Below are 144,179 nucleotides of genomic sequence, written 5' to 3'. Positions count from 1 at the left end.
CTTAGCCATGACTGTACCAAACACTTTTCTATTAAACAACTACCTTGACTATTGTCTGTCCTGCATCTGTACTGCTGCCTGTTCACATCATCCTCCTCTGCACTTACTCCTACTGAAATACATTCCCATTTCTTCAGAATGCTTCTTCAATTTCTCTTCAAATTTTATACATTCCTCAGTTTGGGTGTTATCTAGAAACTTAAAATGTGTCGTCATCCAGATGGTATAAATTTTCAACAAAACCAAGGTCCAGAGATACCTCCTCAGAGCCCTGCTCAGGGGCACACTATTATAACAAAGGATCATTGATAACATCCTCCTTCCAATTAGTTTGTCACTGTCTACAAGAATCTCATCTTCTGTTTCCCACACTTTGTTATGAGGGTGTCATATAAACCAGAGTCATAACTCCAGCAAACTCAAGACATAAAGCATTTTAAGTTATGTAATGCCTTTTATCTGTTTTTAGGCTTCCCTCCCACAGTCACTACCCAAGGAGAAACCAGAGACTCTGCAACTGGACTTGTTACCAGAAGCAGCATGAACTTGAGCTTGTGGTTACACTTTCAGCAACAATACTCCACAAGTAAGCTTAAGCCGTCTCTGCTCTTGGCTGCTCATTCACACCTTCGTGCTGCTTAGAACCGTGTGCATCACACTTGTGTGTGGCAAACAGAATCTGAAAACCAAACAACCCAAATGCCTGTGCCAGCACAGGAAAGAGGCAACATTATGGTTAGTTCTGAAAAAGAAAAGTTTCCTAACCTACACCGGTATTTTAATAAGAACATGAAAGTCAAGCCTAAACTTCTGAGACTGAATTTCTTATTAACTAGCTAGTTACAGATTTCAAAGAGAAATACAGAGCTGCTTAAGCTGTATAAAGGTATTAATTTTGTCAAGAACCAGGCAAGATTAAAGTGGAAGCATCTTGTGGTGCTCATATCATCTGCATGCTGGCAGTCACTGACCCTTAGGTCAGTGACTCACCAGAGCAGGCGTGCACGCAAATTCAGACAGTTTCTTTCCATGTGCCAGTGAAGAGCTATGCACGCTGCAAGTTGCAATCAGTGGGCCATGCTGAAGCATTAGAGACCTGTCTTCAGTCAATATAGTTAGATCCTAGACTGAAAAAAGTCAACCTTTTTATAGTCTTTGTGATTCTCATGAATCTGACCTCATAACAAGATAGCAATTTCATAAATTACTTGAACTTTAAAGAAAGCTGGAATCCAAACTGTGTCATGCATAAACAATGTCTCCCTACATTAATGTGTGTTGGATTTCTGCAAAGTGAGATAAGTTTGCATATATGCTTCAGAACATAATGCATCCTTCCACATATCTATTACTCATGTACATAGGACCCAATCCAGAACACCATCTTCACAGACAGTCAATGCAAGCACAATCTCTTTCAAGCCATGGGACAAAGCCACAACTGAATTTAAAGTCAATGCCAGAAGGAGGATGACAGTACTTGTTTCTTGTTAATGTGGCTGTCCTCCCCGTCACTGCATTAAATGATAGGCCTTTAAACATGCTGTCACATCAAACAGCAGAGACAGAAACATTAATTTGCCTTCTGCTATTTTGGACATGACAGCAACTATTTTTTAATTAAGTTTCCATTCATAATCAGACTTCCAACATGTGAGTTCAATGTTCTCTATTTGATTATTTTAAGGGTCCCTTATACAAGACAGCCAAAGCTATTATTACTTTTATTTCTGTGTGTGAAAAGGCAAAGAGTCATGAAATAACTTACATTCCTAAAGCCTGTTGCCACTGGGCAGGAGTGCTCTGGATCACCACCACTGGCAACAATAGACAGTGCTGTAAAAATAGCATGTACAGATGCAGCACAACAGACCAGCTGGCCATCTTAGGACAAGGGAAATGCAGCTCTTATGACCTCGGCAGCAGTTGCCTGTGCCAGTTTAAATCTCCAGCAGAGGAATTTAAATGGATGTTGGTAACAGCCCAAATAGACTCTACCTTCAGTAATGAGATGAATTCTCATTATTATTGCTAGTTCTGTCTATAATAAAGATGCAAGATCTTTTCAGTAACATATGGAAAATCATTACAGCCACAGTCCAAAAGTAATTGCTCGTGGGCAGTGTGCTGTTGACTCCCTTCAATTTGTTGCTTCATCACTTCACCCATGACCTGGAGGAATAATTTCTCCTTCACCAACACAGCAGCAGTTTAGTTTCCATACTCATTAATGTCTGGTGCCTCTTAAAATTATAGTTCTCAGCAAATCCAAAAGTCATAGAACATCTTAATGTCTATGAAATTCTGCGTCCACCATGACCATGTGGTACTGAATTCTTGATTTATGTTAGATTTACTAAATTAAATGACATAACAGATTTGGCTTTTGAAAACAAATTTGGAAGATGGAATATTCCAGTTGCTATGAAAAAGCCCAGAGAGAAAAATCATGCTGTATTGGCAGAGAAAGATATGGACAGCATGATAAGAGAGAGCACAGTGTGCATAATCCAACTTCAAACTTCCCAAAGACAATCCTGATTACACCCTCCATGAATGGGAGCCAGCTGCAAAGTTTACAGCCCTCATGAAGTAGAAATAGAGAAGATCTGAATCTGTGGGGCCAATTCAAAGCCATAATTAGAACTATTACGTCTTTCACCCTTCCAGCTCCCAAGATTTTACCAGGTGTCAGTTAGACACAGAAGAGAATGGGGCTTAGCCATGACCATCGCCAACCTGGTTGTTCCCCTACTGCCTGCACCCCTCCCCAGTCAGCTTGGCACTGGCTGGGCATTTTCAAGTTTAGACACTGGATAGAAATCTCAAAGTTTTGTAAAAAAACTGTGGCCAAGAGATTTCATTTAGTGCTCTCTACTTATGGAAAAACAGGCAGAAAGCAGCAGCAGCAAGTCCACTTGACATGTGGACAGTCAACACATGCATGGCATGTAGTGCCTTGCTCAGTTGGGCTAACTAGGAGTACCTAGGGAGGAGAGAAGAACAAAAGGCAGTGAAAGGTTACACAGCCATAGCAAATACTGGCTCTCCTGACCCTATTTCTCATTAATCAAATTTGTTTGCAAGTTTATAATTTAAAAATATGAAAATAAGAACGATTCAAACTGCCTTAAAATACTATGGATTGAATGACTCTCTGAAACACAACAAGTCAAAGTAACTTATTTTTATTTTTAATAAAGGAAATCTCTACTTAAAATCAAGACTGGAAGATTTTTGCCTTTATTGTTTTTGAAAGACTTCCTCTAGTTCCAGACAGAAATAATTCAAGGAAGTCTTACATAAGAGATCTGATTAGGTGATCCCCAACAGTCCTCTTTGTCTTCAAAACCTATGAATCTGTTTTCAGACACTGCATAAAAATCAAGAAACTGAGTCTCATAAAAATTATCTTGAGGGTTCTTATCAAAGGAAAATTGGTTTGCATATTTCTAAGTCAAAGTACCTGCATAAAAAGAAAGTGCAAATATGAAACAACTGAGAGATTTCAATTTGAAAAATCAAAATTGAAAAGAGTGGAGATACGTTCACATTCTGAGAGGATAGATGTATAGGCCTCCAAATTTTTCCAATAATCCTCTTAGTTATCCTTACTTCAAACCAGGCTACCACTCCCTTATGCCAACATACCCCCACACTTGTACCTGTCACTTGCAGTGAACTTTCTGACAATGCTCACTTGCAGTCTGACCTCTTGTGCAGGGCCTAAGAGGGTCCACTGTGATCTGTATGTCAGTACTCACACACCATCTGTTCTTTCAAAGGAGGAATAAATTCTTTCTTTCCATATGAACTCTGAAACCTGACCAGAACACGTAGTTACAGCAGCCACTTGCATTGAGAGGTGTGAGGTCAGAGAGAGCATGACCCCCACCCTTTTCCTGATACTGATGCAACAGTTCCGTGTATCCACACACTGCTGCTCTATATGGAAGGAAAATACATTGCAAATGAGTATGAATGTTAGTTAGCCTGGAAAAATATGAGACAGAGAAACCTTGTCCTTAATAAGCCCACTTGAGGAAAGGACAAAGGCTACTGTAAATAAAATCCCAAAGATACCATTACAGTAAAAAGTCTAAGAATTGTTTTTGACAGTAATTTCCTATACCCCTAATTTAGACGCAAGGATACACACCCCCACTTTTTTTTTCTTATTCTTTCAAAAAATTCTTCCTGTCAAGCCATATGACCTGCTTAGAACAGGAAAAAATGGCTAAATAGAGCAAGATATTTTTAGCATTCCTGAAGGAGCTTCTTCCAAATGTCATTCATTATAGAGCTACGTGAAATCATCTCTCTGGACACTCACTCCAGAATCTAGGACAAAGTGAACAACTTCAGCCACAGCCCACCCCAGAGAAATACTGGATTCCCCGTTCCAGCATTATGCATTCAATTCAAATTGGTTTGTTCCTTAGCCAAGGGACACAGCAACATAATTTACTATTTCCCTTTTGAATATCCAATACAGAATAAATCTGATCTTCTGGGGAAGTGTTTTGACAGTCTAGCCTGAAAGCACATCATCTGTTTCCTGGAGCTTCCTTCCAAAGCTTCAGCTAATTTTACACCATTGCATCATGAGGTCTTAGGAAAAGACAGGTGGAAGGGAATTAAATGGTCTACAAAGAATGAACAACAACAACAAAAGGTTCTAAAAACTGAGTCAACATTTTATATCTATCGCCCTTTTGTTGCAAAGCACCTGCAATGTTGTACCTCAAAAGTAAGATTGCTAGCTTTCAAATATCATGCTAATAATTATTTTCTTACGTAACATCTCACCCTAATCTCTCACAGCATCTTTTGTGTTTTGAACCAAATCTCCACTTGTTAGTGCAAGGAAATACAAACCAAATAATATTTCCTGGCAATACCATGACTCATCTTTCTCTACAATCCTCTGTTTCTTTCAGGGTGGCAGTTTTTCTGCCTCCCCAGTTTTTTACAGACATTTTACCTGATGAACCACACACAAGAAAAAGCAAGATTTGGGTTTGTATTGCCTACCTGTGGTCTTCCTCAACTCCTCCCAGCCAGCTGCACATAAATTACACATATTGGCATCACAGCACAGCCTCTCATGATTATTCCGGTGTAGAATGATGCCCATTCAACATTCACTGATGATGTTTCTCCAGCCTCATGGAAATTTACGTAGTAGAAGTTGAATGTGTGGTACCTTTTAGGATCTGCAAGTAAGCTTTTAGTCTACATGCAGTTTTCTCTACTGCGAATGCTTAAGTGGTTTACAGAAAGGGACCAACTTTCAACACAATTAAGTGGGCAGACTTAGAGAGGAATAGTTGTGCAAAGAAGAAAAACTCTTGTATGGGCAACACAAACAGCTGTGATAGGACACGTTAACAATGGCAGGCCAACTGTACTTCTGTTTTATTCCCTGTGACTCAGCTGCCCATGTCTGACATTCACAGCACAGAGGTCTCACATCGCTAAAATTTGGACAGGAATAAAAGAACAAAAGCAGATATTTTATTCACGGTCACATTAAAACTGTATTTCACTGCTTTTTTCTTGTGAGGTGAAGGAGGAGAAAGCCAAGAGAAATTATAATACTTAACTAGCATGTAACCCTGGAGGAGAATGCAATACTCAATGAATCCCTTCATTGATTGCAAAGGATGTATAAAATACTGATATGGACCTTTCCTAGCCATCAATTTTTCCAATCTTTAACATTATTTCACTTCCATTGTAATTTATCCTTCATTCTTTCTGCCATTTTTTATTTTTTCCTCATTTTCTTTCTTTAATTCTCTAATCCTCCTTTATTTATTTCTCATCTTTCAAAAGGGTTGAGAAACTGACCCATTTGAACACACTTTTAAAAGTCTGTCCGTTCTTATGTTTTCAGTACCTACCAATGTATTTGATGATAAGTAGAAGAACAAGGAAGCCTGATGGCAGCATTAATCCTCCTCCAAAATCACCTGAAGGTGAAATAAAAGTCAAGGAGATGACTTTTGCCCCTTTTCTCTTTTAAAATGCTCCTGCTTTCAGTTGCTCTTGCTTGTGGAATGTACAAGCTTGTCCTGCAGGACATTGGATCCCACGCAGCTCTGTCATTTCATAATCAAACCCAGAATGTGCACCCATAGATGGAAGGAGGAGGCTGTTTTCAACCAAGTTAGTGGACCCATTTTGAAGCCCTGCATAATCCATAATTCACATGCAGAATGGCTTAAGCAGATCTCCTATATGTCTGCTACCAGATACCTTAAGTGGAGAGAAATCTGTTAAATTGGCACTTTCTGTACATATATCACTGCTTGAACAAGGCAAAGAGTAATGGCAAAAGGACTTTTTAGCCACCATCTCTTAATCTAAATTTACCTAGAACACTTCCTGGATAATTTTTTCTCTTTTTTTATTGTTTTTGTTATTTTTTTTAAAGCTCTCAGCCAGTGTTGGCAAAGTTTGTAAACACGGACAAGGCCTCAGTAAAATTTTGGGAGAAGATATTTTTAGGAAAAGTAAACCCAGTCTAGCCCAAAGTGATTACTTGTTAAATAAATAGAGTGCTTTATCATCCTGCAGTTGGGTAAGATTAATTTTTTTTTTTTTTTTTGAGTAGTCATGAGGTTTTGCCAGTTTAAGCACAAACATAGTGGGAAGAATTTTAGTCCAATGGTTGTATAGTTTTCAAGGCTGCCTGACTCAAAAGTAAGTGAGCTCATCCTCGGCCCTGTGCTTAAAAATTGATTGGTGTCTAGTGAAATCCAAAATCCTCAATTAGGTCCCAATACCCACTGTAGAGCACATCAGAATAAATTAGTGTCAAAGATGGCAATTTAGACAAAAAGTGGGGCAAGAAACCATCCAAGTTAGTCAAGAGGAACTGCTTAAAAAGATGATCACCTGTAAAGAGGATTCAGTCCTGAAACACCTCCAGCCAACAGGAAACTACACCTGCTTTCTATCACAATTACAGCTGATCCCACTATTACTACAGCCCAAAAAAGATGAAGCTTTCCTCATCCTACCAGAAATGGTTAACAGTGAAAATATGCTTAAAACTTTTATAGTACTTAAGGGGAGAAGAAATAAACAAAACACCTTAAAACTATTTAGACAAGATTCAATTATAGTCAGCAAGGACTGACTATTATTGAGAAAGCTTCAGCAATTCCAAATGTCTTCAAAAGAGAACAAAGAATACAAAGCCTCCAGGTGAGAAAAGGGATCCAGGAAGTAGAAATGTAACAGCATTGAAGGACATGGGGTACTATGGCCTGTTAGGATCTGCGTATCATTTAGGTCATGAAACAATTTATAAGCAGATATACAACAGTCATGTCTCAAGTCTTGAAGTAAAAAGGCCAACAGGAACCCCCAAAGTAATATAACCATATATATCAGACCATTTCCAAATGTTATGTTTTCACTTGCTCAGGTAGGAGTCCAGCTGTGGACCACTTGGAAACTGTTCCTCAAAACATCAGGAGGTACCACAACACAAAAGTACATGATGAAGAAGAAAGAAATATTGACAGACTTGCCAAGAAGAAATGAAGAAATGTTAATCTAAATTCTTCTGCTGACAAGAAGGATATATCCCTAAGAAAATTATAACATATTCACCTTATGTACGCACACGCAAACACTGGGTTTTGTGAGATCTTATTTGAGCTCACTAATATTCTCCTAAAGAGATTAGGGAAATAACTATGACACACACAAAAAACTTGTTGGGAATAAAAAAAGGTCACTACTACTAGAAATGTGAACCAGGCCAAGAGAGAGGCTGCTCAGCTGAAGCTCTAAAACCCCGCTACCAATGAACCTGGACTAATTCAACAGAAGAAGCTGTCCTGTCCTAGACTGTACTGTGCTGGTGCAAAACAGCATCTGCCATGTATTTGTACAGAACTTTATCTATGTGATATCTCCAAGCTGAACAGAAAGGTTGTGACGTTCTACATTTGGGCATTTGCAAGGAGCTCAGAAGAGAAGCATTCCAAATCCTGCCCAAATTCTCTATGCTGACTCTTTGGTCATTAGCTCCTCCTGTCTCAGGGGCTGAATCATCCAGCTCTGTTACAGCTCCTAGATGGTTTTGTTGATTTTGGGGTTTTGTGGAGTTTTTTAAGTCTCCTTAAATATTTATTGGATTCAGGACTATACCAGATGTGCTTTTAAATGTCTGAGGCATTGTTTGTAATCAAATCAAAGCTTTGTTTTAAGAACAGATACTCAGGTGATGATCCTGAAACAGCTTCTGCAACAACTTAGGGTGAACCAGTTTCAGGGAGGCAAAAATTATCCTGCAATCAGGTACTCCTTTTTACTTTATTTCAAAGAACTACAGAAACCTTACATACTTATATCCAAATTAGTATTTTAAACCATGCTTGGCTGTTCCATATCCTCAAAATTATGTAGGTGTGAAATAAAGCAAAAAAGGAAAAGTTTTGTACACTGTTATATTTAAACTCTAGATATCCTAAGTAAAGCTACAGATATTGCTTGATTGCTATGCAGTACAATATATGTTATTATGGCAACTCATGAGTTACGGATACAACGTTGGTATCTATCAGCTCTCAGAGCTTCTGCAGACCCTGCTAAAATCCAGGAGTGCCTTCAGTTCCCCCAGCTTTGCAAAAGAGAGAACATGCATCTGGCGTGGTGTGTGCTGCATATACGAAGTTCATGGCCAAGCCCAGCATTTTTTAAACAGGAAATTCCTAGGGGCCAAATCTCAAAGCTGTTATTTAGCTCTATGTTGTGCCAAGAGTCTTTTCAATTCCAGCACAGTCCTACAAACCAAAACAAGAGTCGTCTCTCACGAAATTCAGGGTTCAGATCAATGACTTAAAATTACTTATTTTCCTTAAGTGAGGGCCACTCCTGGATTTGATCTCTATTGCAAAGACAAAGAGGTTTAGCCATTTGGGACTAACGTAGTCAACAAAAATGAAAGTTACACACAATCTTTGTCTTCCCCTATCTCACCATAAGGTCCCAAGGAATCTGGTATGGTACAGCTTTGAGCACAAAGCAAAGCAGAGCAATGCACCAGGTGTACACACATCAAGGACTATATCTTGGGGCAAAATCTTTTAACCCTACTACACCACATAGCTGACAATCAACTTGAACAACTCAAACATACATTGCAAGTAACTCTAGTGCTGACTGTAGTCCAGTGTGCTATGTCTTACACCTCCTCTATCAGTTACCCTTTTTCTATAACAATTGTACAGATTACTCACCAGTCTGGAGGAGTCAGAGTAGTGGGTCTCAAAATAGACTTTGATCTCCTACCTGACAGACTCTTGAAGCACTGATAGTACTCCATGAGATAGTACTACAGCAACGACATGCTGATAGCAGAAAAAAATTTGTACTGAAGAGGCACAAAACATGAATGGTGGTTGTTTGAAAACTAATGTTTTCACAGCTAATGTTTCACAAACTTCTAAACATAAGGGAGCCAATGCTACAACTACATTAAAATCTAACCTCTTAAGTAAATTTTGAATAAATCTTGCAGATTCTTCCTGTCTCCAGAAAAAAAAAGATATATAAAATGAGAAATATTCATTATTTTATTATGCTTAGAAAATAAGAGATAGCACTGTTTCTTATGTACATCTTTCTTATCCTAGACAATAAAACCACAGTGCCAATCTCTCTCCCAATATACACTTCGTACAATCCCCTGCACATACACCTGCGTGGGGTATAGTATAGCAAAGATGTGAGCAGCAACCTTAAATCCAGAATGAGCTGTAAACAAAGTAATATTCAAAGACTGTTCATAGAGCTTATTATTAAAAAGTACTCTTACTGACTGGAGAATTAGCAATTTTCACTCCTTCTGCCTTCCAAGGGTGATGTCATGTACAATTTAGAGAGCATTTGTTGTTGTATGAGCATGAGTAGGTTGGTGACTAGCCATTAATCTCTGAAGGCCTCCAGCAAAGGAGTAGGAAACGGAATACCAATTGCATTCAATGCAGAAAACCTCATCACTACTCAATTCACACACCTGGAGTGATCCTCAGGCTAAACATGCTCAGAGAACAGGGTGGCAGTAGGAGTAATGTAACTTTCTCTATACTCCATGTCACCAGCAGAAAAAAATTGGGAATTTCAGTAACAATTACACACAGAGGGAAATTTTGACACTCTGAGCTTGGAAATAATGCAGTGGAGCACTGGGGTCTGTCACAGCTGCATGTTCTCATACAGCTCTTATCAGGTACTTCCATTTGCAGGTAGCAGGAGGCCAAATACCCTCAGGTGTGAAGACAGCACAGAAACTGGGCTGGCAGAAAAAAGGCCCTGACATCCATCACTCAGGAAAGAGATAAAAGCAAGACTACCTCTGCAGCTTTTTTTTTTTTTCTACAGTCCATGTACACTGAATATTGTAAAGGCTTTGTACTCCAGTTTAAGGGTCTTTCTTCTCTGGGTCTCTTCTGCTCCACCCCTCCTTTATTTTACTCCATTCCCACCACCACTGTCGTTCTGAGTAAAGGGCAAACAATTCTTATTCTTCTTGTTTTCTTGTCCTGCATGCCCCTAGTACAGTATATTCACCTTCTCAATTCTTGATGGAGCTCTGATTTATTGGAGCAGCAGCTGTTCTTTACTGCTTGTATTAAACAGAAAACAATAAGAACTCCACTTCTAAGCACAAGGTTCAAAGAATCCATTTTTGCCTCTAATCTTCAAATTTTATGCATCAGGGTCCATGATACAGATTTAATTGTACTTCAATTCAGTTATTTCCCTTACATCTTTCAAAATCCGTTTCAAATACCCCCATACAAAAAAAACACTACTAAAATCAGTTCCCTTTAAAGGTTGCATTTCCTCTAAAGTCACTGTGATTAGACTTTAGGCATCAAAATCATTTTAGAGGCCATTTAAGCAAGGCTTAACAAAATTAGACCACTTTTAAACTTTATACTGAAGATACCTTCTGACTCAGAGGAGTTCAAATAGATGTTGTTGACCTGTCTGACACATAGCTATAGCCCAAGAGAGTGTAGCAAGTTCATTGTATTTCCAACAGAAAGGCTTCTTGTAGAGGAACAGAAGTATACAAAGATTCACAGAAGCATCAAGTCTAGTTTTTTTCTTTCTATCAGGTCCTCTAAACTGTGCTACATATCACCTTTGCAGGAGAATTGTATGTTTTTCCTTTTCTATTATGTTGTAGCTGATGGGTCCATAAAATCATAATGCAATTTCTTTGGGGAAAAGTTTTTCTTCAAATGTAATGAAAGCTTGTAATCACAGCTTTACATGCAGATTTTGGACTTTTTGGCACATGTTAAGGGAGATGCTTGGAAGCTTGAAGCAAGATTGCATATTGCTGCCAATGAGATTAGAGGAGGCAGGGAGGTTTTCATAACATTTTTGCAGAAAGAATAAGAGCACATCAGACTTAGGAGCTTCCAATATACACATATTGTAGCAAAGTATTTTATTAGTTTGCAACATCAGATTAGATTAGTAGTTTAATTGCAGAGACACCTAACTCATCTCAGTCTGAACTGAAGCAGCCTTCTGCCTATTCAAGAAACTAATAGTCCAGTGAATCCGCATAGAAGAAAAAAAAAAATCCAATAGACCCTGACAATCAAAAGAGATTTGACCTAAAAGCTGGCAGTCTTAGGCCCAAACAAGTCTGCAAGAAAACATGAACCAGATCCCTGAAAATGTAATGCTGCTCAAAGAATGTACCCTGCCTAAATCCCTTCTTTTACTGTGGTTAGTGTCCTGTGCTCCGGAGAAAGACCAGAGAACCCAAAACACACACATCAAATTATGACTTACTGTGAGGAATTTTTTCTTTCATGACCCTGTAGATGACAAGAGAAATCCCCAAAGCATGGCATTATTAACCAAGCATACTTTTCTCTTTTTTTCTTCTTTAATAAGAACCAGCAGGAGACATCTTTGCATTGAATGTGATAGGAAGTTGAGGTTCAAAGTCAGACCACTCAGGAACAGATGTTTCCTAGTGGAAAGCTATGCATGAGGATTGAGATTCTCAAAAGGAGCCAAAATAATCATTGGGTGCCCTTCCATGGTAAACTGTAACACTGTAATCATCATTAGTAAGGCTACGAACCCCAAGTCCTAATTGTACAAACTTGAGTTAAAGCTGTCATTGTTCCAGGATCCCTAAGTCTGGACTCCATCACTACAAAAGGCCTCATGAAACTCTGAAGAGGGTAATTTCTCAGGTGGAAAGCACCCCGCCAACACGTTCCAGTCTGATAAATAATGGTAACAAGTCATCCTTTCTTCTAAAAATGTTTCTTCAAACACAGCGTGCCCCTGAGTTTTCAAATTAATTTTAACCATGGTAAAATACGATTTTAACTGCTACTCTGTTTTGGAGTTCCTGTGCTCTACAAAAAGTAGTGCACAGTGATGAAATTTCCAATTAAGAATTGTTGAGTAAATGACCTAATTTATAACAAGGTTATTTCTAGACTGTCAAATCCATCCCCTATTCAAAGAGAGGATACAACATTTTGGAGTAAGACTTTATAAATAAAAAGTTGAATCCCTACATGAAGCACAAAATTGAAATCAACATTGACCACAGATCTGAGATCAGCTCTCAACAACACAACAGCTGAAGACTGTGGTTATCATCATGTCCTCTAGAGTATTTTTGCAGATGCTTCTTTGCAACAAACTGGAAAATTTGATTTTTTGTTAATTGTACTTTCAATTTTAGAGAATGTTATGGAGACAAAGTAATTTCTTACCATAATTTAACAATAACAAAATAGCAATTCAAAAACTGGCAGTTCCTGCCTGTCAAACATTAGTAATTACTTGGAAAAGTCATAGTAGCCAGACATGCAGATCTTCAGCGTTTTTCGTTCGCACAACTTAATTAGCGCAACAGACATTTAAATCTGTCCTAAAGCTGACAATGCCTCAAGCATTTCCTTAAGAGAGGGCAGTGCGAGTTCAGCTGTGTCAGGCCACACCAGCTGCCTGGCACGCCAGTCTGGGCACGGAGCAAAATAAAGGAAAAATACAGTGACCCCCAGCCTTCACCAACAGGGAGTCTAAGCTGCACTTGGGTCAGGATAACCTGGCAGCTCCTGCGACTGAGTGGGGTGGGAAGCAGACAGAAAGACAGAAAGCAAGTGATCCCACTGAACAGCACTGCACAACACAGGCCAAATGTCTTTTCTCTGGGCAGGTTGATATTGTGACTGTGCACTCTGCATTAGTGCCAACAGGCTTTAAACTTGCTACCAAAAACACCGTATGACTTTAATGAGAAAAGCAACTCTTCTTTTGTTCCCCCATGTAGACACACACCCCTCCCAGAGCAAAGAAACATCAAAAGCAGCACGCTAGATGCTCTACAGTCCTTTCTTATGTGGAAGGCTGGTCAGAAATCAGTTTGTTTCATCAGCAGAGAAACAACAGACATCCCAAGTGATAGATTAGAGTTTGAAACTTTCTAGAAAGACCTGAATAAAGTTAACTTATATCCATAACAATAGATTACACTTCTAAATGCATGTATTGTACACTAAAACAGGAAATCATTTAAAATATTCTCTAGCATTTTAAAGTCTAAATTAAGACATCTCAAAAGATGGAAAGGAATACATTTTCCCCTGTGAAAAAAAACCCCATGCTTATGATCTTTATGTTCCTATGAAATACAGGAAATTCAACAAAACTGCATTTCAGGAAAAAAAAGGAATACTTGAAATGAAAAATTTTATATAACTAGCTCCAATAATCCATTACAATTATAGATGATTATGGAACTCCAGATGAGGGCCCTCTGCACAGATCACTGTACAGCAAAAAAGGTGCTGGTCCTGAAAATAAACTCACAAGTTTCCATGAGTTTTGTCAAAGTCCTCTGATAATCTCACATCTTGCACACACAACAATTTGACTGCTTCCATCACAATCACTTCTGAGGTCAGAGTTCTCTCCATTACCTTAGACCAATCTTGGCCAAACAAGACGAGCCTGTGGCACTAAAGTGGGTGTTTCCATCACCCCTTCCACCTAGGCTTTTCTGAAACAAGAAGCATGAACCTGCCAAACATTCTGCTGTTTGCAGCACTAAAACTGTTCTGTCCTTCTGCTGTACTTTGGCACAAGTTACTCTTCAGCTCCTGCAGCTGTAACAGGAATTAATTATCTGCAGTTCTGTGTTCATTTGATCAGAGGCTTTAGTGCACCCATTCACGGTACTTAAAACACAGAGAGTCTCAGCTAACAGCTACGGGCTCCAAAGGACAAGGCAAGAACCAAGCATTACATACAGAAAGCCTTGTTTGTCTTTAGTGTCTGAACTAATCTGTTACTGGATTTGTTTCACTTTTTTGTTTTCATTTGCTATATGCCTTTGGAAAACCAAGGCTCTCCAAGTCATTCAGCAGTGTCACATCAACCAACACATCAGTGCAGTGGATGTCAACATCAGCACACTCCTGGAGCACAGCCAGCACTGGACAAAGAATCCAAAAAGTAATGGGGACCACTTTCTTCCTTGGAAGGTTTCATTTTAATATCCTTTAAGGATGCTGATAGCTAAGAGATCACTGCAGGAAAAAAAGAAGTTCATCATCAAATTCAAGCTTGTAAAACAGATGGAACCAAGTCCTATAGCTTAGGACTATAAATAGTGACTCAAACTTGTAGAAAATTAAAGAGACAGATTCTATTATGTATTTTAATTGTCTCGTTATTAAAGCAAGGAGGCTAGCCAAGTTTTCAGCAGGCAGAGAGGAAATAATTCCAATGTCATCTATTACTTCCCATCTCAGTTTGAAACCATCTTACTGATTTCACTGAAATCATACCTGTGCAAGATCTGGACTGGCAGAGAATCAGGCTCTGACATTTTGCTTTGGGACATTTTGGATCTAAGAGTGAACTGTAGACATCAAATCCAAGAGTTCTGTTGGGTATCTGCACTGGTTTCATGTCTCTTTGGTTACATTTTAAAGCTATAAGAAATGACTCTAATAAGTACCATAAGCAAACAAATCTCAAGACAGACTAATGATAACACTCTTGCCCTTTTCCTTATAGCAGTTTTAACTCATCTCTAAATTCCAGTCATCTGTTTCTTATTCGAGTACATTTCAATTTCCTCACTCAATATGAGGAGCAGCAGCACTAGTGCTCACCAGAGGCTCTCACCAAGGGCAAATAAGATCCAGGGAAAATGCTGGTGGTGCTCTGCAAAGCAAGTTGGCCTGGCAGTCCTCAGCCTGGGCTTTCAGTAACACCACTCGGATCCAGCAGCTTACTAAGTACAGAACAAGTAGCCCATATAGGTGCTGTTGCTAGTGAATACAATTTTAGTATTTCAAGTGAGTGTTCAGCATTTCAGAAGAAAGAAATACCAGATTTCTCCTCTTTTTTTCTGTTAGCACTTGCTAGAGAAATAATGCCAATTGATAGACAGATGCCTTCTCCATCAGCTGTTGTCCTGCTCTGATGAATCTTTACTAGTAGAATATTACATTGAATCCTGTAAGATGTTATGCCTAAATGTCTATGCATGAAATCCATCCAGGGGGATGAGCACCAGCGAAGGAGGTTAAGGGACTGATGGGGGGAGGAGCACAGCTGTGTGGCTATCAATCTATATTATTGCTCAATAGCTCATATTGCACAAGTCTCTTTTTTTTCAGGATGATAAGAGAAAATGCAATGACCTCCAAAGGGGTTGTGTGAGTTATTTTCTCTTAAGTGGGGGGAAAAAAAAAAAAGTCTGTATTTCTATTGTTTATTTGCAAGATGAACCTGTTTCTTACAGTATTTCCCATTTCAGGGGTGTGTTACTTACAACAGGGTTTTGACTTTTCTTCAAGAAGAATTAGTTCACAAATAGAAAATATGATGCAGGTAAGGGAAAACTAAAGTTTCTCAGACTTACTCTACTGGCTATAGAGTTGAGAAAAGGCAGTCCCTCCTGTGAGCGTGGGATGGGCTTTCCTGGGAGGATATGTGGCTGAAAGAACAAAAAACACAATGTCCTCATCACAGTGAGAAACTTTGAACAATATGGAGAAAAGACTACTAATCTGTTCCAAATAATATTCTTTATAGTTGCTAGAAAGTTCACCATTTAAAATAAATATCCCCAAATTAAAATATTTTAATAAAAGTTAATTAGCAGAAGTTTTTATTGGTTTTACATTTAGTCTCAGAACTCAATTATTTATTATTTTGTGTTCAATTGTAAATTAAGAAGAAATAATTTACTGTACGGGACTTTTTTGAGTTGGGGTCCCCCTAAGATTTTTTCAATGAAATGTTTTAGTCAAAACAGTTAATAATAGAAACAACATCTGCAGCAAAAAGGGCAGAAAGGCAGGCTTTTTGCATACTTCAAAAGTTCTGTGATTTCCAGATAACCTGTGTGAACCAGGCAAAAATTTGAATTTAGTGAAAATTTGAATTTAGAAAATAAGCCAAATTTTACTAAAACATTGCTGCAGAGTTCCAGCAAGGGAGCTTTCAGTGAAATGAGCCAAGTCCAGCACCCATAGTTTTTAATATGACATACCTTATCTAGCCAGTTTCTCAATCAACTGTAAACAGCTAAATCTAGAGCATTACTCTTAATCATACTTCTCACGGAGGCATTAAAACCCTAAATTGAAATACTATTAATTTTTTTTGGTAGATTAGCACATCCTCTATGGCACATACCTAAGATCAACTTCACACAAAATCAGAACCATGTGCAAAACCTGCCAAGGCCAGAATGAAGAGGGATACTCTCAGCTTCTCTGAGTAGTAGCAGATGTGAAGCCCTGGCAGTATAGCCTCCAGTCAAAAGATTAAAAGGGGTCTTAACTCACATTTTCTGGCAGATTTAGGTGAGTGGGGCTACAGAAACACTTCCAGTTGGCTGCTACCTCCCATCCACCCCCCGCTACGACTTCCCCATTGATGGCAGGCACGGCTGAGTAGGATACATACACACTAAATCACTCTGTGCTTCTGGCACAGTTATGTGAAAAGAAATTGGTGGGTACACCATTAGAGTGGCTTGTTGGACACTCTGTATGCACTTACCAGCATTCAAGTAATCCCCCCATTCAGAAAGGGGTTGGAAAGCCCCTATGGCTGGCCTGAGCTCCCACTGAAGAAGAAAGACCTCCACAGAACAAGGAGCACCTCTTCCAAAGGCTGGACAATGCCCATACACATGGATTTGTAAGAGTACAGGTAATGTTGCCATCTAGTGACTCCTGTCATAGCAGTATTGGCAAGATTTTTATTGGGCTATACAAGTATCCTCAGCAACTATATGGCTTTCACAAATCTGAAGGTCCACAGCATGTAAGTCTGCAACTTTTTCCATATCATAGCCTGTTATAATAATCTAATCATTTTGGGTCTGTCTTTGACTCTAGCTTCTAGAAAAGCAGTTACAGCCCTTCTTCAGCCTGCTCATGATCAAGCTGATGACCCTCAGAAGCCTACAGCTCAACAGATTTATTCCATAAGTTCAGTGATTTTCCTGGCACTAGGCTATTGTCTTGCATCACCTACTTGGACTTCAAAAAAAAACTTAATGATGGAATTTTTGTTAAATTCTCCTTGCAGGGTGAAAATAAATTGAAAGAACATTCTCGTAGCATGCAAGCAAAAATATTCTGCAGCTGTGCTACATCTTCAGCTAATTAACCAAACTTTTCTAGAGACACACCAAAACCATTCTTCTCAGAATGACACAAAAAGTTCAGTCTGACATCTAACTTGCTGCAGATACAGCAAGGCAGGACTGTGACTATCCTAATGCAATTGTGGTGGAGCTGTGATCCAGTCTGAAGCATTTAGCAATCAGCAACTTTTTCTCTACACTATAAAAAACACTTTCTGCTTCCAGGGAGTTTGGTGCAGATCAGAGGGAGATGCCATCTCAAGACATTTGGGTTGTTTAGTGTGATTTTTCTCCATTCAGTCTTTTCAAACTGGAAGAATGGTAGCAGTTTCCCTTCAACAGGCCCATACTGGAGGCTTCAGGATGGGGGGGAGAAGGGGTGGCGGAGGGGAGAGGACAGTATCAGGAAATAATTTAGTAGGCAATCATGACCACCAGATACAGGAACAGGTAAAGCACTACAAAAAGATGCACAAAGGCTGGCTGTAAAAAAGGTGATTGAGCTGGGTTACAGAGAAGTGAGGGGAGAGAAGAAACAGAAGTGAACAAAGTTTGAGCACACTTTAACAAAGAAAAGCCAGTAATATGGGGAAGGCATTAAAGAGCAAGAATGTGCACTCTTGGACAACAAGAGGAAAAGTGCAGCCCTGAGTAGCCAGGAGACAAGCAAGGCAACAGTCCAAGTCAAAATGGGGTCAGACCAGATAAATGCCTTTGACACTTATGGAATTTGTTAATGTCCCACTATTTGAAGTAAAACTGAAGGATCTGAATGATGTTGCTTCATTCTGTGTCCCTCACACTGTCAGCCAGCATTCACAGGTCTGTTTCATGGATTAGACAACAGTGCATGCTAGGTATGCAAACACAGCTTGTGCTAGGTATGACTCTAACATAAAATAGTTTGGAGCAGTCCCAGTGCTTTGCTTTCATATCATTCTTGCACTTGAATAACTTTAGAAACAGCAGCTGCATAACTCAGAAAATTGAGAAACCCTGACAACGCCTCCATTGCAGCTGGACTGGCTAAAACAACTCAATGCCTTGGGAAATTGGTCTGGCCTTTTGTGATACCCCGTGTTGCCACTGGCCTCCCGATCCATTAGCTTTTCTCATGCATTCCAAGATTTACTCTGTTATTCTCTGTGAGGTTTGTTCTACAGTTTGTCAGCACACCAGTGCTCTTGCTCATATGCACACAAGCCTGGAAAGGTCAGAACTCACAGATGTTTTGCAAAAAACATAGAACCCATGACTTGCATGAGATCTGTGTCTTGCTCAGAGAGAAGGATATATATCCTGCATATGGAAAGCATCACATTTAAATCATTTACAACATGAATCACATTTCTCATTCTTGCACAGTTCATCCCAGCTATATAATGGCTGCTATCACACTGTTAACATCCAGTTTTAAAAAATAAAAAATAAAAAATCTTGTCACTACGAAGTACAATTCCCCACAGATGAAACATTGAAGGCATGACCAATGAAGAATATACCATTTCAGAACAGAAAAAGACTGAACAATGTAGAACACTCATCTAACACTTCTATCATACACATATAGCAGCATGCCTAGATTTCATTTATGGGCTGCCACCCATATTGATGTTTATATAGTGCAGAGTCAAACAAAGAACTGCTGCCTCAGAAGACTTCCAGCTTAATTCTCCTACCAATCCTTAGGTCAACTCAGCCATAGCAAGTAACAAAGACACATTCTGAAAGCAGAAATGGACTTCTTTAAAGATATGAGAATATTTTAAAATGCACTGAACCCAACCTCAGGGAGAGTTAAGAGTTCCTTATAAATGCTCTAACTTAGCTTGAAGTTTTGCAGTAGCTTTTCATTCCCTACCCTTTCCAGTTACAGCTTAGAAGCACAGAGTCATCACATCCCATTTCATCTTAAGTATACTGTCAGTGCAAAGGGAATCCCTGCATATCTGATTATGCCATCTTTTGCAGTGTTGGCTTTGGTTTTTTTAATAAAGGGCTAGTAGCACAAAAGGTCTGCACACAAGCAAAGCTTTAGGCTTACTTGTAAGCCAAATTTTTCTTAGTTGGAATTCGAACTTTAGCGCTTGTTTCAACAATGAAGCCTGAAGCTCTACAAGAAGTAGTATGTTTTTAGCTCCTTTTTTTTGTTGAACATACAGAGCATAGTCTGTACTAAGAAATATACCAGTTCCTTACATGGAATTGATAATCGCATTTGTTGCCCAAAAAATGCATCTATTCTGAGGAAGTCTGACAAACTCAGCTTTTGCAAAACTGGTTTCCTACCCATGGATTGCCTACACTGACATCTAAATAGGCAAGACAGAAAGGCAGTCTAGGACAACAACAGTTTGCAGAAACAATACACACCACAACAGCTCTTAGTAATGTTTTGGTTTGGGGTTTTTTTTCCCTCCTTGGTGAGGATTTAGATGGAATAGCACAAGCTATATGGAGACATGTGGAAACAGACACAAAAGAGAAAAGCAAACTGGGCAAAGATGAAGATAAAATCTTGGGGACAAACCACAGCTGACAGAAAAGTAAAGGAAGGAGAAGATGATATAAAGCAGTTCAAACCGATTAGATAAGATTCAGTCAGATCCACACAAAATCCTGCAGCAGTTTACTTGGTCCAGGACACTCTTTAAAACAACAAAGAATTCATTTGGCCTTGCCCCACAGGGCCTGGCAAGGTGTCTTTAGAGGCACACAGTGTCACTTACTGAGCCACTGAGGATGTGACCCAGACCAGCTTTCCTGCTTCCCCAGCTATGTGCTATGGCCTCACTGGGCAGATCATACTTAAGTTGCAGCTGCAGTTTCTTCCTTCTACTACAACACAGCATACACAGAGGGTCCAGGAACCCACAGGCACAGCAAAAGTCTATGAACCTGAGCTATAGGAAATATTGCAGCACAAAAGCAGAGGAAAAGTGTGGTTTGAAGCTGACTTTGTCCATCCAATACCAGCAAAAAGTGCACAAGGTGACACACAGCATCTTCAGCATGGGTAAGATTTACCACTCCAGGTGCTCTCTCCATGCAACAGGCCTGAAGTTATCCTTACAGCCACACTGAGACTTGATTTTGTGGGGAAAAAGAAGTTGGGTGTGAGCACAGGACACCACAGAAGTAGAGTACATACGAGAGGTGAAGTCATTCAGGTACGCTCAAATATAGGACAGTAGAGGACAAGGAGGAAAGAAGACATAGCAGTCTTAAAGATAACCACTGAGGGATGGTCAGAGGCAGCTACTACAAGACTTTAAATGCCATTTCTGTCTGAAGGCTATGAAGAGCTGGTATTTCCTTTGATACGAGGGAGAGGGGCACAGCCATATCTGCAAGAAATCAGGCTACAAAATTTGTTCTCCAGATATAATTAGCCTAAATTTAGCTAAACTTCACATATATTAAAAGAGAGATCTCTATGACTGCTAGAGAAACTCTAGATTTTCCCTCTTGATTATGAGGGAACTTTAATGAGGTATTTGGCTTTTTGAGTAGCTGTAGCAGACATGCAAACTAGCAGTCATACATCAGAATGACTAGGTAAGAAACTTCAGCTTCCAAATATACTTGTAAAAGTTAAAATTAATTAGGATACAGAAGTAATATTTCACTGGAAACAGAAAAAGAAATGGTCCCAACACTGTAGGAAAATAGCAAGGCCTCCATTAGAACAAATCCACGTTTAAAATGCAGTCTTGCAAATATGTGTGCAGAATTTATGTAGGGGGGAAGGGCTTTCACAGTGGTGCTGGAACAACACATCACACTAAAGAGCAGGGAAAAAAGCATCTACTGGGTAATAGGAAAAATTATTTTCTGGTTAGATCCATGACTCTAGAGGATAGTTTAAAATAAGTGTGCTGAAACACTGCTAAACAAGTGAGGGAAAACCCTGTAGAAATTCATGCCTAAGTGATGATATTTGTAAGTATTCCACTGCTGAATGTGAGTGCAAAAGGAAGGATTTTCACCAAAGCAAGAAAAAGCTGGCTTTTTTTCCCCCACCCCTTCTGCTCAGTGAGCAAGATAAGAGGTCAGGCAACACAGATGCCCATGCATGTGTCTTACAGGGACCTACATACCAGACCCATCACCCTAATCAACAGGCTTTCTGTTTAAGCCTTTTTTTTTTCCCCTCTCTTTGCAGTTCCTGTAAGTTTCATAAGTCTTGTTTGGGGGTTGTTGAGGTTCAGGGTTTTTTTTAAAGGAAAGCTCAAGTAAGCGGTGCATGTTTTATAGTTGATACATCCATAAACCAAACACACCAAATGCTAGAGCAGTTTGCTAAGAGTCATTCAGGCGAGCCCTAATTAAAAAGAAAAGAAACCCTTGCAAACAGCATGTCTCCAAGAGGTGAAAGGTCCCCATGCTGCTCGGTGAGGAAACACCAGGGCCACCTTTAAACTTTAGAGTTTTATTAGTGCCTTTGTCAGCAGCATGTATCTGTGTGTTGTGTTTTAATCAAGGCTCTGAATTTGTCTGTGACAGACTCAAAACAGGAAATTAACACCCTGCGGTGTGGCGGCAAAGCCTCAGAGGAAGCAGCAGTGGGGTACATGAGGCCGAGGATGAACAAAGACCCATAAACATAACGTCACCCATAAAAGTCACACTTTAAGGCACAGGAAGGATACTAAACAACACTTGGCTGCATTACACGCTTGCAGTGAAAAGAAAGCCTCAGGTTGAGAGGCAGAACATTTACAAGGCGCTTATTTTTCAAAATATTTGCTATGGTTTTTATTTTGAGTAAAGCAGTTCAAAGTTAGGCATAGGAAATACCCAACGAGCTCACAAATGTTACGTTTCCACTCGACGCGTGGCTCAGGGCTAAGATATTGCTTTTTATCTATCTCCCTGTTTATTTGGGTTGTTTCCTCTTCGTAAGGGGTTCAACTTTTCTGCAGGCAGCTGGATGGATTTCCACTGTTACCATGGTATTGCTGACCTTTAACATGGGGCTGTTAACATGACCTTTGCTTCTTTCCATTCCTACAAGGATGTTTCTGTGTAAATAATGTGGAAGCCAAACAGCACTGGGAGATTCCTCCTCTGGGAGATGGGAATGCAGCTAGCTCAGCTAGGAGAGGAGCAGGGCAAGAGCCTCAAGCTGATAGCTGACAGCTAACAGCAATATAAAACTGAAGTACTGTCTCAAACAGAACTCCTCTGCTCCTGAGAGATGCCTGGCAACTACTTTTATAATACTTAACACTACCTGTGAACTGCCCTATCTTGAAAGCAAAAGATAGGGCAGAGCCTGCAATTGCAGGGGCTCAAAGGCAGGCTCTGTAGGGCAGAACAGTCGTGTTAAGTGGGGTAACAGAGTCTTAGGATGAAGAAATATTGGAAAATTGCTTAAGATGGGTATTGTAACTCCTAGGATTTTTAAAGCATTAAAGGCTCTCACAAACAGGGGGGATGTTCACTTTTCAAGAAAAACATACATTTTACAGAATGTCAATTAAAACACCAGAAACCACATAATTCACTTAAAAAAAAAAAAAAAAAAGGAAAACCCACTCTTGTAGCCTTTATCTAATATATTCTTTGCCTCAAGCAACTCTTAATATAGTTATATAAATTCTATTAACTTAAATGAAAGGAAAATCCAAAGTTTCATGGGGCAGTAGAAATTGCTGCTGTAAATTAGACCAGTCTGCAGCCTACTGTACTGAGGGGAACTTTAAAAGATTTCTGCCAGACTCCTCAGGCATTAAGTGATATTTTGAACAGTGTAACAGTGGCTAGAAGCTTCAGGAAAAGGTGTGCATTATTGGGGAAAAGTTTTGTTCACAGTGGGAGTTTCCTCTAATCCTGCACAGATTTAGAATTAATTTTTCAAGAGAGACCAAATAATACCCTAAATTCCACTAAAATTCGATAGGATTTATATGCCTAACATCCTAAGTCCTAAGCTTTTATGTTGGGCTTATGCAGTAGAGCATGAGAGGGAGATATTTCTTATATAACTCAAAGAGTTCAGATTATACTCAAGTAATCCAAACCACCTGTGAATCACTGCAGTCAAAAATGCGTGGAGGGAGAGTTTTTCCCCCTTTTCCGATTTCCAAAGCAGGATTTCCAGTACCTTTAGGATTCGAGCAGACTCCGCAGAGCACAACTCCTGAGTGAGCGCCAGAGCAGCCACAGAGCTCTCCTGGTGCTCACGCTGGGCGCTGGTCCCGACGGGCGCCCTGTGAGCAGCTGCAGCACTGTGCTCATGCAGAAAGCCAGCTATGCAGAGAGAGCACCAGCTGCAGATTTCCCTGTGCCTGGGGAATCCCCAGCCAGGAAAATCAGTCCACTTTGAGTTCTCTGAGCTGTTAGAACAACACATGAGTGCTAGATCAGCTTTGGGTATGGTGTCCCAGAGTTTCAACCCATTACTAACACAAAATATGCTACAGAGTTAGAATAACTTTACTGATTGTGTATGGATTGTCTAGAAGTGGCTTAAGATGATGAAGGATAAAATAAAATTACTAATATAAATCAATAACATTTTAAGAGGATACTTCGTGTGCATTCCTACTGACTTTTTTTTTTAAACACATAGGATTAAAACACTAAGGATAAGTTCAGTTTGAATGTCATCTCAACTCTGGCAGCTTGAACATGTGGCTTCTCACATACAGGTTTCAGATGAAACTCTGCTCTGTCAGATACTGATGCAAAAATCTGCAAGAGGAAAGTACCAAAATAAATGTAAAAGCCTTCCACTAGCAAACAGGAAGCTAAGCAGCACCAAGAAGTTATGCTGTTAACTGGGGATCCATTCAAATCAGATGTTGTTGAAGAGATTCAACCCAAATGAGGACGCTGTGAAGACAAGTTTAAATACATGTCACAGATTCAAGTGGAACCTAAAATTAGTACAGAGTGTTTTGTCTCTTCACTCTATTTTCCTGTCCTATGTAATGAGATCATATTGTTGTTAGAGCCAAATGCTCTCTCTCACTGCTGTTGCTACGAGAGACTGACAAAACCTGCCAAAACCTCTCGTGAGGCATTTTGAATTAAAATCTATATAAATTTTTAAACTGTCTTTTTTATCACCATACAATGTCTTACAGAGTTAAGAGTCTGATAGGGTAATTGTTTACCTAGCAAAACCAGTTAAGCCATGCCTGATCATAGCTCAACATATAGCTGATAAGTGGGTAAATATAATAAGGTTAGAAAGATTTTGTTGAGTGGAAAACCTGAGATGGCTGTTGGCTGCTATGGGCTTTTGAGGCACTTATGTAAAAATTAAGATTGGACTAGACTCAAAGGCCTCATTTGTCTCTCATTTTTACAAGTGACAATCCAAATGAACCCCCAAATGTCAAATTAGCAGTCCTAGAGTAAAATCTAGTGTGACAGAAGGCTAATAAGGCCACCTTAAAAAGTTAATTTTTCACGGGAGTAGGAACTTCAGAGAAAGCCTTTTTCAGCAAAATAAGTTGGTTGTAATAATCTTTTGTTTCAAAACTGAGTAACATTCATCCTAGGAGAAATATACTGCAAATATATTCACAGAACTTAAAAAAAAAAAAAAAATTGTTGAGAATATATTGAGAAAATGGCATTTTTAACCAGCTGGCACTTCTCAATAGGCAGCTCTACAGTCAAATCTCAGGCAGTCCTATTTCTTAGGTATGCACAGAGATCAGAGTACAGCTACATCCCCTCCAAACTGTGATGCAATTCCCACTGGCACATAGAACTCTACTGTTCCTTTAGTTCCCCAGGCTGATGTTTCCACAACCAAGTTGCTCAGACAAACCAGAGTTCCAGGAGGATCTGGTGGTGCTAGTCAAGCTGCATCTGCCATGCATCTCCAGTAAGGAGGTAGGATTCAAGGTAACTAGGTAGAGACCACAGAAGGAAACCTAGGTGAGATCGAGATCGAGGGTGTAATGCAAAAGAACTGGATGCTTTTTGGTTCAGATTATTGTTGCTGGTCATAACAGAGCAAGTGATCCTGCTCCTGATTTTTGGAGCTCTTTCTCTGTTGGCTCAATATTAAATTCAGAGGGCAGAGAGATATATACCCAGAAGATTAACTGTAGAAATCTCAAGACAACTCTTCTTCAGAGAAAAGTTGTAGCAATGCAAGGGGCAATCTCCAGGCTTCATCTCAGCTTTACACTTCTTTTGCTGATATGTTTAGCGAAAAAAGTGAGAGGAGATAGGAGAAGACAGAAGGAAAACATTAAGCAAAGGAAGGCCAGATAGATTAAAAGAGATTTAGTGCATTTTCACACAGTTGGCAAATTTGGCTTAAATTTTCTTCATTCCTTAGCTACATTTAGGTTAATCTTAGGAACAAGGCTGATGTACACAAGTCAGTTAGAAGACAGGAAAAGGGTAAGAGTCGAAATTTGTCACCCAAGATCAGAGATGATCACTATCACTATCACCTGCAACTAGAACGCAGGTTTGCACTATCTTGGTTTTGCAGTTGTATTTCTGGGGCACAATGTGCCCAAATGAGACTTCTTGACTTTGTATTTATTATCAGGATAGACGTTTTCCATCTACAAGTGGTTTTTATAGTGTAGAGAATCTGATTATCCTATGTCATAAAGAAAAATAAGGATCACCTTTGCTGAAATTAGAGGGACATCCATTGGTAGCAAGCATCAGGAGAAGCAGGTTTAGTATTGTGTTTTTTCTCTTGAGGAGTCATTCCACAAAGTAACAGACAATCTTCTAAAGTTTACTCCTGAGCATTATTTTTGATCTGTTAGAGATAAAACTTAGACTAATTTAGAAGAGAAGGGGATGGGGGAATGTGTTCTAGACTGCCTACTGAAATAGAGTAGTACCTGAGTTCCACAGCTCATGAATCACTTCAGGAGTCATACTTGTGTAGCATGAAGCTTCATAAGTTTTTAAACAAAGTTCCTCCAAGATCCAAAGAAGACAGCTAAGGAAACACTGCTTCTGAATGGATTACATAACACTTTATAAACCTTTTTCTTAACTAGCATCTTTGCCAAATAGCACCTCATTGTACTTCTTCAACCTTGCAATAAAAACACAAAACCTCTCTGGCTGCTAACAGCATTCACATGAGGGGAACTTCAGTCTTGTTATACATGAGCATCCTCTAAGAGGTTTAAACCACAAGCTTTTACTGCAATATAAAAAAGGGACTGCGAAGGACTTTGCAAAAACTTTTCTGTAAAGTATGAATAGCTGCCTTGGGGAAACTCCCCCATATTAATAGAAATAGCTGTTACCGCCCACACTGAGCGATGGCTCAGAGGGAATCTTTACAAATATTCTCGTAACTTATTCCATTTGAATGCAGTAATTTTCAGGAAGACATCTCAATAAGCAGGGAAGTCAGAAAACAAGCTGATAAAACAAAAAGCAGCAGTGTTTACCAGTACAAACGTTGGCAGCAAGGACTGCCTTCCACCAACACATGAGTTTCTGCCCAAGGGGTTAGAGCATTCTACCCTCTGCTCCATGAGATCAAGTTGCCCTTTTCCCTAGGATTTGTAATTGAAGCAAGACCATTTCTCAGTTTCATGGACTGCACTATAATTAGCAAAATATAAGCCCAGACCTTAAGGATGTCTAAAAAATTGAGATCTAGGATAAAGAGGGGGAAAAAAATGTAGACACCAACATAAACATGGATTCTGACATTAACACATGGCATTTCTTAACTGTCATCAATTGCAGCAGAGACTACAACAGAAACCTTGTACTCCCTGAAGGCATCAGCTGTAGTATCGTCTCTTGTACTCTTGTCCCCAGGGTCTTTTCTTGTCCTATTAGTTGCTCCAAAATAAGGGGAAGGGGTCCCAAATGACTAACAGCCAACCCATCTTTATAATACGCCTCCAAAGAACCCCGTGTAAGAATGACCACTTAACAGTGAGGAATATTTAAACTTGCTGCTATTAATGCTTATAGAAAGTTACAGTTGTTACCAAATTTTCTTCAGTATTTCCTGGACATACTTTTTCAACTTTCTAGAAATTTGACAAAGCTTATCAACACCAACAAAGGAAGCAGCATGAGAAAACCTGAAACAGCAGAGACTATGAAATACAAATTTTTTTAATTTCTGAGAGAGCCATTTACAATAAAACTTGATGCTGAACTAGAACTGTGTGTAATTAAATCTCTTAACAGTAGAACCTTTACACTTTTCAGGACTTCTTACAGGCAATATGGGCTGCTTGGAGAAGAGAAATCCATCCAATTCATTTTGACATTTCAGTTGCTGTTTACTGATGTATCTGGTTATATTTTTCACAACAGCAAAAAACACTAATAAACAAATAACATTCTATTGCATAGATATCACAAAAAAATTCAGGGACTTATCACAAAGTCTCCACTTTTTTTCTAATCTAGAAGTTGTCCAAAGAAACAGCCTTTAAAGTCTGTTAAAGAAACAGCCATTAGTAGTGTGCTGGGTGCCCAACCTGCGGTTAGGGACTCATGGAGTTCAGCATTTAATGATTTAAAAAAAAATAAATCAAGGAACTTGAATGTGACTCTCAGAATACATGGTGTGATCGTAAAGTATAAATCTAGAATTTTCAGATTGATTTGGGGGGAAGAAAAGCTGGACTTAAAAGATGATTACTTTTAAGAGCTCATGGTCCCAAATTGTTAATCTTAAGTATCAATATATTTATGTACATAAACATACTTAAATGTACCTCTATCCATTCAATCAGTAACTAAAAGCAGGAAATTGGGATGGCAGACAACAAAGTTTTTTTCTTTGATTTCCTTCCTCTTTCTTGTTTAAATTAGATTGGAAGATCAGAAAATATATTTACAGCAGTGGAAAACATAGTCCTACCTTTAATTATATCCAGAGCCTTCTCTTTATAATGAATTGAAAACCAATTGAAAATCTAATTTTGCAAAACTAACAAGGTTGAAGTTTTTCTATGCCATGTGTTTGACTAAACCAAATTTGGAGAGGGAAGAAAGGGAAGAAGTTGTTCAGTTAACAGCTTAGCTGTTCCTTAAGAGTGAGGGGTGTCAAAAATAAATCAGTTTTCCAAAGCTCAAATTCTTTTCTTTGTGCATCCCTAACACTTTCAGACTTTGGAGTAGGAGCATTACATTTTACAAGAAAACCCTTTGCATCAAGGATGGGCCTTTGTTGTTCCCAAGTACCCAGATTACCTCCAGTCTGCCACACTAATTTTTTTGCAAATGAAAAATAAAATAGTCTCCACTTGTACCTGGAGACATTTTAGCAGCTAACATTTCCTAGTCCGTCTTCATTCAGCAAGCTATTATCTCTTGTCAGTTCAAGCCATGTATACTATTCAAACAAGAAAATTTTAACATGCTCCACACATTCACAACTGCTGCCTGCAACAGCCACAGGATATCCGAATTCATTCCACCTTGAGAAGAAGCAGATTAATCTGGATTTACTTTTTAATTTCTTAATGTAATACCTCTTTCTATTTTCTTTGCTTGGAAAGCTGATGGCAGGGACATGGTGTCTGTTCTTAGTAACCCAATTCCTGAAGGGCTTCAATATATCTAAAAAACATTCCTTTACACTAAAAACAAGGGATTGCTTGAGCGAAGAGAGGGGAACATAACAAAGTATGAGGTTTTGGTCTGGAGAAATGAGATCCTGTGCATCCACTTTTTCCCTTGCTTCCATCTCCATCAATACTGGTGGATCTCACTTGCAAGGTTCGGATTTCATTCCACACTTGTACTTGTCTACATAGAACAACCACCTGCCATGACTACTGGTTGGCCTAAGATGGCTCCAAAGTCCTGCTGGTGAGTCATTCAAACTGTCTGCAGTAAAAGGATGCGAACATTACACGAATCACAGCTAAGAAACGCAGGGGAGTCCCTGTCCACGACAGATCTGGTGTGTGGAACACAGATGCCCTCCCCTGCTTTCAGTTCATGTTGATAGCAGAGACTGGTGGCTGCACAGCAACAGCAAACAAAACAGAAGAGTCCTGCAGGGAAACCCTCCACCAACCTGCCTCTAGAACAGGGACTGAATATTGTATGTAAAATAATGATCATTTTAGTTTTAAGGACTAGCTCATAATGGCTTTGAATGGATATAATTCATCCTTTGTGGATTCTCTCGTTTACCAGGCACTGAATGCTTCCCTTAGCAAACTTCATTGCCCCTAATTTTACTCAATTATTTGGCAGCAAGTTTATACATATGACTTCTGAATACATAAAATCTTCTATTTTCCATGCCTGAAAGTCAATGGCAGTTACACAAGAAGCAGAAACAAAGAAACCTATGACCACTTGGGCTGATGTCCGGCATAAACTAAGAAATTTGCCCAGTGAGTCCAAAACATCTGACAAAGCCAAGCTTATTTTTCAGTAAGCTATACAGTGAGGAGGTCAGTATTTCAACTGACAGCAAAGCCCCTACATTGTTGTATAAGTTGCTTTTAAACTGAATTTTTTTAATTACAATTTTGCACTCAGTATTTTAGTACAAATTCATCCAACTCATTTTTCATACTGAAGTTCACCAAAACCAATGAATACAAAGCCAGAGATGGTAAAAACCAGTGTAGGTGAACATACCATGCATTATTTTAAATACTTTATATTCTGTTAACAAATAGTTCCAACGGGGCAGTTTATATATGACCCAACAGATCTTTGATGAGCCCACTGACCTGGCCTGATTCTACTAGTAACTACTTGAAAAATGTAAATTACACAGTAAGTTTTTGGGGTTTGTTTTTGTTTGGTTAAATTTTTTTAGATACTTTCTAGTTTGTTGCATTATTTCCTGGATATTACAATTAAGAGTTTATTAAAACTAAAATTCATTTTACAGCATCATAGCAGGACAATAAATTATATGCCTTAAATATTCATTAGAAATAAAAAAAAAAAAACAAATCTACGTTCTTTTATTCAAGCCAAACTACTGCTTGAGGCCAGTCAATTTTGCTCAGCTAAGAGATTGAGGCTGGCCTACAGGTTTTAAGGGCGGAAGACTGCCATATTTACAGTGGTGCTCAAAAGTCTCACTTCTGTGCTGCTGGTTGAATGGAGAAAGCTGCCACAGAGACGTGCTATGCAAAAGGAACAAAAACAAAGGTCTGTTTACACTCTAAGCTCAAGTCAGAAGACAGCAGAAAAACAGGAAGGCACATTCTGAAGCTGGTACCCATTTGGTGGTTTCCGTGTGCGGTTTCACACTTGTGAGGTCATGGGCCAATGTGGAAACGCCGCGTGCTCACACCGTGCTGCTCACGGCACAGCCACCCCTCAGGACCTGTGCTCACACTGGCCAGGACACAGTTTCTGAATGGCCCCCACCACAACAGCAATGAAAATCAGACCTCGGCCAGTTGGTGGCAACCCTGTGATACGGATGATAGGATATAAGAAAGATAAACGTTCCATATAAATGTTCACACACAGACAAAAATGGAAAGTGATGGAAATTAAAATAAATGTATAAACTCACTGACTCAATGAGAAGCTAGAAGCATGTTTTATGCTCTACCTTAGCTGTAGTACATCCAATGCTACTGCAAAAGATTTCTTTTTTAAATAAATAATCACCAATCACGATCCAAAATTAGCAGATGATCCAGGCTTTTAAGTCTTTAAATCTTAAAAAGAAAAAAAGAAAATTGGACAGGGAGAGGAGAGCCTGGGGGTGCCTGCTCCCTTCAACACTTATCCACTTGTCAAATGACAGGGCTGAAATTCTGAGCTGCCTGGGGTGCAACCTTGTTTTCATGTATTTGCTTTTACACTGAACAGCACAACAAAATCTCACCCATTTGGGGATTTCTAGAAGTCGGTGATAATAGATTCAGGACGTATAATTAAACCAAGTATATAATTAAGAGAAATACATTCCATTAGGCGAATCAATTTTTCCATCAGCTTCAGTAGAAACTGGTCTATTAGATGTAAACAGATTAAAGATGACACCAGGGTACATGGGCTCAGTTTTGACTTCCTGTTCCCATTTCACTTCAGCTGAGCTTTTGAGACATCCTCATTTTGTCTAAGAGATCATGCATTTGCAGCCGAGTGCTTACAGATTGCAAAGCATTTATCAAAAAGCTTAGCTGTTGTCCATGTAAAGATGGATGACAACAGCAGGGGGCCATACCCAAAGATCTGCTTGGACAGGGACTCCAAAACCATCAAGATAACAATTCTTTTGGTTATCATTCTGCAGTGTCCCAGTTTAGAAGGGGACAAAACACTTGACATTTTTATATAAATAGTCAGCACAGTATGTAACCACATGCTGAAGAAGCAGAACTCTTACTCCAAAGAAAAAAATTTAACCAGTCACATTCACACATCTTCCTTTTTCATGGTGGAGTGGGGTAAATCCACTGAATTCAAAGACATTATCCATAAAACTAAGGATTCAAAAGCCTTTTTCAAAGCCCAATATGTTTCTTCATATCCTTCCATATCCAGTTAATGCTTCAGATGAGCAGTTTGGATAGAATTAGGCCTCCAGCATGTCATGAAGTTTTCTGTCAAATCTTGAGAACTATTATCCTCAGATTAATCCTTGGGCAACTTTCTCTACTCCCTCCATAAGCAGAGAAAATGCAAGACCGTTTTGATACACCAATAATCATGATGCAAGGACACACACAGTAAAAGTGTACAGTCAAGGGAGTGGGTAAATTTGCAGAGCCAACATGCTTTTTCAGAGAGAAACAATAGCCAAGTGGGAGACTAAGTAGCAGGGGGAAGAACAGATTACACGGTTTGAAGAAAACCAGGTACCTTTACTATTTCCTTCTTGAAGAATGTCCAGCCTTCCTGGACTCCTTTGCCCTTCAGGACTGCCTCCCAAGGGGCTCTGTCAACCAGTCTCCCAAACAGGCCAAATTCTGTCCTCCAGAAGTCCAAGGTGACAGTTCTGTCTATCCCTCTGTTTACTTCTCCAAGAATTGTCATTGCTATGACCAAGTCAGCTTCCAGCCATCACAAGTCCTCCTCTGTTCACAAACAGGTCCAGCAGAGCACCTTCCCCGGTGCACTCAGTCCCTTCACCTGGCTCACTCACCAGATGTGTCAGTTTTCTTCCACATACTCCAGGAACCTCCTACACTGCTTCCTCTCTGCCGTATTGTATTTCTAGCAGACATTTAGTTAAGTTGAAGTGCTCCATGAGAACATGGGCTAGTGATATAGATGATATAGATGAAAACTAGAAACAGGAGTACATTTTTTACTCACATTTAGGCATGCCTAAAGGAGATCCATTTATCCACACATGAAGCCAGTCATTATAAGAAATTATTGAAGGTCTTCACCTTCATCTACTAAATAGTTGTTGAAGCCTAGACCTTTCTTCTGCTGCTTAGAACATCTATAGAAGTTTTTTACACATTTCCCCTTCAAATACACTATATATAAATTTATACAGTAGAAGTATCTCAGCACCATTTTCCTACCCAAATCCATACATGGAGACCAAACTATCTCTCTGATCCAGCCAAAGCAACTGTTTGAAACAGTGTGGGTTAAAACCCACACACATATTTATCCTGTGACGCAGACTTCTATAGAAAAGCTTGAGCATCCTCGCCTAAGCCTGATTGACATTTTTATTACCCAAATAACTAGGAAGAATTATACTTTCCAGTGTACTGCTTCTGCTGGATATGGAGTTTTAGGCAATACACCAATTACCCATCAGGAAGTGAAAAAGAAGGAGCACAGGTTATTTATGTATGTTAGGAATCCTGTCACGAGTACAAGCAGTGATTTTATGGATATCAAGGGACCACAAACCACCGCAAAATATTCAAACATACCACATAACACAACATATGTAACCCCTACATTAGTCAGACCCTGCAGTAAAGTGTTCTGTTTCAAAATGGTTCTCTTAGCGTAAGTACAAATCAAAATAGTGTTAGACAGATTAAAGTAACATAGCATTTAATATCCTCTTGACTAATTTTACTTCTAATTATTCCAGAGCATAGAACTCTAACCAAAATATTACCTTAGTAGGATAAGAAAAAGCAAACTGTATTCAACATAACACTGTCATTACAGAGATGTGTCAAGGCCCTGGAAGAGTTAAGAAGCAACCTCTGGAATTACTTCTAAGTCTCTTATTTTAGATTTAGGGCAGTGATATGAAGTGCCAACTTGCAAGATTTGGAGAAAGGGTAGCATATATTCAGGCATTCAGTTCTTTGCAACACAAGAGAAAGTATGTGGATTTCTGCATCTTTAGTCTCAATAAGTGACAGCTAAGGATAGGAAACTCAGCTCAAAGAACTATAGCATACTTAAACACCCTGATTAAATTTATACCAATTCTTAAAGTTATCACTATGACCAAATCATTGCATCATCTCAGTCTCAGCTCAAAGTCCTGAAGCAGGACAACCATGCCCAGCCCAGCTTTCCCCACCTTTCCTTTCCAGCCTGCCAATAAGTGCCATAGGTATTTTCCCAGATGCATCATCTCCTACAGCTCCTCGCTGTGCCGCCTGCAATCAGAATGCTATGCTTCTATCACTGGCTGTCCCAGTACCTCTTTACAAATAATCCCTCCACATCTTTCAAGGGTAGGAGGCAATACTAGAAGAATGACTTTTTACTCTCAAAGACTTTTTTCCTTCCATCTACCCTAGTCTTTCTTGCAAAGTCCCTCTACCTTTTACCCATCAAGATCTCTGTTCTTCAGCTCTCCTCTGCTAATAAAAGTGTGAGGGACAACATGGCTAGGGCACTTGCTCAGCAAGGAGAGGCTGAGAAACCCAGACTTGCCCAGTATGGAGAAGAGTTGGTTTTGAGGAGCTCCTCAATGCCTGTGTTGAGGTTGCTGAGGGTCTGGAACATGATCGTGTACAGTGATTGTGTTGGAATGATGAGACAATGGGCATAAGATGAAACAAGACAAGTTCACACCAGGTGTTAGGAGAAACTCTCCTCCACATGAGGAGAGTGAAGTGGGTTGGCCAAAGTGTCTGTACAGTCTCTATCCATAGATATTTTGATTATTTGTCTGGATAAAGCCCTGAGCAATCTGATCTGATTTCCCAGCCATCCCTCCTCACCCAAGTCAAAATGTACTGATCTGTGAAAACTGTACCTGTACTTGCTTTACAAAACACAAATAGTGCAGGGAATTTGTAAAAAAAAATGGGCTTTTTCTTTAACCCTGGGCCCTCAGAAGCAGCATATTCATCATTGGGAAAAATTAATTATATTTTATTAGGTATTAACATCAGTCACTGATGCAGTAGATGGAATTTAAACTTTCTCCTTCATTCCAAGTTTCCGATAGCTATCAAAAAGCAAAGGTGCCACCTGGTTACACTCTGCAGGCCAATGTCTTGCAACAAAGTCTTCAGACTGCCAGAACCATGTCATCAAAGACAGGCCATGTCCCTAAATCTTATGCCAAGCCAGGTGCCCGTGGTGATAAAACATCCTCCCAAAGGCAGCCTGACCTTGGCAGCCGCACAGGTGTGGTTATCAATCAAAGTTTATAAACACAAAGCCAGCCCAGCGCCTTCCACCCAGACAGACAGACAGGACACCCTGCTGGTTGGACAGGCAGGTGCTGGTCACTTAGCCTCCTAGAACCCACTGCTGGGAAGCTCAGAGCTGGAACTTTGGGTTGACAGAGGAACAGACGCACAAAAATAGGTGCCTGAAGCACTAGCTGCTAAAGGACTGGCAAGGTGACAGATTGTTCAGCTGGAGGAAGATCTAGAGAAGAGAAGCAGATCAGGTTGCAATTAGAACTTAAATGCTGTAGCTAGTAAGCGATGTCATCCATCAGGCATCTGTCATCCATTAAGCATCTGAATTTCTCCTTTAGAAGAAGAAATTGGATTCCTGAATATTACTCAAAAAATTATACACAAACTTCAACATGTGTTGTCTCTGTGGCCCAGGAAGAGGAAAAAAGTTCAAAGACCTAGCAGTTCTGTACTGACCTCATCTGTTTTACGGCACATTTCCCATGGCCTAAAGTGGCCTAGGGGATTCCAAAGTTTATATTTAAGGTGGGCAGTTAAGTAGAGGAAAGACACAAAGAATAAACTATCCCATCTACTTTTTTGAGGCAGTTAACGAGGAGTAGCGACTTAGCAGTAGTTTTTTCTTGCATACATAGAACTTTCCCTGAAGGAAACAGGGACGCTTCCTGGTAGACATTTAAATGAAAAAGCAACAATGAGCTCACACATTGTAAGACACCTGGGAATCTGCACAAAAAGGAAACAGAAAGTTTATGAACACACAGTGTACAAAAACTTTCCAAGCCCTGTTAACAAGACAAAACCATAGGCCATCAGGCTTCACTAGTCCTAGCACTCCTAGGATTTCATGATTAATATAATCCCCCTCCATGAAACTATGGCAGAACCATGGTAGAGCACTGACACTAAAACCAAAACAGAGCATCCAAAGCATTTAGAGGTGGTAAAAACATATCCCTATAACTAATTGGAATAAAGAATAAGAGGAGTTTCAGTCCTCTGGTGGTTTTGGAAAGGAAGACTTATTTTGTTTTGGTGGAATGCTAAGACTACACGAATTGAGACATCATTAAGAAAGCCAGAGAACAAGCAACATTTTCTTTTGCCTCATATTCAAAAAGGAGACGTTTCAAGTAAAATTTTTAAAGTTTTGATAACAATTTCTACAAATATTTCAAGACTAATTAAAGGAAACAATACAAATCTGCATTTCGATACTGCCAAATTTGCTTTTGTTATTGAAAAACAGTCAAAACAACATTTTTTTAATAATCTTGAAGCATAACTTTAAAGTGTTTTCTGTCTTGGACACGTGTTTCAAGGCTTCAAAGACAGTTTTAACAGTATTTTTAAGACACGTTCACATTTTCCCATGCCAGTTTAGATTATTCAAATACAACCACAAAGTTACCCCAGTCTCCTGTTTTACCAATAGATTTCAAGTGCCTCAGTTTTCCTAAGTGGATTTCCCAGATTTGCAGGCAGAAAGTTTGAAAGGGTCAGGAACAGGAGTTAACTCTCCTGGTTTCCTGTTCAGTCACTTAATGAAGGGGCCATCCTGTTGATTTTGCATGTGTACATTGTGTAACTCCTTTGGGGACCCAGGGAAGAGGACATGTGCGTGTAGACACACATACATCCAAACGAACCACTCTGTGATAATGCCAACCATTTTTCTACAGGACTCCTGCCAGAAATGAACAACTAGCAGAAATTGTACATTAAAATGTGTTCACACAAACATTCACACCTAAACACTACACATTTTACCTGCATTGGATCCAGGGACAGTGAGAACACCAGGATTCAAACAATAGAATTTACAGAGCAAATCTTCAATCATATGCAAATGCTTCATTTAATAGTTCACCTAACTGTATGTATAATGATCAAGTAGACTAAAACAAAAAAAAATTTAAAACCAAAATCAGGACCTATATTGTTGTCACAAAGCTTTCATTGCAGATAGCTCATCTCACTCTCACCATAACCAGATTTTGCCAAGATAACCTGTTCAGTACACTACTCGTAAAAGTTTGTGCATGCTTAAAAGCCAGACAGGAACCTAGAGGGTCTACCTATAAAGATTAGCCACCCAATGAAATGTTTAAGTGCATCACTCCATACTAAAATCCTTAACAAATCCACTTTTTTGTTTGCCTGTGGACTGAATTTTAAGAGGTTAATCACAGTTCTCTAAATCACATGGGTGCTGTGGAAAGTTATTAATTTATAGCAAGTGCTTGGAGCATGTACTGTAAAGCTGCTCTTCAAGTTCTATGCATTCAGCAGGTCTAGTTTTGCTTAGAAATTCTTGAACTCTCACAAAACCTGATCGGAGTTTCGACTGTAAGAAAACTTGAAACCAGTTGAGATTTGTGTGGCCTCAGGCTACACTGAGTATTTAGCATAACTGATAATGAGCCCCTTTCATACACCTTCCATCTCTTACAGTCTTTTGGTTTACTTTCCAAACTAAGCAATATAAACACATGGCAGTGCTTTTGCAAGAAAAGTGTGGCCCTACCAAGTTACTCTAGATTTCCTAGAGATTCGTGTATTTCTTGCATTGTAGGCTCAGCTAGTACAGACATTTTTAATACTAAAACTGTAGCTTCATTAGGAGCACCTTGTTGTAGGGCCACTCTGTTGAGCAAAAAGCCCTGTATATATAAATATATACCTTGTTGTCTGAAAGAGTGATAAAAGTGAATTGAGTTCAGTTGTGCTATGAGTACAGGGCTTTTCATATCCTCATTTCATCTGTCTTCCATATAGATCCCTTAAGAGCCTTATGGATTGTGGGGAAGCTTTGCAGAGATCACAGAACTGAACCTAGTACCTGACACCTAAAGCCAGCAACAGATTCCCACTGAGTCACTGCTTTAGACTTTGTCCCTCAGCTGACTCCAAACTACATATCCACAGCATTACAGATGCATTTCTGACTACCCTGTTACAGCCAGGATGCACATTATGTAGCCTGTCTGCCCCCATCTAAATCTAGCTCTGTTTAGAGGAAACATTCAGTTTAGTGCTCAGAGTACCTCAGTAAACTCAAAAGCACAGAATGATACCTTGTACCTTAACCACATCCATCTAAAACTCTCACAGAGAATAAGTTAACACCATGTGCAACAATGCTCATAAGTTAGTTACTGAAAAGTTCAATCAGTTACATGTGTCTCTTTAAATCATCCTTGTGCACCTCAGCCTGAGAAAAAAAAAGTCAGAGGCAAAAACATGCCTTTTTCTTTAGCAGTAATAACATCCAGCCCAATGCTAGAAATCTTGGCATATCAAATATGCCAGTGAAGTCCAGAAAAAACAGCTAAGATCCCTTTTGCCATATCCATTTAAGTAATTTTGCATCTCTGCTTCTCAGGTTTGTTGCAGCAGGTCACAGCTAGCATCTTATAAAACCTGTGTATGAGCAGCTTAACATCCAAATAAAATCTTAATATTAGAGTAAATCATTTTGAAGAAATGTCAAGTACAAATATGCGACAAGCTCTTCCTTCTGTAAACCAAATAACTTTGCTAGCATTTTCCTACCAGTTATAAATATCCAAGCTATGAGGCAAAAAAAGATCGAATATTCTGCACCATAATTAAGAATGAGCAAACCTCCACCAAAAAAAATTAATGAATCACACAGGTATCTTTGGCAGCTCTGTTTCACTATAGGGTGCCCTTCCTCAAGCCATACTTCCTTGACCAAGCCTTCTTCTGCTAGGAAAAGGCCATCTTCCAGAGAGCTATAAGACCTCAATCTCACAGCACACTCTAAGTCAAACACTCCTCTCTTCCTACAAAGCCTAATTCCTAGCATCATTCTTGTGCCAAGTAGTCCTTTATTTCTTCCTTTTTAAGGTCAGTTCCCCTCACAAGTCTGCATAAAATAGCACCTTCCTGAAAACTTCACCACGTGATGATGATTCCTACTCCTCCTAATATGACCTTCCCCTGAGGGTTTTTATTCCCCACAGCTGCTCTCCTTCCTGCACCCTCTTGTCTGCCTTCTACCCTTGCTCTGCTTTGTGTGGGTTTTTTTGAATGCCATCCAATCAGAACAATTTTCTGTACAGAGATTTTATGTTTTTCCCTTATTCCATATTACTCTTCTCACCTCCTCACCTCCGACATCACCAAACTTCCCTAAAGACATTAAAAAGTTCAGTTGAAAAAGTTAATAGGAGCAACCTGATTTGTACTTTTCCAAAATGAAGCTGATGTAAAATGGTTGTTTGCCATCTGCCATCGAATAGAGGGAAAACTCATCTGATCTGAAGCAGCTGAATATAATGAGGAAATATTAAAAATTATTAATTAAAAAAAGCTGTGAACTGCTGTAGTTTAGCTATGGCTTTGCAGTGCATTAGCCTTTCCCATAACACAGGCAGACACTTCAGAAGTTCCAAAGGAGTGATAAACATAAAGAAAAATAGTGCATTTGAATTAGGGCCTTTTGCTTCTAGTCCTCTACTAAAAGTAGGGGCCTAACTTGAGACATCTGAAAGTTGCTCAATTCTCCACTAAGTTCAATCATTTACTTCTAACAAAATCACTACCCTTTTTAGTATGTCAGTTTGGGGTACCCGAAACAGAGACAAATAAAAAGTACTGGTCACTTTAAAATCTTTTTACTATAATGATCTGAGATGAGAAATAACTAGCTCAGGTCCCTAATCACACAGCCTCTGAAAAACTGAGCTCCTTAATCACCACACCAGTTGTAGCTGAGATGATTCATAGATTTTCCAACCATTAAGATAATTCAATCTATTTGAGTAACACAACACTTAAAGTCTTACATGTAGTTTATGCAGCACAATGGATCACAAACCACATGGTAATTTTACTATTTCTAGAACAAAAACTAATTAAGTGACTAAAACTGAAGGAAATAAATTGAATTTGTAAGGCACACGCACATAGAATTGTCTTTAAACAGAATGTCCCTTGACAATGACTGAATCCCATCACAGGAGTTCCTGAAAGAGTACTTTTTAAAGTCATCTGACTCCAAATTATCATCTTTTCCTAATCTCAGATTTTAGTCTGCAAACAGTGGCACTGGGGAAGGACAAATAGTTTAAGTTTATGCACTCCCCAGAGGCTATAATCTCGGTGGGGCAGCTGTGTTGCAGCAAGCAGGCTGCTCTATTATGTATCACAGATTCCTTCTGGTCTACGCAAGTCCTGCCACAGCAGAATGTAGTCAAGAGGAAGAATGTAGAGCTTTCAGCAGAGGGAGGTATTGACACAGCGTTTAACTCTAGGGGAGGGGATCTGAGACTGACTGTTACAGCACTTGGCCACAGTCAGAGGCAATAAATCCCTCCTCCAGCAGTTTGTTAGGGTTTTTTGTCTGCTTTTTGTTGTTGTTGTTAAGGGGGGGTATTATTTTTCAAACAGCTTTGCTGAGGTTGTTTTTCTGTTTGCAGAAGCTGAGCGGCATTTTGTTGTCAATTGGAAAAAAAAAAAAAAGCATAAATGCGAGGGTGGGGGCAAAGGAAATACAGACATAAATTTAAAGAGAGAAGCCTTTGGTCACCAAAAATAGCCACGGCAGATAGTGTAACTAAAACCTGACTAGTGCCTACACTGTCCGCGCAGCGCACAGGGCAAAGTTACATAATATTTTCCACATTTATTTCAAGCAGGGCAGCCTGCCAGCTTGATAGATTTCTAGAAAGGGTGGGAGAGGGAGAGTGGTTTGATTCACAGACTGCTGTATTTACAGCTCACCCCACAGCCACTGCCTTCCCCTCTTTGGGCGTTTACCTTTACAGTTTGCCAGAGTACAGTGTGAGCATACCCTGATATAGAAAGCAAGTCACCCTTCAGACTGTCTAAAGCACTACAGCTGCACAAGTTAGCTTTAGTTTTAGTGTTTCAAGGGTGCTAACATGCAGTGGTTTGCTGAAAGTTCAGCCGTTGTCAAAGTCCAGAAATTAGCAGTAGGAAAATCACCTTGATAGAAAAAAAGGAGGGAGAGAAGTTTCAGCTTCTGATCCTTCACTACTCAAACTCCAACAGACTTCAAAAGTAGAGTCTTCAGAAAGAAAAAGTTTCCAAAAAACTGTAGAAACAGAAATTAATCCATTATCAATTAAGTTTAGAACTGGGCATGAATCTCTAAAATGAACATGAGTTTTCTCAGAAGACAGGGCTGTTTTCAAATGCCTGGATGAAACCAACTACTTAGTTTCCTATGAGAAATTCACTGTTGAAAGATATTCATCAAGAGCAGTCATACAAATGACTAAATGAACAGTTCTGTGTTATATGTGACAGGACAATCCATAAAACAAAGCATTGGCCTGCGTATTTCCTGCGTTTATTCTATATTTTCTCTACATGTGGCAGGTTCTCCATTGGGACTTCTCAAATACCTCATTAAGATTTGACCATTGCTGGCAAGCAATAACACTGCAGCTTCCCATCAAAGATAGACAGGAAAAAATTACAAGAAAAATGACAAACAAAAAAGTCTGTTTCTTACATCCAACTTGCATGAAACGAAAAAGGAGGTGAAAGACAAGGGAAAAATACATCACTGTTATCACTGTAATAAAACAAGTATGTTGTCCATAAAACAGACTACAGAAAACAGAGGTTAGGACTATCCTTCTCTCTCCCATCTATATTGTTTATACAGAATGATATAGATGCCTCTGTAGTTTTATTTGGATGGGATTAAATGGGAAAATGAACTGCCCCAATTCTCACCAAACTGAAAGGTACTTACACACCACAAAAGTTGCTAATACATTTATGAAGAATATTAGTGCTGGTATTATTGAATCAAATTGTTATTCCAGAGCAAATTGCTCCGACCATGGTTTTAAACTAAGAAAACAAGAAGATACCAGCTAAATGCCAACATGTTATAATTTTAACCTGCAAAGAAGAGATATTCCCAGACTAGCATGGAGATAAAACAAAGGAACAGTTCATGAAACAATGCAATGATGTCAATTGAGGTGTTATATTTCCTCTTACTAGAAACATTGTGTGCTTTTGAGAGCAATGCCTTTGAGCATGAAATCATCCTCCAAAACAAACTCTCTTTTAAATGTTGCTCTCATCAATAGTTTACAACTGGAGTTTGCTGGTTTTGGTTATAATGACCTCCCCAAAACTTGTAGGGGATAGTACATCTTTAAAGATCAATTTTGTTTCTTATAACTTTGCTTAAAAGTAATCCCTCCATTTCTTTTCTGTCTTGGATGACATTTTAACATTTCCACATTTTTTCCAGTCCAAACTTGGAGAGGCTGCACACCGGTAAATTCTATAAATTTACCCAGAGAGAACTCAGTATCCTCTTTTTCCCCCTGAAAAGGAGCCTAATTTGGAGAAATGAAAATAAATAGTATTGAACTTACAGGATCAATTGTGAGCTAAAGAAAAAAAGACATCCTAGTATTTGGAAAAGGGTAACCTATTCACAAATTGATAAAACAGAATTAATCATCTCTAACACAATAAGCAATGAGATTATGTCACACCATCCAACTGTAACAGCTTTTTCCACAATGCTATATTGCCATTCATTGAGTTTTCTGAATATTTAAAGTTTAAATAATGAAGAGTGGCAAGAAGGAAAAATAGAAGTGGAGTCAGAAGTTTGCTTGGGGGAAAAACACAAAATCAGAAAAAAATGGAGAAATGGAAATTGAGAGGTTTGAGAGCTGAGTCAGACTCTGAAGAACTGAGAGTGACTAGGACAATAGTCTGGGACACAAAGATGCTGGTTCAGTTCCAGACTCAGCCACAAACTCTAAGCTGTACGATTTACTTGGAGCCCCAACAAACTAGTGGTAAAGGGGACAAAAGGGGACAAAATCTTTCATCTCAGGGAAGGCCTAGTTGTGACTATGAAGCATGAAGTCACTTGGATGTATGACCATCATGTGATGAGGTATGCCAGGAACATCCATATTTGGCCACAGACTGTAGCTGAGGGACAAGCTGCAGTGTCTGACAGTTCTGCACCAAAATCAGTCAGCTCTCCTGAGCTACCACCCAGCATGAAATTATTGTCAGACAGGAACATGCACTGCCATTTCAATGCAAAGTTTGGGGTCACCATGTTATAGCTTCCTAAACACTCACAGTAAGGTTTGCCAAAACTCAGGTTTTGTACTTCTGCTGCAGAACCACACTAAATCATGGTTCTCTTTCTGGAACTTTCTGGACCTAATATATCTGCTCTGTGATGTACTCTGCTATGTAAAAGTAAAGCTACACACTCAAATGATTGGCTCAATCAGTCACTCAAACGAGTTTAAAAGTAGAGTATACACTGTATTTTTTCTCCATGGGAGAAGAACTATCAGCCCGTTTCCTAAGGCACTAGTAAATATGTTGCACACTGTAAATGCACAGTTTCTTTTGCTTTTGGCTGTAAGAAAAATTATATAATATTTATATAATTATATGATTTTTATATAGATAATTTATATAATATTTATATATAATATAATGTTTAATTTACCTTCTGCTATTTCAGTCTTTTAGAGTTCATACTCCGTACTATTTGGAAAAGGAAATTCGAAATCTGTGTGTAGACCGGAGGACACAGGAGGGCACCGCAGTTCCCAGGGGAGGGCACGGCCTTTCACCGCATTCTGACTGCATCCTCGGGCAGGACCAGCCTGAGCACAGCTTTCCTCGCCCGTCACATGCTCCTACCTGGCCCTCCTGAGGAGGGAGGTGTACGGAGAGCCATGCTGATGTCACTAAACACGGGCAACCAGGACCAGCTGAGATGTAGCCACTGGGCTTCACTAAGGCCCCTTTCCCTGACACAGTCATAATGCTGGGACATGGGGCACAGCACTGGGTTTTGATAGGGCTGGATAATGCAATCTTCATTTACTACAGTTATTAATCTAGGGCTTTCAACTATTGAAATATTCTGTTAGCCCAAAAAGCAATTACAAGCTTTAATTACATTCTAAACATGAGGAAACTACTTAAAAGTTCACAGGCAGCCTCTTTCTTTTAACTGAAAATGAACATGGGTTTTTCTGGTGGTGTAGAAAGCCTCTTTTAAAGGTAATCCTCTCTATTGAGGCTGTGTTTCAATTATATATTTATTTTAATTACAAGATAATATTATTGGACTAAGGATTACTTTTTACATGGTGCTATAAATGTGTAGAGCACTTCAAAAACTATAATCCAGAGTAGCCTCAAAAGCACTTTTTTGACACAGTGTAGCAAAGTGGCAAGGGCTCTCAGTTTCCACTGAAACTCCTGTGTAATGGGAGTTCTCATCACCTTGTAGAAAAGGAAGGATAGTCACTTAAATACGTTGCCAAGGGATTAAATATTGCTATAGGAGATAACGTCATCTTGATCTGCCAATAGCAAGTCTACAAAGCAATATGGTAAGTTGTGACTCAGGAGGAAAGAGGGAGTTTTTTTGATAGTTGGGGTAGTTTTGCCTTAGACATGACCAAGATGTCAGTGGCTTTGTCATTCCATGTTTAGCTGATGGCTGGTAGCATGACTCCACCGCTACCTAGAAGGATGAGGAGAAGATACAGTCAATCAGAGTATAAAACTCCTCAAAACTAGAATGCTTAATATCATTAGCGCACAACCACAGTGAACTCACAAAATAGTATCTGACTAAGATCATTTTAAAGTGGTGTTGTCCAGGAAGTCAAGTGCTATTTATCAACACTGACACCATACAACTGTAATTTCCACCTGAATTCCACCACAAGAAGAAAGAAGAAAAAAAATCTTTTTCTGAAACCCGTGATGTTGTGTGAAGACACATAACTCATAAACAAGTTACTCCTGCAGCATTGTCATAAACACAAACTATGTACTGTAAAACTGCAGAAAACTGCCTTTGTCAAGGGGCGCCTCTGGTCTAAGCAAATGTGCTTTCACACCTATATCTGTGCTAAGGGCTGAGGGGTAGGGTGAGAATGTTGGCTCCTAGAGAAATGTGACATTTGTATGCAGTAGCAGGAATTACAGAGCTTTTCACTGCCCAGTGAAAAAAAAAGCTCTTATGTACAGGCACTGGGCCTTTTTTTTCCTGGGCCTAAAGGAACAGATCTTCTCCCAAAGGGTGTGCAGGCCCTGGCATGATTTCACAGAGGAGTCTGGACACCCTATGGAAAAGGTCTCACATTATATGTAGCTATTCAACACACACAGAACATTTCAGAAAAAGGATATAGCAACCACAAAATACAAGTCCACTCTGTCCTTAATCAGGCACAGTCTAGTCTCAGTCTGACTTAAAATGTTGCATGTTTTCTTTAATTAGGGTTCTCTGTAGGGAATGGACTAATACGCCAAAAGAAAACCAAAAGAGAAAAATGCAGTATAGAAAACAACTGAAAACGACATAGATATATGAGTAAGGAAAGACATAAATCCCACTTCAGCTTTGTACCCACCAAGTATAACCCTGTTACACTCACTTCTCCTGGCACAAGCTGAAGGTTTTCATGCATTAGAAGTATATCATAATATTTTTTTACCTATCATCAATTTTCATTTTCTCTTTGGCGGTTGCAATATTTCACCTGGGAAAAACATTTTAAAATCTAATTGTATATACACCTTATATACTTATGTATACCTTCTATCTCTATATTAATCTTAAAAGATTGTCTTTATTTCTTTATTTTTTGGTTGCATTCTGCAAACAATGTGTAGATCTAAATTCTTCTGGTACATAAAGAAATGGAAAAGAAAACAAAGAACTTTTACTGAAAAGAAAAATTCTCAACTGATATCTTATTTATAGTGATACCTACATCTGGGTATTTGGGGTATAAATCAGATCTAATTCAGAGTCCAAAACAGATTCTGCAGAAATGTGGCTAGATGCCTTTCGTGTCAGACAAAACCAAACCTTTTTACTCCAATGTGTCAGAAGACCAGAAAATTGCAGGGTTTTTTTCACTCAGTTTTTCATTTATACAGGTGAAAATTAAAAGGTACATACAACAACACAGATCTAGGAAGTACAAATTAAAAACAGATATTAGAGTCTCCTGTCACATACAGCTTGCAAATTCACTCAGCCTAACTAGGAAAAGAGCTTCGTAACAAACCAATGTAACCACTAAAACTGAAAGCAGATTGAAACCCACAACATCCAGAGGAGGTTACAGCCAGCCTTAGAAGACATCAGAAGAAAACAGTGAAGAAACAGGTCCCCTTCTCTGCAACTACAGTCTAGACTAATACAACCTCCTGCAGCTGGGGGCTTCTGACTGTGCAGTTCACCAGCAGGTTCAGTGGGCAGCAATAACCATATGGCAGCAACCAGTCCTGGGTACCATCCTGAAATAAGTGAAAGTACAGATCCCAGCCAGATCCTTATTCCTTTTCTTGTTCTGAAAAACTGAAATACAACCCTGTAGGCCACTTTTGTGGTTGTCCCATTTAGAGATTCTCATATTCCTTGGGGACATAAAGGCAAGGTTGCATTTGTTGTGAAGAAGAGGAAAAAAAAAATGAAACCAGCCAGGAAAAACAAGAAAAAAACCTACCCACATACTTATATTGAAAAAAAAAGTTCAAAACCCAAGTGCAGGAGTAGGTAAGTAGGACAGCTCTGGACAAAACTCTTATCTAAAATGCAGTTTTCACTACCTAAACACCCTAAACAATCTCTGCTAGGTTTCAGTGGCACATGACCCTTTTCCAGACTGCTTCATCTATGAAAAGCTGTCACAAAAGGCTCCCACTGGATTTACAGCTACATGTGCAAAATGAGCTCTGTGATCTTCTGCCTTGGGGACACTGTGAAGAGAGCACTACACCAGAGCCCCACATACCCTGAGGCTAAACTATAACATCACCTGTGTTAAAACTGTTCATTCCAGTTTGTCAAACAGATGAAAAACCCAAAGCAAAACTGGACCTTTAGGTACCCTCCTTTCATTTGTGAAAGCTGAGTCCCATTCCTCAACCTAAACACATTCTCAGGGTAATGCATTCACTCCAGAGAACATCTTGTTATAAGCAGTAAAATAGCACCAATAGGCACATCCATACTCCCTGAGATAACACTGCTCACACCTTCTCTTTTTCCACAACGAATTGTAGAAACATCCATCTGTCTTCTAGTCTCATGTAGTACAAAACAGGTTACCTATTTTCTCCTCATGGAGGTGGTGATTTTCTAAATTCTGCAGAGAAGCACCACAGCTCAGCAAAGTATTTAAACCCCCATCATTTGTAATTATTGCAGGTGGTAGGGAGTGAGGTCCTGCAGAAGGCACAACTGCTGAATGCAAGCAGAAAGAAAAGGATTAAATACATATCTGCTAGAGAATCCTCAGTGCCTGCACCAGAATGTCTGAGGACTATCTCTTGGTTCAGTGACATACACCTCTAAGGAAATGCTCACTCATTATGGAAGATCTGAACTAAATAAAGGTACTTTGGGTTTGTATTCACTGAGTTCAAAGACAAGGAAGCCCTGACAGAGGCTCGCTGTGCAGTGTGCAGCAAGTGTGCCACAGAGATCAAGCCTCAGGTGCTACTGGAACATGTTGTGCTCCTCAGCCTCTCACCACCTGCTGCTATTGGCTGACTCTAGGTATCAGATGGAAATATCACACCGCAGCTCACCCAAAACTGCACCCAATCTTTCACAGCAACACACATTTATGACTTGCAGTCTGCGTCAATCTATGCCCCTAATAAATCTGCCTGCATTTGCAAAGGAACCAAACCACCTTATCTAGAAGGGCATCCTTTCTTGTGGCTCTTTAAGAAAATTTTTGTTTTTGTATTGTTTTGGGCTTTTTTAAAGTGTTTGATTTCACAGTTATCCTAATGGTCTTTTGAGAGACATCTTGTTTATAAAATTCTGCTTTGTTTTGGCAATATTTGCTAGAATACTTGAAAAACAAAAACAAAAATCTGTAATTTCATTCCAAGTCTAAACAACCTGAGGCCTTACATTACACAGGGTTTTCCGTACATTTACTTCATAAAACTTTCCCTTTTTGCTCTCATTTACTTTCCCAAGAGACATCACTTCAAAACTTTCTTCCAGCTGAGAGAAGCAGGAGTCCTTTTCTGGGACAAATTGCACTTTACAACTGTAATTTACAATTTAGAAATTACAAGTGTAATTTGTAAAGCCTGCCTTTATAGAAAAATCTGAAATAACTTGATGCCTGCTACACTCGCCTGCTAGAGAGGAAACCTGTGCTCTAATTTCAACATTGATAGGATTTCTGTTCACTGTGACAGGGACTGGGACCTGGATCATGTTTATCTCTACTGGTATGCAATACTAATTAAGAGAAAGTTGCTAGATTAATAAAGTGGCAGAGGAAGCATACAGAAATCACCTCCAAAATAGTTTCAGGGCCATTTTCACATGGCATTTCATAGGGAGGATGCTTCTGAGAAGTACAGTTATATGCTGATACTGTGTCTACACACCAGATTTTCACAGTTACATGGGAAGCTACTACTGAAAATTTTACATTTGCTATCAGAACTACTGAGATCCAGATTCTTTTAAAATCTGCCTATGAAAACAGGAACTGATTACATAAAATGCACCCCTAAATTCTTTTGAGTGCCCACACTTTCAGAGGAGAAAAAGACATATCTCCAGTGAAATGCTTGGTATTGCAGTAGGCATGACTTGAAGTGGTAACTACCATGACCCAATTTCTCCACCTCTCTAACATGCAGATCCATATTTAGGATAATGGTCACTAACTACAGGGATTTGTTTCTGGCATATACCACTTCTTTCATCTTTTTTAACACAGGTATTTACAGTATTTGTCTTCTATCATGCAATCTGAATGCCTGCCAGTAATTCACCAGGAAATCTCAGTAAGTACGACTTTTGTTCTCCCCCCTGAACTAAAACGGTCCTGCCCTGTCTGGAGGTCTGGGAGGACATCTCCCATCTTCTCTGTGCTGATTGAAAACCCAACAATGGGCTTTAAAGTGGAAGCAGCCTGTCTGCAGTGAGATTGGAAGTTAACTGTCACAGCAAGCTGTCTCTCTGTGCATGTCTTGTCAGGAGTTTTGGAGTGACCTTCAGGAAAGGTCTGGCTCTCCCTCCACAAAGTGAAATTCACGGTATGAGGGGTCGAACTGCACTGTTGTCACCCTAGAACTGCAGACAACTTCAGATGCTAGTCTCTGGCCATTGTAGAGTATCTGCAGACAGGCACAGAGGCACCCCACTGCCTTGCTGGGATCTCTTGCCAAGCAGTGGATAAAGTAAATCTTCTGCAGTGTGGCTGAAACACTAACTTATGGGGAATTTGCCTTTCTTTCCCCTTCCCTCATGCTGCAGCAAAAGTTGCCAAATGCCCGGGATTTATATGCAAATAGTCCTGGTTGTTCTCTGGTTGCAGAGGAAAACCAGCGGGAGTAAGGGCTGCATAACTGGAGCTCATTGCCCCTTTTATCAAACACAGTTCAGGCATGCTGATGGTTAGATACACATCAGAATTTCAAACTGTGGTTTATATAGCTGCTAAAACTCACTAAAACAGCACACACAAATTTCCTTCTCTTCTCTCAAATCAAGAGCCCCTGACAAGAATCGGTGCTAATCCTAGTTTGCGAGATGGTTTTTATCCATCCCGGAGACAGTTTACACTGCAGTCCGGCTCTGTGTAAGCCTTAGAGGCCTCTTATGTAATGGATCTCTTTCACAGCACGGTGTGCATTTCGCTTAGGCTTGCAGTGTGCATTGAAAACCCTGTCAGACTGCGACCCAGAGCAGGTACTGAATCCAAAAAATATGGAAAATAGCTTTTCTTTAGGAAAACTGCATGCTAGGCAGGAAGACTTCTGGCATTAGGAGACAAAAGATGATGCATTCCATATTTTCATACACACCTCTGTGACAACACCACAGTATCTACTTAGAAGAGAAAATAGTTCATTCATGTATTTCCCATGGACCCAGTAACTGCTGAGGACCCTCCAATACAGCTATTCTGCCTTTCATCACAATGCAAAATGTATAGGATCAGAGTGCAGATACGAAATCTGCTAGCATTTAGAAAGATTCATTTCTGTAGGTTTGCCCAGAGCTATCACCACAGTGAATTATCCTGTGGACCAAGTATAAATAAGGCTAACTGTATATGAAAATCCATTTGGTTTTTTGCTATGTTCCACCAGCATCACTTTCTAGTTCCAGCAGTCCAGAGACAGAACACACTCATCTCTCAAAGATGAATTCTGCATTTTATTTTCTTTGTATGTTTGCACAGAGGTTACAGACTTGGAGAAGAAATTCTTACAGCAGCAGATCTCTCAGGATGGTTGTTACAGCCCATGCAAAGGCAGCAACTTCATGTTGCTAAATTAGGAGTAGCTATATTCACTTGTACCAACAGCATAGGTGGGGGCAGGGAAAGAGGAGACTCTCCAGAGCAGCTGAGTTTGGACTTAGCAGTGAATACAGAGCCCTCAGTGCTGACTTGCTTTTTCCATTTTTAAAATAAAAACATTAGCAAAGATATTTTTAAGTAGTTACAGTGCTTTTCTGCTGCAAGCAAAGCCTTTTCGTAAGTTCTAACTATCCTCACCCCCCTAAACAGTAACATATTTTAGTAATCACTCCTATTTAATAAAATCCTTTTAGCCATAAAGTCCAAGATAGTTTTAAATGGAGCAGTCCTTAGTCCATAACTTATTGGTTTCTAAGGGAAAACTATTGTCCAGAGAAATAGTAGGGGCCTGGGAGCCAGGATCCCGTAGCTCTAGCCTTCATGTTTCTGCTGACATGTTGTATTATGGAAAAATGAAACAGTCCTGGTTGCGAAATTGCAGCCTGAGCTGCACAAGCAGATTTCTGTGCTCGCTGAAGTTGACAAAAGCTCAGAATTCAGCCACAGAGATCAAGACTCTTCAAAGACAGCAGGTTTACTTATGCTATGTACCTCACTACCTAGCATCAGAAGAGCAGCAGCTGCATAAATCTTGAGTCAAGTCACATTTTAAATTCACTCCAGGAGAAAGAAAAAATACTGTGGCACTTCCAGAAGAAGGACAAGCATATGACAGGATAAGACCACCAGACCTGGGCTGTTGAGTTGTGGAGTGCTCTCCAGGTATCTAAAAGAATTTCAGTAGCAGTTCTCAGAAGCTCACAGGGCTCAGGATCACAGCAAACCTGGAGATTAAGCAGCGATGAACCACATCTGTGAGGTATAGTCTCGGACAAAGTGGAACCTAGAGAGCCCAAGAGAAGCTGAGCATCTTTTTTGACCTTTGAGGCAAAGAGCAATTTTTCATATGCTCCACCACTCACAGGTGGTGTCCAATTAGACAGCTAAAGAAGGCTCAGATTTTTGAAAGTGTTCAGTACCCAAAATCTTACAGCCAGACAGTCAGGGCTCTGTCTTTTGTAAAAGGTACACTAAAAGATTTTGAAAGCTTGTCACATATCCTAGGATAAAAGCGGGCATAAAAGTCTTTTGAAACTCACCTTTTAGTGATGTGGCTATAGGTTCAGAATTAGCATTTTCCCTTTAATTAACTGCAAGTACAAAGCAACTGACTTAGAAAGAGAATTTTTTTTTTTTTAAGTCCTATTTAAGGTTAATTTAGGAAGTCCCCACTTGGAAATCCCTGTGGGTTTATGTTTTATCAAAAAAAAATTTGGTAAAATTTTCTTCTGTGTACTTTTTAAATCAATATCAAGAAGGCTCATATATTAGAACAAGTATTCCTCCTGTAGTCTTGAAATTACCAGCACTACCCAGCTAATTTTGAGATTTCTCTTGCTCTCTCTTTCCCCCTCTTCAGTTGTGTATTTGTCTCTGTATTCGTCAGTATGATTTTTTGGTAATTTGAGAAACTCTCAGCTATTGTTTTAAATAACATCCATTTCACAGAGGGGAAGTCTATTTTTCCTATTCCTATTCCCCTCCAATTGTGCATTCCTCTGCGCAAACAGATCCTGGAATTTGTTGCATGGCAGTCTGTCTCTCTATATTTCCCCCAAAGTTCCCACAAGAATCTTGCATTCCTGTCTCCCATCGTGCCCTCTGTGGTTGCCATGTACTGTTTAACAGTTGCCACATTCCACCAAAAAGTGAAAGAATTTCTCAAAACACTTGGCAAGTGATTTTAGTTTGCTCAATACCACCAGACTTTCCTTCCTATGTGGCTGGTTTACAAATGCATTAGATGTAGTTTTGTGGTCCTTAGAATGATTAAGGTGCAGAAAACATATACTTTCTTAAGCCCTCTCACCCATTATATGGCTAACAGCTCAAGTCTCCCCAGCTGTAATCTGGAAGAAATTCAGGAACAAAATATAAAAATTAAAACAAACAAAATAAAAACAGATTTGGGATTATCTTCTGTCAGGAGAGGAAAAAAAAATTGCTGAAACAAAATCGGAGTGCATAAATTCAGACCATCAGACTTATGACAACTGAATTTTCCCAAAGGATTTGGCTCTGACCCAGCAACCTATATTTCCACCTCTGAAGTAAACACAAAACAGCTAGGACTTGTTTCCAGAAAACACTGCATCCCCTCTCCAAAACTCCTTTCTAGTCAGCTTCAGAGCTGTAAGACCATCTCAGCCAGTCCAAGGGTACATAGACCAGCACAACGCTCCTCTCTGCATTCAGCATGGCAGAGAGCCTAAGAATAACATTGATGGCTGCATCCACAGCTGCCAGCCTCTGAGCAGGGCAGCTCCAGTGGCTTGGGAGGAGCTGTGCCAAACTAACTGAGGATTTGGGCTCAAGCATGCAAAGGAAAAGAGGGTGTATAGGCAGAGCTGACAGAAAACCACATTTCTGGCACAGCAGTAGATGGGTGCCCTGTACATGGGAGGGAGGAAGGGAGAGGTTTCTCTCCATCTCTCTGCTTTTATAAAGTTTCCCTAGACACTCTGAGAGATGCTGTCTTCACAGGGTTTGAAGAAAGCTCAGACCTTTGTTTGTCAGCTGCAGAAGTGAGGGTTCAAATGATTTTTTTTTCCTCTATCAGTACTGATCCAGCAACAGTAATGGCGTGGCAGACACAGGTGTCTTACTTGGGTTGAAAGCCAGTATCTTTTCCTTTTTTTCCCCAAAAACACACACACACACACACACACATACTCACTCACTGTATCTTCTGATAACAGAGATGCTGACATCATCTCCTACAAAGTTATATTGCCCCCAGTCTTTCAAGACACCACAGAGGTACAAAACAAACGCACCATGTGAACCACTGCTAAGGATGGGCAAGTGAGGGTGCAGATATACCCCAAGCTTCTAAACACCTTTTAGATCTTAAACTTTTTAATTCACAATAGTCACTCTTTGGAGAATTTGCTTAGAGCACAGATTTTCATTTTATATTCATTTTAGAACCCACATTTTCATTTTACACACTGAAAATTACAATTAATGCTACTCCTGTGGAGCTCTGATGAGTCCTTGCAGAATAAAAAGCATTTGTGAGACAAATTACTGAGCCTCTGTTTTATGATTAATTGCACAAAAGCCACTTTAACTGCACAGTGCTCCACCTCTATAAGTGAAGAAACAGCAAGAGTAATATATGTATTTAATGAAGATGGATATATTTTAAGAAATGAATCCCTATTGTGTGACTGTATTTCTTTGAACTGCATTTAATAAAAATTTTCCTTGTATATCTGTTTTCTACCAAAAATCATACCTTCTTCCTTCTCATAAAAGTGCCTCCTCAAAAGAAATGTGGGTAATTTCCTGTGCTGAGATCCATGCAGCAGCAAAGACACAAGGGTTATTGATATGTTAGAAACCACAAAGGCACCTGAGAATGGTCACATAGGAATTAGGGCTTCTCCCTCCCAAAAAAATGGCAAGATCAATAGCTCAGCTGAAGTGCATTTTCACCAGTGCAGAAGGAGCTGGAAGCACTTGTGCAGCAGGAAAACATAACATAGTTTCTATCAAGAAAACATGGTGGGAAGACCCACACAACTGGAAAGCTGTGATAGATGGCTATAAACTCTTCAGATGGGATAGGCAAGGAAAAATTGGTTGTGTGGTAGCCCTGTGTGTTAGGGACTGTTTTGGTTATCTAGAGCTTAATGATGGTGGCAAAAGGGTTAAGTGTTTATGGGTAAGAACCAGGGTGAAGGCCAAAAATGTAGATGTCGTGGTGGGAGTCTGCTACAGACCACCCAAGCAGGATGGAGATGCAGGCAGAATGTTCTATAAGCAGCTAAGACAGGTGTCACTATCACAACCCTTTTTTCTTGGGGAGGACATCAGCTGACTAGACATCTGCTGGAAACGCACTACAGCAGAGAGGAAGCAGTCTAGGAGGTTCCTAGAGTGGAAGATACGGATGCTATGAGGTTATGCAGGGCGAAAATTAGAATGGCCGAAACCCAACAAGAATTTAACCTGGCTACTGCCATAAGACAGTAAAAAAGGTTTCTATGAACATGTTAGCAACAAAAGGGGAGATAAGGAGAATCTCCATCTTTTATTGGATGTAGGGGGAAACACAGTGACAAAGGATGAGGAAAAGGCTGAGGTACTTCATGCCTTCTTTGCCTCAGTCTTTAATACAAAGTTTTGTTATCTGGGTACCCAGCTTGAGCTCAGTTCCACTTTAAACCCTTTTTTGTTTGCTTGTGGATGCTCTTTTTTTTTTTCCTGTTTGGTTTTGAAATGTCATTCCAGTTCTTTGAGTATGCTCCTCTCAATGGTAGTGGTTTACCAAATGAATGCTCCTGGTCAGGTCCAACTCAAGAATGTCATTATGGACCAGGCAAGGTAAAAGGGATAAAACAGATGTTAATGCACATGAGGTCCCTATTGCTTTGTACAGCAAAGCAGGAGTTTCCTATACGTGAAGGCAGATGTCAGCTGCTCAAAGGGCACTGCCAGGTTAGGACATGGCAATAGATTGCACTTTCCACTAGAAGCCTTTCTTTTTTAAACCTGAAAAATGTGTTGTGTGCATGTGAATATATTAAATATAGAGATGCAGATATCAGGACAGTCACATCAATTTCTATCACAGACTACTGAGGCATGGATAAACAGTCATATTATTTCCTAAAAGCGTATCACGCAGTTGCTAAAGTCTCAATAACTGCACTTTTCATCATCAAAAATAGATTTAGACATTTTTAAGATCTGTATTGACTTGGATGACAGTAACTGAGTCTGAATTACTACATCTATATTTAGAAATCTCTGTACACACAATTTGCTGCACCACAATCACACTTAGCTATTCAAATATTGCTTCCAGAAGTGATGGCTTGCACCAACTGCTGGGATTCATCATATGAAGTCACCAATGAAAATTTTCATTGTGCTTCTCATTGCTCTTAATCAGCAAGCCTTGAAACCCATGATACTTCTGATATTTTGGAAAGAAGAAATTAATGCCTGTGCAGACTAGATAGATCCATATTCATACATAGATGATGTACTTTCTACATTTCTAAACATGAGAACTTTCAGCTTTTTTTATTTATAATGATACTGAAGAGTAACTGTTTGCAAATAAAATCTTTACATGCAACATATAACTCAAGAGATCTGCAAGCAGCTTCCACCCTTGAGACCTGTCTGTGGAGTCTGGTTATATGTAAATCTAAGAATTACAGAAAATTCTCATTTTTGCTTGGAAAGAGGACAATCATAGACTGAAGATCAGGGCACAAGAAACAGAATTACAGTAGGCAAATAAATTCAGCCGAGTTTTCAAAAGTCACACAGTTCTTAAAACCAGAAAGAATTAATCTCTACCCCTTATTTTAAGAACAATCGCTTGTTATATTAACTTCTTGTCTGCCTTTAAAGATAAAAACAAAATATAAACATTAGTCAATCTTATTTTCAGTGTAGAATTTCACTTCAGGATCTTATTAATAAACACTAAAAGAGAAAAATAAAGTATATTTTAAATAAATTGTCATTAATTGAGTAGCTTGTGCAACTGAAATAAAGCCAGATTGTCTATTCTCATCATTCAGAATTTACTCCTTATATCTTGATGTTGCCCCAGACTTCAGTTCTTGTACATATAGGTACAGAAATAGCAAAAAGAGAGAAAACTTCTGGAAAAGTTTTGTTTCCACTCCTTCCAAAGAACTGTTGTCTGAAATCCATTCAAATATACTTGTTCCCACTAGTTAACACTTCTAAAGTAACTTAAATCCAAATATTCTAAATTATTTTATGAACTAATTTTAGAAATGCCACTGACAAGCAGAGGAAGTGTGAAATAAATTTCTAGAATAGAATTTTTAGTCCACCTTAAAATTAGTTTAGACAGGATTTTCCTCTGTGCTTAATCATTTATTTGAAGATTTAGCCTTCATACTTTCTGCATTCTTTTCTGGGAAAATTTTGGATAGTGTCTAGAGTCTACTGGTAAGTGGAAAGTAACAAAACTACAGAGCAAATTGATCAGGCCCAAAGGTTGGTTTTAATTAGGAATTTTTATCTTATTGCATTCCTTTCACAGGTCATAGACATGCTAGTGACTCTAATGATTACATCCCACTAACATCCAATCTCCAAAAAGACAGCTCCTTTTCCAGAGTGAGTTAGAAGATCATCTCACACAGCTCAATAAAGATACATACTTGCCACAGCACTGCAGTTTATGCAGAAGTTCCTCAGTTGTTCGCAGCAGCAAACTCTCAGGTACAAGCATCAGAACAAAGGAGAAAAGACAGAACAAAATTTCTCCTTCTTTCAAAAATGTTAAATACAAAAACTAAGTGCTACAAAAGCAAGGTACCACAGTTCAATCCTACATAATTCACACAAACTGCTTGATTGCAATAGTAAATTAAGTAATATAATTCTCCAAGTTTCACCAGATTTTAAATTATATATCCTATTGGAAGAAAATTTACCATTCTGAGCATTGCATTAGCTCTTCCTTTAGCAGTGTATAGGTAAAAACTTAGTGCCTCAGAACTTTCTGTTGTGACTGAGGTGTCCAGTCATGACAATCTTGTAGCTTTGAAAGCTGTTTATTGAGATGCATGTGAATAATTTTCAGTTTGAGCTTTTCCAGTCAACTGTGAAAATACCTAAAAATATTTGGAAATATGGCATAAACGAAAATTCCACTTACTTCAACTTTGACAATGTAGCACCATTAATGGGTAGTGGTTTTACCATTAGCAACTCCACTCTGCATGCAAATTAACCAAAAATGAGGATAAATATTTGCTTTGAGTTAGACAGCCACCAAGGTGAATTATCACTATTCCAATCATGGCTGATCTTCATGTTTTCCCCCATAACACAGTCCCTGCACTTCCACCTGTGATTATGCTTTCCACAGATTTTTTGAATTCCTGGATAACTTTGCAAGATCAGGCATTACTTTAGTAACTGTTTGTGCCACTTACTGCCAACTGAGTCTCAACAATTTACAGAAATTACTTGATTGAAAAAAGGTCTGCTATTATTCAAATACCTATCAAAAAAAAAAAAATCAGAAAACTTAAAACTCGGGTTTGGAATTTAGCAAATGACACTTCCACAGTATGACTCAAAATTGGCTCTTCATGGAGTCATAAAACTACACATGGAGTTTTGAAAGTGAATACACACAAATCACTCCTGTCACGAGTCATTCACTAAGCAATTATGTAGCGTTCACCTTTAAATCTTTGTTCACTCAGTTTCGTACCACTTGTGAAATGATTGATGTCTTTTCCTATCCAAATAGGACAGTGGAAAGAATATTTTCTTAATTTAAATAGATTTAAGCAGACCATAGAAATTCCCTGAATATTGATTAGGAGTTAGCTTGAAATTAAAATGAAATTCAGCTGTAACTGCACAGTTCCACAGCACAACTTAAAAGAGTAAAGATGAACTGAAATGTATTAAGATTGACTAATACATTTTTTAAAAGAAACTGGAACTAATAATAGCTGAATTGTGTATTTGTCACAAATATCCATAGGCAAAATAACATTGTGTTTGCACAATGCATTACTGAGACAACATCACATAAAGGCCAGTATACTCTTCATTACATCTTATGTCCTTCATAGGAAACTCCGAGCTAGTATGGAATATGTAGTACCTCAGTGTTCATCACATCAGACCAGAGGAATGATGCCATGAAGCTCTCCAACAAATCACAACTAACCATCACTGTTTAAAATTAGATTTTCCATGAGTAATCCACATAGCAATTTTTTTCACGTTATGATTCCATTGAAGAGATTTTGATCTCCATGCAGATACTTCACAATTCACAGTCACAAACTAGGTCCTTAGTGTTACCAACTAAAGACACAAAGAAGGGTGACAGTAAGACCTTTTCTCAGCATGGGTCTATCAGAATTGTGCAGTTTCTTGCTGCCCTCCTCCTCTTAAAAAGTCCCTTTATACATCTGTTTAACTGAGTGCAAAAATTATCAAAGCACGAGTAACTCAAACCCTTCATTTTCAGGTTCAGCCATCAGCTGAAACAGAGAGAGCACCAGTTTTGAGTCTTAGTTTCCCATATCACAGACAGGTAAGATGTTAGAAAGCCACGATGGCACAGCACTTAATTTGAGGTCCTTTCAAAAGCTACAGAATTTACCTTGCCATGTCAGGACTGTCGGAGCTGAAGAGCTTCAAAAATCATCTCCCAAGAAAACCCCTGCTCTTGTCACTGGCTGTCACTGGAGGGCCAGGTCCCATGAACAACATCTGCCCACCCAGAGTGGGCAGTCCCAGCCCTGGGCACAGGGCACCACCCTGGGGATGGGGAGATGCCAAGGCCCGGTCAGAATCACAGAATCAATTCGGTTGGAAAAGACCTCTGAGATCATCGAATCCAACCCAGGACCAACCACATTGTTAACCAGACCATAGCACTAATTGCCATGTCCAGACCTTCCTTAAACACCTCCAAGGACAGTGACTCCACCACCTCTCTGGGCAGCCTATTCCAATGTCTAATCTCCCTTTCTGTGAAGAAATTCTTCCTAATGTCCAACCTAAACCTCCCCTGGCCCAGCTGAAGGATGTAGGCCCATGGGTTGGAATGGCACAGGGGCACCCATTGCCAGCAGGACCACAGAGATCAGCCCTGCTGCAGCACCCATGTCTGGGCAGGAACACAGGGACTTCTGGCTGCCCCCAGGGTCCTGGGATAGGAGTCCTGAGAAAAATGTCATTATTTGAGTGGTAGAATCACCTAGCCAGGCCTTTAGAAACAAGCAGACAGTGGTTTTATTTCTGATTCCAGGTCTTTTAGCAACTTAACCTTTTTTTCTGACTCAGCTGACCAGTTTATGAAGTGAGCAAAACAATATCTACTTTTGAAGAAATTTGACACCCCTGATCCTCATGTTCTCGAAGCAGTAAATATTACTACATTGCAGAGCTATGAATAAGAAGCCAAAAAAGATTGCTTTATTTTACTCTGGCTAGTTGTGCCTTTCATCAGAAATGCATTTAATATGGAGAAAGAGGAAAAACATGCTGTTGTGCTTCCCTTCTTCCTCTCCCAAAGTTAATACATTTACAGGTGCTGTTGAAATATAATTTACACCTTTTAACCTCCATCTGTGTCATTTGCAGGAGTTATGACAACACTTCAGCAATCCTCTACTCCCATCCCCATGGAAACTGCCATCAAACTGCCAAAAATGGGACAGAATGCTTTAAACTAATCACTTTTCAATGGAGGAAAGCCTTTTTTTTTCTACAGCCGTTTCCATGGGATCAGAAGCCATTGCTGGTTGCCTAATTGTTTAAAATCTTGTCAAGTGCACAGGCAAGTGCTCAGCCTTTTTAAATGTGACTTTTTGTTTTGAATCAGGCTTCTAAAGCAGAATCTGTGAGCCTGATTCTTCTCTTATCCCACCAGTTTTCAGCCACTAAAAAACTGAACTCAGTGGAGTTTTACCAGTTGGAAACATGGAAGAAGTTCCATCATTTAATTTTGGAAGAAAGTTTTCATTGGAATAAATGAAAGAGAGGACTTGTATTAGTTTTATTCCACCAAGTAGCTCAGCACCACTGCAAAAGAAAGAATCCCTGGGTTGTTTCTGTCAGCCAGCACAGAAAAAGGCTCTGTATCAGGAGGTGGAGACTGCAGTCAAAAAGATCCAATAGACTTCCTTTGAGAACTTCCATTCTTACCTATGACACCCTTATATTAATTTTCTAATATCAAAAAAAAAAAATTTGGAATATCAGGTTTCCTTGAGAAGAAGTGAGAAATAATACCAACAGGCAACCCTCCTGGCTGCTCTGAATTCAGAAGGCATATTTTGCTACACAGTTCCTTGAATAAGTAGTGCAAGGCAAATCAATTATTTCTAGGTTTACAGTTTAGCCCTGTGCTAGGAAATCTTCTTTAGTGTAAACATGAATTTTCATATGAATATGAACCTTCTGAGTCCAGTGTTTGTGTTAATGGCTATGATACTAGCCCTGCAAGGGGAAAGCAAAAAAACTTTCTCTCTGGATCTCCTGAACCCTTTGCATTGACCATTAGGTTAGCAATTAGCTCTGGCACAGGACAGGTGCTAACCACAACCGAGAGCCAAAGTCATTTGAAACAGCTGAGTTTGAAAACAGTTTCTTCAGAACAGTTGAGCACATTCTTATTTATCCTGGTGCATTTAATTGTCAGAGCTGTAATTCAGTTTAAAAAAAACCTCTAATGATTGTTTGGCAACAAAAATCAAATCAACTTCTCTATTGACTCTTTTATAACAAGTTTTCTAAAGATTTTGATCTTCAGCAAGGCCCAAATGGCTGTTGTAGAAAACCTCTGTTGAAAGGTTTTCAGATAAAAGCAAAAGAAAGCAAAGAAAGCCAGCCATGCTTTCTTCAAATTGATGTTAAATGATCAATTCCATTTTTCTGGAGCTAGATGACCACTGGCTTTATCAGGCTCTTTACTCTCTTGTCTCAGGCTTTTTCTGACCTTTTTTCCAAAAACTTCACATCTTTATTCAGCCTCCTCTCAAATTCAAAATACAATATCTCACTCTTTAAAAACCACTCCTTTTTGTTCTGAAAAGTGTACAGGAGCTGAAATAATCTTACACTCCTGACTTATACTTTAGCTTTTCTCTGGATATTGTTTGGCAAGCTTGCAAAGTTCCACACATGCCAGTTCTGATGTAGAAACTGCACAACAAAAAGCAATGCAATCATTTTGCCTGACAACTTACCTGGAAAGGAAAAGCAGCATAGTATTAAAATCCACTGGTCAGTATTAAAGTGGGGTAAATACTACAATATCTCCTTTTCAGTTATTCTACACTATATATATTTCTGTGATTCTAGAGAAGCTGATATAGAAGTAAACTAAAATTTTGGTCCAGGACTTAGTGTCAGAGGTTTTGGTTTTTATATTTCTTGTTATTCATCTGTATTTTCCTAGCAAGAACACTGGTATTGTTTGCAGAAGTCATTTTTCTGAGTCTCATCACTATGGGTCTTGGTAGTGTTTTAATTAATGAATAATCCCTATGTATCAGAATCTTGCTCATTTCTTCCGTCTAGGAGATAATTCCAGTCCTCAGATGCCATTCTCTTGACTAGGAGACTCCAGCATACATCCAATTCTTTGCTCTTCCAGCTTGTGGGGTTTTGTTTTGTTTTAGTACTTAAAAAAAAAAAATTAAAAAACACTCTGGAAAAATAAATCACATGTACGTAATGATAGGCCATGTCCCACCCCCACCCCCCCCGCCATGGGTTATATTGGGTCACATTTCATTTTCACATCAAGAAAAAACTGGATGAATAGTGAATGGGAAAGTATCATTATAATTGGAATCCTGCTGGTTTATGCAGGCCTGCACATCTGGAATAGGGTGGGAAAAGAGAAACAGAAGAGTGGGATTCTTCTCACTAGACAAAACCAGGGAGTCCGGAAAGCACATGTCGTCTGGTTTCTTAAGTTACAGCGAAAGTCAGCATTCAGAAAAGAAAATGTTCAGCAACAAGCCCTTCTTCCCCACAGATCTCAGTTCAGAAGTGCTCCTGCTCTCTCTTTGGAGCTATACCTCAGCCACCTCTAGTTACTTTCTATGAATACGTGGGCTATTTTCCTCCTCTGTAGGCCCCAGTGAACACTTAACTGGGGTATCAAAGTGATTCCTCTCCAGCCAGCCTTCTAGTTACAGATTAACAGGAACTGCCCTCGTACCATACAGCAATTTAGACAGGCAAACACATTCATTCATGTGACCGATAAAACGTGTTTGCTTTGTGTTAAAGAATCTATAAAAGCCTTTTCTAACACTGTATTGAAACAGTCATGAAGGTTTCATTAGTGGTAAACAACTTCAGTGCCTTATCTGGGTCACTGTGGTGTTACATATATGGGTCTGTGCCCAGGGGCCTTTACAGCCCTTTGGAGGCTTCATCTTGAGCTCCAGCCGAGCCCCCAGGCAGGGAAAGAGCAGGGGCATGGCCTCTCCGGAACTGTGAAATTACACTCCGTCTCACAGATGAGAGGGGCGGCACGTCCACCCCAAGAATGCACGTCTGCATTCACTCCCCAGAGGTGCCAAAGGGCTCCAGAGAGCTCCCAAGCATGCAGCCAAGCCACTACTACACCAAAGTCCAGGAGAGGGATGATGCATGCTGTTGGCTAAATATATGCCACAGGAAGAAGCCACAAGATTACATTAGTCTGTTTTAAAAGACAGTGACAGTGTGGTGATGTACTGTCAGGAAGTATCACATAACCCAAGCACTATTCTTTTTATTACCATTATTTTGTCATCTCCATCTTATTTAGCTCTCCACGTATACTTCCCAATCCATCATACAGCATAATTACATTCAATGAATGAGCTCTCAAGTTACATTACAAGAAGAAACTCATTCTTAGAAGTTTCTCAACTGAGTCGTAAGCAATTAAAACCATCTCTGAGTGCTTCGTTTAATTTTCTTCAATGGAAGAAGTCTTAGAAGTAGGTAGAAGTAATTTCCTTTTCAGAAGGGCCATAAATTCGTATTATGGTATATGAATAATGCATTGTTCTATTTAAAACATCTGAAGAGCCAACACAGTCTGCTGAAAGCTGGACCTACTGGCAACATAAAGCAGGGGACTAAAGTTCTGCAAATAAGTCAAACACAAGTAATGCACTGCTGAGGGTTGCCTCATCTGTCAGACATGGGGCCTACAGAAGAGGGGACCTTGTCTTGTTCCAAGCACAAAGTTGGCTGGAGACATGGTAAAAAAACTAACTTAATAAGACTAGTCTGCTTTACATAGGGCAAGTCATTTGTGTGTCTGAGCCACTTGACCATGAGCAAGATCCAGATATTTCCCCCTGAAAACAGAAAACTTGTGAAAAAAATACTTCCCTCAGTGCTAGTGTCGCTGAAGCAGCATATCCATCATAGTCAGCACAGCCAATTTTTATAACTAACCCTTTCTAATCCATTTTATAAGTCACTGCTAAACCATTTCATAATTAACTCTTTCAGATCTTAGGCAGAGAACACATCAGGTGTATTAATTCTGCAGCTGCAATTCTGACTGCATTTTTCTACCACACTTAACATCACTTGTCTTTGCTGGGCTCAGTAACCCCTACTAACAGGTTCACCTTAAATATATGGTCAAGAGATTGGGGCAATTGGTGCAGAAGTGTGTTTGGAACTGCAAATGGGTTTGGGATCTTCTTTTCCTTCTGAGAAACAGTGTATTTGTTTAAAAAAAATACAGCTATAACAGCCAAAACTTTGTTTCTGAGTAATGTTTGCATAATCAGGACTGACACTTAGGTATTTTTCTGCTCTGGCTAATCTCAGTGCCTTCTGCAAAAAATATAAAGTGATTCTCCACGATTTCTATTGGCTCTCTGGACAAAAGGGTTTTTGTGCACTGCAGGACCAAAAGCATTACATGCAGTAAATATTTGAGCTGAAGGTGAGCTACTGATAGATTTGTATGCACTATCATTATTCTATGTTATTCATGTCGTTGGCTTGCATCCCCCTTTGTGGCCCAGTAAAGTAAATGACTGCTCAGAAAGCTGCTGAGCAGGAAAGAACCTGCTACATAATACACAAATTGCAACAGATGATTGCTACTTCAGGCAATAAAAAGCTTGTTATTTTTAACAGCTGGGAGAATGTATGCTTCTTGGACTACATAATACACTGTAATGACTCAAGAGCCATTTTTAAGTACTACAATACCATCTTAATTTACTTCAGATCCACCTAGCCAGGTCAATTATAAAAAATATGACTACTTTAAAAAAACCAATTAAATTCTATCATGCTTAGATTGGGGCTCCTCTCATTTAGCCCTAACTAACCAAAAGATGAACAAACCTAGGAATATCTAGTCAACTAGATATTCCTACAAAGGGGTGAACATCTTTGATAGACCTATTACTTTGCCTTAATTTTAGGAGACAAAGCAACTGCTTCAGATAGGTGCAACTTTTAGGCAGCAAAAATATATGAGATTAATTCATTCCTTATTGATGCTTTTGTTTCTCTGTTAAGTATAGTTTTCTGTTACTATAGTTGAAGAAAAATACCATTGAGAGTAATAAAAAGAGGCAGAAGATGTGTTTTTGTTAAAGAGGAATTTATTTCATTATGTAGGGACAAACAAGTTAAATTTAAGTTACTTCTGCTGCCATTTCTTGCCTAAATCCTCCTTTACCCAAAGAATAGCCCTACTGAAGTATCACTGGTATTAGCTAAAGTGTTATGTAAATAAAGCTGACAGAGGTGACAGCATGATATAACACTGTTCTTTTTTTCATATAGCATATGAATGTGATTCCTACCATGTTCTTCTTCCAAGTGCCAAAAACAAGACAAAGATCTCAAAATCTTATCCTCTGTCTCACAACTTGAATAAATACCCAATCCTGTACATGGTGAATAAAACTGAGCCATGTGTATTAGATCATTTCAAGATCAAAACAAAAAGCATTCTTGAATCTCCACCATGGATTTAACTCACAGAGTTCCTATAGATATCCTGGAAAAATATAATGTTATTTATTCTGCCCTTGTAGTTTTGGCAAATTTATTCGTGCAGTATAGCATTTCTAAGAACAATTTTTAAAAATTGCTTATACAAAAAATTGGTTATTTTTTAGTATTAATCCTTATAACGAGATGATGGGAACTTCCACATTCCAGACCAATCTATGGAAAATAATGTGCCCCATGTAGCCCATAATTAACCCATACTTTGTAAGATGTGCCCCAATGACTTAGCAGAACCTTCTTTGACTAAGAAGAAAAGACATGACATTTAATTTAAGGACACGAATTAATAATACTGAAATTGAACCAAAGATTGGACCCATCAATATTGTCTTCTATATTAATATTTCATTTAGCAATCAGGGGATTTTTTAAATTCTATTTGGGGATGTTTTCTGGGGAGAAAAGAGGAAGAGAAAAAAAGCAGAGAAGAGGTAGGAGGTTTTTAGTTATCCTGTGAGTTTTGGAATGGAGAACTTGGAGCTGTCATCTGTTTTTTAAATCATGAGCAAAATTAACAAAATAGTTATAACAGGATAGAGTTCTTAGATAAGGCTGTAAGAGTTTCTACAAGATATATGATTCTACTAAAACAAAATGTATTGGCTTCCTCAAGAAATTACATGACAAAGTTCTCTAGTGCAAGGTGCCAGGGGATCAGAGAATACTTCAGGTTGGAAGGAAGCTCAGGATGTATCTAAATCAACCTTCTGCTCAAGGCAGGCTCAGCCACATGGTCAGACCAGAACACTCAGGGCTGGGACTAAATGGTTTTAAAAACCTCCAAGTACAGAGACGACACAGCCCCTCTGGGCATTGTCTCCACTGCCTGACTGCCCTCATGGGAAACAGGTTCCTTCCTGTGCACAGTTTGCTTCTCGTTTCAGTAAATACCTGCTGGGTCTCACCTCCCCACCATGCCCTCTCTGTCCATAGTGACAGCACTTTCTCAGGCACTGTGGGGCTGCTGTTGGTCTGCCCTTGAAGCTGGCTCCAGCCCAGGCTGAATACCCATTATTTATCTGCAGCAAGTCCATGATGTGTAACACAAATCATCATAAATGCTCCTGCACTCGGGCAAACTGCAGCTGACATCATCCCTAGGAGCATCAACCAAAGGAAATGCTGACGAGTGACACAGAAGCTCCAATCTGTCTGCTTCCCTCAGATGGACTGCATGAACCAAAAATTTACTCCAATTCCTCATTTCATGTTCTTTCACTGCAGCCTCCAGCAGCACCTCAGGCATGCCACGAGAACCAATGAACTTTTAGTGCTGTATTAAAACATGCTGCAACTCTGAGGCATTACTATGACTACAAGAGTAGTGAGTTGATTGTACAACACAAACTGTTGACTGCATTACAGCTTCCCAATGCCAAGAAAATGCACCTGATGAGACAAAAGGTAACACACAAAGTCTGCTACAGATCAGGCAGGTACGTTACCCATGTAAAAATTATCTTTTACTGTGAGTGTAGTCTGATGTGCAATTTCATAGCTTTCTACCCACCTCTAGAGAGGCTTCAAAGGTATAAAAATTCAACAATTTTTGGGAGGATATGAAGAATATAATGATGAGTTTTCTAATGAGTACATTCTTTTTGTAGCCCATTGTACAATATCCTAGTATATATTATAATGAAAATGGTCTCTGTGTGTGCTTTTTGGCTTACTCCACCATAAGAACAGCCAGCCACCCTTAGGTAATCATCTCCCTGCTAAACCAGACACAGATGGCTTCTGCATGGAGGCAGATGAGGAACTTTCTTGCATCCCATTCCACTACCTGGCTCAGAAATATTATAACTAGCAGCCAGGGATACAGTCACATCTGATATTGCCACAGCCAGTTTTTCTACCATGAATATGTATGATTGAAGTGTAACCAAAACATGGATACACTTATGCATATGAGAAGCAGAAAGCAGCATTGAAACAAAAGTAGTTTACATCCTGCCTTTAAGACACTGCTCTGAAATTTCAGTTTAACAACACATTTCAAATTTTTCTTACCATGATCCTGTATGAACCATTCAGTCTCTCTTACCTGCAAAGATAAATTTCAAAATTTTTGATGCTCACTATTTGTTTGCTGTTGTTGTTTTATCCTGTCAACCCTTTGGGGAAAATACATCACTTTCTCGTTGCAAGAGCTACACAGTATGGAAGAGTAAATCTGGTTCATTAGTAGATGTTCATTTGGAAGGGCCTTAGGTCCTAAACTTGAGCAGGACAAGTGCATAGCGCTCAGCAGAAACCAACTGCCTGAGATCCCATCGTGGTGTTTGGGCAGGGGTTTAGGTCTACTCCAACCACCAGAGCTCAGAGCACTCTCCCCAGCACCCAGCTCTGCACCCATGAGATGCATTCAGTTTGACAGGTCCTCTAAGCAACATGAGGTCAAAGCACAACTTACAGCTAAAGATGCATGTGGAAACACAGGATACAGTGTAGCAATAGCATAAATTATCTAGTAAGATTAACTGCATTTATAGCCTGTCAGCATTCCACTGGTCACCTAACAAGGAAGGACAATTTAGGAATGCTGTTGGCATTCAGAAAGCCATTTGTAGTTCTGGACACACTTTTTATTGGATCTAAGAAATGAAGTTACTCTGCAGCAATGCTTCAAGAGAACATAATGAATAAATAGGGTGGCAGGAGTGAGAGATTTTGGTGAAATACAACATTTAACACTCCTTTGATAGTCTGAGCACTCATAAGGAAAACAGAACTTAGCCAAGAAAGCAATTAAAGCTTCAAGTCAAATCTTCTGTGGGCATAAATCAGTTGCACTATTTTATACAAGGTGAAGAGCTGGTTCTGAAATTTATTCACCCTGCTGCTGTGTTATCAAAGAGCTTCTATTCACCTCTCTTGCTCAGCAGTGCTTGAAAGGAAGCATCCCATGAAGTGTATGCCAGAATCCACACAATATATCTCACTGCATTTCCTCATCCTATCCCCTCTGCTGATGACCTCTGGACCCTTTCTTTCAAATCCTCTGTGTTCTGATACCCCCACTGCACAAACATGGCTACCTATTTCCTACAGAAATAAACTTGGTTCAGTAACCATGGACATAGCTTATCCAGTCAGGAAAACACAAAACACAACTATCCATTGTGAAAAAAATGAAAACGCTCCTGTTCCCATTCAGTGACCCCATCCCCACTGACACCAGAGCGGCAATTTTTCTTATCTGAGGAAACATGACCACATGGGAGAAGATTACACGCTGGAATATTGCAGTCACATTGAGCAATACCTTTCTTTTTCCTCTTCTGTAATCACAGTACTGAAGGATAGATCTGACAGGATTTTATTGACACAGGCTTTTATAGATCCAGTTAAAAGGTCCCCAGACACTCATTCAGCTTCCTGTACATATAGTACAAAATGCTGCAGAATCATTATTAATGAAAATACATTTTACTGTGAATAAGCAGGGGAGGAGAGACAGGAATTCCAAAAGACTTTAACAGACACCACTTCAGTGTGGCACATTACCTGTGTTAGTTTGCCATAACCAAACAGGAATACTTTCTCTTATCATTAAGGGAATTGTAAGACATGGCCTCAGTCCTTAGCCCACATCTATCTGATTGAACTTTGGCATATGTCTCCTTCACCTCATTTTCCTATCTCAGCAATAAAGACTGGTTCCTTCACTTCATCTATCTTGTCAAATTAGACATGTACATGAACCCTTTCACCCCACATAATGTGGTTGGAATAATGTAAGAGAGCCCTGAAAGCCTCATATTCAGCCACAGAGATCCCTGCAGTGAAACACAGAAGCCACTAAGCCACTTACAGAAGTAACACACTACATCACGTAAGTCTAATCTCAGTTGAGCTTCCAGAAATACATAGATTAATTATAACTTTAATTTTATATACTTTGAGATCCTTAGCTGAAGAATTCAGCCAACTATGACAGTAATAGCACCAACACTAGCTAAAACTGGAAAATAACTGCTTCCTTAGCCTCTTGGTTTCACACATTTATCCACTTTTGAAACTGATTTTTTCTATGCTTTAAGGTAAAAAAACAACACCAGCTCATCTTGCTCAAATGGGAACAAATTCCCAACAGCTTTTGTGCTATGGAACAGTGGGAAACAAATATACACACACACTTTTCCCATTGTAATGAAGCTCTAACCATATTTGTTTTGGAATAGGGCAACAGCAAAACCAGCTGTAGTTTGAAATGTGACACTCAGCACACAGATTGTCTCTAATAAGAAGTACATGATGTGCTGCGTTTGAGGAAGACATGGCTTTTGCTTTTTTTTCTCAGCACTCATTGACTGAAAAAAAATCCTTTCCAATTTTAACAGAGCCTAATAAAGCTTGCTTTTCTGACATCACAACAGTTACCTTTGCCCAGATTGACAAGCTTATGGGCTGCTGAAAAGATTTGTGTGAGGGAAATGTTCATACAGAAATAACATCATACTGTCTGATTCATAAAGTGATAGAAACTTGAGTAAAATGACCTAAAAGTGGTCACTAATCCATAGCAGACCAAAGATTGGCTCTGGCAGCTCAGACTTAACTCAGTCTAAATTGCAGATGAAGTCAAAACACCTATTTCTTCTGGAAAAACTTGTGATCGTCTGTGAACTTCACTATGCCCTGAATTGCCTTTGTACCAAGCTGGAGGCCTTCCTTCCCCTTCTCCAGTCATGAAAAACTTGGAAATTGTGTTTCTGGAGGTCCCACTTTCTTTGTAAGTAAGTTTAAGACCCCTTTCCTACCCCTGCATGTGGAGACAGAAATGCTGTTTTTCACTGGATACTGCTGCTACCACCCTCACCTACTTTCAGAGTGCAATTCTCCTGTAAGACAGATAACAACTACTTCCACAGTGTTCTTCTGATTTTAACCTATTTATAGCCATATTTATTCCTTCATGTCCATGGCCCCTTTAAGGTCACATCTGTACTGTATGAAGTCTGATCTCTCTCAGTGTGAGAGTGGTCCGTGAGGAACCTCCTTATCCTTCAGATCAAGGATTTGAAAGGGAAAAGGATGGCTATAGCAACCATTTACATACAGTATATGCCATGGGGACCATCAGGATCCTGAGCCATAATCAGATCAAACAACGGGCACTGAAGATTACATGCAAGAGATCAAGTCAGAACAATGTCACGACTTAGAGAATTTGGAACTTGGTCACATGTAATCCAGGAATATGGTCATATAAATCTCTCAATTTATGGACCCCTGAAGGAGTCAGGCTGGCATGGAGGACCACTGGTCTGGATATCTAGGACCTATTATCTCTAGAGAGATCAAGTGCAACTCAAATACAAAGGCAGTTGAGCATTTATTATAATCTAAATGTGTCAGACTAATTTTTCCAGGCAGAAACAAGAAAGGGGACAAATTTACAGGATTGTGACCATGCATGTCACTCTTATTTAATGTTGGCTTTTAGTCATGGAAGCTACTCATTTATGGAGTGCTCCATAAATAGTTGCAACTTCCACCCCCCACCCTGCAACCAGTCTAACAACACTTTGCAAACTCCCTGTTTCACCTGCTCCATGCAGCACCGCAGTGAAATCTCAGCAGTGCATGATCTTTCATTCACGGGTCTTAGCTGGTTAAGTTTTCAGTTTAGCAGATATAAAACATTGCTTATGCTCAGAATTTAACATTGCAGAAAGCCAAACCCAGGTTCTAACCAGAAAAACAGACACCTCATGCGTGCTGCTCTAGCTTTCCAGCTCAAATAATTGTCTTGTGTCTGCCAACACAGGACACATGAGTAAGACGTTGGCAGTGAAGCGAAAACTGCAAGATCAGTTATCAGGGTTTGCAAGCTTTTCTTAGCAACAGAAAAGGCAGCCATCATTTTCTGTTTGTGCAGGATTTCGGCAGAAACAAGCCTCTTTAATTTCATGAAGGAGAGCTTTTCAGTCTTACGCAAAAGGTCACGTAGAGCATTCTAGCTGTGCTGCCTGGATATAATCAAATATAGAAGTGCCCACTGCTTCTGTCTCTCATTTCTTCATTTCCCATCTTCTAGTCACTGAAAACTTCACCTAATTATAGCTACACTTTCTGCTACCTTTTGATTACCTTTGAAACTGATTCTAAAAGGTTGTGTCCAACACCATTATTCGGTCTATACCAAAATCCTAGCATCTTCTTGCAACCCTCAGTCTAAAGTGTCTGACATTGCTTGTGAGTCTGGGATAACAGTCTAAATCCTGATCCTTATGCTGAAGCTTTCCAAATTAAGAGAAAAATATTTTTCTCACCTGTAGGTCTTCCTAAGCCCTAAAGATACTTGTGAGGAAAGAAAAGGATCAGAATTTGAATCTGAGATGTGCTAGGACAACTGTATTCTTCATATCTGCTGAAACATGTCATTGTATGGCATCCACTGTGGCATAGCCTTTAATCAGAATACAGGTTTAAAGGCAATAAATGATGATGCCAGAGATGTTGGCAGGAAGCGTCACAAAGCTGTGCCTGAAAAGACAGACAAAGCTGTTTAGTGAGATCACAGAGGTGATCTTCGACATCCACCATTCTCAGTCTTCAGCCAATACCACGTTGGTGGCAACACATGACAAAAATCCTGGGGATGAAAAACAGTAGTAATCACCAGCAAAATGCACACTCCACCATGACACGTGTCATTTACATCTTTCAGCATTCCCAGTAATCATTCCAGCCTTGAAACACAGAAGCAAAGCTAAATTTTCTTTATACCTTTCCTATTCTTCATCACCTGACATGATTAAAAATTCAGAGTATAATAGATCCATACCTGTGTTGTTATGCACCATTGCAGGAAGATTAATTTTCTGGAGAAACACACAAGTGTTACAGAAATCATAAGAACTATCCTATAATTCTCAGGTCTACTCCTGTTGGTGATGGTTAGGACCACTGTAACAGACTGAAAGCAGTGCAGTCTCAATTCCAACGTGCTGCACGATCTGCAGAAGACTTTATTCTGTTCACTTTATGGTTTACCTCTTCTGCTGACCTTGGACACAAAAAATTGGGCTGCAGAGGCAATCACTCACACTAACCCCAAACTCACAAAGCAAAAGAACACTTCTTCCACCAGGCACTGCTGAAGCACAAATTCAGGCATGTCTTGGTACCAAGCTCTTGCTGCAGTACCAGGCCTCTTTGGGTTGGGAGCTAGACCCATGGAATCATCTGGGCCTTTGTAAATCAGTATGGCATAGTGTCTTTTATTTAAAATATACACACTCCCTTGTTGCTGAAAGAGAGCATTTTGATACAGTTGTATTGGTAATTCTGAATTACAAGTTCTTAGAAAGAGATATCAAAGACTATTTAAACTCTGGTGCTTCTTCTTAAACTTAGTAGGGGATGAGGTTGCTCACCGCTTTGCCGATTTCCTCTTATTGTACAGAAACAAAAGTGTGCTCGCTAAATGGTTGTAAAACTCCATTGTGCCTTACAGAGTTTTAGAATTGTTTTCACAGAGGGGGATTGAGGGAAAAACTGTTAGGTTTTGGCTGGAAAATCATATTTCAGAACAATGCTAATCAAACTACTAATGACTGTCCCATGAACAAGCATGGCCAGCATTGTTCTTTGCAAAATATGTACCAGCATTGTTCAGAGACACTAAATGAGGATTCTTTTGGCTACAATTCACAGGCAACATGTCATCACAATATGATTCTGAGGAAGAAGGCCTAATGTTCTGGATATTTACCTGAACATTATTGGTACCTCCTCACTGGAAACTAAGATATTGGCAATGCCACTTTTTGCCAGCCTTTCTTCCTTCAAAGCAAATATAGTGGACTGCAAGAACAACTGCTCAGTTCCAGCTAAATGAGCAACAGGTCAGCTCTAAGTATAATAACTATAAGCTCTAAGCATAATAATATAATAAGACACAAACATCCAAAAGATTGTGTTTCGTGAATAAGCTGTCTTAAATGCTATTTAAACAAACTTACCCACAACTAATACCAATGTTGACATTGTCCTGGATTTATAATGCATTTTCAAAGGTCATTAATATTGTCATCATCAAATATTCAGCACTTCTTCTCTGAAAGAAGAGGATTTTTGTTTTCTTATATTTGATCTGATAGTATCAAAGAGAAACATTTCAAATTTTTTTCTGCAAACAATTTTGACTCAGTTTTAATTGAAGACAAAAATAAGCTACATATAGTCTGACACCTCAAACATCCCATCAGGCAGGAGCTCAGTTTTCTAAGCAATCTTCATCTTCTGAAAAGACAAACCATTTTGAATCTTTCTAGGAAGTTTTCTAAATGCAAGCTAGTGTGTGCTACCAGGACACTTGGTGTTATGGAAAAAGAATACCAAATACAAAGCACTCTGGCAATATTCCCTGTTTGCCTTTTTCTCCCCTTCAAGATATGACAAATGCTGCTACTCTCCACCATACTGACATCAAAGCTTCCTTCAGCCCACCATTATCACTGCTGAGCACCAAAGCAGTTGCTGGGTTTCCTTTATTTGCTCCACGTACAAAGGAAGGAAACATTATTTCTCCTACAGAAAGTCCATCTTAATGCCCCTAATGAACACCATCTAAGACACCTGAAAGGATCCCAGGAATGCTGGAGACAAGAGTGCAGAAGGCCTGGAGCAGGTTGTTTTTGTGGCAGGTCTAAGTACAGATGGTGGCATCAGGCTCCTGCTGCCTCGTATCAGACTGATCCTGAACACAGATCTCTTTATGGAGAAAATAGGATTTATTTTCACACCAGCTCTCATTCCTTAATCTAATCTCTCCTCTCTAAAATGGGTATTTCCACCTGGAGTCCTCTGACAGGTCACAAGGTAGCAAGGTGAACATTTTCATTTTAAGATGGAAAATCTACAAACCAAATCACTGATGGGAGCTATCAGTGAGCCAGATCATCCCAGACCAATAACCTGGCATAACTGTTCTCAGTACCATGGGTGGTGACACTCACATCTACTTCTATTCAGATCTCTACCTTGTTTACAACAAATAATCTTACTACAGTTTGAGAGAAGTGGCAATAACATTGACAGAACAAGACTAGATGGATTTACTTAAAAATTATTCAAAAATGTATTAAAGATGACATGCACAAAAAGGTGATTACATCTGAATAGGACATCCTAAAAAGACTCCAATAACTGATGAAAAAAATTAATGTTCAAAGGAAAATAGGTTTAAATTTTGAAAACATTTTTCCCATGTGTTTTCAGGTTGTTTTAAAATCAAGTAAAAAAATTTCTAATCTAAACTTTGAATAGTTTAAACCAAAAACATCATGGACATCCAAGACTCATGGACATCACCAGCTGAAGACTGGATTCATTTTCTGGTGTTGTCCCTGGAACTAGGATGAAGTAGAAAATTAAATGCTTAGCTGCTTTGCTTACGAAGAGAAAGGTCTGTGGAACTTAAAATCTAATGCATTAGACAGTCAATAAAGAGTTGTAACTGAGATGCCCGCTTTACCACAGACCTTTGGCTCACTCAACAGCTACTGGAAAAGGTATTACAGGACTTGCAGACTCTTGCAAAAATTCTACTTCAGAAGGCAAATACCTCAGCCTGGCACAAGTTTAGAAAAATAACTAGGCCAGTACAAAAGGATGTTTACTGTATTATATTTCCCTTTTAAATGTGAGCCTTGTTTCTTTTATTAAAATAACAGTATGTATGTGCTTTATCTAGGTTAAGCTATCATTTCATCAACAAACAAGTGCTGTACCGCCCATCCGCCCAACTTTGGAAATAGCCCAAATAAAAGAAAATAACAGCAGTAAAAAAAACATCTCAGCTTTATTATTTGATTTTTCTGAAGTATCTTTTGTGTGTCTCACATGCTTTGTCCATGACACCCATTTAAGAGCTGGGGTGGACACAGGAATCACTGAATCTGTCTCACACTTGCCTTTATCCACTTGGCTGTCTCACAGACAACCCAGGGGTTGACACACCAAGTGTATCATGAGGGTCTGATAAGCATATTTATATCTGAAGCTGCTATTCTGGCTTTCAGCACAGCAGGTAAGTCAGGTTTTGATAGTTCATAGCACAGAAATGCATCTGTTATGTGGTATGAGCAGCTGTTTTCACCTCACAAAGAGGTGTTCAGCCTGTGATACCACTAAGCTTTCTTTCTTGAGAAAGGTGACACAAAGCAAGAGAACAGGAGAGTACGGGGCCACTTCTGCTAAAGCAAAAAGATAATGCAAAACCTGGAGTTCTAATCTCACATGCATATCTTGATGTCTAAGGAGTATTATGTACATCCTATTGTTTGCTACACCAACTGGAATTTTCTTTATGCAGACGGTTCTTGCTTAGTTACACGAATACAGCCCTACATGGTATTAACTGGGGAGGATGACACCTATGTCAGAGGATCTCCACTACACCTGTTGAATTGTGGTGTGAGAGGGACACTGACAACAGGGTCAAGTCCTGTGTTCAAATCAGCCCACCACAGGAAACCTTGTGCATAATAGCCAAGGATATAGAACATTAAAAATATGTGCTGAGAAGAAAAAAAAGTCATGTTTTATATTGTAGCTACCAAAGCCTTCTTCTTCTCCTTTGCCATGTGCAAGTCATTGTTAGCAGAGCCTGTTTGTTCAGGCCAAAAAGGCTGGCATAAGGAAAGGGAGGTGCCTGGTTCCTCAACATGAAATCCCATTAATATTACTGATAGACTATTCTTTAAAGAAATCCGTCTGTTTCTTATTTGGCATATTCAGAATAGCAGCTTGTTACATTTTTACAAGAATCTGTGTGATCCAAGAAAAGCAAAACCTCATGTAATGAAAGAAAAAGAGAGAATACTTATTAAACAATCCCATCAATTCCGTACAATTTAAACACCCATCTCCAAAATGGCTTCAGTCTGTTCTATTCACAAATTTCTTTGCTACAGCAGGAAGGGGACAGAAGGCTACTTATTTCCCTTCAGTTTTGCAAAATATGCATAGGAGTAACATCTCCTAAATATATAATAAATCATCTCTTCTTGTGAGTCAGTATGAAATGCTGCCCTTCATAGCTGCATTGCAAACAACAGGTTTCTTCACTCAAACTCCTAAGCTGCCCTGCAAGAACTTAAGCTGAAGGCAGGATCTGAGCTATGATGGTTAGGACCAGTCTATGATAGTAGGTATCTTTGTTTGGATAACAACAGAGCTAAGTGGGGAAGTCTAGAAGGTGTGCTGCCCAAGGTGGGGGGGGAAAAAGTGTCCCAGAAAAAATTCTAGGTCTTTCTTCAAGTGTCAAGTATGTGATTTCCTAATAACAGAAAGGGCTTGTATTCAGCTTGTACTATATATAAGATTGTTCAAATATCTGAAACAGTCAAGAGCATTTCTTAGTGAATGTATCCAATATAAAGTTATTTGGAATCAAATGCTTCTGCTAATAAAGAATTAAGCCTAACTATTCATAGTATTTATCAGCACTGCCCCTTCTTCTGGCTGATACTTGAATCAGCATTGCAAAATGTTATATGCCTTCTAGACTTATGAAGTCATTTAATTGTATTCTGAAATACAATTAAATGATCTTTAAGGTCCCTTCCAACCCAAGACATTCTATGATTATAGGATCCCATTCCAATTTTTGTGATGCATGTTATCTGTTGGCAACAACCTGCATATTTATACAATAGTTAATATACTACTAGAGCAAGGCAATGACAGGATGGGGTTGCAACAACCAAACCTAATTCTGAACCAACACTGAGAATTCACAGTTGAGGTTTTGAACAGTGAGACCTACATATGATCAGAATAAAAGTTTGGTACTAAGACTAGGCTTATAACAGGTTATATGATGTTCAGAGACAATATTATTTTCAACAAGGTTTCTATGACTTCTATTATTTATTTTGTGTAGCTGTAGATTCAGGACACACCAGGAGTCAGCTGTAATCAGGCCAAGTAGATAATGCAGTTAAATGCCATTACCACCATTAGCCTCCAAATAATTGCCTTTTTTAAAGTGCCATACAGATGTGTACAAGAAGCATTCTTCTTTTTGTAGAGAAGTACTTATTCCATAGACGTGAAGAGAGAGAGTAAAGCCGTTGTCAGATAATAGCTGCTGAAATTTTCCTGAGTCTGCGGATACAAAATCACATATCAGCAAAATCAAATGATCATCAGGATTCAGAAACAAGAATTGCCATTGAACCAAATTTTAGTGGCAGAACCACAAGCTGATGTGCTTTCTTTTCAGTTTCAAAATGAAAGTGCATTTAGTCACTTTCACAGTGCACGAGGAGCAGGAAAACAAAATCTCCTGTGCCTTCAAACGCAAGCTGCTTGTGACTGACACAAAGAGCAGCACAGCTCTGCCTCCTGTGAAAACTCCAAGTGCAAAAGGCAGCAAGCACCACACACCCCTGTTGGTCCCTACTCTGTTGCCAAAATCTCTCCATTGATCTACAATGCACTGGTGCTCAGTCAGCCCAAAAATAACACTGGTGTTATGCTTCAAATTTGGGATTTGAAACAATGCAAAATGAACTGGTTAGCAAAAGAGTGCTGCTGATTAGCACAGACAGCAAGGGATGAAACACAGAATGCTTTGTGACAATGAAGGCTAGTATAGGAGCATTTAATCTTGGGAATATATTAGGCTAATGGGATATTCCACTAGCTGCTCTTTGTGCATTGCCAGTTTGCAGTATGGGTGGAAGGAGGTCCTGGCACAGAAAACAGAAAAGAGCTCTGGTTTCCAAGGCTGGAAGGATCATGGAACAGATCTTTCAAAACTATTGGAAAAAGAGGCATCACGAGGCATCATTCTTCTCTGGGACAACAGAGAAGTGCTGATGGTTTGCAGAGACCACTGTTAATTCCTCCAGCTCAGAAGAGCGCTCCTCATAATAAGTATATCCTCCTCAGGATATACAGGCACACTTCAGTGGAGACAATGTATTTCAGCTGTCTAGAAGTGAAGACGTCTTCATCCTAGAGGCAATGCTAATCAGACTCCAAAAGGACCTCAGCCTACTTGTTATAATTTCAAAACTTTTCTTGAAAGAAAAGAAATGAAAAGAGAAAGTAAAAAGAAACCTGAGAATGCGAATAATGTCTACAAGTGTACCTTGACACCATTGGACCTTCAGAATGGGTTGTGCTGGAACTTACTGTGACTGAGTAATGCACCAGAAACCCCACAGAAGACAGGAATTCCTACACAATGCCTTCACAATTTTTGATGGAAAACTAATTATATAGTTTATTAGCTAAATTTCGTATCTGCATTAGTAATTCTTCATTCTTTCTCATCTAAGGCTGAAACAACAGAGTAGAGCTATTTTCAAGTTTGAAAAGCAATAAACCTGTATTTAAATGGGTACTTTCCAATACTTGTTTGCTTTGGAAGTGTGATTCATCCCTGAGAACACAAGACAGCACATCTTCCTTGAGGAGTCACAGAATAAGCTGGGTTAGAAGGGACCCAAAAGGATCATCAAATCCAACTCTCAGCCCTGCACAGGGCCACCCCCAAGAGTCTCAGCATGTGCCTGGGAGTATTGTTCAAATGTACCTTGAATTCTGTCAGGCCTGATGCTGTGACCATTCCCTGGGGACCCTGTTAAAGAAACTAATTTCTAGCACACCTGTAACTTGTATCTACTTTTTTATAAACTGTGAACCAAAAATTCATATGAAACACCACATACGTGGAACTGAGGAACACAAACCACAGAACTATTCCAATCTCAAGCAGTTGTAGAGAAAGAAGAATCCCAATTAAGATCATCAGACCACTCTTAATGTTGTCTTATTGCACCAGTGAATAAAGATAGTTGCCCAAAATCTACGTCTTGTTATAATGCATCAGTAAAGTAACTAAGGCATTCATACCTTGAACTTCTGGAAAGTATTAGGAGCCTGGGTTTAGAGTTGGGAGTGAACACAGGGTTTTCATAAGAAGAGACACGGTCACAACTGACAATTCATCAAAACTGAAATTATTACCAGAAGAACTTCCTGTCTTCAAAAAAAAAAAAAAAAAAAAAAGAAAAACCCCAGGTTTTGAAATTCTAAAAATATGCCATTTCAACATTTTTAAAATAAAAAGTCATGGTTTTGCGGTTAAAAGTATCTTCTCCTGTTGAAACTTAATTTAGTTTATATTAAAAGGTTAAAAAAAGATAAAAAGGGGTCCCATTAAAATGAAATATATTTGTTTGTTTCTTAAGTTACTCTCATATTCACTGAGTCCCATGCCAGGCCTAAAATTTCAAAATCAACAGAATCCTTGTGGGGCAAAAAAACTGTGTTCTGTATATCCACACAGCAAAGGGAACATTAGCAGTTCAATCTCTTCTCAGTTTCCTTGCACTGCAGCTCAAAAATTACTTATGAGAACCCTGCTGATGAATGGAAACATAATCTAGTTCTCCAGTCTTTTAAATGTTTAGAGACTTCTTTTATATTATTTATATTATTACACTTTTTAGAAGAAAGCCACACAGCTAGTCCTAAGGGGAATAAAATGGAGGAGTTCCTTCAACCAAAACAACCCCAAATTGTTCTTTTAGATTAATGAAATCAAAGCATTAACTATACACACCTATATTTTACTATGGCCATTGCATGGAAAATAGATTAGTAACAGTTGTTGCTGGAACAATTATGCCAGACTAGATTATGGGAGTTTTTTAAAGGATAATATATTTGAAAAACTTAAGATCAGTTAGAGGCTACTGCTCTTTTTCAACATCCATCTTTTCCAATCATCTTTTCAGAAAGGCACAAAACACAGTAACGAGAGAAAGTTGAACTTATTTGAATCAGTGCGGGTTATAAATTTATGCAAGTTAAGACCAGAAAAGACTGCTTGATAAAGCAATCTGAGTGCTTCTATATGACAAACTATCCAATTTCCTCTGGGCTCTCTCATATTGCGCTCCCATCACTGTATCTGACTGACACCATGCATTTGGCTAAAGCAAGCCTTGATGACGGGCCTCCACCTGAGGGACAGCTGAGATATTTATTTAGGCATAGCATGCATATGTAGAAGACAATGGCCACTAAGGGAGTTTAGACACAGACACAAAGGTAACTAGCCACTGACTACAACCTAAAACCTAAAAAACTCCCTCTGGAATTATGCCTATCCATTTTGGACCAAAATCATCACCTTTCCCTGAAATAGTTGAAAAGCTATACCACCATGTTTTTTCAGATCTTCTAGGATTATCTAGGACATCCCAGCTATGCAGTCCTAGCTGTGCTGCCAAACCCACTCAGCACTGAAGAACTATTTTTTCTCATGTCCAGCTGTTCAGTCAGGCGCATCTTTACCAAACTTTCAACTGTCCCACTGCATTTAAGTTTCTGCAGTGACTGATGCCCCAAAAGTCTTGAAATCTGGAGGGGGTAAAAAAGCTCTTTTTCAACTGGAGGACTGCTATAGGAAAAAAAAACCTTGTTTTAAACAGTATGCTAGATTATCCTACAATGAGAGGAAAATTAAAGTTTAGCTTAGAAATCATCTACAATAATGAGAAATATCTTTGGATTTCCTTCATGGGATGTGTTTTATTTCAGTAAGTCTAGGTTATTGATTTTATTTACTGCAGTAGATCAGATAGGGAAGCAGCAGCCTCTGTGCTTGTTTATACACTCTTTTATTAACTGAAGCACATTCTGCTCTTTGGGGAAGAGGAAGGGTCTCTTTAGTCTCCAAAACCAAATTTCCAATATTATAAAATTATGCTAGTAATATGAGTTGTTGCGACAGAAACATGTAGAAACATTACAGTCCATACTTTTTTAAATACTGTAGCATAATCAACCCCAAATCAGGAGATGGATTCAGATTGGTGCTATGGTTATCACTACTTCTAAGGAGTTCTTTGTAAGGTATTTGTGAAATTATAGAGTATGGCTCTTAAAGCTAGAAAAGACCACATAGGATATTTCATGTACTTCTCTGTAGTACAACAACATAAATTCACCCAGCTGTGTATCCATTGTTTGCTAAGGCATAACAACCTCTCTTGGTTTGCAGACTTCAAGAAATGGTAAGCTCACTGTTTCTCTTCATAATTTGTTCCAGTGGCTGTTAACTTCATTGTTAGCAACTGAGGAGTAACACTAATCTAGGTGGCAAGCAAAAAATACTGGGAATAGCACTACCTGTTTAAACAATGATATTCAATATAATTAACGTTCTTTTTGCCAGGTCTGTTCATTGTAAAAGCAACAAGGATTTAAGATTTTTTTTTTTTTAAGCAAACTTTTTGCATTTGTTTCTCATTCATTCATGTTTCTAGAAGCTTTTAAAGTTTGGAGGCAAATCCATGTTCTGGTTTCCATCTCCATAGGCCACAATGCTCTCAAACAATGACTGGTACTTTCTTCTGTAGACTTCTGTGATTTCCGTGCAGCTTTTTTTCAGGATAGAATGGAAGCAGCCTTCTCACAATGAAATTATTCCCATACGGACTCATAGCTGAAAGTTCACGAGAACTGCACATGCACAAAAAAGGAAGAAGAAATGTGAATACTCTTTGGGATGTCACAGAACACATTTCCAGATAAAATAATAGTCTGCATTTTTGCCAATCTTTCCACCTTCAAAGTATTGGACGTGTATTCATCATCAGATATTAAATATCATAAGCATTATTTTACTAAGGTCCAGCTTGACCATCACTGTCAGATTTAGCTGCTGCAGTTTCAGGGGCGATAAAAACTGTTGTGTATGACTGACAGACTCTGTAGTGCATCCGACTTTGACAAGTACATTGGCAGTAGCATTCTTGGAAATCTCAATCCCTGGAAGAGAAGTAGGATACTGAAAGAGTGTGTGGCACAAAGGCTGTCTGCTACCATATATTAAGACCGGGTGGTCTTGATGGGTGGGCTACAACCCCCTTATCTGCCCTCCCTCTGCAAATCTGTACTTACTTTGAAGCTTTACCCTTACAAGTTCTGAGTTCTTTATTAGAAGCTGAGGCTCAGCAGCACAGAGGATTAGCCTTTATTGTCTCACTCATGGCCAGGCCTGTCTGAAGGTCCTTTTCTTCTGTAAGAAGTGGTTATTGACAGCAGAAGTCCTGTGGAGAATAACTCCCAGAATACATCCGTACATGGCAATGGACCATGGTGCAGTGACTCCTGAGCAAACCTGACAGCTGAGATAGTCCTGGAGCCCTGTGCAGAGAAGCTGCTAAGGTCCCAGAGGAGACTCTGCTGTGTTTATATGGCCCTGCACCCAAGTAGTCAGCCCTAGCTCTAGTTCAGAGTCACCTTGATACAGCTCTACCAGCTCAATGCCCATCTCACCATGACTACGGCAAGCCACGGCCAGGAACTGCCCACTGCAGGGGATTGTTACAGCAATCAGCACTTCAGAAATGGATGCACAATAAAGACATAAAGAAAGCAAGAATGTACTTCAAAGTTTCATGTTTACCATCTGTTACACTGGCTAAGAGGGAAGCCTAAGTTTGATTGATTTGATCAAACTAAGCAATTCAAGCATCTTCTCCCTAATTTTAGGCCAAAGAAAAATGTAGCAATGCAGAAGCAGACGATAAATCAAAACCAGAAAAATAGAAATTAAAGCTCAGTTCTGGCCTTTCATCTTTATTACCCTTCTTTATGTGCATATGGTAGGTGTTCAATTCTTTCCAAGTCCGTATGATATTCCCTTGTGCTTCAGGAGCTCTAGAGCTGTAGTTGTCTATAAAAAGGCAACCTAACAGTTTCCTGTGACTGAGAGTTGAATGTGTTATTTGTTACCAGCTGGTTCATGGATAGCTTGAGTCCAAGTCTTGGCTTTAAGTGATCAAACTGACTTTAAACCACTCACTCACAGGGTGCATTTATGTATAGAGAGAATTCTGTTGCAATATTTTATTTCTGAATTATGCCAGATGACTTTTTTTTCCTAAACCAATATTAAAACCAGAATCTATAATATGCCAAACGCAGATTGCATTTTTTGGAAATCTGATACCAAACGTAACAGTAAATGAACCCTTCTGAAAGGTTAAAGTTGCTTTCATATAAAACATTTTCTACCAGGAAATGGAAGCAGAATGTTGAACTAAGCATTTAACTTGAAAAAACTGTGCACAGACTCCAATGGTTGCATTAGCCTTTCAAATAAAAAAAGCAAAAGTTTTTTATGAGCATACATAGTTCTAGCTTCATAAAAAGGGTATTATGGTGACAAGGCAAAATGAATCCCAGTATTTTGGATGCTTCTTTTAACCTTCTGAGAGAAGGTCATTAACTATTTTTTTCACAATATGGTTAAATTCATCTAATAGTTCTGCTCCCTTCACTTCCCCTGCACCCTTTCCTCCCTGACAGGCAGGCCCATTCCTTCCCTTCCACTTTCTGATTTTCACATGGCTCCTCGATGAATGTAATTGGATTACTAAACCAACAGAAAGCTATTCATGTTTTTATTTTGCTGAATTGGTTTCCAACCAGCTGGCAAGGTGAACCAGCTCTAGGGGTTATAGAAAAATTAGAGCTGGTGCACAAGCAATGGTTGAGAACAGCACTCAAGATTTTCTTGGGAGACCTAAAACCCTTAAAGTACCTGTTCTAAATAATGTGACTGCCTCTTAAAAATACACTTCCTGTTTGAGATGGTGGACCTGTTGCAGTAGATTCTGCAAGAAAGTGATGAATGAAAGTAATCATACCAGATTTGCCAGTTACAGAGACAACAAAGATTAATGGCAAACATACACCATGGGGTGGTTGCCCATTCTCAGGAGCAAACATTCCTGCATGAGGGCACTGACCTCATGACACATCTTTATAGAAAGCAATCAAAAAGTGTCTGTTTCTTGGGTACAATCTTCTGCTTTGGGGGGAAATAAAAAAATGCCAACTTTATACAGTTTCCTTGAACAATGATTTTGATTCTGTGATCATTCAGGAAGGGAAGAAGCCATCCAAATGAGCTTGACACATTGAGCCACTGCTGATTTGCCAGATTCCAGTGTCCTCAAGTGCAACACAGCATTATTATTCAGTGTTCTGTATTTAAAATCAGAAGTGATTTAATCTGGCTCTCTGCCATACCACTTGCTGACATGTTGACACCATGAAAATAATGCACAGCTCTGTGACCACACTACTTTCATGCCTCATACCGGGAGAAACAGACAACGCCTGCTATTATTATTAGCCACATCTTAGATACCTTGGAAACATGAAAAATTAACATCAAAATTATTTCAAACATTTGTAGTCTCCAGCCCCAAACTTTTCATTACAACTCAAAAGGAACCTGTGCATCCACTGAGATTAAAACCAGAGATTGTTGATTTACATCTCACATCCTTTAAAAGTCACCCTTCTAAGATTGTTTATAAATAACTGAGTTTGTTAACTGACATAGGAACACTGGCAAGACTTTTCTCTGTTAACTGAAAAGGCTACCATTTTAGGAGAAACCTCAAAATGCAACAAAAACGCAGTTCTAGACTGCAAAATTTGAAATAATTTATATCAGACATTGCTCTCTGCTAACAGTACCCAGTCTACTTCTACTCTTCAATCATTTCAAAAGGTAAACCTACCAATGCCATCACAGCACGCTCGTCAAACCAAAGTGAAATTGTGGTTTTCACTGGGGAACACCGTAAAGCAAAAATAGCACATTTAATATGCTACCTCCTCCTTACATGAGAGTTTTTTATCATCTAAATATCATGCAACCTCAGTCATATTGAGGGCAGACAGCAATATATGCTGCTTTTCACAGGACATTTAACAAGACTGGAAGTTAACATCTGTATCACCTGTACCCAGCTATTGTTTCATACACTCACCCCTTCAATCCTCTGACTACCAAGCAGAGAAAGGGGCTGGTTATATTTTTACCTTTTTGCAGTTTACAATAATACAAAAATTGCTCTTCTTCATTTCCCTGGGCCTATGTTGTCAGAGCAGGACTGTGATGTGCTTTCTTCCTGTGAAGACACACAGGAGTAACTATTAAGTCAGGAGAGACAACAGAATACAACAATGAGAAACAGAAAGCAAGTCTTTATAGGTTAGAAGTTGGGGTGGCTGTGTTATTGTGGAGAACTCTCCTCAATCCTCACTCTGTGGCCATCACTCATGAAATGCACCTATATGGTTATGCATTTGCCTACTGACTTTAGATTCCCAAAGCCTGAAATAAAAGAATATCTGGCTCAAAACCACTGAACTGTGCAACTGGATCATAGCTTCTCAGGGAAAAACAGATGTACGCATCAAAATGCCTTGCCCAAATAAATTCCTTTAGAAACTTTGGAACACAGCAAGCATAAAAAAGAAAGGGAGGGGTTCTTTTCTTTTTCTGCTCCTATGAGACCGTCAGAGCACACAGAAATTTGGTTTATTTCTGTTCAAGGATGAATACATTGGACAACATTCTGTACTTGTCCACATTGTTCAAAAGGATCAACATTTTGAGAGTCCCAAACCAAGACCAATTCTTTCTGTTTTCTCCATTAAGAAGACCAGGAATCTTGTGGTCTCTTTTCAAAGGAATGTCTTTGTCCAGAATCTTGCCTCAGAGATTTATTTTCACTATATTATTTAGAACAGAAAAGAACACTGGAATGACTTCCTAATTTCTTTAGCAAATCTGTTCTTAATCTACTTTATTCCAAGCATTTTATAGACAGTTTCTTACATGGTGTTCTACTCTGAGGTTCTGTAATTACACGCACAGTGGTCAAACTTTCTCTTGACCAGAAAAGACTGGCTGTAATTCCAGTAAATTGAAAGGAAAAGTTTGGGGAAAGAGTAGGTTGCTTGAGAAGACAACTTAGTGCTTAAGATGTGATTTCTGTTCTAACAGCTTCTCTGGGTAATGGAGTTGCCCCTCACAGAGTACTGACAAAACCTGTCTTGTGGAAGTTTTCTACAGTTTTTGTTTTGCCTGGGGTTTGGATTTCACAAGGCTAACTAGATTGCCCTTGTCTAGGAAACCCCGGGGGTGAAGCCAGATGGTGTCTGTGTGCAAACTGCAAAGATTGAAAATGGGGAAAGGATGGTGGCTGAAAACCAGGGAATAAAAACAACTGAACTAGATGAGTAGGTAAAGTACAACAAGTTAACAAGAAGTTATGAAGTGACATGACAAGGGTAATGAAGCGCACTTTTCACAGACAAAAATGTGAATATTTTGAGGGGAATGTCAAATGTATTTGGGCCTTTTTTCTAAAGTATTCAAAGCTTCCTTCAGCAAGGTTTTCTCTCTTCCTACTCAATGAATTCTTTTAAGAATTCTGTTAGCTACAGAAAATTCCTCTAAATTCTTGTTACTAGATATACACCTCTATATGCAAGAATAAGTTATTCCAAACAAGTCCAGTACTAGACAAGTAGCAAGTAAAAATAGCACAACTTGCACATTCTTACTAAGAGCTAGCTCAGCAGTCAGCAGCACTGCCTGAACAGTCAATTATAAAAGCTCTTGTTTTGTGATATCCTGATTTGACTATTTCCTCTACCAAAATGTCCTATTTCAGTGACTTAAAATGCCTCAGGTCAGTCTCACATTTTGTGCAGCTGAAAGTGCATGCACACTGAAAGAGCAGATTCTGGGTTAACGAGAGATATTAAGAACAGCAATGAGTCTCTTCGGAGGAAATGGTGCAGTCTTCCTGTCATCGTGGTTTCTTGACGGTGCAGGGGGAAGGAACAAGGAAAATAGAGACTCTTACACATTTAAAGGCAAGTTTTCTGATGGTGAATGTTTCTAGAATTTTATCAGATGTCCATATTTACAAACTCGAGCACATGTAGTTTCACAGGAACATTCAAAAGGGAAAAGAGAGGAGATGATCAGCACAGGCACGACCTGCTTCCTGTATTGGTAGAGAAGGGTGTGCTGGCCACCAGGCCAGGCTGGTAGGGCAGCAGTGAGAGCTGTGGCACACAGCTGGGCACGCCATCACTGCTGTGGCAATAAGCTGGGTGGAAGGGCACAAAATGCACATATGTACCTGAGCCCAATCAGAGCCCAGGGGCAGTTCATTTCCTTACTTCTAAGTTGTGTCATTTGTAGAGAAGTTCCAAGTGACACCCAGAAACAGCATTCTTTTAGCACACATTAATGATTATTGTCCTACCCATACAGCATTTTGAAAATTTTCTATGATAAGCAGTGCTAGATTTTTTAAATTTTCTACTGCCAACAGTTTGGCTCACTTCTAAGAAGCATGCACAATTCCACACAGGTGAATCTCTGCTTGATTGTTTACAGTTCCAGTGTTATACCCTTACATATCTGTTCTCTTTGGCTAATGTGGCTTGACGATTTCACTCTGTGATTTCCCTTTTCAATTGTATGCATCAGATAGCAGATATTCATACTTCCCGTCCCTACATCATGTGACACATTTTCATAATGCAGAGTGATAACATGGCAGACCTACTCTTGAGAAGAATTAGCCTTGGTCTACTCTACAGCATGTCTTAGAAATTAGCACTAATTTTTAAAGTATAAATTAGGGAATGCAAGGTATTTACAGCTTGAAAATATTGAATTCTGCGTTACACTGCTGTAGAAACTCCGTACTCTGTCTGAAGATTCATTTGTTATTTAAGTCTAATTCTATTTCTGAAACAGCCTCTTTAAAACTGTATCTGCTTCATCTCTGTGCCAGCCTGGTCTCTCTGATATGACTGATGCTTTGGAAGACATTGCCCTGAAAGGACACTACGCTTGCAGCAGAGCACTTGAAAGCCAGCGAACCTCCATCCATCTTCTCCTTTATGGCATGTGCTGGGATAAACAATGGGGAAATCAGACACTTACTGAGGCTGCATGGAAAAGTGGTGAAGCAGAGTTTCACTGAAAACTTGGTGAGGGTGCAAGGTTACAATTTTGAAGGTGTTCAGTGTTCCAGCCAGATGTATACTTAGCTTTCTGTAAAGAGCTTAGCTACCTTAAATCTGCTTACTTCAGCTCAAGGTGACTGCTTTCAAATTCCTCAAAATTGCAAGAGACCACTACTTGAATGTTAAGGTTAAAAATATGAACCTTTAAAAATCTGAGCCCTTAAAAATCTGAACCTCAGCTTTTGATGAGCAGTAGTCTCAGTCTGCCAGTTCAATACAGTCTTGAACTCTCCACTGTATGAGTGCTACCTGCCTACCCACTAGAAGTAGGTCATTATCATCCATCTGAACAGTAACTCAGAAGTAATGAATGGGAACAATCCCTCTCGGCCTGTACTTGAAGTTGTGATATAGAGGTAAAAAGCTAACCATGCCTTTATAACCTTATTATCCTAACCCTCCAGTCTTACCAGCCTTCATACCTCTAATTAAGCATGCAAAAAATAAATACCTTACTGACAGTTTGTCCTCAGGCTTGGTATGAGTAATCTTACTACATCTGGAAAATTGCTATAAAAAAAGATGTTGTGAAACAATTTTTCATTCTAAGATTTTTTTTTTTTTTATTCTAAATATAACAATTTTTTAAATTAAAAAAATATAACAACATTCTAAGCCAGAGTCACTGTGTCTGAAAGTAGAGAAAAACCTACACACTCCAGTTACAATAAAGAAAAATTTTTAAAAGATGTTAGCAATATTTTTTAAAAGGCAGAAGTATTTGTGTTTTTAAGATCATATCAGTGAAAGATCTAGCAAGCCAAAGTGCTTTCCTTTTCCATTCCAACTAAATCATACACTATTTGGGGTAGAAATTTGGCAGGAAACTCTGTTGTATTATCCCTACATTGTGGCTGGACTGATTTCTTTATCCTTTTTTGATAGATGGATGTCTAGCTGAGCCCTGAATATCCTCAGCAGTGCTGATTCCAAAGCTTCATTTGGCAGCTGGTTTCCTTGGCTATGATTCTCACATTTATAAACTTTTCCCTGATATATAATTCTAAATTTTTCCTCACAATGCTTAGAGCCACTTCCTGCTTGCTTGCTTTCTTAACTAGTGAGAATAATCAAATATTATCTCTTTTTCATTTACTTTCTGCTGCAGGCAATAAGAAGTCACTTTAAACTTCCTGGAATTAACATGATTGGATTAATCTCAACATCATACCATGGGCCTTATTTTGCAAGCCTACCATCAATTTTCTTACATAGCTCAAGATTTAGACAACTTTTTAAAACAAGTATCTAAAACCAGTTACAGTACTTCAGCACATAACCATAAAAGACCATAAACAAGACTAAAGTTCTCCCTTCTCATTATGTATATTTCCATGAATTATGTTGTATAAATTGTTATACTCGCTGATTATGTGGACCTTTCATCATGCTAGAAAATGTAAGAGTTTGCAGAGCTGAAAAATATCAGTGCTGCAGAAAAGAATGACACTGATTGTTGAGACAACAGTTGGAGAGACTGACTCTATAGAGCAAAGAAATTACATAGCAGGTCAGTATCAGTAATGTCACTGAATTGGGAGGCTGGTGTCTTTGTAACCACTACAAGACACTTAAGTAAAGACAAGGAAGGAGAAATTTATTTCAAAGAGAATAAAGACAACTTGGAGAATAGGACAGTGGGCTGTGAATCACCACTTCTGAAAAGGAGATAATTTTAGGAGTCAATGGGGGAACCTAAAACTGGCTAAAATGCTTTGAGAAGCTGTTTCTATATTGGAAAACTACAGCAGACTGTTAGCCATGCAGCACCAAGCTGCATCACTCTAACAGTTCATGGCTGAGGACCCTGGAGTAAAGGAGGCTGAACTGCAGCCTGAATGCAGAAAATGGTAAAGTGAGCTGAGTCCTATCTTTCCTCCAAACAATTCCTACCCTACAGAACCACTAACAGTTTCTTCCTTGGTATGTGCAGAGTTTCATACATTCCCTCCCAAGGTACCCAGTCATAGCCCTTGGCACAGTATAGAACATCTTTTCCAGATAAATTCCACTGGGTGCGTTAGAACACAGAAGTTTCTTTGGTAGACTTAGCCCTGGGTTGGATTTTCACAAAATGATCATCAAATCACAAGTATTGAGCATCTGATAGCTTCTGGCAATTCATCTAAACACATGTTCATCCTGTCTTTGAGCAACTGACTGCAAGGGACTGGTCATCGTAGCTTCATGGCTCAGAAAACAGGATGAATGAATACACAGAAAGATGGATCAGGATAGTATGATTCTGGGAGTCTTTTCTGTTAAGGGGATGAGCACTTGGTTCAGACTGTGCTTGCTCAGGCTTCTGGACACATCACATTCCCATCAAACATGCTTGTATGACTAGTGGGAACTGTAGCAGAATGTGTCCCGTGCAGTCATTAGTCTAATTTGCCAAGGCATTCTCACACTACTAACCTGGTATGCATCTTTCTATTTACCATGTAATTGTTTACATTTTGTCAGTAGTTACACAGTACCAAACGTGCCAAGACCATTCAAATGTTTTTGACCATTTCTCTAGTTCAGTTCCAACCATGAAAAGTAACTCAGCCAATTCCAATTGTAAAAGAACTGCTTCATCTGGCCTTTCATTCCTTGTAGTGACAATTAAATAACTTGTTTTAGAGAAGGAGTGTTATGGCCACTGAACAGAAAACTCACAATTGCCTCAGAGCTGACCTTTCCCAAGTAGCTTTTAGCCACTGTGCCATTTCCTCTGAGCTGTGAACCCTTTAACCCCTGCATGTGCATCGGGTACAGTGTGTTCAAGGAACACATAGTTCTTCTTTTCACTGTAGGACTGTCACTTTTAGGATGTGAGAAATGTGGTTGTTTTTATAAATAAAGGAAGTATGAGTAATTCTGTGAAGCCACGAAGCCCAAACTCTGCATACATATTTGTTCCAACACCTTACATCATTTTAGGTGTTGAAGTTCTGATGTCCAAAATAACATTACTAAAATTACAGTGCTTTTATGCTATCAAGTCCATCTAGAAGAATTGTTTTTCTGACAATAAGGATAAAATTTCCCAAATCAGAATACTGTATTTGCAAGTTTTCTTTTTGTGCCTTCATCTGTCTACTTGTTAATTTGCTGCTAAGCATTACTACCACATACAAACCACCTGGCAACATTGCTCCTGTGTTGAAGAGCCACTAGATACCACCTGACACTGACAAAAGTTTGGACTTGCTGGAATACCTGTATTTGCCTCTCCCACTGGATCATAACTGTAGGTTGCTGTAGGATGCCACATACCTAGATGTGTAGCTGCAACATGTAGGCTTTGATAGAAGGACAGACAAGCCTGCTCTCTGATGGAACTGTCCTCCCAGCTACAGCTGCACAGACGTGCAGTCTAGAGAAAAGCCTCTTTGAAGTCACTCCTGCACAAAATATTTGCACAGCCATCAGGACAGCAGGAAACCTTGTGCTCCTGGGCTGCTGCCTGTTATCATTCAGGTCCTATCTGCTCCAGCCACCTCCAGAAGATTGAAGCACAGGCCACATTAAGCTCAGTGAAAAGTAAAGTTGAGCACAGTGACCTTGAGGAAGAAACTAAGGACAATCTGCATCGCTAGGGCCAAACTTCTGGCCACACAAGCTATCCACCTGAGCCTTGCAAAGCAACAAGGTACCCCACTACACACCTTAGAAAGCCAACAGGTATATGGGACATCTGAGATCAATCAGCAGGAGAAGATAATCGGCTCACCACCAGTAAATAGACACATGTAGATGCTGAACCTCTCAGGCCCTGGGACAATCTGGCAGTATCAATTTCAGAGCAGATATGGGTGCCAGTACACCCTGCTGTTCCTCACTTCCTCACCAGAACACCTTGTTGGAAGGCTTAAAGTGCTCTCAGGATGGGATAGCTAACCTTCAAGTCCTACTGAGTCATGTACAGCCTATAAACAGACTCACTCCTACTTCCATATCACATCTAAGGGCAGCGATGCTTTTGAGGCCGGAATCCCTTATTAAACAAAGGGAATACTGTCAGTGCCTTTTGAGGTTCAGAAACTCTGGATCTTGCCGCCTTTAGACCAAACCAATTAACTATGATGACATTTCAGGTGTGAGAAGCTTTTTTTTTAATATGATTTGAAGATGACAGAACGTATGTTCTTAGGTGAAAGGAGAAGAATCAGGCCAATTAATTAATTTCCTGTATGCTTCTTAGTACAGCTTAGGAGAATCAAGTTCTAATTGGAATGAGGTGCCAGGGAGACCAGAAGCCTTGTTAATACAAATACCTACATAAAGTCACTAATTTAAATGAAATTTATTCTAACCCTAAGTCTGGCCATTTAAGTCTATGGTAAAACTTTCACTGACAAATATGGAAGCAGGCTGAGACCTCACAGAAACTTCTTTTAAAGAACTTCTAAACTTTCACCTCACTGCTTTAAAGCATTTTGCAAGAACATGCACTCAAATGTTTTATACAGCTGGTAAGCTAAAACATATGAGGAAGAAATAACTTGTTCTAAGCCACAGAAGAAATCTGTGTCCAAGCTAAAAATTGGACTCAGTAGTGATATCCTGTTCTTTTCACTGAGCTTTCAAGACCACAGGGCAGAAATTATGCTATCCATGAGTTAAAGCTGTTTGTCTTGTTTATGAAGAAAAGTCGCCATGATGATACTTGTAGCTCTACAGTTTCCCCTATTATAAAATGGAAGATAATTCTTATTTTAAATCATCCATTCCAGTTTAGTTAGTCTGAGATTTAAGTGTTTAATGCAGTTTAAGTAGAGGCCATAGGAACTGTAAACAGCGTAGAGTGTTTAATCAGATCCTTTCAGCTGTAATGTTCAAATACTTAAAGGAAAAAAAAATCTGTAGACACGGCAGAAACACAGAGAAAACACTTCAAGTTTCCTTACTATTTTGCACTACAGAAATCAGAAAGACAAATACTTCTCCTTGAAATGTTTAAGAGTCTCTTTGAAAATAAAACAAAACATGTATGACTACCCAGGTGATTTTCAGCATGTGACCTCTGCTAAAGGTCAGTTCTTTGGAAAAATGATGAAATTGTGTATAAAATCGTAACACAAAAAAAAAAAAAAAAAACCCACCAGCAGAAATTAGACAGTGATAAAATGGCATTGAGGCAGATTTCAGGAAATATATTTTCTTTTTCTTTTCCAGTGTTACATTCCAAGATATTTTTAAATCACAGATATTGAAAACAGATTCCCATACAATTCTTAATAAGTTACAGTAGCCACCAGCGTTAGTGGTTCCTAACATGTGGCAAAAAATATAATACTTCAAACTCAAGCCATGTCATGCTGGTATTTTACCAGCATTCCTCATGCTATTGTTACAATTCCACTAGTTTCATGGCATTTAATTCTCTCTGAATATAAGAACAGAGTATCTCCCTTTCTGATATTGGCAGCAAGCAGTATAATCATAATAACCACAGTACTTTTCATCCCACTGTCTCAAGATACTTTGATCCTTACCTCTGATTTTCGAGATGGAGAAACTCCAACTCAGAGCAACAAGGTGGCTCTCTGGAATCAGCCAGCAGTAAGGTCACTGTAGGGTCTAGAATGCAAAAAAACATCGAAAATTCGAACTTCAAAAATTTTATAAAGCCTACCTGGTCTCACAGACAGAAAACTTACAATTCTAATCAGCTTGCCATGATTTGCCCCACAGTGATGCCCACATGCATCTCCAGGGCAGCATTACCTCCTCACCCTGAAGCTGGGATCACAACTGGACAGACACAGGGAGTACACAGCCGTGCAATTCCCTCAAAGGTGACAGCCTCATGGGGCATCCTGAACAGGGGCAAGTGTCCCTGGGGCACAGAAGCCAGGGAGAAGGATGCTCCCCAGAAAGATGATCCTGTGGTCCTCCCACTTGAGTCTGTACCCTTGGAGAGGAAGGGGCACAGCAATGCTCAATCTGATGTGGGCACACCCACACCAGAGCCATGACCAACCATGTCTGACATGTGGCATATGCCAGTCCTTATCCCCAGGACTGTATCAGATTCAGATGTTAGGAGTGCACACACATTGGGGCAGCATTTAAGTCTTATATTAAAAAGTATAAAATTGATTACTCCTCTGTGATACATTCATAATTATTTAATTAAACTTACTGTTTATACAAACACGTTGAAATAAATCACATTAACAAAACCTACTTGAATTCGTAAGCAACTTACATACAATATTTAATATTTTAAAACTCATCAAACGCTTCATTTAACAATTAATTAACTAGAACATTGAGATAAAAGCCTTAAAAAGAGACTTGAACTATTCATTGAATGTCAACAGAAAGAGATTCTGAAAGAGATCTTGAAAAGCTTGCTGTAAAGCTAAATCAATGTTTTTATCAGGAATCATCCCTAGTTAGCTATTAACAAACAAAGCAGAGTTACACATAAAAGTTCAAAAACAGAAGTCCTGTCATTAACATAGAATATTTTAGAAGCTGCTGCAAACTCCTTATGAGGTGCTATTTACAAAACTGGATGGGTTTTCTGTTCAAAATGGCAAATCACACACTTCCCCAAAAATTCAGTTTGGGAATGACCAAGCATGATTATAAAACTGAATGGGAAAGATGGGGGTAGGTGAAAGACATGACATCTGGGAAAGCTGGATAATAATATTTCAATATTAACATCTATTTTTTACACACACAAAAAAAGTCAAGTCGAGTTTTTAATTTAATTTCAACCTGAATTTGTTTCTTCGGCTTTTTTCAACAGTATCACTTTTCCTTACATTCCATGAGGTTAAAGATATGAAAAAACAAACTACACATGACCAACAGTAGAGAAAGGCTCATTCCAGGACACACAGGGCTGGTTATCTGTCTCCTGCATAAAATACAATACAACAGTGGCTAGAAAACTGTTGCTGACTTAGCTGATGCAAATGTTGCAGGCAAGTTAGACATTTTGGAAAAACCTTCTTACTTTACAAGCGTTATTAATGCACTTCAGATGAAAGCTTTACTTTTCTTAAGCCAGGACAGGATTTCCTGAAGAGCATGATATGTACCTGGAAGGAAAGTTGTCTGTTTTATTTGTATTAAAATAATCTTTTAGATTAGATTTAGTGTTGGATTTAAAATTTAACATTTTGTTAAGATGATCTGATATTTGCCAAACTTCACCACCAAAGTCACAAATGCAATTACAATAATTTGACATTTCTTTTTCATGTATTACCAAGGAAATGTACAGAAATGGAACTAAGCCTAAGCTAAGGGTGCCCATTGCTCTGGCAAAAACACCGATGTCCAAGCCCAGTGTGTTTCTTTTCTTGCAAGGACGTCAGCAGTATATTTAGCACCAGGGTGGAAAGAGGGGAGGTTGGACTAAAAGACTCATATTACACTTTGCAGATCTCATATTCCCACTTTTGTGCCACTCCTGGATTTATGGCCTCATCATTTCATGGTTTGTTTTGAAGTGTTTTGACAGACAATTGCTTGTCTGCCTAAAATTCAAAACCAGCTTTAGTAAGATACACCAGATGCACAAATGAAGCCTTCCCCAGAAAATTATATTATTTTTTCAAAAGGAAGTGGTGGGTTATTTTTATTTGTTTGTTTTTAAGTCACAAAAAGCAGACAAAGTAGCAAATGAAAGAGGAAATAATTGTATATACAATAAATGTGATCATCTCTGCTGCATATATTCAGCCTAATTAAATACAGGGTTACTCTATATGAGATCAGATGAGGCCTTAGTCACACACAGAGTTAAACATAGTGGTGCTGTTGAGACACTAAAAGATAAGATATTGCTGCTGACCACAGAGGGCAAATTACAATTAAGTACACCTCTTTCTGGGAAGTTTGCCAAGGAAAAACCAGGGAGAGGTGGCCATTACTGCTGCTTTGCTTAAGCTAGAGAAAAAATGGAGATGTAGTTGCTCTGTTACCAACTGAGCACTTGCACTCAGAGTACAAAGCAAATCAGTGCTAATGAGACAAATCAGGAAACCAGCTCTGAGAAGGAGTTCAAAGCACAGAAGTAGAAATGCTTCAGCTCTCTCTGTGTTATCAGCTTAGCACTGGGATAGCTGCACCACTGCTGGCTGTTGCTCTGGCATGGTGCTATTTTTTGCATACTTAAAAACAGAAAACCATAAACAAAAAGTACAGATGTGGAGTTACAGCAGAAGAAACGAGGGAGGTTGAAGACACAAAAACAAAGCTTGAGCAGCACATTTACTTTTGATGAAAGGGGTACCAAGAAGAGCTGAAACCATGGAGGTAGAGTGATAACAGCAGAACACAATAAAGAATATTCATATAGAGCTGAATTTCCTCAGCAGGCAAAGGAGAAGGACAGATAACAACCTTGGCCACAGTGACTATAACGTGTAAAGGATGAAAACCCAACCTACCACTGCCCATACTGGACTCAAGATTTATTCTACTCGAGGACCCAAATTGACAGAAAGAACATTGCTAATGGCAGGAAGATATCACGTCCTACATTGCTTCAGTACTTTGTTGCTTCCTTGCAGAGAAGCTGTGTGATTCAGCAAGAAACAGACTATTCTGACTTTTCAGTCAAGATATCTTTCGAAATTTTCTACAGGTCTTTGCTGGTAATACAGAGTACTAATTTTTCCATACTTAAGATAAAGAGGACTGACTGTCACCTGCAGCCTGAGCATGGTCTGCAGCATTGACACATTCCTGCCATATTCTGTGGTGGCACCTAAGCAGAGGGGGACACTTCAGCATCAATCTCTCATGTACCATGGCAAGCAACTTACCTCCCCAAATGCATCCCTGACTGGGTAGTTTTGTTCTGGGTCCAGTGTTAGCTCCAGTTAGCCTCTCTACCATCCCGGTAGCTACAAGATTTCTTTTCTATAATTTTTCATTATATTTTCAATGTGAAAAGTCATCATTAAACGACATAAGTTAGACTATGCCCTACAAAATTCTTTAGTATATCTTTATGTCTGGATCAATGAGCCTTTACTTTTTTCTTCTTTTTTTTATGTGTGAGAAAAATCCCTTTTGGTGTAAAAAGAAAATACTGGGAGTTTCCTCTTGCATGATTTCCTGAGATCCTTGGTAACCAAAGATCATTTATATTACTGTCTCTTACCATCTCTCCGCCTCTCACAAGGCTGGGCATCCAAGTTGTACCCAACTGTGGCTAATCAAACAAAAATTTCACAAGGTACAAAATAATACAGATGGAAAAGTCCAATTTGAAGCCTCAATTTCTACATAAGTTCTGCTTTGTCATTTTTGCCAAGATGAGTTGGACCTATGGGTCTTCTCTCGAGAGACTTCCCTTTTCAGTGTCACCAAAACACTGGAGCCAGCACTTCACAGGGGTCTCTGGTGCAAAGAAAGCAACGTCACAGGTGTGCTACTGAAGCCAAACTCATTCATTAGTCCAAGGTCTCCTTTTAACTCAAATACTGCTTCATAATGAATAAAAGTTTGGCACCCAAAATTTGCTTAACAGCATAAACCAATATTTCCATGTGGTTTCTATAAACTCTCAATCCAGGAACAACATTCAAGGGTTTAATTGCACAAAAGGCAACATCACCAACCTGTCACTCTGGATGACCTGTATTAACACTGAGTGTCAAATCACCTGCAAAAAACAATACCACTGTGAAAAAATAATCTGTCTTGACCTCAGTGCACATTTGTCTATGTAATGTTATCAGAAAGTTCAGAAATTTGAAACATCTCATAAATAAAGCAAGCATTAAAATCATTTGGAAGTACACAAGGAAGTGAGTGTTTCACTGTTCTTTGGCAGCAACGTTTTCCATGAGTCCTTTCCCAGCCTGACCATGCACAAGGCTGTAGGACTGAAGCAGAAACTGGTTAAAATATGCATGGGCACGTGTGTGTGTCCATGTTTATACACATGCACACACAATTCTAAGCATGTGCGAAGGAAAGAATGGGCGTAGGAAAGATTTTAAGAAAGCTTTTCTGCAGGGCAAGCCTAAGGAAGTCAGGGACAACTGCTCTCAGTAAACTGATCTGAGATTAAGAAAAAAAGGAAATGGTTGCCTTTGATGAAGGAGTTTAGAATAGGTACAGCTGCATTGAGCAGGAACAGGAACTTTGTAATAAAAACACTCTGATGTGGCATTTACCCCAAAACACCGTTGAGTAAAAATAAATACACATCCACAAAGCTTGGACTATTCTGGTGCTGTTTTCATCACTTCAGAGCATCACAACATCTGGGGTGCACTGGAAGTTAAATTTCTAGTGATTATTTAGGGTTGTTGCAACCAGTTACTGGACATTTGTGTCTTTTAGGTAGCTGCATACAATGTGAATCAATTACAGCATCTGTGAGCAACAAAGCTCTGCAGTAGCAGCCAGTCAGTTAAGGGAAATTAGTTCCCAGATCCAGGACCTATATCACACACATTCCTTGTTGGGTTCATCTCTTTTTCTTATAAAGGTTGTTTGTATGGATTGCTACTGTCCTAAAGTCACACAAACTGAAGTCCTCTTGTTCTCACTCATTTGGGCTACTTTCTTCCAGTCCAGTACAGCTGTCAGTCAGGGTGGGATCTCTTTGAGAGCAACAAATGAGCCAGATGCATAGTTCAATGGCCAGACACTTCAAGTCATAACAAGCTAGTGAAGCGAGCTAATTTTGCTTGCAAAAGAGTTAGCCTTTATTAGCCACTAATACCACTTTTTGCCCTGCATAGCCCTTTAACCAGCTGCAGCTCCATTGACATCACATTTTGGAAAGATTACTAGTGGCACGTCTGGTTATAGAAAGCTTAGAGGGCTTCCTAGAGCAGCTACCACTTATTAGGACATGAATGAACTTAATCTATCTGATGAGGAATGAACTTAAGTTACTACACTGTAGGCATTCATATGGGGTAAATATTGTCACTCAGACCACAAATTCTGCAAGATATTTTTGCCTTTTTATATGTTTATCACGTGTATATATGAGTAGTGTAGATCAAATTCATATTAGTAACTTAGAACTGATGGAGAACATGTACAGAATTGCATATATATATATATATATATTTATATATGCACTTATGCCATGATATTTAGTCCTGGGTTTAGAGGGAGTGATGAAATTGTTGGTACTTTGTATTTTTCTTTCTTCTCCACTTATATAGAACCGAGGAGAGTCAGTAGTCTGCACTCATAGACTCACTTCAGATACGTTCTGCATTAATCACTAGAATTTACAAACCTTGGCTAAATCAGGTGTGATTACATTTTTTTTTTCGTATGGAAGTGTGCAGTGATACCTTACAACTTTGTGATATTGCTGTAGATTAAAAATCACAAATTAACCTGCTGATCTAGAGGATAGACAAAAGATCAAATCTGTTTTAATCAGCTATGGCACTCCCTGCACAGCAAAACAGTAGAAGCTCTTAAGACTCTAACCAGCTAAGTACAGGCAAACCCTCTTGATTTCATTTCAAAGGGTTCAAAGTCTAAGTAAAGAGCAAAATTATACTCTATTCTGCATAATGTTTAAAGAAATACAGTACAAGGAAGCTGCACAAGTTGCAATGATGAGAGGGAGAAGAGAAAAAGAATCTCAAAAAAAAAAATAGTGTGTTAAACAAATCACTTGCAAGTTTTCATTAATTTTAGTCTAGCTTTGAAAAAGAGGGAGAACAGCAAGTATTGTAGGTTCTCAGTCAAGTTATTTAGGTGGGGAATCCAAACCAGTTGCATTTTTTAGCAAATATAATCATAAAGAAGACTCACAAAGGCAACTAATGTCTAAAAGTAGTAAAAAGGCCAACAAAGGAAAGACAGGGAGATAACTTTATTTTAAGAGTTGCCTACCTCAAAAAAATCAGGGTGTGGGGCCCTGCATACTGGGAACGTGCCTCAGTCACTGGAAGTAATGGTCCTGCTGTTTCCCAAAGCACAGCAACACCATGCCTCTCCTAGGGCAGCAAGAAGTCTCCCTACAGATGGACGGCAGTATCAGCATCATTGTGATGTCTTCTATTTTAAATTTTTCTAGTCTGCTAAATAAGGAGTAGGTCCTGAAAGGATGTGTTTCTCCTGGATTATAACAGCAATAACGTACAAAAGCAATAATATGCTCTCTTATAGCTAGGACGCTTAACATACTTGAAACCGAAACTGAGTAAAAACAATGAAGAAGGTTGAATTATTTCCTTTAATGTCACTGATATTTTCTGTGGATCAGAGGCACGGTTAGCAATATTTATAACATCAACTTTTCACCATTTAGAAAACTGTAAGGAAGGCCTCCCTGGGACCAAATTGGAAATTCTGGTGAACATATTTCAGTATGGAGCAGCTGACACATGGAATCAAACCACAATTTAGCATTCATGGGTAGAATGTATGATCACTAAAAGCATACCTGAGCAAAACGAGGGAGCCAATCCAACCAGACTACAAGGTGTGTCAACAGAAATAATAAGTATGTGCCCCTTGACACAGGATGAGGAGGGATGTTCTCCCTCCTTCTGTCACATACCAGCACAGCTTTGATAAGAAAACTGTGGCTATATATCTTACCCATGGTTACACCAAAGAGGATTTGTCTCTGCCTTTCCTCCTGATCACATTCTACAAAGTCTACCATAATGGATTCTCACCCTGGAAGTTATCAATGAGTGCAGATGCAATCATCCTCTTTTTGCAATTAGGCTGGTCAAGTTCCTACACAGCATTTGAATGCGTAGACCCTTAAATACTTCTCTTGTACGGAAAAGGAAAGAATCCAGCAGGAAAAATCCCAAACATCTAATGGAAATGCAATTCCTCTCCCATCTTAGCAACACCAATTCTCCTCACCAGTGCCACAAGCAATATCTACCTTTGCATTTTTATTTCACCTGTAAGCACAGAAATATCTCATGAATGCAGGGCTGGTCTTCTAACTAGCTAATTGCTTATACCACCCAAAGTAAAGCTGAAACACAGCATGACAGCTCATCTGCCAGCTCATCTGGCAGGTCTGCTGTTCCCAGTACTGGTACCACACAGAGAAGGCAAGAAGGTGAAGAAAAAGGGTTGTGCAGGAAAAGCTGCAAGAAAATACCTAGCTTGCCAATTCCGCTTGCAAACAAACAATAGCTATTAAAGGTGAAACCTGCTTTGTACAATATACAGAAAGAGAAGAAACACTTTAGAAAGGACATCTGCTGCAGAGTAGCAGGAGCAGAAATTGCCATCAAGACTGTGCAGCTGGCTAACATCACTGGTGAAAAACAAAAACAATCTTCTAGGGAAAGCAAAACAGCAACCAAACCTAACAACAGGGTTAAAACTAAAGTGAAGAGAGATAACACTTCCTATAGGTGCAACACACTTGCAACTGAGGGGAGCAGCAGAGAAGGGAAGCCATGCTGATACCATGTCCACAGAAAACTGATCCTCAGAATACATTTGCCATGTACCACAGACATAATAAGTGTCGTCTGCACCGTGAGATGCTGCCAGAGATACTGATGGTCTCAGCAAGTTTCTGGATTTGATGTATCAGGAACTGAGTTGCCATTGACCCACACGGAAAGGACAAACCTGAAAGGAGGGATTAGGATTGGCACAGGCAACATGGGTTAACTTTGTACAATGCTAAAAATCAGGCTGAGATTTTTGTTTGTATTTCCTCTCTCGCCACCCTCCTGAGCTCTCATTATTAAAGAGGGAAGAACAATGTCAGATCTCACACAGAGTCAGCACGGCATGAGACAGGGAGTCTGTGCTAAAGCGATTTTATGGATATGCGATTGCAAATGAGGTAAAAACTTCCCTACAACTGCAGCCCTTCTGCTTCCAAGGCATTCCCAACCTCTGGGGGTTATTGACATTTACCTAAGGACTTCTTTTCTAAATAACTAGAAAATTGCAGTGATCTGGATCTGTCATAAACAGGCAGTCATAGTCTAATGTGGGACACTACTCAGTTGGATACCCAGGCAGTCTGCAAGAAGAGAAGCCCTGCATCTGAGGCTGGAGCAACAAGAGGGATTTTGCATTCCTGTTATCTCCTATGCAGTCAGCTCCTGGCCACAGAAAACATGCAGTTGTGCTTTAATTGGGGATTTAATTTGGAGAGATTGTAGCTACATGAAATCTCTTTAGACAGGGATCTTCCCTGCCACCTCCCACAGAAAATGAGTGTTTGGAGTTATATGTCTCAGGTCATATTAGCAGAGCAATTTGGCTATCAGTTGGAAGGATATTCAGGGGACTTATCAGACTGTAAAATACTGAAGTGTGATGACCATACAGCAAGTGCCCTCACCTGTGGCTTGCCAGACAGAAACTTTGAGTCATGAAAGCAGAAGCTGGCCATGTATGTGAGAGAGTGAGCCATGCATGCCCATCTCCAGCCCATTAAACAACCTGCCACAGCAGAGCCGGGCTGCAGCACTGGTGCAGCTTCACTTTCAGTGAGTCAAATCAGTCAGAAGCTGTTTATCCTGTTCACTGTGTATTAACTTGATGCTTATGCGACACAGGCTCTTTCATAAGTTGTTCAGCAAGGGGTTTTGGCAACGGTTTCATGTTACAAGGCTTCTTTTTATATCCCCTGCTGCCTTTTCAAGGCTCTATCCACCCATTCCTTACAACTATTAATAAAGTATCCCTTCCTCCAGCTGTCAGACCAGGCTTTACAGTCCGTTTTTAAGCTATTGTTGCACTTCTAACAATTAAGACTTCACAGCTTATGCTGGTTTTTTTTCTCCTAAATCCAAAGTGCATTTTTAAAGGAGCTATATCAGCTGACATCTTGTTCTAAAAATAGGTAATCAAAAAGATAAAACCTGATGAAATGCTTCCAGGGCTTTTTTTTTAGTTCAACTCACGTATTTCTCGCAAACGCATTTTCTTCAGCAACACAAACTGTACTTCTCTGTGTTATCAGGAAAGAATTTGAGGGGAAAGTTAATTCTAAGCCAAGTATCCTGACAGAGCCATGCTCATGCTGTCCTTTTAGAAGGCATGTCCTCTTGCTACCCCTGCATTGGGTAGATTGACCCACACAATGGCCAGAGAAGTGGAATACATAGGTTATTTATGCTTTATAATATATATACTGTAGCTGTTACACCTATTCCACATATGGTACAGTCAGCACTGATCTCACCACCGTCTCACCAGAAGACCATATCTAAATCTTAGGTAAAGCTCTAGGGCAATTAAAAGGTTAGGGAAGAGTAATGGAGAGACAAGGTGATGTCACTGCTCAGCTTTACTTCCTTCAGCCTGCACCACGGCCAGGTACACATTCCGGTTTCTAGCACAGCAGTACCCAAATCTTGTCACCTCGATTCAGAAAACCAAAGATCAGACACTGGGACAATGAAAAGTGAACAAGGATTTTGATTGCACCCGGTTTTTTCTTCTTTTGTCTTTCCATGTCGTGTTGACAAACCACACAAACAACTGAGTTTCCCTTTCAAGGCACCCTACTCCAAAACTTCTCTGGTTTGAACCCTTAAAAAATGGAGGTGCTCAAAATAAACAATCACTTTGAATACCTTGGCCTATATCCCAGTAGGGAGTGAATCTAGTCACGTACACAAAAACCTTCAAACTACACAAATATGAAGAATTAGAACAATAAAACTGCAAAAGGCAATATGGAAACAAAAACAGCATGATGCAGCAACCAAGATCATGTAGCTCTCACTTAGCTACTTAAATTGTAGTTGATCCTACTTGGTTTGTTAGTCCCTGCTGTGAGCCTAAACCCCCATTAGTTTTCTCTTCTTTGAAAACAACCCAAAACACAATTCTTACACCATCAAGTTTAAAATATGTCCATTAAGAGCAATACTCCGTGTTATGTTTTACCTGTGCTGCTTCCTTTTTCCTGTGAAGGAATCCCAGATTTCTCTTATCCACTGCTGACTTTCTCTTTCCTGTTGGCTCAGCCTTTCAGAGGAGTTGCTACCTCTGCAGTTCAGGTACCATTTTTTTATTTAATGAGAACATAAAGCTGTACAAAAAGTATATACTTGATTAGTATTATTCTTTCATCTAAGCATACTCATTCACAAAAAAAAAATGCATGGCCAGAAGTAACAGGAAGCCTCAGTACTTGAACAATAAAACCACTGAAAGAAAAAGTTTTACAAGCCAGCTCTGGTGCACAGACCACAATGGAAAAACTGTTAGATTAAACTACTTTCCTTGTCTAGGATGGAAAAAGGATGAGACAAAGAAAGAATAAAATTAATCCTTGTACAACCTTATCATAATGAGAGTTGAAAAAATATGGACATTTAATCCTATAAAATACATTTTTATTCAACATTTTTTTCCTAACTTGGGATGATTACGTAAATATCAACTGTTTCGTTTTGTTGGGACTTTTTAAAAGAATTTTCAATAAGAAATAAAACTTCAGGGTTATTTTGGGAAGACATTCCAATTTTTAGTATTCATGAATAGAAAAACATTGTTTCAATTTGCTAGGCTCTTTTCCTATTGCATTTTTCATGAGACCCACAGGAGTGACCGTCTGCATCCATCATCTTCTATGGGACAATGACAGCCATAATGTACCAAGTTGCCCAAAGAAAACCATGATTCTGATGCTTAGTGGCCAATACCAGTTGGCAAGCAAGCTCAGACCAGTAAAGAGACTGGGAGCAATAGGCATGCAAAATATAAATTGACTAAAGAAATACGCCACAAAAGGGAAATGCACAATTTATTCAAAACTAAATAGTCTTATAATGGAAGCACAATGTTAAAAAAATTAATTTATTTTCATAGCATGTTGATTTTTCGGAAGTTGCTTTAGAATGTCATCCTGCTGGCAAATTCCTGCCCTGTCCAGATCTGTCCCTTTCAATCCCTGGTATTTTATATTCCCTAAAAGATGATTCTGTTGTCAAAATCACCCTTGAATATGAGGCAAAAAGCAGGTTAGGGCACAACTAGTAAAGAAGCTATAGCAATATTTTCTTAAGGTCTATTCAAGAAATGCTCTGTGTTAGGGTTAGCATACAAAACTTAGACTTCTGAATATTTAGGTATCACAATGCTGTTGTAATAGAGGGAGGCAGGCCAGTTTGCTAATTAAAATATACAGAACTGGCAAAACATCCCCTAACTTCTTTGTCTGCCACTGACCTACTGTAGCCCTGCTGAAGTTATTTTAACTATATTTGAAAGGTCTTTTAGGGTACCTATTTTCTTCCACAAGATGCACAAGATGTAACTCAAGTCTGTGTAATAGTGAGGAAATCCACACTCAGAAATGGACTAGAAAAAATGGAAACAAATATAACAAATGCATACTTGATGCTGTTCTCTAGCCCTCTGCTTGATTAAATAATATGCCCTTCCTCTTGCAGTTGAATTGAGTGGTTCTTGCATCACACTGTAGGAGTTTTATCACATTGAAATTGGTTTTCCCAGCATGATTTAACATTATTTTATTTTTAAAGCAGTTTTTTAATAGAAAGTTAAAACAATCTCATGAGAGAAATTTTCACAGCAAATATTCCTCTTGGGTTTTCTCAGGTATTTTCTTCATCCAGACCAGATTGCTGCACACTTCCTCATAACACAGGAGCTGAGGAGAAGAACAAGAGAGGAAAGAGTTTACACTCTTGAAATGCCCACAGTTGTCTCAGACAACCTGGAGGCCTATCGAGGCTCAGAGCCACTGTATTTTGTAGTCAGATGAAAATGCAGCTTGAAGTTGGGCAGGAAACAAGTTTCATGAGCCCAAACCACAGATTGCATGCCTGCCTTCACCATCCAACTCACCCAGGGTTGAAATCTGGGAGACACCATTTGGGAGAGCCCACAATGGCACTTCCAATGCACAAGCTGTGTTGTCCATGGGCAAAAGGAAGGCAGGGTCTCTGAGTGCCAACATACAAAAGGAGCCTGTATGCATGAGAGCTCTTATCACTGGCAGGCTCTAGGACTTGCAAAGTCACAGCAATGAAGCCCAAAATACATATATATGCAAAACAAGCCACAAACTTTCCACCCTGATGAAAGCACAATGAGGAAAATCTTTCCGACAGATTCACAGCTGGCTTCAATCTACAGCCTAAGCATATCTAATGGGTTGCTTTTATCAGAGAAGCTCTCACAGGGTTCTGGCTGCTACTGAGGGCAGTTTGCCACTGTGCAGACCCCTCAACAAAAGTCTGAGAGGACACTGTGTACTCCCTACACAAACTGAGGCATGGGGAAATAGAGACCATCTGCTCCAAATTCTGGCCCCACTTGCACCTTTATTAAACCATTCCAGCTCCTAAGGTCTTACTCCAGCTAATGTAGCTGCCATATGATAGTATCAGAAAAATGCAAGATGCTCCTCTCAAAAAATCTTACTTCTTCTTGTATCACTCTCAGAAGTAAATTAAAGGATTCTACCCATGTGCACACAAAGTAACACCTGGTCTCAAACTCTCCTGGGTGTAACTCCGGCTTCTCTAGAGACAAGAATTTTCTGTTAGGAAGAGGCTTAAGAGAAGCTACCACATTCAGCAAAAGCAAGACCTTTATCTTCTACAAGCTATTAAAAGAGAAAAAAGTTCAAAACACCACATACATTTATGAATATTTGCATGCTGGGGGCTTGATGAGAAGTTATTGTGTGCATGTCATGTTGTAAGTAAAAAGTACTTCAAATATATATTACTTTATTTTTCCCCCGTGGTTTACAGATTTGTCCTGGGACAATAGATGTTTACAGAGGAGGGGGATATGTCTGTGATTAAGACGGCTTTCAGCTCTTCTTCCTACAGATACCCTGTGGATATTGCTGTACTCTCCAGAATCCAAGCTTCCACTTAAAAAACAATGAAGTTTCTAGCCCATCTGGGTTTTCGGAAGCAGAATGTAAACAGATGTACTGTTGTCTTATTTTAGAAGCTATAGCAAGCCAGACTGAAACAATAGCACTAAGAAATGTCAACTGCTCCCATTCATCTCAGTGGGGTGGGGTGTTAACTTTGAAGCCTAATTGTGACCACTTTAAAGTCAGCCTTTTAACCATTTCACTGCTATTACTACACCAGAAACTCCAAAGTAATGAACTTACCCAGCCTCTGTATTTGTATGCATTACTCCAAGACCTTCCATTCACTTGAAAAGAGCACTGCATTACAAACGAGCTAGTTTGAATATTCTTTTACTTAAGAAGTTAGCTGAATTGTTTGCTACTGTCTTTCAAAATTAGGGTTAAAAGAAAGTCAAGGGTGAAAGGTTAGATTCATTGTTGTTGCTCTCAAAAGTGCAACACGTGGGATTTCATGCTTTTTGCTTTGATCAGGGTGCCCGGATGGCAGTTCATTTCAATAAACTGACAAACAGCTACATACAAAACTAAAAGTAATGACTAATCAAGTAACACTGCATCATCGATCAGGAGTAAAAAAAAAAAAAAAAGAAAAAAACAAAACTTCCTAATGATGCTGTAACATATACTTGCAAGAATAAAAAAGGGGAAAGAGGAAAAGGGTCTTCATTTTCAGGAAATTATAGTTGCCATTACCTTAAATCCAAGGTGTATTAGGCCTGGTTCTGAGTATACAGAGAAACTGTCCCTCTAAAGTTATTTTACATCCCATTTCCAAGAAGCTGCTGCATTCTACATCAGTGGTCACTCTGAACTCTGCATGTGAATTTTCCTCCAGGACCAGCAGTTGAAGACTAGCAGCTCTACACACACATTTTTGTAACCATTACTTCAGATGCTCTAAGAACTAATGCTGGACATTATAAGGGCAAGTTATTCTACTCTAGCTTATGTTTCTGAGCATCCAGAATCATGCTGACGTGCAGCTGAACTCTGAGTCACAGAAGTCATGGTGCTGCAGGGCATGATGGAGATGCCTGGCTGGATTTGGTGGTGCTGTTTGCCACACACCTGCTGTCTCTCTGCCCAACCAGCCCTCCTGCCCACCTCCACTGCAGGACATCTCTGCATGCCTGCCCACTGTGTCTGCCACAGGTCATGGGTGACACAGGACTGCTGCAAAGCAATATATGCACTGCATTAACACTTCTACAGTTGCATCTATACTGACAATCCTTTTAACCTCTCATCTTCTTCCTAATATAACACATATTAGGCTGAGAAGTCAACACTAACATCACCACTGCACTACCCTGGCCATCATTAGTACATCCATGTTAGGCACCCTAACTGGATAATCCTGACATGTCTCAAGATGCCCTCATTGCATCTACAGCCACCAGCTCAGGGGAAGCAAAACAGGAAGGGCAGTACTTCAGCTACATGACAGAGCTATGGGGATGGCATCACCTTGAACCTTGAACAAGCAGCTGGGACAGGAGTAACCTCTCTAGGTCATGGAACAGCAACTGGAAGAAGGTAAGGTGGAAGGATCTGCATAAGCCATGCTATATTTACTGCAAGATACTACTTGAGCACACATTCTCACTCCTGAATAAAACTGTCTTTACATGGGAAGGCCTTGAATTGATGAGTGCTACGTGTGGTAAAGGGATAAGGTTATTTTGGTAGAAGGGGAAAATTTTCCTGCCTACACAATGCCTAGGTGTTTGTGCAAACAAAGCCCTAATTCATGCAGTGCAGGTTCTTTTGCCTGCTACAACAGACAATACCCCGACATTGTTATTAGTAAGTTATGAATGCACAATACTTCCATGTGTAAATTCCACTGTTAGCTGGATGTTAGGGTGTTTGAAATTTGCCCTGCTACACACCAGAAATCACCAGATACACACCCCTCTGTTGTCAAATATTAGTACTTCCTAAATCTTGATCTTTAAACTGCAACATAGAATGTGTAAAATGCTCATGACATAAAACTGAAAATAAACCTCTGCTTTCACTTAAAACCTGTGAGCACTGACTCCACACACAAAAGGCCTGGTATGGAAAGACAGACAGGCACCTTCATTTTCTATTAACTTCAATCAGCTGCAGCAAAGTGATTGGATCTCTACAGAAGGTGCTGAATAAGATCATATATAAATTCACAGAAGTGTCTGAGTGCTGTTGAACATGTTTTCTGCAGATGCTTAGAGGTGCAGAACAAAGGCAGCTGAAAACAGACTTGGTAAGTTTACAATTTTACTTTATCAGTGTATTAAATTCCCATTCAACATCCATAAGGCACCACGCACTTGTTACAGAAAAAATAAACAGCCTCATAAAAACTAGACTTGCCACTCTTTGCTTTGCCTTGCATCCCTCTTCTTTTCAACTGTGAGCAAGTAAAACAACCCCCTGACAGCTGGATGTGCAGAAGTCTGTGCCAGCAGTGTCCTGGTCTGGAGCATCACTGCAGGCTGGAATGCTGACGCTGGCAGGGCTGCCACTGCGTTTACTTAACACTCATTTCTCTCAGTCTGCTTCAGACCAGAAATGCAGGCAATGAAAACCTATTCAACCTTTGGGAACCTCGGTCGTAGCGGTTTAGCAGAGCAGGGTTTGTGCAGGTACATGAAAGAGGCATTCAGAAGACACTCCCATTCCAGGGAGGCAGAAAGAGAACCCCCAGCTGTCTCTGGTTACCTTTTATTGGCATGAAAAGCAAGAGGCAGGAGGGGCAAGGTTTCAGGACAAATGAAAAACAAGCTTTCTAAGATTCACTGTTCAACCTCAAAACAAAAGCTCAGCGAATTCAAGCTACAGGATCTTAGTTCCATTTCTTTCAGTTTAGTACAGAGACGAGAATGAAAAAACTGCTTCAAGTAGTGGATTAAACATTAATCTGAAACAGAATTAGAGAGAAAAAAATATACATTATGAATTCAGCTAGTTTCCTAGACAAATAAAGAGCAAATTGGCAAACACATGAGAAAGTTTACCATGTCAGTAAGTATCCAAGGCTCTTTGGTTAAAAACATTTACACCACGATGACAGCTGGACAAAACAGCTGTCACAGAGGCATTATTAAGTAGAGGGTGTAATCTGTAAACATTCACCACCCAAATTAAACCAAGGTCTGTTGAGATGGAGGAGAAATGCCTCATTTCAGAAGGCAAGCCCAATGGCTGCAGATAGCCCAGTGGTACCTTCCAGAGGAAGCCAGCCCAGGGCAACATGAGGGTGTGGGGGGCACTGGCAAGAGCGTCACTCCTTGGAGCCACCAGCAGCTGGGGAGGAGGAATGCTATCCCCTCTGAGCCAACACGGATAGACAGCTTGCAAAGTCCTGCACTGTCCCAGCCTTGCTGCATGCCTGAACAAAACCCAGTTTTGTGTCTTGCATGACACGGCACACTCTCCTCCCTAGGTGTGGTGGATGTCCAGATTAATTCTGGGTTTAGTGTATTGAGCTCCTTAGGAGAGAAGATGGAGGGGCCAAAGCATCCTCACAGAAGCTTCCCCTCAGAAAACCCAGTGCCCCTCATGTGCCCATGAGCAGTTTGTGTACCATGCAGCCGTGCTACATAAGGGCACAGCATGGGGACCCTCCCTGCAGGCCATAGCACAGCCCTGTGTGGCAAAGGTCAGCATATCTGCTCGTGAGAGGTGAAGAGATAAGTCTTAGTGCAGCATCCAAGTCCTTCCCATTAAATGGGGACAGTACAGAGTTCCTCCTTCTTAGGAAATGTAAGGTCCTCAGACCCTGCAGAAGAGGGGACCGCAGATTTAGTGACCAATAAATACATTCAACAGTTAAACAGATTATGTCAGTTGCAAAAAGATAAATAATAACCACGACACCTAATATTTACACACTTCTCCATACAAGCCTATTATTTTTCTCTAGAGGTGTACAAATATGACCTAACCAGTCACCTGAGGACACATGGTCAAAGCCTTGGCTTCTTGATGAACTGCAGAAGTCTTTTTAAGCGTGACCACATGCTCCAAAGTTTGTTGCATTGAATCTAGGCAACACAAGTTTAGGTACACTTCTGTAAATACCTTGAGATAACTCAGAGCCTTGTATTAATTTAGGTGGCCTTCATGACACCTAAATGTAGGTGGGTTTGTGAGACCTGAAAAAATGATACATACTAGGTTAGGGGGAACTGTAATAATTTTTCAAAGACCAGTAATTTACATCTAGATTATAAATTTTTGCTGCAGTTTCAATTTCATGACAGATATAAACTACCCAGAAAATAAACTATCTGGTTGAAGCAATGATCTGGATAGCATGCTAGCTATCACCTTGATACACAGTGAGACAGAAATACAGGAAGGATTTATTTGGAATTCATTTGGCATTACTGTAGGATTTTCTGCAAGGGAAAATATGCAGGTGTTTATGTAATTCCTTAGTTCTTTGAAGAGGTGAAATGTATAATTTAGAAAAAGCTCTTAGAAACACTTAAGAGAAAAATATTTTACTCATTACAGTAACTTCTTTTTTTCTAGATCATTCTTTTAGTCTCTTAACATATCTTAAAGCAAACACAGACTGCCAAATATTTTAATCAGAATACTTCTGATCTGTAATCTCTCTGACACAGATCCTGTCTTAATAAATCATTTCACAGTCTTGAAGAACCATTAGAAACAAACTACAGCATTTGCAGTCATGATATAAAGTTACTTGGCATTCCCGTGGGTGATATGAGAGGATAGAAAAAATGGTCAAAATTCAGTATTGATGTCTGAATATTTACAAATTGGTGGATAAGGACTTGATTTGTGTCATTTGTCAGGCCATGATACTGGAGCTGATCTTAAAAGCTAACATTAAATGTTATGAGAGAATATGATGAGGTGCATTCCTAGAGAAATCTGACTGAAGACAACAGAAATCACCCCACCAACATAATACGATTTGGCTGGTACTCAATGTTGTAAAATACACACTGGGGATATCTCAGACCTTTCACACACCAAATACATTTTGGACACTACTTTAGAGATAAATAAATCGGTATTAGTCTTATTTTGCTAAAAAGAACATTTACTGACAGCATCTTTTCATATCTTCTCAGATTTTATGTTGGTGGCAAATCTTGCAGGTGGGAGAGTAAATACTCCAGCAGACATCTGCAAAACATAATGCAGTTATATTCTGTTATTAAAACTACACTATTTCTAGTGTTTTTCATGGCATTCTTTTGCTATGTAACACTCTGCTTTACTAGTATCCCAATATGTCCCTGATCAATTTTTCATCATGATTACCTTTGCCCACCTGACTCCTCACTTGCAGAGTCCTTTTAGCCCTTATTTGGGCAAGTTACACTTCCCTTTCTGTCTTAACTATAATGGGCAATTGTATGTCAGTCCCTTGTAGAGAATGGACACTGCACCTGCACCTGAGCTCCCACCCACACAACCAACATTGGCAGATTCTTGTGGTTCACATTTCTGTTACTGTGCCAAGTTCTGTTCTGTCATGTGCTACTCATCTCCTCCTGTTTTCTCCTTGAACATGTGCTCTTTGCTTCTTCTCCTCAACTGCCCCACCTTCCAGAGCAGAAAAAGGAGCTGCTTCAGTGGACATGGCCAGAGCCTGTCCAGAGTGTTCTCTGAGTCTGCTCCCACACTACCGCGATATCTAACCCTAGCACTAACTTGGAAGTCCTACCCATTTCTGGGCAAAGCCTACTGCTCATGCAATATGCTGGTTCAGCAGAGAAGTAGCAGTCTTTGAAGGGATTTAGCTGAGTTCAAAATGAAATTTTTTTTCCCATTTATACATATGAACAGCTGCACCCCTGTTTTGACATCCCCGCTAGCCAAGACAGGAGAACAAACAGAAAGCTTTCCAGGAGTGGCCTTCAACAAAAATAACAAAACTGACTTAAATGGTTCAAAGCCACGTAGGAAGACCTGTCCCTTCCAAAACCTGGAATAATGAAAAAGAACAATCCTGGTGACAATATTATTTGCTAGCAAACAGATCCAAGCTCTGTGTGACTTGCAACATGTAGTAGTAAATGCAATAAATGGCAGCATCTTACTTGCAGGAAACACCAACCAAAAATTTAGTCCTAAATATTATTAGAAAATACTAAAGAATTTGAAACCTTTGCTTCAGATATCAGCATCACTAATTACTGATTGCACAGAAAAATCACATGACAGGCTTGCTAGAAAGGTTTTATAACCTGATTCCAAATGAACAGTAATAAAATGTGAAGAAAAAGTTTGAAATAATGAAATAAAGCAAGTTATCATCAGTCCCACTGATTTACATCAGTATTTACCCACCATGAGATGGTTGGTATTTAGGGAAGTTTTGGTAAATATTTTACTGACTCACTTCTTCAGGGCATTTCTGTTAGAAAGAGCCCTTGAAAAGGAGACAGTAGACATATTTTAGAGGAGCATGCAAAGGTAGTTGCAACAGAGGCACAGAAATAGAGATTAATGTGCAAGATTAATGAAAATTTAGATATCATCAGTTGTTTATCCAAAGTTTCCTTTCATTTAGAAACCAGGCTTACGAGATGATGTAACATCTGTCAAACCAGACATAACCATTGAACTCTCCCACTCCATCTTGACTCCTTCTGCTCTTTTCCTGTATTTCAATGCTAGGTTGTACATGAATAGAAAATTATTATTGTGTTTTTACAATTCTTGGGAGTAAATATGTCCCAGTTTGGGGAAATCCTTTTATCTGGACCCACTTACTCAGCATCACGACAATCCGGTATAAAAATACTACTTACACTTCCAGCTGCTGCCACTGCCTCACAAAACAGACCAAAATTTTGTACACAACTTTGACTCCTATGAAGTAAACATAAGTTTCACAAACAGTTTCCTTCCCACCACTGAGAGAGAATTGCCTATGAAATTCAGACTGCACAAAACCAGAACAAAACGCTTTGGAGGAGGAAGCCACTGTTACACCATAACTATTTGATGCTGCAGGGGGAAGAAGACATAACTTAACTTGTTCAAAGCACTTGTACTGAGCACCTTTTTCTTATCACTTATCCTGGGTAACAGACCTCATCCAATTGATCTTTAGTTGGATAAGTAATTTTCATGACCTCCTGGTCATTAAAGTGTTTTTCTCCTCTATCTGTCATTATACAGACTGAGGATTACAAAGTTTTATGAAGTCTTTGGGAAGGGGTTTTCCTTGCAAGCTTTTAAAAAAAACAAAGTATTTCATCATTCAAAGAAGGTGCAGTGAACTTTCATGAAGATTTTTTCTACTTTCCAGTGTTGTGGCTTTTTATTTTCTGCAAGGTAATACAAGCAAGAACAGTTTCTGGAAAAACACCTGAAAATACTGTGAACAGAATCACAGAATAATAGAATAAGCCAAGTTCAAAGGAACCCATCTGGATCATCAAATCCAATTCCTGACCCTGCACAGGATGCCCCAAGAATCACATAATGTGTCTGAAAGCATTGTCCAAACACTTCTTGAGCTCTGTCAGGCTGGTGCTGTGACTGCTTTCCTTGGGAATAGTGCCCAATCACTCTCTGGGTGAAAATTATTTTCCTGGTATTCAACATAAACCTCCCCTGACACAACTTGGCGCCGTTTCCTTGAGTCCTGTCACTGGTCACCACAGAGAAGAGATCAGTGCCTGCCCCCCCCCTTCCCCTCATGAGGAAGTTGTAACTGCAGTGGCTCCTCAATCTCCTCTTCTCCAGGCTGAACAGACCAAGTGACCTCAGACATTCCTCATATGGCTTCCCCTCAAGGACTTTCACCATTCTTTTGTCCCTCCTTTGGACACTCCCTAATAATTTAATGTCTTTTTCATACTGCAGTGACCAAAACTGCCCCCAGCACTCGAGGTGAGGCTGCCCCAGCGCAGAGCAGAGCTGGACAATCCCCTCCCTTACCGTATGGGTGATGCTGTGCCTGATGCTCCCCAGGAGACACTTGGCCCTCCTGGCTGCTGGCTCATGTTCAGGACATAATGTAAGGGAGGTAACATGGAGGAAGTCAGGAGATTGAGCTGCACTCAGGACTCTGTGTCACTTCACAGACACTGCTGTGATACAGCTAGCAACCAGAGATGGAGGCCTGTATGGTTTCTATTATATTATTGTCCAAAACAACACTAGAAGATAAAAAGACACAGCTGTGAAGTACACTGTGATGGGGTTTCAGAAAAATAACTCCAGTTTCATATCTCAGTTGGGTCATGCTCACACAACAGGAATAAATATTTTGTAATTGAATCAGCTGAACTGGACTTGTATAAACAAGACCTGATAAAGTTTAAGTTTTGTCTGACAGTTTCCAATGTTCAACTGCAGCTTTTTTCTGAGAATTTCCTATTCCTGGAATTTATGAATTTTTCATGAGTCCTCTGATGAACTGTGAACACATAATGGGAGATTAGGTGATTGAAATTAATTCTTGTGTCCAGTTTGGAACTTAATTAGCTTGGTTTCAAACACTGAATTGTAAATGTACTGAGAGTATGCTACTCCAAACACTAATTATTCTATTTCTAAATTGTTCTAGGACTATTCAATGTGTTTACATGCCTTGTTTACAAATGTCTCCAGGATTTTAAGCAGTTCAATTTAATAACCCCAGTAAAGACTAAGCTTAAAGGTCATCCATGTCAGTGTGATCAAAGTCTCTCTGTTCCTAAATGAGTGCACAATTCAGTGCAATGTAGCTAATACGATGAAATCAGTGCTGTCAAGTGATAGGCAAGCAAATCGCAGCCTGGGAGAAGGTCTAAAGGCAGAAGACCCAACCATTCCTCTCAATGTAATCCCAGTCATCCCACACTTCTGACTAGAATTCCCTCCCCCCCCCCAAAAAAAAAAAAAAAAATCCCAAATCCACCTTTCACCCAAAACAAGAAAAATGAGTCAAAAATCACTAGCAAAGGATGATGTGAATGCAGTAATCCATCTATTATTAAAGCACCTACAGACTGCCTAAGCAGAATCTCACTTTTTTTCCTTCCCCAGAATGGCATTTTTAATGTGAATATTTTTGATTGATTTTCTAGGAGGACAAAACCTCCACAAACCAGAAAGCAAATGTAAAAAAACCCCTATTTCAATATTTAAATTAAGCAGTCTTGCTGCCTATATTACTAAAATATAAATTATAATTTCTCATGTTTCCCTAGAAAAAATATGCATATTTAAATTTCTGGGTGCAAGGAAGGGCTTAGGGGTAAACGACTGCTGGAAAAAGATACACTGACCTAAAGGTAAGAAAAGGAAAAGTGAGGATGTATCCCAGAGACTCTTCCATTTCCTGTTGCCACTAAAGGAAAGGACAGGAACTGAGAGGGTTCCTGCCTGCTGCTGGCTGGCTTTGTATATTCCCTGGTGTTTCACTGCTTCAGTCTTGGCTCAGCAAGAGTTTTCTCACCCAGGCATCTGTGTCAGTTAATAGCAGTAAGACCAGAAAGAGATAACTCAGCAACATCAAGGCAACTCTCTTCTCTCTACAGGAAAGAAGATGTGGAATAGAATTAGATGCCAAAAAAAACCCTCAAAAAAACCAAAAAACAAACACCTCAAGCCACCTGTCCATCCACACTGAGAAAAATCTGTGCAAGGAGCAAGCGGATACTTTTCTGCCTAACAGAATAAGCAGATTTTCTAAATTTGAACACCTCTGACAGCATCATAGTTCATATAGCTGTGTTGAAGGAATGAGACTATGAAATCTGCCTGTGGCCATATCTGAGAACTCTCCTGCAAATGGCCCATGCCTTCGTTAGCTACCTCCTTCAGCTGGTGGAAGTGGGTGGCTGTGTGCAGCCTGCCTGTTGGAGTGGCCTCTGCAATGACCAAGCTCCATGGAATGCTCTAAAGGGCTAGGGCAGAGAAGAGCATGGCCCAAATGGGGACATTCCCAGGCACAGCTTAACTTATTACTGGTACTTACACAGCACTGATGTCTTTTTAAACTAGCATGCTATACCTGCCTTTTTCAGGAGGCAGTCACAAGTGACCAGCAATCCGGTTACAAACAAGAGGTGCTTGCAAGGAAAACTAGAGGTCTTCACTCTGTTGAGCTCAGGGACGAGCTGCAGGTTTTTGGGGGGTACCTGAGAAGCAGGTACACCTCAACAGCATCACAGACACCTTAACATGGACTCCCTATATCATCTTCTAATTTTGCTTTATGGAACTTTGTGTGACAACAATTAAAAATTCTCAAGGTCTAACACAAAAGTGCGTGTACTGCAAACAGCCTCTCAGCAGCTATATTTGCATTCATTGTTACTCCTTAACCTGAAACCTCAGGTTTAAATAACTGTCAGCTGATATTATCAATGTTTGGTTTATGAGTCATTCAGCCAGCACAATGGGCAGGGGAAGAAAACAGCACCTTTACAACACATGCCCTAATTTTTCTGCTGCCATGGGGAGCAGGAGAAGCAGAGAGGGCACAGGAAGGATTTGTATCCTGAACAAAAATATACGTCCCAGCCCAGAGTTCTACCTTTTAGGCACACATAAACTCATAAATCAAGTTATGAACAGAACAGCAGGAAAACAGCTCTGGGACATTAAACCAAATGTTTTGGTATAGTTTCAAGTTGCAGCACGAAACTTTCTGCTAACTTGCTTCCTATTTAAATTTGGTCCTTCACACAAACCACAGATTTCTGTAAGTTGTTTTTTTTTTTTCTTTTTTTTCCCCATCAGTGAGTCTCCAGAAATTGGAAAAGAGGGGAGGGAGAGAAAAATCACTGCTCTGGATTTGGTTTTATACAAAGGTCATGTAAAGAAGGAAATGTCTGCCCTCCCACACACACGTGCTAAGGACAGTTTTGCTAAAATTAGCCACTGGTGGAAAAAGCACAGAATCGAGCTGTTCTCACGAGTCTTTCTCTTTTCAGCAGAATTCTGCACCATCCCAGAGCCCAGCAGACTCAGCCTTGCCGGGTGTTGAGCACCTCGTCTGGCCACTGGCTCCAACAAAAGCAGCAGAGAGCAAGGCACAGTTGCCAGTCTCAGATTGCACAGATATGCCCAGACTAGAATCATCTGGGATGCATTAGACTGGGAAATCTCTCGTCTGTGCTAGCATACCTGCTTTTTATTCAGGGCAAGTGTCATTGAAACAAGATTTATATGTTTGACTGCACTGATAAAATTGTCTACCAGAATCTGGGTTGGTCACTCTTATCTCAATATTAAAATTAAATATTCCTATGAAAACTAGCCTTGACTTTTGTTGCACAAAGTAAATAAAAAACTATTTGTTTTGTTTAAAGTGGTGAATTGCAGGTATCAGTATAAAACATAAGGATTGGAGTGGAAAATTTTGCATTATGGCACTAGGTGATTATGTTTTATCTGTGCTGCAAAATAATTTTCGTATTCTCCATAAATTGTTATAGCTTCTAAACCTGATCACAATTTCAACAGTAACAGACCAAAAGCAGTATGCAAATACTGATTTCCTATCTCATGTTCAGGTCCTGCTAGCAATTGTTCAAGTACAAGCATATTAGATTTATGAGTGTTTCCTTAATCTCCATTCTTTATTCAGAGATGCGGACCCTTGCCGACACCTTTGTGATGCCTGGTTAACGTTCAGGGCTTCAATCTCTTTCTTGTGTTTTCCAGCACTTCCTTGCTTCAGCCAAATCAAAACCACAGGCAGCACTGCAATACTCAAATTTTTGCCAGACAAAAAACAGCCCCAGAAAGTTCCATGGCCTCCCTGTGTGGTCAGCTGGAGCAGGCAGACCCTTCCTAGGGGCACTTATTTTTACCATCACCACCCCCACCTCTCCAAAGTAACACACATGGGATTAATTGTCCTCTAGACACGCCTATTTAGCCTCATTGACTATAAACGGGGCTTAGGTGACTAAATGCATTTCTCAAAATAGGCAAGATGTATCTGTTACAGGAACCTAAGCCTCAAGGAAAAAAAAAAAAAAGAAAGAAAAAAATTACCTTCAATAAGAACATGGTCACCTTTTCCTTTAAAAGCCCTACTCTGTGGACCCCATGGGATCATGCACCAACTGGACACTCTACAACTGCCCTGGCTTCCAGTTATTTCTGGTGCAGGTCTTGTCCTTGATTTTTGACCTTTTGGAGCCCCCTTTGTGTTAGGTAACACAGCTCGCTCACTTTCCCCAAAATGCACAGGAGAGTAAAGCAGGAAAGTGAAAGCAATAGCAACATACCATCAGGTACGGAAAGAGTTAAAGACACAAGGAGCAGGAAAGCTGTCTTTCTTTAGGAACTCCTACAGTTTCAGTCACTTATTAAAAGAGGATTTATATTTCTGAAGTCAGGATCTGTACTTCCCCTCTCTGCCGAAGCCGTGTGTTTCTCGGCCAGGCTGTGATGAAAAGGGCCCTCCCTTGCCCATTGCCAGCCAGCGCTGACGCCATCCTGTTATTCTTTTTCACCTTGCACACATGTTGAGGCTTCTCTGTGGAAGTCTTGCTGAGACACACATCTCTTTGTCTCTTGTTGCTCTCTGCTCAGGAGACCTATTTTTTTAATCCCAGATTTCTTTGCACATTGCTCAAGCAGGAATGTTTCTGGGATTTCCGTGAAGGAGGATCCATACATGTAAATAATGCAGTTCACTAATGGCATCCAACCATCCATTAAAGCCAGAAGTCATTTCTATGGAGACAGGGCTGTACAGAGCTCTAACTAGGAGGTCTTGCTCTTGTTTGAAAAGTCAGACGTACCTAACTACAACTGATCCAAGCAGGAAGGTCAGGAGGATGGGCCACTTTTGCACCACAGCGGGATTTGGCAGGTGGATGTGGAACCAGCCACAGGGTGATTTAGCTGCAAGAGGCACCTCTCCTACCTGCATTTCTAGAGAAATGCTGCAAAGGCTCAGTGTCTCTCAACAGTACTTCTCCCTATTGGAAGGGAGAGAAGCAGAGGCCATCCTTGAGGCTGAATTTAAAGACGTGGCTAGGGATTGTCTAGATTTTTTTACCTGCTGGTATGCATTCTTGGCTGATCTGTGCACGTCAAGCATAGATGGCTACAAAGGAACTCCTGCAGCCACTTCCCTTTCCCTGGCCAGGTCACTTCCATGTATCCCACTCTGTTCTCCCAGTAAAGAATGAGTCTTTCACAAATGGGCATCGCCATCATTTGCCAGAGGAGGTTGAACTAATAGGCAGCAAGAACGCTGCACAGCAAAGACACAGCGAGCACTGCAGACCACTCCCAAGATCAGCTCAGATATGATGCAGGTGCAGCCACAGGCTTTCCTTGTGGGAAGGAGAGAAAATTGGATAGCTGTATGTTATGTGTCTCTGAGGTTTTTAGAGTGACGAGAATAAAGTGAAACAAGATTAAGAGGCATGTTAGGCCGTCTCTGACAGATCTTTTCCACTTACTGGGAAGAGTCTCCCACTGACCTCCTGGGAGGTTCTGAGCCCCTGAGGACTCCACAAAGAGGCTAAAATTTTCAGCCACAAATGGCACTGTTTTCTGAGCAAGGCTAAGCTATCCGGGAAGGTATCAGTGCAGCCTGTTGCTACTGATACTGTGAGCAGAAGACAGAAACAGTGGATCTTTTGTTTATCAGCCCTCTACAGTGTACAGCCCCTTTGCGAATAATAAGTCACCTTTCTGCAATTCTCATACAGTGCAATGCAACAGTTTCAAGTCAGCTCAGTTAAACTGAACCTGTAATCAATAGGTATCAGTGAGTTAAAATAGTGCTGATAAGAAAAATGTCTGTACAAGGAAATTCTGAGGAGCACGGTGCAAGAATAAGTTAAACCAGGGAGGACATGTTCTTTCTAATAAATGCAAGTTACTTTTGGCTGGTCTTCAGATCTCAGGTTTACTGCTCATACTATGGAAATCATTATATCACCTTATCATGGGCTCAGATGAAGCAGAGCTTACTCATGCTTGCAAAGCATTTACAGATTAGAGAGAGCAGGGCCTGTAAAACCATAAAGAATACCTTGTTATTATTATTATTTGACCAGAGCAATAGGGAAATAGGCTTTAAAAATGCTTCAGCTCATTAGTTCATAACTATCTTTTAGTAGCTAGAAGTTTAGCTGACAATCTAAAAGCAAAAACCAGCAAGCTGCAAGGTAGCAGGTTCAGACTTCGTTTGTCTCAATATAGGCTTATTTTTTTGCCCCTACCACGGCTGGTAATTACTTTTAACAGTGTTTTTAATCCAAAGGGAAGAAGTAGATGTAGAGGTAAAGGTAAGAAGTAGGTGTAGAGGTGAAGGTAAGAAGTAGACGTAAAGTAAAAGCAAATGGATCTAGGACTCATCCTGAAATATCTGTGTCCCAAAATGTTACCCTCTAGCCCACATCCCAAGTTGCTATCCTTCTCCCTGCATAAGCTTTTGGGGTCTCATTAATGCACCAGGCAAGTCTACACAGCGGAGGGCTGTTAGAGATCCTGAGGTAGCTTTGAGGAAACTGGCTTTTCTACATGGTGCATTGCAATGCCATGCACGGATGCTAGCTTAGATCCCAGAGGCAATACAGCCTTGTCTGTATAGCAAAGCACCCACACTAATTAGCCCTGCCCCTGAGGATGTTGCAGGAACGGAGCTAATTAGGTATGCTGAGAGGCACCCCTGTTAATTAGCCCAGGGAGAACAGAACAACACTAACAGAGCTTCCGATCATGGCATTAGCTCAGGGATCTCTATAGTGTACTTGGCTGTGTAGCATAGCTGAGCCCACAGCTCTCTTGAGCACCATCCGAAGAATCTAAATATCTTCTTTCAATCCAGCCTCACCATCTGACCCTGCTTTTGCAAGTATTCATAGTGGTGTTTTTCTCTTGATGGTAGGAAAATTAAGTAAATAGATTCAAGAGAATGAAGGAAAAAAGCCAGTAAAAACCACACTACAATAATCAAGTGTTATTAAATTCAGCTACAGGTAGCGACATGCCTGTAGGGAAGCACTGGATATTCCTAACCCGTTTTGATAAAAGGCATACTCTGGATAGTGGTGCGTGTTTTGCAAGCAGTGTATCTCTAAAGGTACTGTTAACTCAAGCCAACTCAGTCACAAACACAGATTATGATATACTAAGTTGTAGCCATGCAAGATTTTCCATTACAAGTTCAGGGCTGGATGAAATAATTTAGGCACAGGTACACACCTAGGAAAGATGGGCAGCAGTTTTATGCCCTTCTTTCTTCCCTGGCCTGCCCCATGCATTAACACAGGGCTGTTCTGGCTGCTTCTCCCACCTCCTGTCTGCAGCAGACCCAGCTCACCAAGGACCACTGCCCATACTGTGCACAGCACATGTGAGGCTCTCACCAGCACCAAGCACTGCTCACAGCTATGCCTCAAACTCCCAGGGTTGCTATACAACAGCACAGGGGTAAACACCACTCTGTCTCCACTACAGCCAGCACAGATAGGAGGAAGGTGATGTGACTATTGTTAAGGGAACATTTCCAAATATCTTTCCAGCCACTATATCGTAGGTATATGTAAAAAGGCTGAGTTTGTGCCTTTCAGAGAGAAATGTCTGTGCTTTGTGCCGTTCCAGGAGGGGGTTTTGTGGTTCTTATTTTTGCAAAATGGAGCACAGTGATTTCCAATTACCTTCCAGGCATGTGTGCAAAGGCACCCATTTCTTTCCCATATGTTTCAGAAAAATGTTTTTGCACATGGGTAACTTCTGAATAGGACATAAGCCCTTAAGTCCTGGTTTGAATTCTTGATCAAAATGCAAAAATGCATGGTGAAACTTTAAATCAGCCTCAAAAGCTTATAACGTGAATCTGCTGGAACAGTTGAGAAAGCCAAAACTTTCAAGAAGTGGATATTAGGAAATCATAAATACTAGAGAAGGCAGAAGTTTCTTCTAGAATTAATGTGGTTGCACTAGAGATAATACTAAGGTTTCTTCTAAAGATTGCTACATTTTAGGTATATAAAAGCAAAAAAAAATCTGGCTCTTATCTTTCAGGTTCACAAGAATTTATTATTTTGATACGAAGGTGGGGGAGGTATATGCAATATATTTGAAAATCAAAGTTCAGTATTTAATCTTTACCTCTTATCCTTTAGAAAAAAAATCTTTAAAAGTATGGTTTATGTAGCTTTATGATAATTGTCAAAATAATATAGTGTCCTATAGCATTTACTAATGCAAACTGGTATCTCACACAACCTTGACTTTACAACAGAGGTTCTGGATGTATACCAGACACACAAAATGGTCATTAACTTGATATGATATGAGAAAGGTGTTGAAGTGAATAACTTATATAGTAGTAATAGTGGTTCTGTCTACTGACATTTTATCTTGCTTTTGAATGGCAAAAAAGATACTTTAACATGCCTTGTCTCTGGGCAGCTTTAGAGTGCCCTAGAAACTTCTCAGTTTCAGAGTTCAAAACAGGCCCCCTCCATTTATACTTGGCTGGTGCTCAGAGACCTAGAAAATAGAAGAGACTGAAATCCTAGGCAGGAGCATCCCATAACTCTATAAAAGTTTATGCTGTGTCCCAAAATAATGAAAATACCCCAACTCTGTTTCCAGCTATATAAATAGCTCAGATTTTCAGCTCTACTGCCAGAACTTGGCTAATACCCTTCAGTTTGTTTGTCCAGTTTTACATCTACCAATAACTATTTTCTCCACTTCTATCTATTCAAAACAAAACCTGAAGCACAAAGGTTATCAACTCCCCAAACCTCTTGTGCATAGATAGACCCACAAGGTCCCTGTCAATGAACAACAGCTAATCATTCATTCTCATTATACTGGCACATAAATCTTCTGAGTGACCAGGGAAATGGGAAGCCTGCTACCCTCATAACATTCCTTGCGTGCCTGCTGAAGGCGTTGTGTCTATACATTGCCCACGACTCCCAGAAACGTGGAGTTAAGAATAATTCAAGAGACATAAGAAGGACTAGGAGGGAAGGATAACCTGCACATAAGCTTTGCCAAGAAGTCCTCAAAACTAATTAATTGACGTGGTTATGAAAACAAAGTAAAAAGCCTGTGATGCTAATCAGTCTTATTTCTCAGAGGCTGACTGGCCTTAGTATAGTTTCGCATGTCATCAAAAAAAAAAGAAATTGTGGTTAATACAAGAGCTCATAATCTTATTCAACTTGAGAGCCCTTAAAGATTTTCTAATGGATTTTCTACGTAGACAACAGTTTCATGTTTCTTGAGGTATTCTGCACTCACCTCTTCCAACCACTCACAGAAACTAGAGGTCCAGCAGACAACAAGCTGACATTCACAGAGATACAAGGTCATCTGTGAGACAGAAAGGTCAATCGAGTGGCCAGAAGTGTGTCCGGGGTGTAAACACGGCATTTAGCAAAAACAGCATGGTCCAGATCTGCCTGACGTGTCCATACAGGCACGGCCAATTCCTTTTGTGCAAAGGAAGAGCTGCCATTTCATATGAAAAAGCATAAACCTCTATCTGCCCTCCAAACTCTAGAATTATAAATAGTTTGAGTGACAAATACTTCTGTCACAGTGTTCGGGATACCTTCAAAAGATATTCCCAGCACTGTATATGACTAACCAAAGCCTGGCAAAGTTCACCCTTATAAATATATCCTGGATAAGCCTGTTGGTTTGAACAGGAATTTGTGTGTCTGTGTCTAAAGGAAGAAAAGAAACAGGAAGGTTGGTCATGTCAGTCACTTGTACATTTTTCAAGCTGATTGGTAGAGTTTAATATCTATGCTTTGACAGTAATAAGAGCACTGAATTCCTAAATGTTGTGTATTATGTTGCACAACAGGTTTTATCACAAAAAGCTGAGTAGTCTTGATGAATGAAGTTTCACATGTTACTGTTGAAAAAAAAATTAGACATTATTTGCATAGATTGCATTAAGTTGATTGTTTCCCACCCCTCCCAAGTATCTCAGTACCTTAGAAATAAATTATAGTCAGAAAGTTATTAAAATAAAATTTTTAAAAAGTCCTGAAGTAAATTTCAAACCACAAGACAAAGCAAACAGCACTGTAGTCTATTTTCAGACCTCCTCAAAGTTATTCATATTCTAGTTGTCAAACAATCATACAACTCCCAGACATCTTTCTTTTCCCTGAAATCCTGCTATGGAGTCTTCCACAGACACATTAAATTATTTCCTGTTCAATATGTTAAGAAAGAAGAAAGAAGCAACCACCCTTGACTCACATGTGTTTCTCTTTAAGAAAAAGGGTCTCCACAGTTCAACAAGGCGAATAGTTTTCTGTAAATGAAGTCATGCTGAGATCTTTAAAGCACCTAGGATTAGAAAAGCAGTATTGGTAGCAATGGCATTGTCACACAAACTAGAAATACTCCTTCTCACCCTGTTTTTTTAATTCCAGCCTTCCTGGGACAGTGTCTCAACCTGTACAAACCAGATTCTCTGCTAAATTTACAACTGTGTTGAGAAACGTGTCACTGCAGAGAAGCACAAGGAAAGCTGTGTGAAATACTAAGGGTTTAAATGCCCTTTCAAAAATATTTGTTGTCATTCTGACCCAACTGGAAGAAAAAGGGAGACGAAACATTTGCAATAGCAGCTTGCCTGTGTTGGTAGAGCCTGAATATGGGATTTTGCCTGGTTTATTTTAAGTCTGAGCAGCTAGCAGCTGGAGTATGTCCCACATGCTAACACTTGGAATTCCCCAGGGAGAAGGCTTGTTTCAAATGTCCACGCCAGCCCTCCAAAGCTGGTCGTCTTTGCGCTTTATTAAGTTTATGTACTCCATCCTTGCCTCAAGTCTCGATGGAAATGCACCTATTCTGAACAACTGAACGTCCTTGCCAGCTTCACGTGGACTGGTTTTGATTTAAATGCAATCTATGAACAATATCTACTTGCACACGCATACACACCCCAGGCAGATACTGAACAGACGCAGCCTTACAGACTTACACAGCAGCTGTGACAACAACTGATGTCACCTCCTTTGCAGAAATTTCCACAAGCGTCTTCCAAAGGCCAAGTTAAATGAGATAGAGCTTATCAGTTTCTTTAAAGTGCTCTGGATGAGACCAGTCCATGTGACCCCCTTCCTGGCCACGGGGGTGTGGTATGTCACAGTTCCCCTATCAGCTGGCACATGGTGGTGGGAGATATGAGACAGCAGAAAAGTAGTAGTAACAACATCACCCAGACTGCTGAAGACAGAGCGAATACGCTGAGTAACTTCAGTGTGTGCTCACTTACTTTCTGAAAACAGGTGGAGGGTTTTCAGCCCTGACTTCTGCTTGCACATCCTACTCGGCACAGATGGGTGGCAACGTTGCCAGCTATGCTTTGGAAAGGCTATGGTTCGTTAGCATCGTATTAACGCCTTTAGCAGTCAGTTGCAATTTTTTTTTCTTCATGGACTTATCCCTTCTTTTGCATATTCTGTGAATAAAAAAGAAATTACTAGCAAGGATGTTTTTCCAAAAGCACTTGCTTAAGATAAATTCCCTGCCTCAGTTCTTGCAACAGAAAGATTAGAGAATTTCAGGAGATACACTCTTCAGTTTTACTGCTGAAACTACAGAATGTTTCCTTCACTCTCTTTAATTATTATTAAATAATCAGTTGTAAAGAGTTCATTTTTAAAGTTTCTCACAATAATTACTTTTAGTCAAAACACCAACTAGCCAATAACATATTAACAGAAACAAATATGTAATATTTGCAAAACATCTCAATACCTCATACTTGGTAGGACAAAAAGACTTCTTATTTGAAGTAAATTAAAAACATAGCCATAGTGTTGAACATTGCATTCAGCAACTTGCAGTTTTCACCCCAGGGCTCACCCAGTTTCTCTACATGGGCTTTTTAACACAAAGGACAGCCTTAAGCTCTTACCCCAAGCTAGTTATCATATTTTGGTTAACAAATGTTGGTAATGCAACAATTTTCTTTGTGAATGTGCGCTTTCAATCTCTGAATTCAAATTCTTGCACCAGCATAGTTGAAGTCACACTAGATCACTTGAGCATGTCCCTTGTAAATTGTGCTATTGGTGGAAGAGTTTCTGGAATACAGCAGCACGATGTAAAAGTTCTGGCTCTAGCACAGCAGTGAAATATAGCTATATAGTATATGGAAGTACTGAAGAATTTGTGGCAACAGCACCAAGAGAAGTTGAAATTCAGTCTTATGCTCCATTCCCATACTCCTCCTCCTAGCCCTTCTACTGAACGTGGAATGACAAAAGTTTGGGAATTTTAAATCAGATTTTTTGCAGTTCTGCCAGATTGCTCCAATCCTACTGTCATCTCACACCTGTTAAAAATCTCCCTGACTCATCTAGCCAGCTCACATTGGATGAAAAAAGCTAGCTTGCCTTCACCCATTTCTTCTTTCAAAGTTAGGTATCTGCAGATAGAAAAATAAGCTTTCTGGGGCACAGACAGCCTCTCCTATTTCAACTGTGGTGTACCCAGCTCAAAATTGTGGCTGGAACCTGGATGTTAATGTCACCTTAAATAATAATATTTTTTCAGGTGCTGGCCAGAGTTTTAAGAGATAGTTCCAGCAATAAGCATATCGGAGCAGCCAAGACACAGCTGCTCGAAACAGCAACGTGCAGTGGTTATATATGCAGTGAAAAAAGACCTCCTTCAAGGAAGCTATTGAAGACAGCTGCAGATCGGTCCTTCTCAGGGTTCAGGAGTTTTTTTCATCTTCTGTAAGCCAGCCCTGGGCACGACTTTAGAAGATGATTAAACCAAAGATTTGTGTGTCATTACACCCTCTCCAACTCCAGCTGCAACTTTTTATCCATGAAAGCCCCAGGATCCAAGATCCAGGATAGAAGCCTCCCTATCTCTGTACTTCCTTGGCATGCTGGTTACAGTCACTGCTCCCACCACCACCTCTGTCTGAACTGTGATTGGTTAGAGACCCTTGATCCTTGCTGGAATTGTATAAACAGATGCATGGATTGCCAGCCACCTAAAATCACTGGTAAGCCCTGGACTGTGGCAGACAAAAGGCCTTTCAGTATTCTCCCCAGCAAGTCTTCCACAAAGGTAGAGTGAATTTTGTGCCCAAGTTCACCTTTATGCTGTGGGGATGCTTTAAATGGTTCTGTTATGTATAGGACAGATACATATTTATATGTAATCCTGACCATATGAATGGTGAGATGCCAGCTATGAATCAAAAGAATTTATAAAGTTTTGCCAAAGGCAGTCATAACTGTGAGTTGCACACACGGGTGCTTTAAGTGCTAAAAAAGGCCCTACATTCTTCACACCTGAAATATGGGTCCGTAGCCTCTACACCTACAGCATTCACAAGCCAGTGCATGGTAGCCCATGCACAGTGATTTTAAATTTGAAATGCAGACACATGACCTCAGATTCCACTCATAAAGGGCTATCTGTATTGCAATGTTTGGGACTTACAAGTGCAAACATAGCAGAGGCACTAAGGGCTTATGTGAAAAAATAATTATTCCATGTAGAAAGGAAGTTGGCTTGCTTTGAGTAGAGGTGTTAATAGACTAACCTTTTTCCACAACACCAACCTGCTTACCTGAAAATATGAAAACATCTACTGATGCAGCACTGTATTTATTTGAGGTGGGTATCATATCCCACTCATGTTAAATGTCTTGCTGCATTTCAGACTAAGATAGTCATTAATGGGAATACCAGCTATAAGAGTCATTTAATGAAAAATAAGCCCTGGACAACTGTGCTGCAATTTTAGTAATTTGGAGGCAGACGCGTGCAGATCATAGCACACAAATACAGCTAAATTTAAAAGAGTAGCTTCAGAATATATACCTTCCCCCATCCATTGGGTTCAGGACAGTTAATAAGAGCTCGATTTTGAATGACAGTACCAAAGCAGGGACTTGGCACAGAGAGGACTTGCTTCAGGGGAGAGATATGCCAGAGTACAGATAAAACCATCAGCAACTGGAACAGGGGAAAAGGTGGAAAGACTACAAAGATCTATGCTAGAAAAGGTATTTAGGTCACCCTCAAAGGCAGCATTACTTTGTTACCTAAACAAGGTTTCTTCTTCTCCCCTTCTTCTCCCTTCAAATGCAGTCAATGGTAACTCCCAAGCAGTGGCAAAAGTGACAGTACTTGCATAAACATGGCATTAGTAAATTAAGCACAGGACCACTGGTTGCTCTGGCTGTGCTTGAGTAATGTTTCCCCAGCCTCTTTTCTCTTTCCATTAGCAGAAAATTAGTTTCCTCTGCTAGCATAAGCATGCACAAAAGTAGGCTCCTAACCCTATCAAAACAAGTCAGGCCTGAAAATAAGGAAGACAAAAACCTACAGGAAATGTTTAAACTAAGCCAGACCCTACTGAGAGAACCAAGCATCATGCAGCTATACCTATAGGCTGGGTGGGATCTCAGGAACCCTGAGAGTGTGGGACAACCTCTTTGCCTGCTTTTCTTCCAGCTGGAACTGAAATAGGCACGAGCTAGAAATCACCTCACCAACAGCAATACAAACATGTCTAGGAGACACAAGCGCTGTTGATGCAACTTAGGCAACAGTAACCAAGGGCACTTGTTCTCCCAGCAAATCCCTTGTACCTGAGAGGGATGCAGGAGCAGCATGGATAGGCAAGACCTAAAACTCTGCATCTCCTTCCTTGCAGTTTGAATATGTAGATACTCCTTGGTTCTGAAGTTTCTTTTTTGAGTAAGGCTAGGAAAGGATAAACTTTGTTGTCTCAGATTGGATACACCCTTCCTTATATTTTCTTTTTCCAGCCTAAAGGAATTTAGAGAAGGGGTAGTGTCTAAGGTCATGGGAAAGAAGACACAAAGCTGCTAGGACACTCAATGGAAGATGTGTCTTGCCAGCTGCTAATCTGTGTGGCAGGGACTCCCTGGACATCCACATCTCAGTGGAAATCCTCCCATAACTCTTTCTCTCAGGACTCCATCATCCCTAGTGTTAGCATCTCTGCAATAAAATTTAGATCTAAGATCTAAATTAGAAAAGGAAAAAGTGGGGCTTACAGCACCTACCCCTATCTATGGAACTCTTGCCTCTGCTTCTACTAATTGATCCATCTGCTTCCCAGAACTGGAACTGTCTGCACTCAAGGGAGGACCTTGCTTTTGCTCTCTTAGTGGAAATGGGTGTGGGTATTTGGGGGTGTTTTCACTCTTAGGGGTGGGTTTATATCCTCTAAAATAAGCAAGTTGCAAGGCTGCTCTATGGAGATGCACAACACAATTTCTCAGCAAGAGCCCAAGGCAGATTATGCCAGGCCATTTCACAAGATGTTGGAGTGCTGATACATGGTATGCATGGGCACCTTTTACATGTATCACACACACCTACTTGCCTGGAAGCAAATCAGTAACTCCCTACACCAAAGCTTGCATTTGTTTGCTCTTATTAGAGGTGGAATGGTGCCTGAGGGAGGACCACAGGCATTCCATTACTTGGGATCACTGCCTGAGCAAAATGGAAAGGCTGCTAAAAATAAGCAACATTTGCTCATTGGTATAAATAACAAAAGCAAGAGAGAAAGAAAAACAGAAAGAGAACAAGATGAAAATGAAAACTGGCCCCAGACCAGGCCTTGCAGAATGACTAGTCACCTCCTCATTGCCAATTCTCTCACCATCTCCACTATGGGCAAGATACTTTCCACTGCCAAGTGCCCTCAGCTTCTTTCCTGTAAGGACCATCACTTGCAGATTCACAGTGGGCCTGAGCATAGGAGATGGATCCCACAGCACCTCACAAAATACCACTGTGATCCCTGCAGTAGCTTGTGAAGTATTTGGTTTATCTCTATATTGTTTATTAAGGGTATTATGAAGGGGGTGGGAAAGGGAAAAAGTTGCTCTTCCATAAGGCTATCATCACTAAAAACTTTATCCTCTCCTTATTAAAATAGAAATAACTTTTGGATTCCCATTTTTTAACAGAATTCCTGAGCAAATCATTCCCAGAGCACCTTTGGCTGCCTATTCTCAAGTACTAAGGTTGAGAAAGCTAAGCCTATCTATACTTGGAGGAAAATAAGGATCGGGCTAATTAAAAATTCACCCTCTCCCTCTATTCCTAAGAGCACTGTACACCCCCATGGCACCAGACATTTCAGGGTGAGCTGTCTTTTTACTGGAGAGTTTAAAGCAGAGTATGCTTCTGGTTACTTCTCCTTTCAGTGTCTCCCCAATAAAAAGGAATAACAATTGGAAACCAGCTCCCAAAGTAGCACACTCCATTTTTCCTCTGCTTCTATTTAACGTATTCTATTGTAATAAAGTGCACACACACACTAATCTATTAGCCCTACAATTAAACAAATAATGGTATTAACAACTCCCACCCACCGCCTTAAGCAGGTTTAGCTGGGAGAGCAGAAGCAGCTGTCTTTGTCCTGCGTCTCTGCGAGAGGTCACCATCCTGCAGCAGGATCAGCTGATCCTCCTGGATAAACTCCTGAGCAAGTATAGTGTACAGGCTGCAGCATGATCACAAACCACCTCCAATTTCAGTTTACTCTGGCAGTAAACTCCTACAAAAATAAGGGAGGAAACCTAAGGCTGGTAACTGTTTCATCTCTTAGTATCAGATAAATCCACCTTTGATTACATTTCAAAGCCCCAAAAAACGGAACAGTCAAGAGGTTTGTAAAAATGATCTAGGTTGCCGTGAATTAACATGAATTCTTGTGCTGAAAAAGGTCACTAGCATAACCACTGAAATACCCTGCTAAAATAAGAGCTACAAGAGGTCCTCTAAAGTTTATTCAGGCATGTGTAGACTTTGAACATTTTCAAAACTAGCTAGCTCTATGAAATTAAGCTATTTTCAAACTTAGGACTAGGACAAGTTTGGGTATCTCCATATGGCCCCCAACAGTGCTGCAATATCCAAGCTATCATAGCTACCACATGAAATCTCAGTAGTAAAGAAGATAAGAGGACAAGGTTCTGACTCAAGTGAGAGATATTTTTTTCACATCAGACCAACAGATGATTGACTCAGAAGCTATCAATGTCTTTTTGGCATCCAAAGTGGAGACACACATACTTACAGTGGACTTGCTTACTGGTAAATATAGAGAAAACAGCAGGTGGTTACAGTTAAGTTTCTGGTGCACAGATTTCACACTGTCAGATTCACATGAAACAGAGAAAGATGTCAGTTTTGAGTAATGGTGTGAATGAGAAGAGTGCTAAACAGTAGATATACCTTGAAAGCAGCAAAATAATACAAAAGGAATGCCATGGTCTCCACAGTGCAGGGAGTGTGTGCAACAGAAGATTAAAAAAGGAGGGCAGGATTTATTATGCTTTGTCTAGAGTGTTAGGTAAGGCATGTGAGGCTGAGAGGTGTGGGAAGACTAAAACAATGAAGAACTTTCAAAAGGAGAATGATTTGTGATATCTGCAAGGGGGTTGTTTTACAATGCTTGAACCACATTTAACGTAGCTGCAACACCACAAAGTCCTGGTATAGGTGCATCACACTGAGAAGGGAGGATCTCCTCTTGTGGCTTTCACCACACTTGTCCCAGCCTCCTACGTTCGGTTTGCTGACACAGCTCCAGGTAGCCTCAAGACATCAAACCCTAACACAACCATCCTGTGCACACTTCTCATGCCACCCTTCCAAACACCACAGGCAAGGCCTGTTCCTCTCGGTCACATTTGTAATTGTAGGCACTCCCCTGCAGCTAAGGTAAATTCAGAGCAGGTATATCTGTACACAGACAAGCAGGATCTGGTGTCTATCCTGTAAATCCTGCCTAAAGTCATCCTCTAAAACTTCCATGGCACATTTTCAAACTGTCTTATTTAAATGATCCAGGAACACTGAGAGCATGAGAGAAGAGGAGAGGGAGTAGGACAAGGCTGGCGCACATGGCAAGGGCAGGCGTGGAGCCAGCCAGCTCCCTCAGGGCAGGGGAGGCAGCCCTGCTCACAGCAGGCACGCTCAAAGCCACTCTCCCCACTATTCCTGTCACAGGCCACTCCTGAAGCCACTCTCCCAGCTATTCCTGTCCCAGGCCACTCCGCAGACCCCCTGCCAGCCTCTGGAGGAGGGCACAGGCACATGATAAGGATAAGCAGGAGCTGAAACGAGATGGCACCAAATGAATTTCCCTCTGCATGACCTATGCAGTAGATTTTCTGGCATCTAAATAAGCACAAAGAGAAACCCACTGGAGTAAGCAGGGCCCTGCGTCAGCAAAACACCATTTCTCACATGAAACACTTTGGCTGGCAGAGCTGTGATGGTGGGGATTACTCACTGTTTCCAACACCATACCACATGTTTAAGAGGTGATTATGAAGGGACAGGCAGAGCATTCATCTCATTTTCCTTTCTTCTTTCTTTAAAATAATTTCGAGTGTACCGTTTCTGCCCTCAAAAAATCAATTCAGAGAGAGGGAGTCCACTAGTTTATTACCAGGCAACAGTTCTACTATGGAACACACTGTGGATGACCAAAAAGCAAATATAATGACATCATCACAAGCATCAAGAAAGTAAAAACTGAACAAGAAAAGGATTTATCTTCAGCTAGCCTAAAGTAAATAGTTCAGTCTAGCAAAGAAAAATAAATCTTGACAATTGCATTCATTTAAGAATTAAGGAAAATACATCTGAAAACCAAGGTCACCAAATCTGACCTTCTGTATTGTCCAGCCAATGAAATTTCCTCCACTTACATTTTTGTCCATAGCTTTTACTTGCTGCAACTTTTTATTAAATATTTCAGCAAACAAAAGGAAATAGCAAAACCAGAAGGGAGGCAGGACAGTCTTTTTCAGGGAAAGTGGAAACTAATTCAGAAAAGTGGGTCAAAGGAAATGCTGAAAAATACAAATCCATCCTACAGTTTAACTAAAGTCAGAAAGTACTAGTCTACACACAGTTATTGTAGCACTTAGTAGATAGCCCAAATTTGCCCTGGAAATTAATAGAGAGAAAGTAGAACAGTCACCCAATAAGGGCAAATAGGCCAGCATTTGGGACTCAGGAAAAGGCTATGCTAATAATATAGTGGCAAACACATGTATTTGCCACAGATCATACAAGTCCCTTTCTACCCATTTTGAGTAGAAACCCATTTTCTGTTTATCCACTAAAGGTTCGTGTTAAAGAATGGTGCCTGACAGAGAGTAAGGGCAGGAGGGGGCTGGAGGTCAGGAGAAGCTCCAGTGACAAACCATCAGCTTTTAGATAAGGTTAATGGTGGCTCTAGTTGCATTACAAGGGAGAAAAGCACTGGAAGTAAGAAGCTCTCCCTCACAGCAGGATTAAGAGAGATTGTAAACAACAGGGAATTATGCATCTGCATAGTCTTCATCGAGAAAAAAGCAGCTAAACCAGGAGAAAAGAGGAGTAAGAGCGTGGTACCAGAAGGAAGTAGGGGAAGGGGGTCAAGGGTGTGGAGCAGCAGTTGCCTAGTCCAGGAGAGTGCCTCTGGGAGAGGTTCTCAGCGGCTCCAGCAATGCCTCCTACAGTCAGGTGGCTGCTTTGAGCCAGGCTCTTCTGGGAGCCCTGCGAGCAGCAGGAGGTGCACTCCAGAGGTGGGGAGCCCCGCCAGACACCACTTGGTCCAGCTAACTCTGTGATGCTCCACGGCCACGTCTTACACCATCTTTCTCCCTCACGGCAAATTTCATCAAGAAAATGTTTACGGCAAATAAAACCTTTGAAGGGAAACCACAAATATTGTTGTCAGCAGCCGTCAGACCTGTGTCCTATTTTATAACTACAAGTGCAAAGTAAATGAGAGGTGATTTGGCAATGGTGTGAAGAGGCTGTCCCTCTGAAACTCCCACCTTTGTCTCCATTTCAGGCCATGCTGTGCCTCGTATTTTACCTTCAAACAGCTAACTGGCAGAGAAGTCCATGACGTAAGCTAGTAACTACACAAAATTAGCTCTAACCAAGTGTGAATTCATTTGTTCCTTTCTATTTGCTCTCCCTTGTTCAAACATAAAATTTGGTACGAGTCAGCATATTTCACCACATTTAAGATTATAATAATACTGGCAAAGACAGGGAAAAAATATCACTAATGCAAAGGATGAACAAAAATCCAGCCTAGGGACGATCATGGCAGCAGAGAAATTCAATATACTTGAACTCTTGTACTACTTTACTGCCATTTCCATTTTCTAGTTCTAGTCTAGCATTTCTAATTTAAAAAAAAAAAAAATTTAAATTGGAATTTCTTCCTATGAAGGATTTAAAAAAAAGGAAAAATAAAAAACCACCACCCACCCATGAAACTAACCATTCTCCACAATGATTTGTGGAATAAGACTTTCTTTGCAAGATTTAAGTACCACCATATGATTAATATAAAAATAAACACCACTTGCCAAATAAATCTGGACTGATCTAATCTAACAGCATCTAACCACTCTACATGTTTCCCTATTGTTATACCCCTATGGAATGACTTTGCTAGCCCCCCCCAAACCCCTTGCTTCCTGTACCTCCTGCATCTCAAAGGCATGCAAATGAATCCTTAACAGTTTTTCCCTTTCTTTGACACATACAACTTACTTTTTTTTTTTTTTTTTAACAGGCTAGAAACAAACAGATTGTATTTATTTACATTGTGATAGTCTCCAAAGGCTCCATCCAGCACAGTGGTGAGAGCAAAGAACCAATCATTAAAGCAAGACCAGAGTTCAGGCAGCAGCAATTGATGCTTGGAGCTCAACACTGAGAAAATTTCAGATGTGAGTACGCACAAAGCAGAGAATTGTTCACTGGACTCCAGCAGCACTGCAAGTTATAATCATTTCCTCCACTAAAATTTTTGGTATTTCAAGTATGGGAATGTATTTCCTCTTAACTTGGGTTTCTACCCTTTACATTGTCATAAAACCTGGTTTCCAACACCTCCGTCAGTGTATATGAGGTATTGTGACAACCAGGAACAACCCCTATTCCCAGTCCCATAAATCTATGTGGGTAGGCCAAGAGTTATTAGAACAAAGCCAAAAAAACACAGAGCCAAATGGAAGTGTGGCTTCTTGACTTAGGCAAGATAAAAGAATTAAAAAGTCAAGGGCAGCATTTTCAAATATAAAGGTAAACAATAGGCCTCTAAGTCTGTACTGAGACACACTAATTTAAACCCCAACCCTCTTCAGGAATCCATTTCAGTTAAAAGAGGACCATTTTAGATTAATAAGTTTAAATGTCAGGCAACATACCTGTGAAGCAGTCTGCAAACTTAACAGCAGAGCACAGCACATAGTTCCAAGAGGACTGAACAACACAGGAAACTACGGGGTTGGCCAAGATATCCTTGTGCCCCTTGCGATACAATTACTCTGAGCAAGCACAGGAAAGGGTGCATTAAGTTGTCTCTGTCCAAACTTACTGCAATAATCAGGCTACACACCCCTTGCTGCACAAAGCACATCCCTCCATCTGTCTGAGTAACCACAGAATCACTTTTTTCTCCTGGATGTGTGATAGAGCTTCTGAAAATGCATCATTTCAGGACAGAATGAAAAATAAACAGCAAGGCTGGCTATAACACAAACAAACTGGCCCTCCTCATCTCCACATCATCGCGCTTGGCTCTAAAAGGTGATGGTTACAACAGCAAGAGCTGTCAATGGTTAGTTTTTCCATGGGGTTTACCTACTGGGGATCTTTAAAAAAATAAATCCAGGCTTCAGGTGAGGATGCCAAACAGTGTCAGTGATGTTAGGCAGGGGTCACTGAAGTGCTCTTTTCACACTTAAAAGAATTTAAGTTTGCATTTGTATTGAAGGAGAGAGAAGGTAGGAAAGTCACACCTGAAAAAAGTTTAATTCTGAATTTTGGGGCCAGGAGATGTCCAGCAGGTGAATAAAAAAAGACCTCTCCCCTTCTGTAATCAATCAAAATAGATATTTCAGAAAGAGTGGGCACTCCCAGATGTTCTGAACCACCTGCAAATTTCTGAACATACTTAGGCTGAGCTTTAATCAGATGGCCAGCAGAGACAATCATCCCTCTCTTGCAGTTCACTGTGTGGCCTTAAATAAATCACTTGCATATGGTCAGCATTAGAGAAGAAGAAAGTTTTCTGCTCCTTTTCATATAGGGGCATTGCAGGGAGGGCAGGGAACAGAGTTGATACTGCTTTATTTATAGGGAATCTTCACTTTCTCAATTTTGGGAAGATATTTTTAAATATACCACAAAAGGCAAGTGAGGGAGAAAGGGGAATTTTCGGTACCTGGTGACATTCCAAAATAACAAAAATATATGAGAAAATATTTGAAGAAAAGCTTTCATTAGAGAAAATTAGGGACTGTCATAGCTCAGAAAGAATAGAAACAGTCATCCAAGAGCTTGACAGAACATGAAATGTTCCTCTCCCTTGCCTTTGAAGGTCACCTTTATTCTTGGTGAGATTCTCTCTCTGCAGAAAGCGTGAGAGAAGAAAAACGCTTCACATGTGTCTGCAGAGCTTTGGTACAGAACTAAGTTTCCCATGAGGTTACCTCCTTTCTCGTCCCACTTATCAGCTATTGATACTTCTCTCATGTCCAGAAACCAATTAATTTATATCAGCAGGATGGGGATGTGTCTATAACCTGAGCTAACTCACCAAAGATGAGTCTGCATGTAGGTTTGCTTTTAGGCACCACTGCTTCAACTATGCAGCACCAAGGGTGGATAAAAAAAACCAAAACAAAACAAGCTGGGTGAAGTGCAAGGTACATCTGGATCACAAAATGAAATTGGATTTTCTGGGGCCCCTTTCCCTGCACCCCCAGCCTCAGGCCCTACAGACAAGCATGAACTGCAGTACAAAGCACAGTTGGCAGCTAATTTGGATATAGCCATTTCACACTTGCAAGCCAGAGATTCAAAGCCAAATACCAGGGCCCCCTCCTACTTTCCAACACAGAAACAATTTAAAACAGATCTAACACCTAAGTAGTACTGATTTGGTTATCTTCAAAATCCCCATTGTTCTGTTTAAAGAGCATATCCTCCTAGAATAGCCTCCTTTTGATAAACAACTCCTTCTGCGTGTCAGCCAAACAACAGTTTTGGTCTTTATCACAAGTGGACCAGCAGCAGAAACAGTGTGTGGCAAAGTGGGGGAGGAGGGAGTTTTAGCTGAAAATAGAGTTCATTGTCAGCTGGACTTTAGACTCAGGTTTTTAAATAGGTTTTGGAATGTGGATATGAAGCAGTTAAAAGAACCCTACCTCTAGCCCTTAAAGGAAAAACCCTTATTCACACACTTAAAAATCGTAGTAGAACCTCAGGTAACAGGGTCATTTGTCTGTTGTACACAAAAGCTTCTTGTGTAAGAAGGTAAAATAAAAGGAAAAAAGGTAAAATAAAGGAAAAAAAAATATTAGTTCCTCAGGAAACAAACAAACAAAAAATTCTTAAATAGAAATATGCAACACCAAATAAGCCGTTTGAAAAAACACATTATGAAATTTAAATACTTTTTAAAACCCATAAAAACAGGTACATAATTTTCAAAGGTTGCATAGGCTAGAGATTTCTGTGCCTTGTACAGTTAGTGGAAAACAAATAAAATTGCTAGAAATTATTCGTATTTTCTTGCATTCCAGATATGCACATGGAGGAATGTGACTGTTTCTGAAGTGTTTATTTTATGAAAAATATTGACTCTTTTCAGTAATATATTATTGCATTATTCTATAATGACACTATGTAGTTAGATTGTATATTTTGCTTCAAATATCCCCTCAGCATGGCTGAAAATAGTTTTACTTCTTCAGTTCCTAGGATTAGTTGACATATGGATGTGATATGCACAATCAAAAATCTGCCACACAAAAAAATCTTAGTTTGTGTGTTCGATGAAGAGCAAGCTATCCTAAGAAAGCTGATTGTCTAAAAGACGATGTGACTGACTGTAGTAATCACCAACATATGCGGGAAATGGGAAAATTGGAAAAAAAGTACACCTAAACACAAAAAGTAATGACCAGAGCAAAACACAGCCTGGAAACCATGCAGCTCCTGCAAAGTCCATATGCCTTGTTAGCAACCGCATAAAATGGTCTTGTAGCTAGAGGCAGCATTCCTACCAAAGTCTTGCATTAAAAAACGCTCTTAGGTCCAGAAGCTGCCAGAGAAACCCCATCACTTTGTTCTAAAATGCTTGGTGGAAAGCTGTAAGTGGCCTAAACAACACCAACTTCAACATCTTGGGCAGTGCTATCTCCTGTTGGGGCTGACAGCACACCCGGGCCGCGGGGTGACCCCGCTCGCACAAACAGGCAAGGCCTCGGATAAGGCGGCCGGGTTTGCAAAACACCGGCGCTCCGTGCCTGCTCTCTGGGCTTCCCACAGATAGAGCATCTGGGCAGCGTTAACTGTGGCATTCTGTAAACACCGGCTGGATGCTGATAGAGCCTAACACAGGCAACAAAGTGACCGGGGAACACTGCTCGCCTCTGTTCTGCTGGTAATCGAACCGCGTAGCCAGATGTTGTGCTGTGGAAATGAGCTCTGGAAGTAGTTAAAGAAGTGTTTACAGCACAGTTTGCAAAAGATAAGGAGACAAGATGCTCTTCAAAAGTCAGGGAAATCTGTCTGAGCATAATGTTATTTCCTCCTGTTCAACCAAGGGCTACAGATACCTCAAACCAGCTTCAGCCAGAAATTCACGCTGGCTTTTTGGCAAATTTCCAGTGGCTAGCAAGACTGGCTAGCAAAGTTTTGGTCCACTAACATCATATGGCAAAGCTCACGCCTGGCCAAAGAGGTGACAGAAGTTCTCAAAAATCTTACATATAAGGCAATAAACTTTCCAGGTCTTTCCATCACCATTTAAATAGGCCAACCAGCTTTATGCACATACATATATGCAAATCATCAAATAGGATGGGAAAAACTTGGAATATAATTGTTGTGCAATTGACAGGAAGGAATTAATGTTGATTTTCTTTTTACTAACAAGATCTTCTGGATCTTGGTGGTAAAACATTCCATCAATTGCATTTTCTAAAGAAACAGAAGTCAATTCCATTCATTCAAGGCTCCTTACTCAGAAATGACTGGCAGCAAGGATTTACAATTGTTAAACTGATCTTCCTCCCATTTGTGATCATCTAACCACCTTGTAAGAACTACAGTAATTGCTGCTACAAAAGAACAGCTGTTTTAAATGCATTTTGGCTAGCCTTTGCTACAGTTCAGAAGGTTGAATGGAGGAGGATGACCTTTTCCTGTGATCAGTCTCCAGAAGTTCTGCCTGGACTGCTGACAAACACTCAGCCATAATAGGAGAGCCTACTCTGTGCATCTCAGTGAAAATTTCATAAGTTATAAAACTCATCAAGGGAAAATAAGTAACTCTTACAACAATGCTTCCCTAGAAATCATCTATTATAGTAATGACAGTTGGCATTTAATGTTTATCATACATTCAACTGCAAGAAAAGAGATACAAACTATCTAGTCTTGCAGAGACTTTTTGTTTTCATAAGTTTGGGGGGTTGAGATGGGGTTTTTTACTTGGTATTTGCTTGTTGTTTTGTTGGGGCTTTTTTTAACTGAAATAACCTATGTTCAAATAAAGCATATGGTTGTTTCCTATGTAAAGAAAGATAAATGCTTTCCATCTTTTAAAGTCAGCTGCAACAGAAGGAAGTTTGAAGACAAAAAAATAAAAGGGGGGGTGGAGAAAAGCAATAGATTTCTTTTTAAGGAGAAGTAATGAACTTACACAGTAAAGGAAAGATTTAAATTTAAGGACTTTGAGCAACACTGCTGGAAAAAACCCAGTCTGTGCATTCATGCCATTGTACTCCAGACAGAAAAACATACTAGCAATTATATGCAGAAATGTCATTGAGGAAAACTGTATTATGGAATTAAACAGAGATGAAAATTAGCAGCAAACTAAAGGTGGAGCATAACAGAATCCAGTTTTGGACCTAGGGATCTGACAACATGCTCTGAATATTCAGAATACAAGGTCAGGATCCTCAAGAGTACTATGAAAACCTAGGCTCATTTCAATGACACAGGGCAACTCCTTTAAGGAAACCAAATCACATGCAGAACTGTAGCATCATCAAGTAGGACAAGGGGTTACAGCAAAAAGAGTACCCTGTTCTCAATGCTCCTTGGTCCAGCTCCTACAAAATAAATATTTTCCTCCCATTTCCCTTACTTTTCCTTTTAACAAATTTACAAATGCTTGTGAAAAGGAAACATGAGATTGCATCTGGTTTGTCTACGGCGCCATTTGTGCTATATGGAGACTACTTGGAAAAGTTGATGAGTGGTAAGTTGCTGCAAGATATTAATAGAGAAACAATAGACATATTTCTCTCAGTGTTGTGCTTAACCCTTTAGTACTCACATCTTGGTTTCTCCCTCTTGTCTGGGAGGCCCAAGCACAGGATAATGATTACATCTCCCTGCACAAGCTGCTTTCCCCTCCAAAACATTAGCAAATGTCTCCTTTTTACTTCCATGAGCACAGTGTATGTAAAATTATTTTTGGAAGCAGGGGAAGCAACTCACTGAAATGTTATTTTTTTCCTTATTCACTCCTTTAGAAGAACTGAACAATATCCTTTAATAAAAAGGATGATTTGCATGATCAGCACAAGTCAAACACCATAAACTTTATTTTTTCCTGAAAGTATAGGTAGAGAATGAAGATATTTAAAGGAAAAAACTGCCCCTGATACCCACTGAGCAGCAAGCTGAAGCATGCAAACCACTAAGTACTTACTGTAAAGATAAAACTTTATTGAATGCAAAGAGCACCCCTTCAAGAGCCTTTAATAAAGGAGAAAAAAAAAGGACACATAAAAATGATTTGCAGTTTCCCAATGAACACATCAATTTACTTAATTAAATATTGCTTTCAAAGTTGCAGTCACAATAGCTCTTGTCCCCTGCCAGTTGCAGTAAGAAAGATACATTGAACAAGGATGTCAGCTGAATACTAGCATTGATGTTAATGCCAACTGTCCAAAGCCTTGCCAAGTTCCTGACGTTTAGAGCAAGGACTCCCTCATTTTTAGCTCTTTTTAAGGCTTTGTCAAAGTACTGAAATTCTAGAAGCCAAATTCTGTGCATTTTGTAGAGACATACAAGACCTTATATTTTCAAACAGGAGAAGATCCTTTACCATCCGGAGGTTTTTTTTAATGGAAATAATTTGAAAGTTATTTTCATTTTCATGGCTGGCTACCATATCTTTGTCCCACATTTCATTACATTTAAGCTCACTTTGTGAGTGTGCTAATATTTTGATTCAGATTAGCAAAAAAATCCAAAGAAAGTCTTCCCTCCTGAAAAACACCAGTCATCCTCTGAAATTAATTTCAAACATTCAAATCACTATAGCTTGACATCTTTTTTTCCTTGCTTTCTCATTTCAGCATAGGACATGGAAACTCAGATGCATTTCATTAAGTATTTCTGTAGTCTTGCCTGCACCCTCAATTAACTGCAGTTTACTGATTTTTAGGAGAAGAAATTGTTGTTGTAGTTGTTTTCTCCAAAACCAAGTCAGTTTTGAGAAATATTGTCATTCATTGGGCAAGTCATTGGGCATCAGGATTGAAAGGTAAGATCACACAAAGAGCAGTGAGAACAGTGAAGACAAACCTTTTATTTTTTTTTTTTTTAACCTGCTCCACTTTGTCCTTTTTCAATTTCAGTGACAGAGGCATAAAAAGCAGCAGCAAGGTTTGACCAGTGACACTGGGAGCAATGCAGGATATACACACCTATGGAACCTATTCAGTTACCGCCATACTTGGTATCAGCTTCCACTCGTCCGAAACAGAAATCACATTGATGGCATTTCTCGTAAGTGGGTGCCTTAGCCCAGACTCTTGGTGAGGCCAGTCTTGGTCGTTGCAGACTTTTAAGGTGAGATGCATAAATAATCGGTCACTGACACTGCCTAATCACTCTTTGTTGTCAGCTTCATTCCAGAGGCAACTGCATTTAACTCTGACATACTGAAGACACGCGGCTAAGATTCACATCTTCTCAGACTTTAGTGAATGGAATTTTGGTGTTTTCTTCTTGACATTCTCAATATCCACTCTGGCACTGTCATTCTGTCCAAAGCCACATGAATAGAGAGCGTACACAAAGCAAAAAAACCTTTGCCCTTCTAAAGTTGTATTCAAGGACTCTTCCTTTCCCTCTTTTTATTTTTTAAGAAATCATTAGTTAGTCGTACTTTAAGACCTAATACCAGACAAGTGACCTTATTATTTGCTTGGGCATAAGCAACATTATTTTATATTGTAAGATCTAATCCATATTTGGAAATTTATATTTTAGGACACATCACTTGTAACTTTTTTAAGAAAATAGGAGTAGTGACCTCCTAAAAATCATGATGTGTCAAGACTTTTTTATAGACAATTATATTTTAGTTTAACACAAACACATACTATGTCCAGTAATAACCCAACATTAATAAAAGGAAGTTTTAAAAAGCCTCAAATCTAGTCCCGAATTCTTATGACACAAACACATTTAAACATATTTAAAACAGTATTTCCACTCATTTGAAGTAGTAGCTTATCCTCTTAGTCTTATTATCTGCCTTGGAATTAGTTTTTTAAGCAAAGTTAGGGCCTTCAATTCCAAATGATTAATCTAAATGCTATCTCAGGATTGGAACGAATGTCACTGTGGTACAGAGGCATGAGAGGGGAGAGAAAAAAAAATCTGTCACTCTTCAGACAGACTGTCTTCGGAAGGAGCAGAGAGTGCTGAACACCTTGCAAGCCTGGGTTCTGCGTTTTAATTAAATTACAAAAGTCATTTTACTCAGAACACAAAAAACAATAACTGAATATCTTCATGATTCCCTAGTGCATAACTTGCACATTGCATGTTCCTTCCATTGCTTTGTCCAGGCCTCCAAAGCCTCAGAGAGACTCTTGCACCATTTCTTGAGGCATTTGTCCCAATATTTCAATGGCAAACCAAATAAGAGGCAGAGAATAAAAGGGACTATAAAAGCAGAGGGTGATTCTCTCTGTTGTGTAACATCACAGCTTGAAATTACAATGAAATCAGTCAGTCATACAGAAAAAAAGCAAACTTATAAATCACATTGCATGTAAAAATGCTTCATATTTTTAAAGTACTCCTCATATGCCAGTGAACTCATGAGCCAGTTTTAAGTGACTCCCACGACGAAATTTTGCCCACAGAACCAAAGCAGCTGGATGAACAAATGTGGGAATGAAGGACCAAGTGTTAAGTCTTTGAACTTACAGATGTGAGCTTGGTGCCATCAGCAGTCTGAGCATCATCTGGTA

General features: G+C 39.7%; 2 long non-coding RNA genes across 5 annotated transcripts; both read right to left on the bottom strand.

The window, feature by feature from the left end:
• Positions 1–79,433: 79,433 nt before the first annotated feature.
• Positions 79,434–109,803, bottom strand: LOC125324078. Its single transcript, XR_007202793.1, has 6 exons — positions 109,606–109,803; positions 105,375–105,651; positions 103,920–104,064; positions 93,563–93,647; positions 85,059–85,147; positions 79,434–81,674 (listed from the first exon to the last, which is right to left on the bottom strand). It is a non-coding gene; the product is annotated as an uncharacterized LOC125324078 (long non-coding RNA).
• A 756-nt stretch (positions 109,804–110,559) lies between these two features.
• On the bottom strand, positions 110,560–126,032 carry LOC125324077. Of its 4 annotated transcripts, XR_007202792.1 has the most exons (7): positions 125,819–126,032; positions 125,089–125,178; positions 124,114–124,185; positions 116,157–116,402; positions 114,823–115,043; positions 111,973–112,050; positions 110,560–110,665 (listed from the first exon to the last, which is right to left on the bottom strand). It is a non-coding gene; the product is annotated as an uncharacterized LOC125324077 (long non-coding RNA). The 4 variants fall into 4 exon arrangements; XR_007202789.1 differs by lacking the exon at positions 124,114–124,185 and having other exon boundaries at positions 125,819–126,028; XR_007202791.1 differs by lacking the exons at positions 114,823–115,043; positions 124,114–124,185 and having other exon boundaries at positions 125,819–126,023.
• Positions 126,033–144,179: the final 18,147 nt, after the last annotated feature.

Source organism: Corvus hawaiiensis, chromosome 3 (genome assembly GCF_020740725.1).
Source record: "Corvus hawaiiensis isolate bCorHaw1 chromosome 3, bCorHaw1.pri.cur, whole genome shotgun sequence".
Classification (NCBI taxonomy): domain Eukaryota; kingdom Metazoa; phylum Chordata; class Aves; order Passeriformes; family Corvidae; genus Corvus; species Corvus hawaiiensis.
Note: the sequence above shows the minus strand (reverse complement) of the source record. Positions and strands in the feature narration are given on the sequence as shown.